The 144,179-nt window shown below is 38.7% G+C and overlaps 6 protein-coding genes across 10 annotated transcripts; 4 read left to right on the top strand and 2 right to left on the bottom strand.

Annotated features, from left to right (window-relative positions):
* Positions 1 to 14,556: 14,556 nt before the first annotated feature.
* On the bottom strand, positions 14,557 to 20,566 carry LOC113157227 (interferon-induced very large GTPase 1-like). The gene is made up of 4 exons (XM_033326096.1): positions 20,500 to 20,566; positions 19,787 to 19,827; positions 16,006 to 19,377; positions 14,557 to 15,936 (listed from the first exon to the last, which is right to left on the bottom strand). The coding sequence occupies exons 1-4, from the start codon at positions 20,564 to 20,566 to the stop codon at positions 14,557 to 14,559; spliced, it is 4,860 nt and encodes a 1,619-aa protein (XP_033181987.1).
* A 53,145-nt stretch (positions 20,567 to 73,711) lies between these two features.
* LOC113153455 lies at positions 73,712 to 82,093 on the top strand. Of its 2 annotated transcripts, XM_026347103.1 has the most exons (8): positions 73,712 to 73,850; positions 74,026 to 74,061; positions 74,147 to 74,458; positions 75,743 to 76,039; positions 76,969 to 77,289; positions 77,670 to 77,807; positions 77,980 to 78,248; positions 78,447 to 82,093. In XM_026347103.1, exons 1-8 carry the CDS (start codon positions 73,802 to 73,804, stop codon positions 78,702 to 78,704), a joined length of 1,680 nt encoding a protein of 559 aa, XP_026202888.1. In that variant the 5' UTR covers positions 73,712 to 73,801; the 3' UTR covers positions 78,705 to 82,093. The 2 variants fall into 2 exon arrangements, with proteins under 2 accessions (XP_026202888.1, XP_026202880.1); XM_026347095.2 differs by having other exon boundaries at positions 77,980 to 82,092.
* A 5,875-nt stretch (positions 82,094 to 87,968) lies between these two features.
* Positions 87,969 to 93,581, top strand: LOC113153703 (scavenger receptor cysteine-rich type 1 protein M130-like). Of its 3 annotated transcripts, XR_003297976.1 has the most exons (6): positions 87,969 to 88,139; positions 88,315 to 88,350; positions 88,438 to 88,752; positions 91,540 to 91,586; positions 91,919 to 92,059; positions 92,158 to 93,581. XR_003297976.1 is itself a non-coding variant. In XM_026347438.1 (5 exons), exons 1-5 carry the CDS (start codon positions 88,097 to 88,099, stop codon positions 92,424 to 92,426), a joined length of 804 nt encoding a protein of 267 aa, XP_026203223.1. In that variant the 5' UTR covers positions 87,973 to 88,096; the 3' UTR covers positions 92,427 to 93,581. The 3 variants fall into 3 exon arrangements, 2 of the variants coding, with proteins under 2 accessions (XP_026203232.1, XP_026203223.1); XM_026347438.1 differs by lacking the exon at positions 91,540 to 91,586 and having other exon boundaries at positions 87,973 to 88,139; XM_026347447.1 differs by lacking the exons at positions 88,315 to 88,350; positions 91,540 to 91,586 and having other exon boundaries at positions 87,971 to 88,139.
* Positions 93,582 to 108,661: 15,080 nt separating this feature from the next.
* LOC113153777 lies at positions 108,662 to 110,379 on the bottom strand. The gene is made up of 4 exons (XM_026347574.1): positions 110,343 to 110,379; positions 109,927 to 110,223; positions 109,380 to 109,700; positions 108,662 to 108,804 (listed from the first exon to the last, which is right to left on the bottom strand). The coding sequence occupies exons 2-4, from the start codon at positions 110,192 to 110,194 to the stop codon at positions 108,689 to 108,691; spliced, it is 705 nt and encodes a 234-aa protein (XP_026203359.1). The 5' UTR covers positions 110,195 to 110,223; positions 110,343 to 110,379; the 3' UTR covers positions 108,662 to 108,688.
* An 8,146-nt stretch (positions 110,380 to 118,525) lies between these two features.
* Positions 118,526 to 127,412, top strand: LOC113153499 (deleted in malignant brain tumors 1 protein-like). 2 transcript variants are annotated; one of them, XM_026347168.1, is made up of 8 exons: positions 118,526 to 118,682; positions 118,840 to 118,875; positions 118,972 to 119,286; positions 119,787 to 120,089; positions 120,259 to 120,579; positions 123,081 to 123,221; positions 123,312 to 123,505; positions 126,504 to 127,412. In XM_026347168.1, the coding sequence occupies exons 1-8, from the start codon at positions 118,640 to 118,642 to the stop codon at positions 126,519 to 126,521; spliced, it is 1,371 nt and encodes a 456-aa protein (XP_026202953.1). In that variant the 5' UTR covers positions 118,526 to 118,639; the 3' UTR covers positions 126,522 to 127,412. The 2 variants fall into 2 exon arrangements, with proteins under 2 accessions (XP_026202953.1, XP_026202946.1); XM_026347161.1 differs by lacking the exon at positions 126,504 to 127,412 and having other exon boundaries at positions 123,312 to 123,974.
* Positions 127,413 to 127,906: 494 nt separating this feature from the next.
* LOC113153520 (leukocyte immunoglobulin-like receptor subfamily B member 5) lies at positions 127,907 to 130,442 on the top strand. Its single transcript, XM_026347192.1, has 5 exons — positions 127,907 to 128,191; positions 128,341 to 128,634; positions 128,752 to 129,072; positions 129,858 to 130,007; positions 130,106 to 130,442. The coding sequence occupies exons 1-5, from the start codon at positions 127,924 to 127,926 to the stop codon at positions 130,333 to 130,335; spliced, it is 1,263 nt and encodes a 420-aa protein (XP_026202977.1). The 5' UTR covers positions 127,907 to 127,923; the 3' UTR covers positions 130,336 to 130,442.
* The last annotated feature ends 13,737 nt before the right edge of the window (positions 130,443 to 144,179 follow it).

Raw genomic sequence — 144,179 nt, 5'->3', positions numbered from 1 at the left:
AACACAACCAGATCAGGTGAATTAAGATCTTTTTATTGCACATTACTGTAAGAAAAAACATAAATGTGTGTCCTGAATGTCTCAGTAAAGAACATTTCTGATCACTGACGCAATTAGCGGGATTGCTAAAGAGGACGTATAATGCCCTTTTCCAGGTTAAAATTTTTATAAAAAGTCTGAAACAGCCACTTTAGCCACACAGATACACAGGCTATGAAAAGCAAATATTAGCAGTAAAATAGGAGTTAGCAAAGTAATCTAATGTATGTAATGGACATCTTAAATTGACCTTGATTCAGTGTTAATATAAAGACTGAATTTAACCAGCCTGCCTTTGTGGACTTTGAGTCATGATTCCAGTCATACAATCATATAAAGTCATAAAGTTTTAATGTCATAAAATACAACAGCTAGAGGACACGTGCTACACAGGTTCCTTTAAAACAGTAAAAATCATTTTTTACAACGTATCATCATTTTCAATTCATCTCAGTTCCTGAGTAGATTTGTTGTTGCTGTTTTAAAATCTTTAAAAATTTGATGCCAGCAGCACAAAAAGATGTGATAGAGGCAACTCAAGAATGTAATGCAAAAAAAAGAAAAGGTTATTTCTGTGTAAAGTTTAGTTCTAACTTTCTAAACAGTTTGTTTCTACTTTGTCACTCGTGATAAAACCTCTAGTGACAAAAATAGACGATGTCACAGCTATTTTCGGACAACTTTATTTGTATAGTAACAGATTTCCAATCAATAAGTACATTAGGGAATGAGCTCTTCTTTCACATTTTGCTTTGCTCCTCCTGTGCTCCTGTGGTGTGTCTCACACCATCTGTCAAATAGAAACAGTAAATTAGACACCACCATGATCAAATAAATAAAGAAATAAAATGGAGAAGGGTGGAATTTCTTACCTTTACTGCAACTGTGGCTTCACTTCTGGGGAGCTGTCATGTTCATTTTATCACAAATATTTGGTTATTACATTGCTTATGCCAAGCTATTACCTGTTTATTACTTTAGTAACTACCATGAGATTGTTATTGACTTAATAACCATGTTACATGTCAGTGTCAGCAACAGGCCTCAGAAGAGTTGGGACAGAAGCAGCAAGGATAAAAAAATCAATACATTCAGTTTCTATGTAGATTTTGAACAGTGTCCCAACATTTTTTGGCGTTACGATTGCAGGACGGCTACTTTTTGAATGTTTAGGCTAATTTTTTGCAATCTCTCTTTTTTAGACATTCCAGCAGATAAGTTGAATGAGACTCTATATGGAGCAAGAGCAAAGGTATTTTTTAAATACTACTGGATTGTTTGAAATTTTGTACACACGTTTAAGTAGTGGAGTGATAAAACTTGAAGGTTTAAGTGACCCCTTGACTTCATCTCTTCAAAACCAACTAAATTAAATTTTTGTGTACTAGGATCAGACCTGTAGGTGTCCTTAGGCCCCCAGTGAGAATGTGACACATCTACTGTACCAGAGTGTGTAGCTTCAATTATTCATAAAAAATACTGATAATTAAACCAGTCATCGTTCTCTTCAACAGAAACACCAAATGTAATGCCAATTAAAACAAATAATTATGAATAATTCTAATTATTTTTAGGACATCACTTTTATAGGTGCTCATGTGAGGGTCTAAAATTGACACTGGTGTTGACAGATACTGAATGGTGTGCCAATAAATGTAGTTTAAAATACTCCAGGTTGCACAGAGAAGGACTTTGCAGATCCCCTCACATTTCCTCTAGCCACCATGATGGAACAGCACCACCCATTCAGCTTGTGTACTGAAGACCTGCAGCTTGCAGTTATAATATAGCCCTAGGTGAAAAATAAAAATACTTAAATAACTTGGTTTGTGTTGCACATTTTGTGACACTGACAACTAATATTTGATTACACATTTACCTTTTTAATTTGATGTGTATTAGTTACATCGCTCCTAGTTTCTTTTTCTCTCTCTCCTGTACAATGAAGATCTTCAAGTCATATGTTAATATTAACAATGTTTTCTTGATAAGGTCTCCCATGATGGGTTTGTCTACAACACAACTACAAAGAGGAGCACCTCAACACACATTCATGGTGCAGGCCAGAACATCAGCAACATAACACACACCAACAGTAACATAGCCCAGACCAGGAAAAGTCGATCCCAAACCAGACAAGATGTTGCTCAGTGTGACAGTATGTCCCCATCAGTCAGTGCTCAACCTCGCAGTAGTTTGGAGGTAGGACATTTTTTCACATGCATCATAACCTACCCATTTTTATTTCCATGGTACCAAATACTGACATTGTGCATTCATTGACACTGACAATAAAAAATAATTTGAAAAAGTTTCCACATGATTTTGTGACACTGACAACTGAACTGACTGAAAGAGCTACTTGAATGAGTCGTCAAACGTTTTAATCTAACAAGAAGGAAGTTCAATTGTCATTAATTCGAGACTGACAACTTAAGCTGACTTATACAAACATTAATCTTTGTTCTTTATTTAATGTGATCTTTGTTACATTGCTCATTTGTGAATTTTGTTTCTAGTCCTCTATCTTGTACATTACACACTGTACAGTGCAGATCTTCAACTCATATGTTATATTAATCCTCTTGTCTTGGAAAGGTGCCCCGTGACGGTTTTGTCTGCAACACAACTACCAAGACTAAAACTCCAACACACATTTATAGTGCGAGCCAGAACATCAGCAAAATAATCTACACCATGAGTAACACAGCCCAGACCCGCAGCAGTGAATCTAAGACTATCAGTGGTACAGACCAGACCAGCAGCAGTGAACCTAAGAATATCAGCGGTGCAGACCAGACCAGCAGCAGTGAATCTAAGAATATCAGTGGTACAGACCAGACCAGCAGCAGTGAATCTAAGAATATCAGTGGTACAGACCAGACCAGCAGCAGTGAATCTAAGAATATCAGCGGTGCAGACCAGACCAGCAGCAGTGAATCTAAGAATATCAGTGGTACAGACCAGACCAGCAGCAGTGAATCTAAGACTATCAGTGGTACAGACCAGACCAGCAGCAGTGAATCTAAGAATATCAGCGGTACATCTCTATCAGTCACACCTACAACACCTATGAGTATAGATGTAAGATTCGTTTTCTTTTGCATTATAAACAAGTTGATTCTCTGATGGTTAGGGTACCCACTGGTGAGACGCACACAGATGCTCTGCAGAGCAGTTTTCTTGTGTAGAGATTCATTTCTTCTGATTCAGGAACGAGTAGATATCATTAGCACTGTATTTATTTGTTATAAAAGAAAAAGCACAACTTGCCCAACAGTTTAACCACAACAAAAAACGTAACCATTAAATGTTATTTATATTGTGTGTCTCTATTAGTCACACCTACAACACAAGGTTAAGGCCGTTTCCAGGTACAATTTTTTTCTTCATTTCTATCATAAACAAGTTGATACGTAACTAATTAGCATATGAATTATATATAATTATCACACCAACACTTTGTCTTTGTTGAGCCTTATTAGCATTTAGGATTTTTTCAAGTCATTCTTCACCAATAACACCACCTTAGAGAGACAGATTCAAGGACTGGAGCAAGGAAGAAGTGATTTGGAGTGCTGGTTGCTGGGGTGGAGGTCCAAAGTGACCACTTCTGTCTCTGAAAACAGAAGAGAAAACAAAACATGACACTGGCATCAGATAACAATATTTCTCGCTAATGCTGTAAATTCTCTTAAAGTTTCACTTTAACTAGCACTTTTTTAAAATTGATCATATATAAAGGCTTAAAATTAACATATATGCAGAATATAGAAGATGCACTTTATATGAAGTTAATTCACACTAATAAGGATGGACTACTGACTACAGAGCAGAAGAAAGGGACAAAAGACAACTGTAAATGTTGAAAAGGTGTTGAAAACTGGGCAATCAGATGATTTCCTAGTTAACAAATGTATATACAAGGAGGGTAAAATGGAAATTTCTGATTTGTTTATAAGTTAAGGTTTTGTATAGTTTTCTTTAGTAAGCAAGCTAATTTTAACAAATAAGCTCAAGAACCTACACAAACAGCTATGTTCATTTAAGTTAGGCAGTTAGAATAGGCAATGTCTGGAGATGTGCACATGGTAAAGGTTCATCTAAGACAAAGTAAATTCAAGCTCACCCTGTAATTAACAGGATGACAATCAGAAGTCCAGTGCTAGTCTGCAATCACACAACTGCCACTACAGAGAGAGACAAGTTAGTTTTTACCATTCCTCCCTTGAAAAAGAACTAATTGGATAAAAGTGCTGAATTCAGACATCCCTGCATAAAACTTACATCATTTGAAATGTTATGCATTTTGCAAATGCTAACAAGCAAAAACAAAAACAAAAACAAACAAACAAACAAAAAAAGCCACTTATGTATTAGTTTGAAGGATAAAGACTTGTTGACTCAAGCATGTGGGCTCACGACAGTTGCCTATGTTCCCAAGATGCATTGCAAAAAATATTGTAAAGTACTGTTTTCTCTCCTTAAAGTACTAATACTGTAGAATACTGTTATAAGGCATTTCACCAAAAATAAATAAATAAATAAACAAATAATAACAGCAATGTACTACATTACAGAAATAGATTTTTCCAGTGAAACAGAAGGTCATTCCAAGATGGCTCCCCTATCACATTTATCTAGATGTTGTGCTTTTGAAGCTAAATATTGCTAAATTTAATAAGCTAAATTTTATTTTTACCTTAAGCCTTTAAACTACATTTTCAGGTGTTTTTTTGTCATACATTTTTTTTATTTATGGAATAAAACACTTTTTTCAGTGTCCTCTGTAGTACCTGAAGTACCTTGCATGTTATATGAAAACATGGATTTAGTGAGTCCCCATGTCCTAAAACACATTGGTCATGGGGACTCACTAAATCTATGTTTTCATATAACATGCAAGGTACTTCAGGTGACAGGGTATTGACAGACGCACAGAGAATCTTGCTGAGGATTGTGGATGGAGTGTCAGATCTGGAGCTCTCAAAAAATGATCAAAACATAAATTAATTAGATGATGAGGATAAGAGCTAAGAGGAGGAAGAGGATGATAAGGATGAAAGTCATTAGGAAAATGAAACCCAACAGAGTTCATTTAGCGTCAAGTCAACTTTATTTATAAAGCACTTTTAAAACAGCAGACTGACCAAAGTCCTTAACAATTTAAAATAAAATAAAATAAAAGAATAGAACATAATAAAAGTGCAATCACAATGCCATTACCAACAAAAAATTTAAATAAAATTTAAAATATAAAAAGAACTAAAAGGAATAAAAGGGCCTACAACAGCAAATGCCCTGTCTCCCCTGTTAGGAGTTAGGACTAACATGTAAGGCTCAACAATGAAGCATTATGTAGTGTCATGCAATTCTGTGGGAATTCAGCTACTTTTGGTTATAAATTAGTTTGCGTTTGATATTCTGACTTTAAGCCTGATTAAGAGGAATTCTGTATACAGACATCAATGTTAGGGCTTCGAATTTGATTTAATTGTCAATTCCCAAATTTAAAAAAATATTACCTTTGTGCCATGCAACATTCCTTTTTTCTCCGTATGTAAGATTTATTCCTACTGTGGGAGATGCAGAGATGTATGCAAGATAACAATGGCCCAACCCACAAAGCCTAGATGTTCTTGAAGTACTTTGAGCAGTGCGTTGATAGTAAGGTTTTTAAGTCTATCTATGATATATTACGAGTTTGATCTGACAACACTGGATTGTGCAATATCTTATCCATATGTTTACCACAGTGGTGGTACAATGTAGATGTTCAATTTGTATGTTTAGAATTAATGATGTTTTCTGGGTAAGGTCCCCTGTGATGGTTTTATCTTCAACACAACAACCGAGAGGAGCACTTCAACGCACATTGATTCTTCAGGCCAGAACGTCAGCAAGATAACCCAGACCTGCAGCAGTGAATCCCAGACCTACAACAGTGCAGACCAGATCAGTGACAGTGAATCTGAGATTAGCAGCAATGCAGACAAAATCAGCGACAGTGTATCTCAGATTAGCATTTTTTCAGATAAAATCAGCGACAGTGTATCTCAGATTAGTAGCACTGCAGACCAGATCAGTGACAGTGAATCTGAGATTAGTAGCACTGCAGACCAGATCAGTGACAGTGTATCTCAGATTAGTAGCACTGCAGACCAGATCAGCGACAGTGTATCTCAGATTAGTAGCACTGCAGACCAGATCAGCGACAGTGAATCGCTGACCAGCAAAGATGTTGGACATTGCAGCAGTATCCAGTTGCCATCTGTCACACCTACAACACAAAGTTACAGTAATTTACAGGTAAGAATTTATTTCATTTGCATCAGAAACAACTTGATACATAACTAACTATTATCATTGTTGATTAATGATAAAACTTTTTTTTTTTTGTTTCTTAGTTTAGTGGAAACAAAAAAGGAACTTGAGACGTAAAGTAATTACATGTGACAAATGAAATTGTTGCACTTCAAGGTCCAGTATTGTGTATATGTGTATATGTGTATATATGTGTGCAAATTATATGTACCACTATTTCTATCCAGACCCATAAGGCCTTCCAAGATTAATTGGTGACTTTAAATTGTGACGTGAGACATAAATTTATCCAGCACTCAATCATACATGGTTCTTAAATGAACAGATAGTTCATATATTGTAACAAAAAAGTGTTAGATAAACAAGTATTGATTATTTAGTTTAAATCTATCAGTGATGTTGTACAAAGTATTTATAAAAATCATTGTGAGGCTGAGTGGGAGGATTATGGTACTTTTGATCCAATAATAGCCAGGACAAAGAGTTAGTTAGAAGGTTTAATGAGATAATATTCAAAAGGTGGGTCAGGTTGAGAGGCTGGTTCTGGGCTGGGCAGTTCACTCCACATCGGTCGAGGTGCTGAAAGTCCCTAGGCACAGTAGTCAATATTTAGTTATCTCTGATCGGAGAGTAAGTAGGTCTCAATGGCCACGGCAGGAAACAGTTCCATTGAGTATGAGAAGAGAAGCTAAAGCTTCCAGTAAAGGAACGGGATCAGAACAAAGTTATCAGTTGCATCTTCAATGTGCTTCCTGGAGGGTATTGCATGCAGGGAGCGCATGAGTCTATCCCCGGCTGTCATTGGGCAAGAGGCAGTATGTTACAGGGCTGACATATAGAGGCAGACAACCATTCACACACACAGTCACATGTGCAATTTAGACCTAGTCACCAGTTAACCTAACTTAACTGCATGTCTTTGGATGGTGGGAGAGAACCCATGCAGACACAGGGATAACTTGCAAACTCCATTTCCACAGGTCCATTTAAACCCATATCTTTGTGCGACAGTGCTAACCAATCCAGAGTTCATAGTTAGAAAGACAGGGTCCAAAACCCCAAACAACAGTCACAGAGTTTAGCCAGAATGCCGGGATGTCAGGTCAGCATTTCCAGACTGGAGAGAGGGAGAAGGCTGTTTGTAAAATACAGAGAACAGGTGAAACTGATTAGACTGAGCACTGGAGATACCTGTAGCGGTGTCAGGATGTCAAAACAAGAGAATGAGACTGGAAACCAAGTTGTAACCAGGATACAAAGGGTTTTGCTTAACTTGAGAAGGTTTTGTGTTCCATGTGATTTTATTACACTGATAACTAACTGTGATTTTGTTACATTGCTTATTTGCTTTGTCTCTTTTGCTCTGTCCTGTAAATTACACACTGCAGATTTTCAACTCATATGTTAATAGTAATCCTCTTCTTGGAAAGGTGTCTCCTGGTGGTTTTGTCTGCAAAACAACTACCAAGGCTAGCACTCCAACACACATTAATGGTGTAGACCAGAACATCAGCAACATGACCCAGACCAAGAATAACACAGTCCAGACCAGCTCCAGTGAATCCCGGACCAGCATCAGTGCTGACCAGATCAGTGACAGTGAATCCCAGACCAGCATCAGCGCTGACCAGATCAGTGACAGTGAATCCCAAACCAGCGAAGATATTGAGTGCAGCAGTATGTCTCTGTCAGTCACACCCACACCTCAAAATTGCAATAGTTTAGAGGTAAGAATACATTTTTTGCATCACAAACAAGTGGATATTAAAGTTTACATAACTATATCTCGTTTTCATGCTATACTGATGCTTTGTCATCATATACAGATGTTAACAGTACCCAACAGCATCTGTGTGAGTTTTCACTTGATTTCATTATTAACCCACTCACAGCAATAATTGTAGATGTGGCTACAGAAGTTTCAGCTTCTTTGAGCTATGAAATGTCCATTGGACAGCGGAGGTCCTCATGTTTGAAGTTTGCATGGAAGTTTTGTGGATGTGTATTAAAACACACAATAATGGGTAGGGTTCAGGGTTCAGTGTCTAGGAACACTTGGACATGTGTTCAGGACTAGTTGAGAAACCATGAATCAAACCCACAACCCTAGGGCTCATAGACAACTGTCCACAGTCACCCCTACATATTAGTAATGCTAACTTCTAGAACGTAACAGTCTGCCAATAATATAATAAAAAGGATGCACACATAACTTTTAGGCACCATGTTTTTACTTTTATTTTTTGCTCAGACAAAAGTTGAGTTTCAGTAGATTTTTATATAATGCAATTAATAGCTTGAACATAATACTTTACTTTTAACACACTTGACAAGTAGCACATTTAAATGTACTTAAATGACCATGATTTCAGTTGTCCCACTGAAAATTGTCAAAGATGTTCATGTGTAAAAGGGCTTAGGGCTGCTAGTGGAACGGACTTAAGGATTAAGGACAAAAGTAATAAGAAGATTTCAAAATAATAAATGCCATATATTTGTGAAGGCTCTTAAAAGATAGCTGAAAGTGTACACTTCTACACAATTACATCTTGATCGTTTTATTTCAAATCCATTGTGGTGATGTACATTTTCAGAAGTAACAAAACCTGTGTTGAAGTTTTTGTGTAAAAACTGCATTTTGTGGATTTTTCCTAAGCATTAATCTTTTTATTTTTTTATTTTAGACAACGCCTGATTTTTCCGATTTGACACCAGGTGAACCTTATTGCACCAATATGAGAGAAGAGGTGAGGCTTGGGCTGTGCTTACGCATATTAGATAGTACATTGGAATTCTGCTGCTCATTTAGGACTATAAAAAGACCTGTGTTAGAACCTACTCTTACCCTCTCTTATTACAAATTCAGATGCAGGAGCCTGTGTGTGTGTGTGCATTGGTGCAAGCACAGGCACTGCTCCAAAATCCCAAAACACAAATACAATTATTCTGCAAGGCAGAACTTTGTTTTTTCTACCAGGCAGTACCTCAAGCTACCTCTTTGGCTTGTTTCAGGAAAATATGGCACTATAGACTTTGATTTACAGTGCCTATAAAAAGTATTAACCCCTTTGGATGCCTCATCCTTTTATTGATATTATAAATCAAGTATGGTCAATAAAAATTGGCAACTTTGAAAAAAAAAGAGTCAGAAAAATAGCTCATTAATGTCAAAGTGAAAAAAGGTTTCCACAACTTACTGTCAATTAAATAAAAATAAGTATTTCTGCCCGAAGTCTTCTTTGAATGGCAGACTTTATTATCTTCAGTCTTTCTCTGTGGAAATTGTTGATGATATCATTCTTAATGACATGGCAGTACCTACCCATGGCCTACCCATTATGAGCATGTCACTTAGTACACCAGCAGTTTCTTTCTAGATGTTAGACTATCCATTACCCTGTTTTTCTCATACTTCCAGCTTGTGACCACACAGATTGAGATGAAGCGACACAGTTTTTCACACAGATTTTCTTATAATATTGTAATAATAACCCCACAGTTATCACTTTTAGCCAGAGAGACACCAAATAGTCTTCATTAAAACCTTACCCTAAACTCTTTAATAATAATGTTCTTTTCTCACCTGTAGATATTCTCTGCACACACAGTGATGGACACAAGAATAAGGTAAGAGGGGTTATACACTGGTCTGATGTAAAAAAAAAAAGTTTTAACCTACAATATATGACCATTTATTATTTACAGCAGCCAGTGAAACTTTCACAAGAAATCAACAGAGGAATCATTCATCATTTTGCTTGGAGCACATCTTTAGAGAAATGGGACAGATCTATGAAGCTGAATCTGTGCAGAAACAAAGAAAAAGGGGACAGACCGACTGGACTAAATACCCTGAGCTGGCTGCAGAACTGATGATATCAGAACACCCAGTGGAGCTGATGGACGGTGACGCAGGTCATGTACTCTTAACATGGATCTCTAGTCTTTTGAATGAGGTCATCAGGAGACTTTTTGTGTTGTCAGTTTTGGGCAAAGAGAATCCAGCTGACATACAAGATGTTCTGCAGATTGTTGTTCAGGCTTTCATGAGGTGAAGAAAGTTCGTCTTTCTCCAAGTTGTGTCTTTGTTCACCAGAATGTTTCCGATATTGCAGCAGCAGAGAAAAACATGGATGGAAAGAGACGCCTGCAAGAAAAACTGGACCAGATGGCTCAACTGGCAGCCAAAGAGGAGGGTTGTAATGCTGAGTGTTTCAGTGGTGTCATCGCTTTTGATGTTCAGAAGGATGTAAAATACTTTGCTCAACTATGGGAGGGAAGTCCACCTATGGCTCCACCAAATCCAGGTTACAGTGAGAGTGTCCAAGACCTGAAGAAAATCATTGTCTCTAAAGCTTCACAGTCTGCTGGGATCACTCTCTCACAGTTCAACAACAAAATCCAGGACCTGTGGAACGCCCTGATGAATGAACACTTTGTTTTCAGCTTCAAGAACACACTTGAAATTGCAGTGTACAGAAAACTTGAGGTCCAGTATGGAAATTGAATGTATTTATTGATATATGTTTGTATGAGGTGCAGTTTCCCAGCATTCAGTAGGAACAGGCTGACGTTAGAGAAACATGTATTCAGAAAGTGGACTTTGATCATTTTATCACCTACATCACGTATTAGAACTACTGTAATTCCAATTATATGGAAAACACACTTAATCAGAATCTATTCAAGGTCTGGATGAAATGTAATGACTGAGCCAATAAAAGCCCAACTGAACACCTTTGTTTTTACATTTACATACAATTAATAATGATGTAAGTACTGAAAAACGACTTTGCCCTGTTTTTTATAACTGAAGGGAATTTGGTTTGTGCCTGGTTAATAATCAATAATGTTTCACATAAAAAAGCTGAAATTAACATCAGCTAAAAATCAATTATGGTTACCATTTAATGCTTTATGATTACTAAAAAATGTGTTGTTTGACTCGTGATGCACATTTAAGCTTATTTATTTATACTGTCAAACCTGTTTCTTGAAAATGATGTGCCTATGCAGCCAAAGAGTAATCAAAGTATCCAAAATATCTAATCTACAACAAGTAACACTCCTAGCTCTCGGTTAAGTTGAGGATGAGATCATGTGCTTGATCAATGGAGAAAGTTCCAACATCTTTATAAAGCTGCCACAGTGATGATGTCTTTGTAACAAACACAAAGACATTTTTGCAGTAAAGAAAATGGACTGTGGTACATCGGACATTTTGGACATAAATGTGTCTGTTGTCCTAATAATGGATTTGACTCTTTGACGCAGTCTTTTTCTTTGACACAATACTTGAAAACACATCTCCATACAGAGGTAAGGAATTAAAGGTGTGCCTGGAATAAAGAGCCCTGCTAGTCACACACGGGTGGTGACAGATGTTATATGGTTGTGATAGTAAACAGCTGAGCAAATAAAGGAACTGTAGATTTTTAAGAAGAGGTCAGGGTAAAGCGCTTGATCAAACCAGCCACTAACAGTGAGTCAAAGTGTTCCTTAGTTCCACATATGATTCAACAACACTCTGGCACAGAATGTTGCTAACAAGCATTAGTCAAAACTGGAGTCAAACCTCTTCACACAGTCAGCAAAACAGAAATCTGTGAATTACTTTCATTGCTTTCACACAAAATGCATTCAGTGACCAATGGGAAACCAAAATTCATGAAATCATTCATGAAGTGAAGAGATCATCCCCTACAAAACACTATACTTTGACAGCACATTTTTCAAAGGCTAACAAACTTAGTTTAAAAGAGTTAAAAATGCAATCAATGTACTTTACAATGTAAAGTTTCAAACTTCCAGAAAGAACTGTATAGAGAATTAAATAGAAAACACAACAATCCCACTTGAGCAGCACTAGTGGAGACAGTGGGCCTTCAGCAGAACCAGGCTCAGGGTGGGCGGCCATCTGCCTCGACTGAGGCGAGTGGAAATAGGAGAAAGAAAAGAACAGAAGGCAACAAAAGAACACGAAGAAGCAGCATAAACACTGAGCTGGTCGGTAAGACCAGTAACTAAACTCTGGAAACCTACAGCTCAAAGAGGACAGGTTGGTGAAGAGAGAAGAGTGGCAGGAAGAGGACGGAAGATCAGGAGCTGTGATCTCAGATGAGTTAAGGGCCACAATTACTGACCATGTGGTGAATCATGGACTCTCTTTTAGAGAGGCGATTGAAGGGAGCAGCAGACAAACTTGTAACTTACATCAGAATCCATAAATGACAATTGCTGATTTATTCTTGTTAGCATATACAATATACAGTATGTTAATACAAACACAAAGATTTTATTTTGTTTATCTGGAAAAAAGAACATTTAAACTTTGAAGAATAAAATGTTTAATGTTTAATGACAAAGGGCAGAGAGTAAACTAAAGGGCTGAATCCTCCCACAGCGTCACATAATGATGCTTCTCACGTAATCCTGTAATAAAAGAGTTCCAAGAAGGACTGATTTTATTATTTAACTAAACTTCAACCCACATGTTTGTGTGTCTGATCTATAACTCAAGCTGTGATGTTTCCACCCTCTAAAGAAAACATGGTCACTTTTCACGTGAATGTTTGCAAAATATGATTATTTGCTATCTAACAGTGTTAGATGAGAAGACTAATACTGCTTCACTCTCAGGATCTGTTAAATGTAAGACTATAACCAGCAGCTAGATAGAAACGGCTAGTCCAAAATTGTCTGAAGGTAACCAATAGGTGGATTTGAGCCGGGCTAGCTGTACGTTAATAAATTGTATTTTATGCATATTGTTTATTAACACAATTACAATTTGATGCATATCTCTTTATATGAATGTATGTACAGTGTATTTATATATGTGAAGTATGTGTATAGTAATAGGTGTGTCTGATAATACAAATATTGTGTTATTGATCTGTATTTACACCTTTTAGTTAACTGAAATCTGATGTACACAGAACATTGTTCTTGTGTGATATTAAGTGTAAATGTCAAGTGTTTTCTGCTATTCTGAGGAACATTTTAAGTGTGTTTTACTGATATAAGCTGATATTCTATTATCAAAGTGTTTTTCACATAGTAGTGTTTTGAATTAAACTCCATTTTAATTACATTAAAGGCATCAAGTTTTTCCATTTTAATACAACTAAGGCTGAGCTTAAGTACTAAAAGAATTATTGATACTTATAAACTTTATTTAAACTGTAATAATTATTTCATAAATTATATCAAAATATTTTGACTGATCACTCTTGGACTCTTGGACTGGACTGTGATAAACATTTCCCAGTCTCATGTTAACAAAAGCAGCTACAGTTCCAGTGGCCTCATGCACATTTTTTTATTATTTATAATTTAAAAGAAAATTGTACTCTGCACTTGCTGTTATAAAATGTTACTGTGTCACCAAATCTGTATAAACACAGTGCCAACAGTAACACTTCTCTGTTTGTTTGATGTCAGAAAAACAGTTTAGACAAATGCAAGTGTTGAACCTGCAAAGAAAAAAAAGCATTTGAGAAACAAAGTGACACATGGTAGTTATTTTTATTCACAGTGATTCATCTTTGTAATAACAAATTTCTGTGTTGTTACTCAGTTTAATATATGACAAAAAATCCTTCAACCTTAAGGAGGGGACCCTCGCTCAAAACCCTCCAGAAGCACATCTCTTTGCACTGCTTAGAAAAAGAAAAGACTGGAGCACACTGACACATTTGCTGCTTTTCATAGTGCAAACCAACATTTTTAACTGTGCGTCTTAACAAATCAGACTCATGATCTAACTGCATCTTCATAATATGTAGTGCTGCTAGGCTGTCCAGGGAGTCTGACTATACTGGGAAGCATCAACAACACCTATGCACAATAAGTTTGGAACTCATTTCTTCTAAAAATATATAAGAAGAAGGCGACATACTGTAGCTTTAACAATTCCTTTAAAACATTCCTTATATAATTCATACTTTATATTTTTTGATGAGTAAACTTAAAATGTACAAAATTCAAAAAATATTTGAAAAACATACAAAAAATACCAACCGATGGTTTCCTATACATAGGGTTAAAAAAACAACAACGGAGCAAATATCATTGTCAGTGATTAATGTTAAAAATTAGCTAAATTCTTATAACCCATGCCCAAACAGAAAAACAAAGATTGCATTCTGCTGCAAATGTCCTCGCTGACCAACGTGAGGAAGGCTTTTTGATTCACTCACACATATACATTTCATCCAAACTTTGAATTGCTTCTTCTTTAGAATATGTTTTCCAGTCATCGGGAATTTCTCCTTTGTTCTCGAATTTTAATTTATAATGATCTTCCAGCTGCTCTTGAAATCGACACACAAACCACTTCCAGTATGCCAGTTTAGACACATCAGGAGTGATTCTCCAGCTGGCATATTTCGGTCCAGCAGTGTGATATAGTTTATAGAGAACGGGCTGTTCCGAATCAGAAGTGTAAAAACTTCTGTCACTTGCAACATTTGTCGTACAGAACTCGAGACTCATATCCTCTGAGTGCCTGTGGTGCCTACCACTGACTGCAGTGGACCGGTGGAAAGGAACGCTGTGTTCATCAGGACTGTGATCTTCCAAAGTGTTGGTACAAGCTGCTCCACAGAATGGACACTTCACCCAGCAGCACTTACACAGCTGATCGATGAGGATTTGATCGGGTTTCATCCTGAATGTCGTCATCTTATTGAATGATGAATTGTTCATCTCATTAATGATGCGTGCAAGACCTTTCTCCACCTCCTCTTTAAGAAAGTCAAAATTGTTTATGTCACTGAAGTTTTGAGAAGAGATGGTATCAAATGTCAGCTCATGTTTTAGCAAACTCCAGAATTTGTCCAGCCACGTTTCTGTCTCTCCATTCTGGGTTTTGACTTCCTCTGTTGTCATAAATAAAGCTTGCTTCACCAGTTTGTTGATATCTTCAACATTTCTCTTGAGTATATTCGCAGCTTTATCTTTGTGGTCTGTGTGAATGTATTTCTTAACTTCCCGTTTTATAAAACTCTCCACATGTTTCCTTGGATGTCGGATATAGGTGATGAAATGATCAAAGTTCTCTTCTTCTGCCAGTAACTTCAACACATGTTTCTCCAAGTTCAGCCTGTTCCCACTGAATGCTGGGAAACTGCACCTCATCTCTCCGGCCAGATCAATGGCACTCTTGTTCCAAACAGCCTCAACAAGGGAAACCTTCAGTTTTTCACAGATCAGTTCTCCAAGCACAACAGCAGAAGAGTTTCCTCTGCAGAAGCTTCTGAAAATGTTGTAATACCGTATCTTCTTGTTTTCTACGTAAGTGAGGGCATCGTTATTCTCTTTGAATTTGTTGTGGGACTCAGAAAGCCAACCCTGAGCTCTGTGAAACACATACAGTAAGAGATCCACTGTGAACTCCTTCTTGAGAGTGTATTTATTTTTTAATTCAAATTCAGTCACTTTTTCTTTAACAATTTTGGCCATTTCCTGCAGGTAAGTCAGTCTGTAGCCTCTTACAGCCACAGGTTTTCTCTTTATTGCATCAAGGGACTCTTTTTCAGCATCATCAATTAGTGATCTGATAGGTTCAAACTGATGCCATTTAAAGTAATGTACTATTTTTGTAGCACTTCTTGAAAAGAAATGAACCATGTTTTTGACCACGCCCTGCCCTCTTGTGCCTTTGCCCTGTACATTGTCTCCAGATTGTTGGCTTTGCTGCTCCTGGTGCTTGTTGGGGTAAAGATATTGAAAATAATTTCCAAGCCTTGATATGTGTTTGTATTTGTCACTATTTTTGCATGCATTGATGAGATCCCATTCGAACCCGAGCTCTTCGAGGACAGTCAACTGATCATCTTCCAATGTAATATCCTGAATAGGTTTTGTGTCCGCAGTTAGTTCACCAACCCAGACACTCCAAACGGAGTTGAACTGCTTTTCAAGTTCTTCTTCATCTTTGTCCTTGTCTTTTAACTTATGAGCGAGTTCTTTGCTCTTTTGTAGCAGCTTGTTCTCAAACTCTGGCTTCTTGTCATCAAGCTTTTTACAAGCAGCCTTCTGTTGGATGACTTCATCTAGTTTTCTTTTCACTCCTCTCACCAGTTCTTCATTAAACTCCTTGATCTTGCTTTCAAATCGGCCTCGCCACTGAACCAACATTTCTTTGTCTCGCTCATCATCAAAGTATGTTGTCAGATCTTCTTTGATTTGTTCGTAGGTTTTGCTTATTTCTTCAAAAAGATAACTGAGCTCAACCTGGTCAAGTTTTCCATTTTCAATTCTGGTGTAAAGCTTGTTTTCAATGGACAACATGTTGCTCCTCAGGGACCAGGTCCAATTTCCATACTGGACCTCAAGTTTTCTGTACACTGCAATTTCAAGTGTGTTCTTGAAGCTGAAAACAAAGTGTTCATTCATCAGGGCGTTCCACAGGTCCTGGATTTTGTTGTTGAACTGTGAGAGAGTGATCCCAGCAGACTGTGAAGCTTTAGAGACAATGATTTTCTTCAGGTCTTGGACACTCTCACTGTAACCTGGATTTGGTGGAGCCATAGGTGGACTTCCCTCCCATAGTTGAGCAAAGTATTTTACATCCTTCTGAACATCAAAAGCGATGACATCACTGAAACACTCAGCATTACAACCCTCCTCTTTGGCTGCCAGTTGAGCCATCTGGTCCAGTTTTTCTTGCAGGCGTCTCTTTCCATCCATGTTTTTCTCTGCTGCTGCAATATCGGAAACATTCTGGTGAACAAAGACACAACTTGGAGAAAGACGAACTTTCTTCATCCTCATGAAAGCGTGAACAACAATCTGCAAAACATCTTGCATGTCAGCTGGATTCTCTCCAAAGATGTTGATCAATGTCATGTTGCCCAGACCAACAACAAATGTTGCCAGCTCGTTGTCATGGTGAAGAGTGCTGTTACCTGCCAGCTCAAGAGCTCGCAGTCCTTCAGTGTCCACCACCAGAATATAGTCAAACCGAAATTCTGTCGTCATTTCCTTTGACACCTTGACCAGTTGCATGAATGCACCCTTAGTGCACCTGCCAGCACTCACTGCAAACTGCAGTCCAAACATGGCATTCAGCATTGTTGATTTTCCACTGCTTTGTACGCCCAAAACTGACAACACAAAAAGTCTCCTGTTGCCAAGTTTCCTGATGACCTCATTCAAAAGACTAGAGATCCATTTTAAAGGTACATGACCTGCATCACCATCCATCAGCTCCACTGGGTGTCCTGAGATCATCAGTTCTGCAGCCAGCTCAGGGTATTTAGTCCAGTCGGTCTGTCCCCTTTTTCTTTGTTTCTGCACAGATTCATGGGCTTCATAGATCTGTCCCATTTCTCTAAAGATGTGCTCCAAGCCAAATGATGCAGACTGTAGTGTTTTTGATATTTGTTCAAGCTCAGTTTGTTTGCTGTTCAACACATCAGATTTGTCATGTTTTTTTTTCAGAATCAAGACTTCCGACCACTTTTTATCATAAGTTTGGAGAATTGTTAAGAGTTCATTTGAGGAGAGCGCATCTATTAAGATCTGAGTCCATTTCAGGAAATACTCTTTTTCTGTTGATGACAATGATGACAGGCTTTCAATGAACAGCTTCATCACTTCACTACAGGAAACAGTGCATTGATCTTGTCGTATTTTCATCAGTTTCTTTAGATTGTTCGATTTTTCCTCCTCAGTTTGTCCTTTGTGGTGATACAGTTCTTTGTTCGTTTTGCACCAGTCATGCCACAGTTTGCCTTGACATGGGAGGAATTTATCTTTGATCTTTGTGACATCCATGTCCTGAAGCAAATCCACTAATTTCATTGCAGCAGATTTCCCTTTTTGGCAGAATATGTCATCTTCATCTACTCTGACGCCAGAGACCTGTGCCATTGTTTCAAGCTGGAAGGATTTATGCTGTCCGGACAAAACTTCTGCAATGATTTTTTTCAGCTGTTCAGATACATCTGATAGGCTTCTGTCTTTCAGACCCATTTTGTATTTTCCCTTTTTCATCTGAATTGCATTACAATCATCATCAGCAATAAGAATAATGAGAGGCTCTGGATTTTTGTAAAGGTTTGTGATGACTATAGAACTTTCGTGGCCTTTTTTCAGAGTTGGTGCAAGAACAACATTGACTGAAGACTTTTCAATCAATATGTCACGCTGTTTTTCACTCAACAGAGCATCACCATGAAGATTACAGAAGGCAATGCAGTCAGTAAAGGCATCATTATGCTTTCCAGCAGGGCAGTACCAGGCAATTTCTGCCACACCATCCATCAAATAGCAAGATTTGGTGCTACCTGGACAGTTTCTGTGGAAGAAGGTGCTGTGGCGATTGTTGATCATCGTGTTCATCAGCTCAGATTTAGACACTGATGGTGAGTCCAAGCGGAAAAAAAACACCATAGGTGTCTCGGCTTTGCAGATTGGCATACATGTCATGACACCGTTTGAATCATCTTGAACTTGAGTTACCTTCCATGTTTTTATTATTTGTCTAAATGTCCACAGAGGAAACTCAATATCCATTGTGAGTGGGTCAGGAACAAGCAAAGGCAAGGCATATTGACATTGTGATAGTTTTGTAACCATGCTCTGTTTAAGGAAGTTGTCTGAATAGTGAAATACTGCCATTTGAACATCCATTGGATGAACATGAGTGTCTTTCAATTCATCAATGTCCACACTGGTGCTGAAAAGACAGTCTAGATCATCATCATTGGTGTCAAAGTTCTCTAATATTGGAATAGACATCACAGTGTTCACTTCATGACTGTCTTGTACAGGAATATATCTGGTTCTGTAGTCTAACATCATCAGCTTTTGAAGAAACGTTCGGGCAAGATCTTTCTCAGAGGTGTCATGGTCCTGTTTCATAGACAGATTTATTTGAAGAAAATCTGCAGGAGACAATTTCTGTTGATTTTTGTCTTGAAAGTGAAGTCTATCAAGCAACATTTTAATTTCCATTTGACATTTCTTCTTCCTGTCGAGCTCTTCAGAAATCTTCATTGACTTCTGTAAATAAATAAAGAAACATTTAGTCTATGTAAAAACATACGACATTTAGTTTATGTAAATAAAAATCCATCCATAAATGTAAACATTTTGAGAAATACATTTGTCATTTGGGTTCTTATCCATGTTTCCCCCCCTTTCCCCTATGTATGGTTTGTGCAGACTTGTCTTTCCAATGTTCACTGCATCTAATTTGATCGTTACAGACATAATAAGCTCTGTTTTTGAGTGTTTTATATAGTTGTGCAAAAATAATAATTAATTCAATAAGTTACTTTTTGCATCTTGATTTCACATGACAACCAATTTTGGATGTGATGATGATAATTTCTTTCAGTGATAACAGGGTCAAAGAAGTAAAACATGCTGTTCTTTAACAATAATCATTAATGAAAGTGGAAAATCATACCGTGACCTTGTTTTCTTCTGCGTTCTCCTCCATCTCTTTCACTGCAAGATAAACAAGGACAACTGATTGCTCAAGGTTGGATGAGCTGAACCTTTTGTGTGGACTGCACATTGCTCAAAAACTTAAAGGAACACTTTTTAATCAGAGTTTAGTATCAAGTCAGTTAAACATTTGGGATATTAACCTGGTCAGTCATGTAGCAGAGGAGGTTGTTAATCAGTTTCAGTTGCTTTGGGGTTAATGAAAAAGAAATGAAATGCACTAGAGGGGCAACAATGAGATAAACCCAAAAACAATCCCCAGGTCTGGCCCTGGCCCCCTGTGCTTTTTACAGAGCAAACCACACATCTTGTGACGTGACAGAAGTGAAAAGGTCTGGAGGAGCCATGGAGAATATTGTGCTGCCTGCAACATCACTCTGCAAGACTGCTTTGGTGGTAGACCAGTAATGGTTTTGGGAGACATATCAATGGTGGGATGCACAGACCTCTATAGGCTAAAGAGCACCCTGAGTGCCATTAAATTGCACAGCTGGTTAGTGTAGTGGTAACATCACTGCCTCCCATGTGGGAGACTGGGGTTCAAATCCCAGCTCTCTTTAGGCAAGGGTCATGCTCACCCTGCCTACTGACATATGTAAGTTGCTTTGGATAAAAGTGTCTGATAAATGACTAAAATGTAGTTAGGTATTGAGACATAATCTTTGGACCCACTGTCAGACCCTACACTGGTGCAGTTGGTCCTGGGTTCCTCTAGGGGCACGACAATACCCAGCCTCATGTGGTGAGAGTATGCTGGCAGTTCCTGGAGGATGAAGGAATTGTTGCCTTTGACTGGGCCCCACACTCTCCTGAATCTAATAGAACACCTCTGGGATGCCGTGATGCTGTCAGGGATGTATACAAGCACGTGGGGGCCACACAGACTACTAAGTACCCGCTTCAAATCTACTAAGTACCATTTTGACTAGTAGCAATGAAATTTCAGCCAGAAGGGGTTCTACTGCATGATACAAGCTATACTCCAAGAATAGAGATCAGTCTTCTATTATGGATCATGTGCATCCTAAAGTATGGAAACAACAAAAGTGTCCAACTGTGTCTGGAAATGTTGCAGACAACTGCCACATGTACAAACTGAAGTGTTTCTAGAGAAACATTTAGACCTATAGATATTCTGTTGTCATCTTTTGCAGTGTTTTTTCTGAATGCTGAATCTATGTTATCAAGTTGCTGGGAAGCTACCTCAGAGTTTTTGGAGAATACTCAATAAGCTCAAAAAACCCCTAACAGCTAAACACTAGAAGGAATCATTGGAGCTAGCTAACATCTGTTCCAGTCTATCATAAACAAACCATTCGGCAGTCATGCTGTCCACGGCAGAACACCAGTTGCTGCTGTGAAGTTGCTGCTCTCCAATAGAAGAACATGCTTTGTTTTTTTACAGTGTATTTGTAAAGCACTTGATCATTTTGCAGCTTGTATTTTGCCATTTGTAATGTGCTTACAGCCATATTAGAAATGTTGAAATGCACGTGTTTAGTGTAAATTTCTGCATAATTGTAATGTAACTGTCAGGATTAGTGTGTAATTAGTACAGTATTAGAAAATTAGTAGTTTGTGAGAAATTGAAATTGTGATGGATATTGTGATTAAGGTATATACTATTATAATCCAGTGCATTATCTCATGGGTCTTCAGTTCAGTTTTCTGATGTCACAGTATTACATACTTTTTTAATCATTGAGGAACAGAAATGTCTACAGGACAGTTTTGAAATTTACCTACATACATTGTAATAAAAACCCCCAAAAATTACATTTCTTCTTTCTTAATCCAAATTTGGTTATTGATTATTTCAGGTAAATTTTAAACTGACTACTTGCAGTAGTTGCTAATTATTGGGTAGTTAATAGTATATTTGATGAGTGATGATGAGTGATTTTGGATATTTAACTAAGTAAATTAGTTTAAATAATGTTATAACTTAACACAAACTTTTTTCATACTAAATGTTCATAATTTTGGCCAAAATTTAAGTTATCCGTTTAAGACATTTAGTATGATATTACCTGATAACTATTGATAACAATGATATTAACATTTCAAACTAGTTTTACACTAATTGCACATATTTCATTTAAATTGTGAAACAATTACTAAGTAATTATTAAGTATAGTGATTTGAGAGCTGTCATTTACTAGGTTACCATGTAGCACTTTATTACTTGACAAAATAAGTTAGATGTTAATAAAATGCAAAGTTTCCCTAGAAAACACATTTGAGATTGCAATTTAGATCCACAGGAATGTTTTAGGAAAATGAAATACAAATTTAATAACACCCCATGTTGTAGTAGACCCACATCATCTGATAAAGTCTGATAGATGTAAAGTAGATTGTGACGGCAGTTGTGTGATACAGCAAATGTGTTTATAGATTTCAACCCAAAAAATGTTTCTTCTTTGTGAATCCTAACCCTAGGGAGCACATTTGCAGCTTTACATGGTAGAATTACAGATTCTATTTTTTTGTATGTGACTACAATACACTAGCACTACATGATCTGGGACATGGATAAGTTTCATTAGTCAGAATCTCTAGATTTTTTAGATATTCATTATTTTAATAAAGAAGAAATTTAATTAGTGAAGAAAATGAATTTAGACCTACCTCACTTCTAAGTTGTTTTGGATAAGAGCGTCTGCCAAAGGACTAAATGTAAATGTCACCTCTCCTTTCACGATCTGAACGACATCGTGTGATAAGATTAACTGAGGATAAGGAAAGTAAAAGTAGGACAGCTTATGATTTTCCCTGAAACCTCGTGACTTTAATTATACTGACATCACTGAATTAACCATTAACTAGACAATATTTCTCTGATATGATTTATTGTGGACACAGTCTCTTGTCCAGGGACACTTGGACAAGGATACATGGCCTGGAGAAACCAGGAATGAACTTCTGAACCTGCAGTTAAGGATTTAGGGGGTAATCAACAATAAAAAGTACATGCATTGAATGACTGATTATATTTTACAGCTTTTTCAATTATTAACTTAGATTTTATAGTTGCATTATTGTTTTGGTTATTCAAGTGAGCAGAGATAAGATGAAACATTTAGAAGATAGAGTCCCAGAGTGCTGTCAAAGCTAACATAGCCTTTAAATAAGTGGAGAAATTTGGTAGACAGAAAATGTGACTATTGCAGTAGTTTTACAGAAAACAGTGAGTATTTATAAATTAGATTTAAAGAAAAATGGAGAAAAAAAAAAGAACTGTTGCCTCACTTTCAGGTGACCAGCCCTTCACCATATTCCAAAACACAGGCAACATCTAAATATGCATTTGGTACACAAAATTAGAAGCTTAACGGGTCACCAAATGTCCAATTTGCTATAGCTGATCTTTCTAGGCCACAGTTTTGATAACTTCCTGAAAATGCAGGACACCATGTGCTTAAACATTAACCACACTGCACTGTTAGAAGTAACAGTATTTAATTGCACAATATGTTTCTGATGTCATTTATTGTGGACACACTGCTAAAAATAAGGTGCCCAGGATGCTTAAATAATGTATAATAAAGTGATATTTCAGGACGAGGTTTCTATGAGGATAAAGTTCTTTAAACAGTTGGTGGTTTATGATGAGCTGCTTTAGAAACACTGGACATCTGTTTATATATGTAGTGTTGAAATAGACCAGGGGTATTCAACAAATATTGAAAGAGGTCCGGTTACACAATATTTTTGGAAGCAAAGGTCCAGAAGATTATAATGTCTATTTACTGCGATATATTATTAAGTCGCCTGCATGTAATCAATACTTGACTGTCAAATCAGATTAATTCAGTACAATTCAAAAACCTTTTGACAAATATATTGTTATGTAACATACAAACTGAGCATGTGGCTCAAGATCCTGGTGGACTGGTCATACTGTCTGTCTCTCTCTCCTCTCTGTCGTCTCTCTCTCTTCTCTGTCATCTGTATCTCTTACCGCCTGTGATCCACAGAATCGATTGGCTAATTGAAGTCACGTGGGATGGCTTAACTCACATTCAATTGGCCAATGCGTTCTTGCGTCCACTAAATAACTACCGTAAAGAACGAAATAGCCGGACTGATTAAATTTAAGGTGTCTCGCTATATTTGGAATCAAAACGTTCGGTTTGGTCTGTAGCTCCGGGTCCGTATGGGACAGTTTCTGGGTCTGGATCCAGACCGCGGTCCGCCTGTCAGTGAACCCTGATGTAGAGGGTCCAGTTCCACCCCCAGAACAGAGCCAGCTCTCCTGATCAGTTTGTTCAGGCTGTTAGTGTCTGACACCTTCATGTTGCTGCCCCAGCAGACCACAGCATAGAAGATGACACTGGAACCAGAGACTCATCTACAGCATGGTGCTGCAGACACTGAAGGACCTGAGTCTCCTCATCCGCCTCTGAGCCTTTTTGTACAGTTCTTAGTCCAGTCCAGTTTGTTGTCCAAGTACGCTCACAGGTATTAGTACTTAGACACGACCTCCACCTGACAGGACTCCCAGATTCACCAGCTCCTTTGTTTTACTGATGTTCAGTTGAAGATGGTTCAGTCCACACCAGTCCACAAATCTTTTCACCACTCCCTGGTACTCTGCGATATCTCCACCCTGAACACATCCTACAACTGAGTCATTAGAGAACTTCTGAAGATCCTAAACTAACACGATTTATGTGTGGGGACAGGTTATTAGCACAAAACTGGTTATCTTTATGACAATTTGCACTTACAGCTGACTGCATAAGTATTTTGCACATCTGACCGGGACAGTACCATCAGACAAGTCGTTTTGCAAATCCAACTTACAGTATAAACAGCTGCAGCATGGGCACATTTTAAAATGGCTGATTTCTCCTATCAGTCAAAATAAAAAAAGGAGGTTAGCAGGGGACCATTTTAATTCTGCTATGATTGATTGGTGTCAGAAAAACAAAACAATGAATCACAACTGTTGTGTATGGGCCTGAGTAGCTGTAGACCTGCCAAAGTGCTCATGCTGACCTCATGCCAAATATTGTGGCCAATTGATTTACATGTTCAAACAGGTCCATTAAAATGATGGGTCAAAAACAAAACATTGGAGATGACCTCAAAATGGCAAGATCATTTGGTATGTTTGAGAGAAAACAAACGTTTGCTTGATTAATTTTGTAGTTTTTGCTATAATATAACCATTTTTCCTCCACATCTGGGATAAGGCACGTGAATGTGAATAATATCACCTGTGATGCAGAACCTACCTTTAAAAGCATTGATTTGTCGTTGCTCGATGAAGGCTTTGTCGTATGTACTCTACAGCCTCCTTCATTCTCTTCTTTTTCTCCATCTTGACTGAAAAGATCACAGAGCACAATGGCTATATGATGCTGGGTTCAGCTGACCAGGAAGACTAGAAGGAGACCACCAAAATATGGGCAGTGCAGGGTAAAAAGAAACAAAACAAAAACAAACAGATGTTGTTTTGTTAACCTTAAAAAAAAGTCAGTATTACATTTTGTTTATGAAAAAACACAGCAGCTTCTGAAACTCTGACATTTGCTGTTTTAAAGTCAGGGTACTGTCACATCTTAGAAAGCTGAGCATGGAAATTTCTCAGTGTCATAATTCAACTGGCTATTCAATATGTGAATGTGTCATGGAATTTAAAAATGCATTCTGCAATTGGCAAGTCGTTGCCATGAGTAGCAATTCAATTCTCCATTTCATTAATTTACAATAATAAAGCTAATTCAATTGCATTTCATATTGCCTTGGGTTTTTTGTCCCTTTGTCTAATGGCAATTCATACTGCAATTTCCAATTTAACGTGCAAATTGAAACTGCAATTAAAAAAATGCAACTTCCAATTTAATAAAATAAAGAGTTTTACTCAATTCAATCTTCACTTTCTTTGATTAATTTACATCACCTGTCAGTCCTCTCATCAAGGTGTGTCCGCACCTGCATCCGCCCCCTCTGATTGGCCATCTCCAACCCTGAGCTAAACAAACCTAACCAATGAGGGCATCAACCACCAGTCAAGTACAGACAGATCTTTGCGCGTTTAGCGGACACAGGACGTTAAAATCGGTATCACCGCTGTTTGGAGCGGCAGCAAAGACTTTTTATTAACAGACTTTTTATTAACAGAGTTGAACTAACTATACTATACTCATCAATAACATCGCTCCTTCACCGCTACATGAGGCCTGTGACAGCTGGGACGCCGTCTCATGGAAGGTAAGTTAAAACATTCAGATTAAGGGTAGCGTGCGCACCCAACAGCTTGTTAATGACGAAAAATACCACAATGTTGCCAATTTAGAGAGGAGAACATGTCTGTACATTTGCGGTTAATATGTAAAGATAACCAGTGTACTTATTTAAATGTCTGTCTAGATAACAAGCTACCATAATTCAGAAACGCAGGGCTAACTCTTAGGTTAGTTAGCTAACCTTAAGCCAACTGGTCAGCAGTATAGCGGTCAAAGTTTTTAATTTAACTTCATTTTCTGAAGTAACGTCAATGTTTAGATATAAGACAACCGTATACAAGACAGGTATACAGTATAAGAAATAAGTAGTTGACTAGTAAAATAACTATCTAAACCGCCGGTGTTCCAAATTTACGAGTGACCACGTTAACTGGTGACCAACTTCCGAATGCGTCGCCCGTAGCTGCTAGTTACGGCAGCTGTTGGAAACAGGAAGAGAGCTCGTTATCTGTCCGTGTCGATGCCGATTTGATGGTAAATCGTTGTTTTATTAAACCTAACTCGTAGCTAACGATCATTCCGACAAGACCGTGTAGCACTAGTCCGACGCAGCGTCAACGTTGTTTCTACTGTTTTACGGGAGAGTCTGAAATCAGAGGATCCTCAGTGGACTGAGGAAATCTCTTAGTGACTTTGGTCCGTTTTCACTCAAACATCAAACCTGTGCGTTTCGTCTTTGGAGCATTGTTTACGTGAATAAATGCTAACTACACAAATATTCTGTCACACTTCATTACAATAACATAAATTAAGAAAAAATGGTTTGTTCGGGATTCGAACCCGCTTCTCATTGTAGGAAAATGTTCAGGGTCAGAGGTGAAAACCACTGATCCAGCAGATGATCAACACTCTTCTCTGTTTATTCGTATTGAACCTCCACAGCATCCAGACACACGGCCTCTCTGAACAACTATTGCTGTATATTTCACTGCTCTGTCCTCATGAAAATCATAAACCGCTGCCGCCTGTCTGATGGTCTTCGGTACCAGTCACCCTCAGAAACATTTATAAGAAATTAAATGATCAGTGTCGTATTTGATACTGTGTGCAGCGGTGGGAAAATGTTGGACTTGCAGTGAGTTAAACCACTCAGCCATCACCTCCACCTGTAGGACTGAGGGTTCACAACATGAACTCATCCCTCATCCAGCCCCTGGTCACAGCGGCTGCTGCATTAACTTGTGACCTGAGTGTCCGCGATGAGATTTAGCGCATTTATCACAATGTGGCATTGATCGCAAAACTAACAGGACATTAGCTGTTTTCAGTCTCACTGTCGCTGTATGGCCAGGATATATCGGATTCCTGCTGTAATTCCATGTCGAGTAGACTAAACCTGTCATGAGCAACAGAGAGTTGAATAGGAAGTGACCAACAGCAAATACCGATGTTCCTATCTGACTAGTGCAGGGGTGGCCAACTAGTCAGAGACTAAGAGCCACTTTTTTTTTTTCTGTGTTACTGCAAAGAGCCACATCATACACATGGGTACACATGATCATCTTTTAATCATGTATGCAAGCATACAGACCTCTGCTCAACCAGATCCAATGAAAATAACCACACCAACATGATAATATCAGTAATTTTCAACAGTTAACATTGTGTGCACTGTCTCACACAAACTCTGAGTTCAAGCAAGTCCACAAACAATAATAGAATAATTTTCAAGAACATCTTTCTCTTACTATGCTGCTTAGTGAGACTTCTGGCATTCCTTATCCTGAACAATCCTCTTCAAATCTGGCTTGTATTCTGTTGTTGCCACTCTAAGCAATTCTTTCAAATGAGTGTCAGTCAGAACAGATCTATGCTTTGATTTCACATGTTTCAGGGTAGAAAACACAGACTCGCAGACGTACGTTGACCCAAACATGAACAGTATCTTAAGCGCAGCTCGTTTGATGTTGGGGTATTTTTCAATTGGCACACTTTTCCAGAACTCAACGGTCCCTTCCCTTAAAACAGCTTTCAGTTGATCCTCCTCACAAAGGTCTATCATCTCCAACTCAGCCGCAGCCTCATCTGTGATGAGCGGGGCTTTCAAACAGTCTGTCTCTGCATTAAATGGGTCGACGAGGAACGTAATCTGTGGTCTTTTCAGTTGTAGATCACAGAACCGGGTCACAAAGCTTTTGTGCAGGTTTGCAACCAGTGTTGCATATCTGTCTCTTTTCTTTTTCAGGGCGGCGCTGGTGACTTGCTCACTGGCTTTTAGCAGAGTATGAAAATGTGTTAAATCGCCCTTTTGAATATGCGCCTTGAACAGCTTTAGTTTGTTGACAAACGCAAACACACTTTGCACCAGGTCAGGCAGCATTTTTAACTTGCCCTGCAGGGTCAGGTTCAGTCTGTCGAAGTGACACAGCATGTCGACTGAAAATGCCAGATCCATAATCCACTCGAGGTCTGAGAGCTCGGGATAGTGCTTGTCCTTCTCTTCCATGAACAGTTTCACAGCATCCAAAAGCTCAAAGAAGCGAGAGAGTACCTTGCTTTTTGACAGCCACCTCACAGTGCAGTGCAGCAGCAGGTCACCTGGAAGCCCTTGGTCCAGCTCAGCGATGAGATTCCTGAATTGCCTGCATGTGCAGGTGTAAGCGCATGTGTGCGGATGTAGTTGACGATTTCCATCACAGGCTTCATGACGTTGTCTAAATTCAATGATTTAGACACAAGTTGCTCCCTGTGGATGATGCAGTGGAAATTCCAAAAGTCGGGAAATGTTTGATCAGCTTTGCACAGCCCCACAAGCCCGTTCACGGATCCGATCATGGCTGGCGCTCCATCCGTGGCTATTGCAGTTAGTTTCGGTATGGGCAGATTTGCTTTTGCAAACTCAGCCATCATTGCTTCTTTCACATCTATGACACGGGTTCTGTCTTTTAATGGCACAATATCAAGGAATTCTTCTTTGATCATACATTCATTTGACACAGACCGTGCAAATATTGCCAACTGAGGCTTGTCTTGTATGTCACAACTCTCATCCAATGCCACACTAAAATACTCACATGCTTGAAGGTCAGAGTGCAACTGTGATTCAACAGCTGTATTAATATCTGATATTCTGCGTTTAACACTGTGGCGGGACAGTTGAACGTCTGATACGCTCCGTTTTAGTTTGTCGTCTCCAGGAGCCAAGATTTCAAAGGCGTCAATGAGGCATTTTTTAATGAAGTCCCCTTCATTGTATGGCTTTTTAGCCCGTGCTATGTTCCAAGCCAGCTGGTGTGATGCAAGCGTTATGGTCTCCGAGTGTTTCGTAAATTTTTGGGAAAACCACCTGCTTTTCTGCCTGGCTTTTCAAAGCGACCAACTTGTTCTTGCGAGGTTCAGTCCCTTTTGGAAATTCCTGTTCGATGTTGGGGTGGAGTGAGCTGAAGTGACGCTGAAGATTTGAAGCTTTGAAATGCGCTAATGCTGCGTGACATATAAGGCAGATCGGCTTGCCATTACGTTTAACAAAAAAATATAAACTCTCCCACTCTGGCAAAAACGTCCTGTGTTCTTCTTTATATTTTCGTTTGGCTGTGCTTTTTTTCCCCTGCCATTTCAAGAGGTAATGGCAGCCAAGCATTTTTGACGCATGTCATGTGACTAGCTCCTGAAGAGCTGCATGAAACTAGTTAAAGAGCTGCATGAGGCTCGCGAGCCGTGGGTTGGCCAGGCCAGGACTAGTGTCACTAGAGTGACCTCCAACCTCTTGGCTGGGTGTGGGTGAATTCGACAAACAAGTAGGGCAAGTGTTGAATGTTGAATGTCGTTTATTTGTGCCCCGTCCCAGGCTGCTTGCCCTGTTAAAGGCCACTCTGTCCTGGAGTCAATCCACTGGGCAGCAGGCAGGACACACCTCCGAGGTAATGGTGTTTCTGTGCAAACATAATAGCAGGTTCACAATTTGTAGCCAACAAAGGAATGGTAAAATGGAGACAGAGACAAAAAAAGAAAATATAACTGACGCCACACCAGGATCGGATTAGATCACAAACTCCGCCTGTGCCCCTGGCTGGCAGCCTGGACAAAAAAAGGCCCCTTCGGTTACAGGTTGTCCCACGCATGGGCAGTGGAACCACATGCCGCATGTAGTGCATTCAATCTAAAAGAGAACCATTAAAGTCAGGGGCACATTGCACACAATACACTAAAGAGTAGCAGCTTTGAGTACCAGCCAGGTAGTAAAGTGCTATATAAGTGCAGACCATGTAAAGACTTTCAAGGTTTCCTACCCAGTTGACCACAAGTGCATCAAAGGTGTCCCTTTCCCCACAGGCACGGCAAAGTTCCTCAAGGTTGTCTATAAAGACAAGTCATTACTAGGGTCAAGGAAATGCAAAAGACTTGGTGTGGCTCACATACAAATATTCTAAGCCTACCTGAGTTCTCTAACAGTCGTGCGGCCCTTTCCAGCCGTATGGAGTAAATGTCTTCCACAGGGAACTCCACATTGTCCCCTTTCAGTAGCAGCTCAGCAATCTTAAATACACCGAGGTGTTATTTAAGACCCTTTTTCAATTGTGAATGCACAATATGGTACATCACCTTACTTTGCAGACAAACACTCCACAGGATGTCGAGTCTTGCTGCCGAGGATGAGGGATGGTTTTGCAACTCCACCTCGACACATGGAGATCTCTTTTGCGTAAGAAAGCCCTAAGGAAAAGAAATGTCCAATTAACATACAATACCGACAACATGTGAGTTGGCAGTTCTCGGCACACTTAAGTGAACCAGTGTAGAGAAATGCATCTGGAGCTGCTCACCTTGTGTCCTTGCAGTGTTTTATCTGGTTGGCTGTGGCTTCAAATGGATCAAGGAATAACGCCAGTCCCTGCTTGGGATACATGGCCTTTCAGGGATAAAATGCGTTAGTGTACAATAGTCCAAGTTATTGATATATTAGCAGGAACTGCATTACTTACTACCAGCGTCCAGTGCCTGCCCTTGCACACAGCTCCTACCAGCGTGTCCCAGCCTGTGACAGCAAGCTGCAAATTAACAGTTTGGTCAAAGATGGATAAAAGACCGTCCCTGGAAACATATACGCACGCACTCACCTTTCTCAGGCCCCTTGACTGTCCGTTCCAAATAGCAGTCATCTCGAACGTGTCAATAACCTTTATTCTATTAGTGATGGTCTTGGCAACGGCCAGGAGGTAGGCATTTATAATCTGTGGAACACATTCATATTAACTCAAATGTTCCTGGATAAAAGAGGCAAAAGACAACATGGGAACCGCAATTACCGCACTCTCCAACTCTTGTCCTGGTGCCAGACTGAGATCCGCTGTAAAGACCTTATATGGCCCCTGCTTGGCCCACAGGATCTCTCACTTCATCCTGTTCCAGATATCTGTCAGAACATAAAACTCAAAACATTGTCAAACATAAAAGTCATAAGGGTAAATCAAGTCATCATGCTTCTATTCTGAGATATAAATGGCATTACTGTGAATTGTTGTTAGTTCTCCTGGTGCTGTGGCAGGTGGAGCATCTTTGAGGACACAGGCAGGTGGATGAGGGAGGTGATGATTGCCTGAAAGGTGGGGTTTGGCTGGGCGTGAAGGGTGACATGGTGGATGAGGGCAGGGAGAAGCTGTGAGGGAGTTCAGCCGTTTGAGTTTCTCTTGTATTCTCTCCTCTGGCTCTATGTAGTGCGTTAACTGGTCCATGTTTGCAATTGTTTTTGCAAAGTGTGACAACTTTTCCCGCTATCTTCACTACATTAAATGGGCCCAGCATGTCCTTGTCCATCTTTCCTCCCTTTCTCTGCTCTTCTGTTTTTCTTGAGGACATAGTCGCCTACCTGAAATTGTTCCTCAAATGCCCTTGCAAGTTTCCTTTTTCTTATTTTGTCCTGTGACTTTTGCATGTTGTCAGTCACTTGCCTGTAGGTGGATCCCTGATTTATTTATTTATTTATTTTTTTAAACCTTCAAATGCCCTCTCATTTGTCAGCAATTTATCAACCCTTTCCGTCGTCACCTGTAACAGTAAGGGAAAGGAAACAATCTGTGAACTGAAGTGTCTTCATATGTTGAACCTATTATCCAAATTATGACCACAACTCTAGGACAGGACAAATGTAGCCCCTTACCTGATACTCCTGTGGAACCTCAGATGGATATCTTGCCTCACGTCCAAACATTAAATAATACGGGCTGTACTGTGTTGTCAGTTGTTTCTTTGTCCGCAATGCGAACATTGTGGGTTGTAGGTACCTTTCCCAGTTATGCGGATTCTGCCTGGTGAGTTTTCTTGAGAGAGCTGAAAAGTATATGACACGCAAAGGCAAGGGTTACATTTCTCAAGAGTAATCTTAGGCTTTTGTGTTGAGTCTATATCTCTGCCAATTGAAAATCATGTCCAGGAACATACCTCTGGATGGTTCCATTTAATTTCTCAACTAAGCCATTGGTCTGGGGGTGGTAAGGGGCACAGAAGCTCCTCTTAATGCCCAATGCATCACAAAGTCTGGCATTCACCTTAAATTATGCAAAATACAGGTCGTACAGTACAACATACTGGGATTTAGGTAATGTGGCTTATAGCTTATAGTCTGGATGTTCCTTAGGGATAATGACGTTTATCTTAGCCTACCTGATTCTTGAATTCTGTCCCCTGGTCTGTAAGCAGTCTTTGAGGTGCACCAAATTTGTATACAAAGTCAAGGATACAAGCGGTCACCTCATCTGCTGTCTTACTTTTTAGAGGGTAGGCTTCTGCCCACTTTGTGAAGTAATCAACCATGACACAAATGTAGAGATGACTACCCTCTGTTTCAGTGAGCTTCATCAGGTCCATCCCAACCAGTTCAAAGATAACAGTGATGTCTTTAACTTGCCCATTTGCGGATGTCTGCCTCCATCCCCGGCCAGTAGTAGCGGGTAATGATGGCATTGTGCGTTTTATCCACACCACAGTGTCCGCCAATGGTGCTGCAGTGACATTCATTGAATGTTGTACTTGCTTCAGCAGCTGAGAGGACTACTCTGGCCAGGTGCTCTTTTTTTTTTTTTTTGTCCTGTCTTCTCCTACAGGTGTAGTAAAGAATTCCATCTGAAAGTAAAACAGCTCATTGCAACAGCTCGGTGTAACAGGACAAATTTGATTTTTGTGATTTGATGTCAACTTTCTACTCACCCTGTAGCACAAAGTTTGAAGATCTCCTTTTGATGACATATTGCTGATGTTTTGATAGACTATCTGGTAATTTGTTTTTCAGTTTGAAGTAAACGATCTCTTTCACTACTTTTGGGTCCATTCTTGCTTTCTCTCTTGCTTTCTCACTTGCTTGCTTGTTGCTTGCCTGCTTTATTCGTAACTCCTCTTCACTTCCACAGCTATTGTAGCATTTGGTCACCTTATATACATGTCTCTCATTGCAGGTGATGAGCAAATTGGCCCCAGCTTTTTTCCCCTCCATATTCTCCACCCAGTATTAGTATGCGAAGGGGATTGACTATTGGGTACCGGCTTTTGTTATGTAATTACAGGATTCATTTTTGGGATGATATGTGACAGTCTTGTATGGATGTATGCCAAGTAATAGTTCATTATGTCATTGCTAAGTTTAAGATACCATGATCAATGGTGTTCAGGGGCTTGTCTCAGTCAAATTGGAGAGTTTGCACCTGAACCTTGTTGGCTTGGAATTACAGACGAGAGAATCAGGTGTTGAATCAACAGCATAACCAATCTAGAGACTTTAATATGTGCTGCTGTTGGTACTGTCATGCTCTGGTATTCATCCTACCTCGACTGACATAAATCTTAGTTTGACACCATGCAATTCAACATCTGACACTACATCTCCACAAACTGGAGTTTGTTTCAAGTAATTTGGTATCTCTCTGCAAATGTATGAGATTCTGACATTATGTAGGGTGTCTCGAGATACATTTGTTGACATGTGGTGCTATATAGATTCATTATTGAGGATGTCCCACCACAGTGTCTTGCCTTGTGTTTCTTCTTACACAATTACTTTCTACACGGGACAGATTATTCCTAGTATGATGGAGGCCGTGGACCCAACAAGGGGTCGCTAGTCAAATGGGAACGTCGGTATTTGCTGTTGGTCACTTCCTATTCAACTCTCTGTTGCTCATGACACGTTTAGTCTGCTCGACATGGACTTACAGCAGGAATCCGATATATCCTGGCCATAGAGTGACAGTGAGACTGAAAACGGCTAATGTCCCGTTAGTTTTGCGATCGATGTCACATTGTGATAAATGCGCTAAATCTCATCGCGGACACTCAGGTCACAAGTTAATGCAGCAGCCGCTGTGACCAGGGGCTGGATGAGGGATGAAGGGAGAAGCGGGTTCGAATCCCGAACAAACCATTTTTTCTTAATTTATGTTATTGTAATGAAGTGCGACAGAATATTTGTGTAGTTAACATTTATTCACATAAACAATGCTCCAAAGACGAAACGCACAGGTTTGATGTTTGAGTGAAAACAGACCAAAGTCACTAAGAGATTTCCTCAGTCCACTGAGGATCATCTGATTTCAGACACTCCCGTAACACAGTACAAGCAACATTCAAGCTGCGTCGGACTAGTGCTGGACATTCTTGTCGAAATACTCGTTAGCTACGAGTTAGGTTTAATAAAACAACGATTTACCATCAAATCGGCATCGACAAGGACAGCTAACGAGCTCTCTTCCTGTTTCCAACAGCTGCCGTAACTAGCAGCAATGGGCGACGCATTGGGAAGTTGGTCACCAGTTAACTTGGTCACTCGTAAATTTGGAACACCGGTGTTATGCCGAGTTTTGCATGCCTGCCGAGATCTGCGCTCACCAAGCGGGAGCGCGCACAGGTTAAACGTAAACCCAGGAACAATTGATTTGTTAGAACAACGGTGTAAAATCAATATGATCTATGTTGGAGATGTTAATGGATTATAAGTCCATGCTAGTTTATTAGTGTTGCTCCTGTGCCAGCTTAATTAGGCCAAACGTAATGTCCTAGTACCAAGCTCAATCTACTAAAATATCTGCTTATAATAACGAGATTTACGAACTTCGGTATGATTTGACCCACTCACACTTTTGCGTATGTGGATTTTCACTGTCAGCTTAAAATAACCTAAAAGAAGGACAAATTACAACATTTGGTTATACCGTGCGTAACAGTTAATAAGGATGGGGGGTGCATTATTTGGCAACTCTGAGGTGCCGAGATCTGCATCCCCCTTATTTGAGCCACAAACCTAGTGTTTTTCATTTTGACTCATTTAGCACCTAAAATGTATTGGAAATTAATAGTGGTGGGAGGTGCATAGTTAGCTAAGAAAACAAAGTTAGTCCCTACCAGTAATCTCTAAATACACTTTAAGCAGTTATCTTTTCTTCCAGTAACAGACAAACCTAAGTCACATTTAACTCCAATTTGACATCATTCACATAATTTATTAATAAAAAAAAAATTATTATATTTTTAATGAACAAGGACATTTATTAAGTAGTGTTCTGGTAACTGAACATATTTTTAACCCATCTGAATGATGAGGGTCAACAGTGAAGAATGAACATTTGTCCTGTTCTATCTTCAAGAACATGACTTTAAGAAAGAGTTTACATTTTAAGAAATTTCTGAAAATAAATATCGGGCAGCTATACTCTAGTAATATCAATGTTTTATTTACACAAAAAAAAAAAACACTTACCACTTCTCAAAATCCTGCTAGATATAAATAGGAATGTCTGTATCATTACTCAAAAGTCTATTATATACATAGAGGACAGAGGAACTCCTCATCCAGTGCTGGACTTCTAACACAGCCATGGTGATACCACCTACTGCATGAATCACAGCCGATCTGAAAAAAGCACATTAAAGTTTCAAATTCATTGATTATTGTACTATTAAACAATTCCACACAAGTGCATTCTTACTATATTCAAAACTTACTACCAACAATTATGTGTGTGTGTGTACATTCCTGTACACAGTGAGGACCGAGGCAAAGCGCCAACAAAGTCAGAACCGGCATTTCTACTACTCATGTTAACCCCAAAATAACATTTCTAGGCACTAGATGGCGATCTTAACCAACACACCCCATTAGATTACTCTGATCACCATGTTTTACAAAAAAAGTTTCTTCCCATCTGTTTGAGGACCAGGCTGGGCACCTGAGTTAAGTAAGGTAAGTATACTGTTACTGCTGTGAGAATGGTCTATAAAAATTTGTGTATATGAAAATCTGTAATTACAAATGTAACATGTTATAACTGACTGTAATCATCATTACAATGTTTTATTTTTTGAACCATGTACCAAGTATTCTGTAATACTGAAAACCTACATGTTCAAACAAGCATCAGAAGTATACATTTCTGAAAGTGCAGTACAGTCCATAGCAGCAGAGGTTTTTTTGTTTTTATTTATTTATTTTTTATATAAAAAAACAGTGCAACCAGATCAACCTTGAACTCTTCAAGTCCAGGTGCGTAAGTGTACTCCATTATAAGTACATAATGAATGACAATCTGTAGTAAACTAAAAACAAATGGGGAAATATTCAACACTAACAAACAATGTATTTACCCATTTGCCACCAAAGAAAATGTAAAATTATGGCTTCCGTTGGATCTTGAGGATCTCATTGTATACAAAGTACTTCACATCTTTCCATGTCCTGGTGCTCTTTCCCAATACAGAGCAAGCAGTCATCCTTTGCTGGCACCCTCATTAATGCCACAAATTTTGCCATGCTTAGTTGGATTGCAGTCCTTTCCTCCTCACTCCAGGGTCTTTTCCTTTCGCTTTTGGAACTCCTATGAACCAAAAATTAAACTAAGTTAGATGCAGAGTTGCAGAGTGTCAAAATGCTAGGGTCAAGCTGTCATCAGTGGGCTGTTGTCCCTAAAGCTAAATGTGACCACCTCAGGAGAAAACCCGAGGCTTTGATCTGTGTCTGTGTCTTTAGTAATACTCCTATAATATTTAGCTACATGGTCCTTATTAAAATGTTGATTTATAATGAATCTCCTTTTCAAAAATGGGAACTCATGATCATGCATAGGCATGTTCTGCTGAAAACATTCTGAGTTTTCTGGAAGTTGAGTGATGGCAACTGGACTTCCTTGTTAGGTCAAAATTTTGCAATACTCATCAGGTAGACTGGAGAACCTACTTGGATGAGTCCAGGAAGTCCAGTTGCCATGACTGAACTTCCAGATAACTTTACCTGAATTACAGAATCTTCACCAACATTAATTTGTTGCATTAGCTTAGTCTCACATCTTCTACTGCGAAGTCCGCTTCACCTCCTTTAAACCTCTTAATTAATAACTTATTCCTAAAATGAATGTGATAAATGTATGAGTTATAAGCATTATGTTGTGTCTTCTGTGCGTTTGTCTATGAGTTCTGGTTCTAGATTCTGTTGTGCCTGTCTCCACCTACATCATGCATTACTGTTTAGTGCTATGATCAGGTCATCTTATTATCTTTCAATTCCTCCCTTTAGAAACTTTAAATCATTAGTTTTAATCAAGCAGTAGTCTGTCTAACTTTCTCATGCCACGTGTCTGTTTTTATGTTAAATGTGAACTTGCCTTGTTTAATTCTGGCCCCCTAGTAAATGGAACTCCGCCCTCTTTCCCTGCCTGGTTTGGTTCCTGTATTACACACTCTACTATACACTGTACTTAAGTACGTCACACCAATTCCTGCCTCAACTTGTCTGAGGCAGGAGTTGTAGTAGTAGTAGTAGTAGTAGTAGTAGTAGTAGTAGTAGTAGTAGTAGTAGTAGTAGATTATTGGTAACTTTAGTACAAATAAGTACTTCTACTATCACAGCCCATACCAACACTCCTGCAACAGCTACAAACATAGTAATCTAACAGCCCTGAAACATCCAACCTAGCAACTTTAATGCAACTCGCAGGGATTAAACAAATGGACTAGAAAATAACTCTGCAACACCATTTTAACAACGTAGTCAATCACCGTCTTGTGCACCACTCGTACTACTGTCCTGTAACTACACTAGTGTACAGAAATTCATCTTACCAATGTCATTGCATACTCTTTTACGTGCAGCTTTTTCCCCTTGAGAGGGAGTCTTGTAGCAGAGTGACTCTCCTCTTCATCTGAGAAAGAAAATATAACTAGTACAGTGAAAATACTAATACAAAGATTGAGAAGAAACACCTTTATTTTGTCATTTGTCACATTTTACATGTTACAGATGAAATTTGTCCTCTGCATTTAACCGAGCAGTGGGCAGCTACATGCAGCGCCCGGGGAGCTAGCGTGGAGTGTCTCGCACACCTGGTGTCTGTGTTGGGGTTTGAACCCCGAACCTTCTGCATCCAAAGCAGATGATCTAGCCACTGAGTTCCACCAGGCCGCCTAATCAGAACACGTCTGGACTCACCTTTTATTAACATCATAATCGTCGTCATCGTCAACATCATATGTCCGTTTTGTTGAAGTCTTCTTTTGCCTCTTAATGGCAGGTTTTGTGGTTTCATATGGACTCTCCTCTTCATCTGAAAAAATGACACATCCATTCCACTCAGAAACTGAAGTTATTTCGCTCTCTGAGAGGATCACTGTACTGTGTTAAATTACAGCAACAGAAAAAAACACTGGTTATTGTATTACTGTAGGTGACAAATAGGCAGACCTCAGTTGTGAACTTCAAATACAGACAGCATGTTACCTGCCCCACAGCAGAGTACACTGGACCACTATTACACAATAATTTAAGAAGTCTATTGCTCTGGTGCAGCTCTGGGTCTCTGATTAATTCTGAATTTACAAAATCCCTACCTATAGACACAAGCATAAATGCTGTAAGGTGTGACAACAAATGGGGTGGAGTAGTAGCAGCAATCCTCCAATCAAGCTTATAATATTATTATTATTATTATTATTATTATTATTATTATTATTATTATTATTATTATTATTATTATTGTTTTAATTCATTTGGGAGCCTCACTCGTAGCATCTCTGATCCTGAGTGGGAAAAGTCAAGTTTGTTATTGTGTACCGTCCTCGTGTCCCTTACTCTGTGTTTTTAACTGAAATCACAGACTTTCTATCCAGACCGTCAGGCCAGGAGATAAGACTTCAACAAAGTGATGAGAACTGGAGGATTGAATCATGCTTCAACCAGAGACTTTTAACCATCAATTTTTGCATTTTGGACATTTATGCTTTTCAACCAGCCTTATTCATCCCCTACCAAGTAGTTGTGAGCAGAATGATAGTTATGATAGGGAAAGAACAAACTAATATGATTGATTTGCTGTATTGTTGATTCTTATCATTTTAAACACTTATTGTTTGCCATTAGTTTTTGGTAAATCTCATAAGCAGTAAAAGTATATTTGCAGCTTAAAACTTTTTCAGCAAACAAAATGAGTGGCTCCACTAGTATCTGTAGTCTCAGACTTATGCAGGTGCAAGTGCAGATGTAACGGAATAAACACTGGGATGAAGGTAGTGAATGGCACTGGATGAATCTCTTCACCTGAGCCTGTACCTCCGTACTGGTCAACCTCAGGCAGGCTATTGTAGACCACTTTTATGCAAGGGCTGGGCTGGACTGGATTCCTGTACTGATGTACGTCATCAGATTTACTTTCACTGATATTGTTCTCCCCATCACTTAATGAAATTTCACCTGGGGAAATCAATTAAAATATATTTAGTTATAACTACTAGCATTATAATTGTTAAAAAAAAAAAAAAAAAAAAAAGGTGTTCAAAGTGTTTTTCTGTACAAACCTTTAATTTCATCTAGTGATTCCCCCTGCATGCTGGAAAGCTGCCCTTTTTCCATTGACCAAAGCAGTTTTGAAATCTTGGCTAGTTGCGTTGTTGGAACTGGCAGTCTACAGAAATCACGGTGAACACGAATGTCGTGACCCATGAAGTCTGCAACCTGATCAAGTTTGTTGCTTAAGTTGAGTACTTCTGACAATGGGGCAACATGTTTCCTGAGTTGGGTTGAACTAAGGTACTCAGAATGCTTTGCTCCACAATGACTTGCATGGATGCGCAAACAGTCCTGTTCCCTATAGTGGCTTATTGTTTTGGGACGTGCCAACACGAAGATATTTTTCTCGCTGACACAGCATTCAGATCTTTTACTAGTGATTAGTGACAAAGCATCCGTCATACTTGGTGTTAGCAGGACTGCAACCTTTCTTCCCAGTTTGCACATACATTTGATAATCCCATGGCAACATTCTCATTGAGCTTTGTCTGGTCTCTTTCAACAAAACTTTTCAGGTGCAATTTTTAAAACCTTACCAGCATGTCTTCTATCAAACACAACAATTTGTGCAAGCCTAACTTTTTCTAGATTTGCTTAGTTTTGTGTGGTGGTGTTCTCTTTAAAGTTGCAGGAAGCACTTTCTGCACATCCTCAGTAAATGGTAATGTTGAAGGTTTGTTGTCCTTTGCATTACTTGGTGTGTTCAGGGCACTGTGAGACACAAAATCTGACCATTTAGACTTGTTCAATCTATTGAATGTCTCGGTGGACTTAATCAAGTTCTCGTCTTTTGCCATAAGCGCCCTACAATGGACGATTTCAGAGATTATCTTAAATGATTGTCCCAGTTTCAAGTCAGGCTTGGTGTTCGATAGGAATGTTGCTCTTTATCAAAGTCCGACGCTTTCTTGACAGCTTAAACAACTTCTTAAAAGTTAGCTGGTTTAACAGCAACAGTTTAACTGGGACTGTTTTCATATTTTAAAACAGAGTTTTAAAAATACATTTTCTGTATCGGTACAATTTGGATTTTATTTTTTATATTCATTCTGCTTGACTAAAGTGAAGAAATAAGCAACTTGATGTTGCTGCAGCCACTGGGGTTGTATGTGCCACTAAAGGCCTGGTGGATGCTGAAGCTGGAGGTGCTTTTTTCATTTTTTTGTCTCTGCTGGTGTTTTCTTTAGTTTGGTTGTAGATCTTGTGGTTGCTCTTTTTATACTTGAAGCTGATGCTGGATCATTGGCTGTAGCAAGTGAAGCTGGTACTGGAGCTGTAACAGGTGGAGCTGATGTCTTACAAGGTTTTATAAATGCTTTTACCCTAGCTTTTCTTGGCTTGCCTCTGGTTGCCCTGATTTTGGTTGAAGCTGGAGGTGGCACTTGAGCTACGGCAGGAGGTGCTGAACCTGTATGGCGAGCGTAAAGTGCCTTAAAACGCCACTTTTCAGGAAGCCCTCCCGCCCAGGATGCCGCTTTTTGTCGGTGTCTTAAAATATAACGCCGTCAAAAGCGGTAAACTCAGGAAAAAAAAACAAAAAAAACAAAACGGCGTGTTTTACGGTGTAAAAGAAATGCCGTCCAAAACGCTGCTTTAATGAGGCCGGAGCGGCGCATTCGACATCACTTCCGGTCACGTTGAATGCCGTCCTACTATGGTATAATGATCTCCGCCCTCTGGTTTTCACAGCCTATAATTTCAAACTTGAGTGGCCCAATCATGATTGAACCAGAACAGTCTCGACCAAGTGAACACTGATGTCCGAAGATTGAAAATGATGCCAAGGCTGTCTCATCCTGTAAGCTGTCCATTACATGATAGTAAATCTGTGTGAAACCTGTTCACACAGATTCACTAGCATGGTATTTGTCTTTCAAAAAGACAAACTATGTTTTTGCAATGAATTAAATGGCGACATACATCAAAAAAATAAACTGTTATTCACCCGCATTATCTGCGTATGCGTCTGCATAATAAGCCTGCAATTATGTACCACTCCCTCCCGCCTTTATAACTCACCGGGTAAGGTAGAGCACTGGAAACCCAATGGTTGCGGGTTCGATTCACCGTCATTTATTTACAAATTTTTCTTCACCATTTTGCTTTTTTGTATAGGAATTGTTAGAAAATATTTGATTAAATTGTTTATCAACAAATATTGCTATTTTTAACTCTTTTTTCCTTCTCATTTATATCTTTGCATCCTGTGCCATTTTAAATAATACTACGTTTGTTCTTTTTCCTCATACCTTCTATCTAACCTATGGTCAATAGGCAGTGTGTCATTTGTGACTGCGTGATTCAACGGGTGTCGGTCATCACAGGACCATAAATTGTATTATCCAATTAACTGCTGATAGGGTTTTTACAAGTGACACAGGGTTTTTACACTCTTCTTCTTCTACATAAGAAGACAGGTATCACATTTGTATACTTACAACTTGATTGTACATTCACATACGTATTTAAGTGACATACTATGTTAGACCCAGTATGCCAAAATAAAACGTGTATCATTTGGTCTCAACAAATTCACTCAGCTGTACAGCACTCTACAGACAAGTAAGAGTAATCAGTACGAAGTAAAATTATTAAAGATGTCTATTCAATTGCTTATAATAAATAACTTAAAAAATATATATTAATATAGTTTCAAGCCTGTCAATTGAGAAACTACCTTTACAACTGCTTTGATGTATTTCAAATGAAATGTTTGAAAGACTCTTTGTAATCGACATCTGCAGGCTTGAGTCACCCTGTGCTGATCATGATGTAGTATTTGATCCACAAGTAACTTACTGTGTCCTAGACTCCAAAAAGGATATAAGGTCACATATGGTTGATATGCCATGTTGTCCTCTGTTACCGCTAAGGGGGTCAAACTGTGCTGGAATTTGCTCCATTATGGCATTGTCCAAATTATGCTGGAGACCAGGCACAGTAACCCTCTCTGGCCAGTCCAGCAACAATGCTAATTCTCCATCAGCAGAAGAAGAAGCAGCATCAGTAGAGGCAAGTCCAGCATCCGTAGCAGTAGCAGCCACCAAAACTGCGTCGGCTGAAGCTGTGACTGGAATAGTGGGAGCAGGACCAGGAGCCCCAAAGATGTCTTGCATGGCATTGGATTGTCTGCCTTGCTGTTAGAGACAGCCTCTGACAAACACTTGTAATGGGGTCACATGTCCCTCTGTCCTCAAACCATGGTTGTTCCACCGCTTCATGAACTCTGACAGATATCTGTTTATCCTTGTTATGTACACGTAGTGAAGAGCCCAGAGGTGGACTTCATTTTCAAGGTCAATGATGCCTTCCTTCTCAAGATGGTGAAACAGCCAATAATAAACATTTAAGCCACGCCAAAGATCACCCCAGAGTCTCTCAATCCTTTGATTGTGAACACTCCTGCCTTGAAGAGCACTGCCTCGTTGAAAACCTCTGAAAATGTTCATCAAGCCCACAGCGTTGTTCTCCCCTCCTCTGTCAGTCCTAACCCTCGAAGGTACTCCACAGCGTCAAGGAAACTTTGCAGCACAGTGCTGCTGCGGTTGTTGTCTGAGGCACAAAGGAAAACCACAAGACAGCTATATCCATCAATAGCTCCGTGAATGACTATCCTCCACCTAATCAATATAGACTCTATTAAATATGTGTACGTACATACAACATGGCAAAGCCGTAATAATGGTGTGACATTGAATTATTTGCAAAGTAACTGCTTCACCAAAACCAATATAAATGCGTTGAAGTACTAGCCTTATTAGCCACACGATACACTCGTCTTTCAGGTCTCTGCAATAGGGCTCGAAATGCAGCTGCCCCTGGGTTTAATCTAAGCATGCTTGCTCGTACTCTCCTGCGCTGAACACAAAGTCCTCTTGAAAACAGGGACGCTCTGACGGCTTTTGGACCAATCGGGTCATTGCCTGCCACAATGTCTCGGATAATGTCATCCAGTTCAGAGTCTTGCATCTGGGCATAAAGTGAGGACCGTGTCAAGTTGTACTTTCTGTAATAGATAAAAATAAACAAAAACGGAAATTACCAAAATAACTATAGCATTTCAAAACAACCATTATCTGATACCCATGTCCAATATGAGTAAGAAGTGCTTTCATGAGTATGGTCATGCTTTGAATAATCGCTATTCTCTGAAGCGCAATTAGTGTGACCGTTTATCTTTTAACAACGGCAAGGTATAACATGTAGTGCAACATTTATATCACATAGTGGAGGGAGACTTTTCTTCGATTCAGTAAACACGTAAAAAAACAGTCCGATAGTGTTACGGTAAATCAAACGTTACGACAATATAGTAACACTTGAAATAGTGCAAAGCAATAACAATATAGCAATAACTCTACGTTGTTAAAACGTTAATGTCCATATTCACAATATGACCAACCTTGTTGAGCTGTAAACACACAAAAGAAACTTGTAAAGCTCACTTTATCAGTTCATTCCTCATCCATGAATCCCTTGAATTCTTCTTCAGTGTCCGAATTGAACAGTTGGGCGAATACGGCATCCAACATGCCCGGCTCCGTCTCGTCAAAGTCGTCATTAATCGAGTCAGTGTCGCTGCTGTTGCCTGGCAGGTCAGTGACAATTCCTATACAAAAAAGCAAAATGGTGAAGAAAAATATTTGTAAACAAATGGCGGTGAATCGAACCTGCAACCATTGGGTTTCCAGCGCTCCGCCTTACCCGGTGAGCTACAAAGGCAGGAGAGGCTGGAGCATAATTGCAGAGCACAGGCATACGCAGATGAATAACAGTTGTTGTATTTTTTTTTTTTTTTGATGCATTTTGCCATTTAATTCATTGCAAAAATATAGTTTGTCTTTTTGAAAGACAAATACCATGCAAGTGAATTGCTAACAGGTTTCACACAGATTTACTATCATGTAATGGACAGCTTACAGAATGAGACAACCTTGGCATCATTTTCAATCTTTGGACATCAGTGTTCACTTGATCGAGACTGTTCTGGTTCAATCATGATTGGGCCACTCAAGTTTGAAATTATAGGCTGTGAAAACAAGAGGGCAGAGATCATTATACTATAGTAGAGCGGTGTTTTCGGCGGCGTTCGACGTGACCGGAAGTGATGTCGAATGCGCCGCTCCGGCTTCATTGAAGCTGCGTTTTGGATGACGTTTCTTTTACGCCGTAAAACGCCTTTTTTTTTTTTTTTTTTTTTTTTTTTTTTTAATAATAGATTTTTCGACGCTATTGACGGCGTTATATTTTACAACGCCGCAAAAACGCTGTTGTGGCGGGTTAGACGCCGCAAAAGCTGCATCCTAAAAAGTGGTGTTTTCTGGCACTTTACGCTTGCCAAAAACCTGGAGCTGCCACAGGAGGTGCTGAGACAGGAGCTGAAGAAGCTGGAGGTGAGACTTGGTCTATGGCAGGAGGCGCTGAGACTGGAGCTGCCACAGGACGTGCTGAGACTGGAGCTGAAGTAGCTGGAGGTGAGACTTGAGCTACTGTACAGCAGGCAGCGCTGAGACTGGAGCTGAAGAAGTGGAAGTTGATGCTGGAGCTGCAGCTGATGGTGAAACTGACGCTGCAATCCTGTAAAGAATTCGTGGCTTCTGAATCCTACAGTGTTTCAGGTGGTCAATGTTCACCTTTTTGCAAATTGTGCCATCTTCCCCAACCAGATCAGCACTTTTACCTTCCACATGTGTTATTGTGTAACGGCCTAGAGAGCTGGGCTCCACCTTTCCACCCTTACACTGCTGGCTCCTAATATTCTGACGCCAGACTTTGTCTCCAACCACAAAGTCTGTCCAACTGAGTCAGTTTTCGACTTTAGTCTCTTCCTTGTCTTGTTTTAAACACTTGGTACATTTGCCAGGACAGTACCCGTGATGAAATCAAGGCATGCTATGTCTTTTCACAGTTTCCTCACCTACTACGTCCTCAACACGTTTTTCCACCTTTAATAAAATAAGTTAGAATTCATCAAATTACACCGCTGATATTGCTCCAAAATATACAAGGAACGTTACTAGGAGTATGTCATTTGATACAGACTCAGTTTACTAGTTCACTTTATTCTTTAGAATGTCATTACGTACATTTTTGTATTTCAGATGTCTGGTAGTCCTCAGGAACCTCAGCAGGATAACGTGCCTCCCTACCAAACATCAAGAAATATGGTGGAAAATTTGGTGTTTTTAAAAAATTTTTTTTTTTTGGTTCTTAGTCCAAACATAGCTGCATCAAGATATTGATCCCAGGTTTGTGGCTTTGTTCCAACAAGCTTGCAGAGAGCCCTGGAAAATTAATACACCAAAGTTATATTAATGCATTTCTTTCAGAAATTGTGTATGGAAACATGCTCATGCTGTGCTTTCCTTACTTTTGCACTGTTCCATTCATTCTCTTTACCAAACCATTGGTCTGGGGATCATATGGAGCACAGAGACTCCTCTTTATGCCAAGTTTGGCACAAACACTCTTGATGACCTGTTAAAAAGATAAAAAATTATGAGAATTATTAATGTAATAAGGTAACAGTACTAATATGATGAAATAAAGCAATACCTTTATTGGATTATACTGAACCTCCTGCTTTATCAACCGCTGAGCTGACTGGCATACTGCACATTCTGAGGCCTGGGTAAAACATAAGTAGGTGATAAATTTATATGAATATAAAATGTTAGATAATGAGAAAAGTACCTTCCATTTTGAATTAAAAAAACTGATATGTTTCAAACTGTACAACCTTCAGCAGCAATGGTTAGGAACCAATTTTGATTCAGTGAAGATGATTGAAATCCATTAAAAGATGATGTGTCAGGAAATATGTTGTGAATGATTAGCAATGTTAAATGCAAAAACACGTGGTAGATGGGTAGGGTAGATCATTGGCCTTAGATACAGGAGGTTGGGGGTTCAAACCCTTGTGCAAGACACTCCACGCTAGCTCCCTGGGCGCTGTATGTAGCTGCCCACTGCTCTCCCCAGGGGGATGGGTTAAATGCAGAGGACCAATTTCATTGTAACATCTAAATGTGACATATGACGATTAAAGGCTTCTTCTAATGAGATCTAACATAGTTAATAATGTATGTTAAATTTGTATAATTCTAAAATAACAATTGAGATTCTTACCCATTTATATATAACTTTGGTCATCCCTGGCCAGAAAAAAATGTTGCGTCCCTGGTGTTTTTTTTTTTGCTGGCCACTGTGACCTCCTGTCATGAATCTCAAGAAATATGGCATATAAAGGGCTCCTTTATTACAGATGGATTATGGATTACAGATGCATTGGAAAAAAGTATCTTATGAAGAGCCACAATCAGAGTTTATTGACCCCAGGCATCATTACTAATTACTCAAACAATGTGATTGTCATAATATTAGAAGGCCTTATCTTGCAAGATAAAAGCCTGGACTTACAGTCAATTGAGACTAGGAAATGTTGTATATTTTAGCATCATTGTAGGAGGTAAATCATCTGTGTCTTTGCTGATATTTTGCAAGATGTGTTAGCTAGGGTTACCTAAAAAAAAAAAAAAAATCAATTCCTCCCTGTCTGTTGTAACCTGATACTTGATTAATTATAGCTTTTGATTAACTTTTTTTTTTTTTTAATGAACTAGTTATTGTTCTACCTTTTTTATGTTACATGATTCTTCTACGATTAATTATACCCTTGGTACTCTTGGTATAGCTAATGTTAGTTAGCTATAGTTGTTAAAATAGTCCACATTCAAGCCCCAGTTCAGAGTTTACATTTTTTCCCTTTTTTGTATAACTTCTCCATCACCATCACTATACAGTTGCAGGAAAAAAGTATGTGAACCCTTTGGGATTACGTGGGGTTTTGCATGAATTGGTCATAAAATGTGCTCCGATCTTTATTTAACTCACAACAATACAAAAACAGAGTCTGCTGAAAATAACAGTACACAAACATTATGTTTTCATGTTTTTATTGAAAATAACATGTAATCATTCACAGTGCAGAGTGGCAAAAGTATGTGAACCCCTAGCCTAATGACTTCTCCAAGAGCTAATTGAAGCCAGAAGTGAGCCAACCTTGAGTCCAATCAGTGTGATGATATTGGATGTGTTGCTGAAAGCTGTCCTGCCCTTTAAAAACACACACCAGTTTTGTGTTTACTGTTGCAGCACTGTTGCTACTCTCCCTAGGCGTGGTCGTACTGTAAAGATGACTGCAAGAGCACAGCATAGAATGCTGAATGAGGTAAAGAAGAATCCTAGAGTGTCAGCTAAAGACTTACAGAAATCTCTGGCACATGATAATATTTTTGTTGACACGTCTACAATAAGGAAAACATTAAACAAGAATGGTGTACATGGGAGGACATCACGGAGGAAGCCACTGCTGTCCAAAAAAAATGTTGCAGCACGTTTGCAAAAGCACCTGGATGTTCCACAGGACTACTGGCAAAATATTCTGTGGACAGATGAAACCAAGTCAGAGTCCTGACCTGACCTCAACCCGATTGAAATGCTGTGGCATGACCTAGAGAGAGCCATTCACACCAGCCATCCCAAGAATATTGCTACACTGAAACAGTTTTGTGAAGAGGAGTGGTCCAAAATTACTCCAGATCGTTGTGCATGTCTTATCTGCAACTACAGTAAACGTTTGGTTGAGGTTATTGCTGCCAAAGAAGGGTCAACCAGTTATGAAGTCCAAAGGTTCACATACGTTTGCCACTCTGCATTGTGAATGTTTACATGTTATGTTCAATAAAAACATGAAAACATATGTTTCTGTACTCTTATTTTCAGCAGACTGTTTTTGTTTTGTTGCGAATTAGATGAAGATCGGAGCACATTTTATGACAAATTCATGCAAAACTCCACGTAACTTCAAAGGGTTCACATACTTTTTCCTGGAACTGTAGTCTCGCTAGCCACAATGCCACTGTTACTGCCACCTGTTAATGCAACAGGTGGCAGTGACAGTGACAGGTACTTTGATACATGTGACGGAGCATTGTCTTGCAAAAAAATCTAAGTCTTCTTGAAAGATGCAGACTTTTTCCTGTAGCACTGCTTTAAGAAAGTGTCTTCTAAAGACTGGCAGTAGGACGGAGAGTTGAGTCCATTTTCAACCCAAAAAGGTCCAACTAGCTAATCTTTAATAATACCTTCCCATACCAGTACCCCACCTTACTGTAATAATATTTTGATTCCTACAATAATTTTTGGCTATGTTATAAAGTATACAAAATTATCTTGCGTTTTTAAACACGATTCAAATTTAAACATTTATGCCTGGTATCTGTAAGTTGAGTCATGGGAACTGGACTTTCTTCGTTAGGTCGAAATGTTTCACTATTCATTCAAGTAGCTCCTCAGTCAGAGAATCTTTACCGACATCTAGGTCAGCTGATTTATATATACAAATAAGGTGTAAATGTTTTCTGGCTATGGGTTCTTATTTTGTGTGATAGTCATTTAAAGACTCAACTACAGAAATTACTTGAATAATAAAAAATAAAGCAAGCAAAAGTACAACAAAACAGGCAACAGAATACAGATCAGCAGTGGCTGACATTGTGAGTGGCTATAGGGATGTGCTGTATGTGTAACATAAACTTAAACAATTTCCCTCTGGGATTAATAGCTTTTTTAAAATCTTGAATCATATATTACATTACATTATATGATAAATCGCATCTAATGGAGCAGATATTGATGCACTGTTAGTGTATGTGTGACCCAGGCTAGTTGTTAAATTGTTTGTAGTTACCACTTCACTACAAAACAAGTCTTCCCAAAGTACTTAAAGCAGGCAAAGTACAATAAGATTAAATTGAAGACATAAGAATAAAATAAGTTCAAAATCACAAAACAATGGAAATATGGAAACAAACAAAAATCCTATGAACATAAGCAAGCATTTTATAAATGGTTCAAACAATAAATACCACGTAGTTTCTTTAAAAAAAAAAAAAAAAAAAAAGGACCCAGTTGATGATATATAACATAATATATAAATGGCAAACTTATTTCATTAACCCCTGGTAGATCTGTACCAATCCACTGAGCTGCTGTGAAGGACTGCAACTTTGAATGTTACCATGCGTGGCCTCTCTCTGGCACGTCTCTGGCGCCGGATGACAGCTCCACCTCTCTCCTGTCTGAACATCTCAAATCTATAGCAGAATAACAATACCAATAGGAATATATTTTGCTGTCTACAATTCTTTGACAATGAGTATAAACACCTACAATAGCAACTGAACCTCAAAGTAATAAAGACGTCAAAAGCAGCTGAAGAAATAAACCCGTGTCAAAAATAGTAAGGGAAAAAACTATCAATTTTATCTAGGGAAGCCTGAGGCTCTGCTTACTTTGTGATGAACCAAGACTATTACTCAAGTAATTCAGAGAATAGAGTCAGAGATTACCTGGAATACAGTTACACGTCAAACATTATCACTTCTACATGTATTTGTCAAGCTAACGCAACACATAACATTAGGTATGCAAATATGACATGTTTGTAATTTAAGTTGAACTAGCCTGAAATTATGAAACTTAGAGATTCCAGTTGAATTAATAAAGAATAAGCAAGATAATTCTCCCAAGACTGAACAAGAATACTGGTGTAAACAAGATGCAAAGAAAAAACCCTAATGCAATTTATATGTGATCACAAAACAAACCCATCCTAATTTTTTGCTATGCTACAATTTTGAGACATGGGTTAAACCATGTCTCAACAGGAGGGATGGTGCATATATTAAATTAAGTACTTTATTAAATTGTTAAATGGTACTTTACTAAATTAATACAAAAAATGTTTAGGATTTATTGTTTGTATTACGCAAAACATAACCCTCAGGGTAAGCTGAATCCAAAAATAGGACAATTCCCACAACCAAAACACCTTTTCCAATTTATTTGTATGAACTTTTTAATTAAATTAAATAATTAAATCTAAACTGAAAAAATATTGTCCAGTAATTATAGTCCAATTCTCAACATGTGTTTCTAGATAATAAATTAACATTTAAAAATAATCACTGTGCATATCATCCATGGTCTGCAGGATTAGTGCACCTTATTGTCTGGAGAGTGACAGGAGAGTGTCAGTCCAACAATCCCAAGGTAAAAGTCTGGCTTCAAAGGGGAGTGTGTTCCAATAGGGAGCACTCGCCTCAAACCAGTGAAGAAACCAACAATACTTCTGAGATTTTAGGGCCTCAGACACATCTCGGGACACTCTTCCAACTTGGCACTCATTTAGGAGACCTCCTTGGTGTGGGCTAAGGTTAAAATTACTAATACTTATTGTTGGGACTTTGTTGCTTTTTATAGTCATATTGTGGCACGAATATATAACTCCAAGAAAACAGACTAAAAGTACTGAAAAACAACATATTATGAAGAGGGTGATAAGACGGGAGTGGGAGACAACAGATTCCAGAGAAGGGTCTGTGATGATAAAATACATATTCAGGGAGACATTCTTTCCAGGTTGATCTTGTTCCATAGTATACTGTTCGAGAAGCTAATGTATCTTTGTGACCATCCTTGGTCACCTCAATTACTCTTGGCATGAGTAATTGCAGGTGTGTGTTTTTAGCAGGTGTTTTGTGTTTGTCATTACGGTGCTTGTATTTAAGTTGGTCTGTTTGTCAGCTATTTGCTAGTGTGTCACCTGTCTGACTCGTTTGTTCCCTCTTCCTGTTACTCATCCTTTTCCTGACCTCTAGCTTGCTTCTACACGGTTTGTAGGTCTTCTCAGTGTAGTTTGTTTGTTTCTTTGTATTCTAGTTAGTTTTTGTATTGTTAGTCAGTTCCTGCTTATGCCGTTGTCTTTTGTTTGTTTAGCTAGATCTGATAGTTGTTAGTTTGCCTGCCTTTTGCAGAGTGCCCTTAGTTTTCTCTTCCTTTTGAGGTCTCTCCAGATATGTAATGTTAAACATTTTCATATGAAAACAAACTTTAGTTTTGCATAAACATTGAATCTGGAGCAAGCAAAGCTTAATATTATAAACAAATGAGAAATTACATTTGAAATAAAACACATCAGTGGTATGTCTCTCTGTAGTCTTTTGAGTTCCTTTTTTTTTTTTTTTTTTTAAATAAAAATCTTTTCTCACAGGCCAACATGGAAATTGTGCAGCCCCCACAGAGTTCTACTTTGACTTGAGCATGTTACTACACTGGAGTTCAATCAGCTCCATTTGGAGGTTGGTTGTTGCGCTCTCCACGTCAACAGCAAATGGATTACTGAGCAATTCAAATCTTCATTTCTGGACTTCAATGTCGGCAAATCGTCGGGGCTACGAAGTACGCGAAGTTCTTTTTAGCGAATTGTGCACTTGGCCTCGTTCATTTGGCTACTTTTGGGAGGGGTGGATTAAGGTTATCCGATGAGACTGGTTGCATGGATGTTAATGATTGTCAACAGAAAAGGAGGGGGCGCTTGGTGGTCTTGACTGACGCACTAACAAAACATTCTGGGATTTGTAGTATTAGGGATGTACATGCTATTTACAGGGGGGGGGCAGCTCTAATACAAATTTGATATGATCTCATGGGCCAAATATAATTGCACGGCGGGCCACGGTGGGGAGGCATGAAAAGACACGACAAATTTGGCAGGTGCCAGAGGACTGAGTAGAGCTTTTATTGGAAGTGGGGAACACAGGTGGAACCAATCTCTAATTAGGAGCTGGGGGAGTGAGGAGTGGAGGAATGGCAGTGGAGTCCAGTGGAAGAGGAAGAGAGGGGGGGGAAAAAAACACAGCTCTGGGCACGTGCACGGCAGAAAGGGTAACAAGCGTTATCTCTGGTCCATACTGATTTATTCTGATAGTAAAACACATTTAATGCAATAGATCCCTGCTGAGCGGGTTTACCCTCAGTAGCAAGTGTCACTGTAACTAAGAGAAGTGCGAACAGTTAAAGGAGGATATAACCAGCACTGCTGAGGCTTATTGAGACAAACTGTAGCTGGATTACAGCTGGGATTAAGCTGGAGATGCTCAGTGTCAATAAACACTATATGAACTACTCAACAGAATTAAACCGAGCAGATCACCTGCAGCTACAGTGAATAACACATACAGTATTGTTCAAAATAATAGCAGTACAATGTGACTAACCAGAATAATCCGGCTTTTTAGTACATTTTTCATTGCTACATGGCAAACATGTTACCAGTAGGTGCAGTAGATTCTCAGGAAATAAACAACGCTAAGCTAGCTTAAGGCTGTTCAGTTGGGCTATTAGTTGAAAGGTTGTTAAAAAAAAAAATATCAGTGTCTGCCGTTGTACTGTACAAACTCAAAACAATTTTGTACAAACGTTTTTGTTTCTAGGATTTAGCAATCCTGTGAATCACTAAACTAATATTTAGTTGTATGACCACAGTTCTGCTTCACATCTGTGCGGCATGGAGTCAACCAACTTGTGGCACCTTTCAGCTGTTATTCCACTCCATGATTCTTCAACAACATTCCACAATTCATTGACATTTCTTGGTTTTGCTTCAGAAACAGCATTTTTGATATCACCCCACAAGTTCTCGATTGGATTAAGGTCCGGGGACTGGGCTGGCCACTCCATAACATTAATTTTGTTGGTTTGGAGTCAAGACTTGTTTACTAGTGTGTTTGGGGTCATTGTCTTGTTGAAATAATAATTTCAAGCTCATGTCCTCTTCAGCATAAGGCGACATGACCTCTTCAAGTATTTTGACATATGCAAACTGATCCATGATCCCTGGTATGCGATAAATAGGCCCAACACCATAGTACAGGGGTGTCAAACTCATTTTCACCGAGGGCCACATCAGCATAATGGCTATCCTCAAAGGGCCAGATGTGACTTATAAATGTAACTAAATGTAATCGAATGCAATGTAAAATAAATGTAACCACTCCTTAATGTTAAATAACTCATTATTTATTATAAATTATTCAAGTGACAATTACAGTTGCATAGAAAACATATGTTTGCTTGTTGCACTAACATAAATCCTTTTAAATTTTGTCAGCTTATGAAAACCCACATAACTCCATTAATGAAGGATCAAACTCTCCAAGTAAACAAAGAAAAAATTACATTGTGGTGAAACACACCTGAAAAGTTCATTGATGTAAAACATTTGTTTAATCTCTTATTTATCATAAAAATGTATATAATTGAATTCATCTACTGCTATGAATAAGTTTTCAAAAAATAATAGTTACAAAATCAGAAAGTTATCTATGGTTATCTACTAGATAAGCTGGGAAGAAGTAATTATGAGCTGAAAATGGATGAGTTTACAACTATATTGGTCAAGTTTTTCAAGTAGTCTTTGATGAGGAGATGCTGCCTGTTTTTGAACACAAGGAGATTCTCTCTCTACTATCGATCGATCATCTTCTGAATGAACACAACGTTAGGCATGTAAGTATTATTCAAAATTGCACAGAAACCAAAGATATAAATGAAGAAGAAATAAATCTAAAAATAGCAATATTTACAACAAAAAGATCAAATATAAATGAAATTGTGAAAAACACTTGCTTGATCAAGACTCAAACCACCTATCTCCACCTGGAGAGAGAGTGCGCCTCTCTCCAGAGAGGAGAAAAAAAGGGAGTTTTTCCTCTGAATTAAATCGAATTGAATAGTGAGCTTGAGGGTCTGATGCCACACTATGTGGTATTCCAGACTTATATAAAATGAAATGCCAATGTCAAATACAACCATAAACAGATTTATGGGGTGAATACATATTGTTTATGTATTTATTTATATGTATGTCGTTAGCCTTTAAGTATAGTTTTTCATTGTGAAAGAAGAAGATTGCATACAATGTCATTGGCCTTTTACTACAACATACAGTATATGATGCTTCAGCGTAAGAAGTCACTTGAGTTCATCATCTGAGGATATCAGAGTCCACTTAGTTTGTACTGTTCTGGTTTAACTGTGATTGGGGTGATCGTGTGCTGCAGCAGCTGTGATCCTCTTTACAGGATCATCTGCTGCCTTGTTCACTAGGGCTTGCTTTTTGAACCTTGGTTCCAAACAAGTAGCATCAGCAAGCTTCTCAATCTGCTTGCTGAACCTCTTTTGCATCTCAGCCATCAGGCTGTTCACCAGTTTTTGAACAGGTTCATGGATCAACAGATTTCTTTGATGGTGGGCAACAATCCTCTGAAGACCTCTTGCCATCAGGATAACTTTGGAGGCAGTCACAGACTACTTATTCTGTAGTTAGAATCATTCAAATGTTCTCAAAAGCATTAATTACAGTGAACTATTACAAATCAATGTCTGTCAAGACTAAACAGTCCAGGAGATGGTAGATCATTACAAAATCCTGTACATAGTGGCAGGTCACGGACAGGTAGCTTGTTTGTCACAGATGTTCAACAGTCTGTCGTGAGGCATGCAGCAGGAGCACTCTTGATTTTTTCAAATAACTCAGCTCTTAGCTTTCCATACATCTTAGGCAGTAGAGCTTGAGATGGTGTTTTCCTGCTAGGCAGAGTGTATGAAGGGTCCAGGGTCTTTGAATATTCTTCAAAGCTTTTGTCTTCAACAATGGAAAATTATTGAAAGTCAGATCATTTTAACCAGTGCTTCATCCAGCTGATCCATTGGCCTTGTAACATAAGTGCCCATCAGTGTTTGTTGTGGCCTAACTGCTGCTTGGGTGGTGGTGGTGGTGTTGGGTTCTGCAGGTGTACTTTGTTGGTGAATGTTGCAGAAACTGTAGCCAGTGTTGCAGCACCTGTGATTTGAGGTACAGATATTTGCAGCTGCTGCAGTGGCTCCATTGTCACTCTCCACTCTGACTTGTGCTAACTGCACAGTTGGATGTCCTGCTTTAATGTGTCTTCTCAAATTTGAAGTACTTCCTCCTTGGGTTGCTAAAACTCTTCGGCAAATATTGCATTTGGCTCTAGTGGCTGAAACTTCACTAAAGTGGTTCCAAATGTCATTCCTTTTCCTTCCACTCATTTTCTGACCTGCTCAGACCTCTGTTGTTGGTGTTCTAATTTAAGCTGGCACGTAATGTAAATGTTGGGGGATGTGTGGGGGATGGGTGATAGCCCATTGTGGAGTTTTGGATGACACTAGCGCTCAATTTGTGGCACAGGATCACGTCACGTCTTTAAACCGAGATGCAAACTTGGCCTGTGTGAGCTGCACTTGATCAGAAGTTTACATTTAGTGAGGATTTGTGGTTTCCACCTCCTTTTCTCATCTGATTCTTATGTTGGTTATGTTAGAGTGACTGAAGGGGATTCCACAGCAGCAGAGCAGCATATTGGATGGGTAGACTTGGAAAAATATTTCTCATCAAATTATTACTTTTTCTGTCGACATATCAGAGAACACAGATATGTGTAGAAGGTTTTGAACATGAGCAAAAATGCCAAGTGGATGACTATTGAGCTATTAAAGTTCATGAGTTTAACGTAATTAAAAATGATTCAAAGTTAATAGAACCAAAGACAATTGATTAATTATGATTTAATGAATGAATAATGTATTTTGTGGTATATTTGAGTATAACACAAAATCAACATGTTGATATAATTTTCAAAAGTATTTACACTTTACATTACACTGCATTCCAGATTATTATGCAAATGATATCTTTTTCTGATTAGTCAATGTAAATGACAGTCGGTATAATTTTCAAGTCATCAACCATTAGGGTATGATTCTAATTTTATTAAACAAACCTAATGATAATAATATTTATTTCAAAAATAACAAACTGAAAACTTATGGTTCCGAATTATTAGTTAAAACATTTTATAGGTTGTAAAGAACTGAAAATTGACTTTTGTTAAATTTACTTTTACTGAAATCAAATGCTATTTCAATCAAAAACATCCTAACAGGACATGTTACATCTTATATAGGACCCCTTCTTTGATATCACTTCACAAGTTCAAAGGATATTGAACTGCCTCCCACCCTCATAGATCATTTGTTTAAGAATGCTCCAAAGGTTCTCAATTGGGTTTTGGTCAGGAGAGGATGAGTTTCTCGTCTTTTATGCCTATAGCAGCCAATGACACAGATGTATTCTTTGCAGCTTGAGATGATGCATTGTCATACATTAAGATGATTTTGCTATGGAAGGCACGATTCTTCTTTTTGTACCATGGAAGAAAGTGGTCAGTCAAAAACTCTATATAAGATAGATGAGATAAGTTTTATTTGTCATAGTACAATTATAAATACACTGTAAGAAAAAAAACTATTTTTGCAGGCAGCTGTGGTTACGAGAATTCTTGTAAAAAAAAATAAATAAAAAAATAATAATAAGAGCACAGTAGATAACTTTACTGAAGTATGTAAACAGATTTACAGTGAGTCAAATCACAGCTGAATCAGTTTAACAGGCGGCAAATTTAACAAATATAAATTTAACAGCATCTGACAAATGGATGCAAAACATGTGACATGCATTAACATATATAACATAACATGCATACGTTGTGAATTCAAGAAACCTAAAACAAACTGAAAGTGTCACAATTAAAGGGAAAGAGGACAAGGCAGGTATGAACTCAAACAGGATTTAGAGAAAACTACAAAAACAGGGAACTAAGGGTGGTGTCAACAGACACTACAAAAGGAGGCGGGAACACAAAGATAACGTAACAACATAAAACTACCATTATGGCGAGGTACAAAGTAACAAACCAGAAGCCAAAGAAAACCACTGCTCAATGGCAGGAAAACAGCCCCTCTGAACTTTGGACATTTGTTACCGGTTTTCAGTGAGCTAAGTCCAGTTGATCCAGGAGGGAAGAAAACGGGGAGGAGGGTGGCCAGGAGCAGGGCTGGAAACAGGCTGAGAGTAGGCAGGTTTAAGCAAGCAGGTAAACGACGACAATCTGACACTGAGGAGAGGTTTTGTAAGCAGAGGGGAACACAGGTGGAGCCAATATGCAGCTAATTAATTGCTTTCACACCTACAGGATTTAGTTTGATTAAATTGGACTCAAGTTCGTATTTCTTCTTAGTGCGGTTCATTTTGTCCGGTGTGAACACGGTAATCGCACTCGAGTGCACACCAAAACAACCGCACCGAGACCCCCAAAACGAGGTGGTCTTGATCCGCATCATCTAGCAAACACTGGTGCGGTCCTCCTGGTGAGAACGCGTACCGAACCAAAACGGGACCAAACGCCATGAATCGCATGATTTGAAGACATCGGGTAGTGTGTAGAGTTTTGCTCTGTTTTGTTTGTCCAAAAACATGCTGTCTGATTAATGAAGGACAAACGTGGAGACGTATGGAGGTGAAGTGTCTCACAGACACCAGGTCTGATGTAACGTAAAAACAATAATCAATGGGATGATCGATCTGCATTAACATTTATAGTTGTCATCTCTCTACTGTCACACAAACATACAGTGTCCACAACACTTCACCTTCTTCCTGTATTTACCTTTTCTGTTCCCGCGTCAGAAACATCTGACCAATAAGCGGAGAGGACGTTCTCACGTAGTTTGAAGTGACGTGTTTTGGTTCGCTTGGATTTTTACTCTGTGTGAAACGAAACCGAACCGAGGAGAAATTGATACAATGTTACAAACTCATCGACTGATTCGGACCAAAGCAAACGAATTAAGGTGTGAAAGCAATCTGAGAAAACTTTGGCTATTCCAAAATGCTTAAGGTCATTCTCAAGACACAAGACTAAAAACATGTTATCAGTATTGGAACGCAAATGAATGGGTAAATTTGCCAATGAAAGATAGACTGCAAGAACTTTGTATGTCTTTTTAGCAGAACCCAGGTAATTCACAATTTCAAAAGAATTTTGGTACAAAATTAGTTTAAGGCTTTCAGGATTTTCATTGAAGAACTGGTGATATTTGAAATTTTGTCCATCATATAAATCCGTAAAAACGTCTACATCAGGATCTCCAAACTATTGTGACTGTGCATTCCTCCATAAATGTGACTAAAAAGAGTTTCTGTCACTGGCATGTAGTAAGCAAATGTTTATTTCATGTTTTCATACATTACCAGTGGCACTTTTCGAGGTTCCGTGTATTTCAGAAATTTTGTGAATGTCTGATTTCTGGAGTATATTGTTCTCAGTTGTTCCTGATGACGGAGAACAAATCTGAATCTTTAATACAGTCACAGATTTTAGTGACTGCTCAAATGAGACACTACCTCTTTCACTGTGCGAAAATGGCAGATAATGAAACTGCACATTTTAAATCTGCAACAAAGGCTTTAGGAGCAGTTTGAGGTGCATGTGCATTGTGCACATGATAAAAATGGCCCTTGAAAGCTGAGTAAGTGCTAAATGCTTGACTACACTTGGCGCCAACACATTTGAAGACACAACGAGGCTCGTTCCTATGCACCCTGCAATGTAGTACATTGCCTCTTAATGTGTCCAATTTCTTTTTATAAGACACAGGTGATCATTTTTAGGATTTTTAATGTTTGCCTGTGCTTTTTAGCTGAACAAAATTATCATACATTGACCTGGTCTTAAATATCAACTGGTGCTAGCTTATACCATGTGCTTTCAGCAGCATTTTGGTGTAGTCTCGAAAAAAAGTACATTTGAAGCTTACTGTGCAAACTTTTGATTTTTTCCGATTGAACAGCCACAGACCCTCCAAAACGTGGGTTAACGTCGCAGATATGTCCAAAAAATTTTAAAACGACGAAATGATTCAACCATTTGTGCTCCGCTCCTGAGCTCTCTGCTCTGAAGACTTATTAATGACGTCGGCAGCTTCTCCTGCTATCCAGAGATGAGCACTTTGAACTTCGAAATTAGTTTTGAAAGAATTATTTTGTGTGAAAACATGTTTATTGCATCTGTGGCAAGCAGAGGAGAAAGTATATAGGTGGTATTACAAGTAATTCCAATAGCTCAGCAAATGTTAGCTTGATAATTAAAAGTACAATTTTATTTTAAATGGCACTCAATTGAAAATATGTAAAGAAAACAATATTGATCATGTAAAAGGACAAATGGAAAATGAATGAAAACTGTTAGTACTAGCAATGATTTACTTGGGCATTGGGGATCACTCTTGGGCCCCATCCGCCGAGCTAACACAACCGGGAGTAAAAGAAGAAAAACTACTCGGGATATCAAGACAATTATGGAAAACATGAAACCACCCCCACGCAGACCGTCTTTACTATGGGCTTGAAAGTCCCAGCACCATGTCCAGCACCGGAGGCAAAGCAGCAGTAGCGTCACTTTATGTGGACACCACAGCGCCCAGACAGGCCACGATGAGCCTACCAAGTGCACACAATTATAACACTGTGCACAAAAGAAGATGTAAGCTATGTGCGTACGAACCACAGAACCCTCAGCGACGGCAAGTTAAAGACTTAGAGTTAGCTATACGTGGAAGAATCACAAGCACAGCCACACTGGGCCGCCAGCACCTGTGTGGTGTAGGAGAAAAAGAGCAACTTCAGTCTGAAAGATGATAGGAGATACTAGACAGGACAAGGGTTCATAGATAGGACATGGGTAGGAGAGGAGTTTGGGGTTACAAGGTCATGAGTGAAAAAACAGACTTGTAGTGGGAATTTATGGTATAAACATTCAGCCTATATGCAGAAGAAATGTATGTCTTCCTTATGGTACACATATACTTAGTGCCTTAGGAATGTTATGTGGAGGGGGCCCTGAGAAGTATAAGTATGAGGGTTAGAGAGAGGTAGAGCAGAAGACATACATGATTGTGGTGTTTTGAGGAAAATTTTCTACTACAGTGGCTCCTCCAACAATCAAGCGCATCAAGGTGGACAATCTACACCAGGTGTATATGGCAAGAAGGAGGGGGACGGTCTCCAAACTGCCATATATCATTTCATCAATCATGATAAAAGTGCAGCATAAACTTGCAAAGTGACTTGCATATATTTTTTAAAAACGACTGACTAAAAACTATAGTTTTTACAATGTCAATTCAATGTCAATTCAATGTCAATTCATGCTAAACAATGTTTAGCATGTCAACTTAACAAAATTGTTTTGTTATGAGTATTACACCTTTTTTCTGTTTTTGTTACCAATATTTGTTGTTTTAAAAAAATACATTTAATTATAATCACTTAGTGTTGTTCTAAAAATAACAAACATTCTGTTTAATAGTTTACAAAGGTTCACTGTGATTTAAACAAAAAAATGTTTTGGGGTTTACAGTCTGTAGGTATTTTACATAGTTTTTATGTACATTTCGCTGTCATTTTGTACAGTGTATATATACTGTATATATGTACGTGTCTATTTATCGTAGATTTTGTGTATCATAGTCATATAGCAACCTTTCTTCCACACAGTGTCCAGAAAACAGAAGCTGAATGTGGCCTTGGTGGACATGATAGTTAAAAATGGTTGGCCTTTTTCTATCGTTGAGGATGAAGGGTTCCAAAGTTTCATTAAAATCCTGGACCTATCATACTCCATTCCATGCTGCAAAACTCTAAAGGCAATGGTGAAAGCAAGGTACACTGTAACCAAAGAGAAGGCCTTGGCAGAAATAAGCAGACTTTAGCTGTCAGTTGTTAGACTGCTGACATGTGGACGTGAGTCAACATGGATGCGTACCTTGGTGTCACTTGCCATTATGTGTCAGACAGCCTAGAACTGGCTACTGTACTTTTAGTTGTTCAGTATTTTCCTTTGTCCCACACAGCAGCTGATATTGCAAATGCAATTGCAAATTTGATGACAGAGTGGGGAATCGCTGATAAGGTCTGTGGGATGGTCACTGATGGAGCTCATAATATTGTGGCAAGTGTTACTCACACATTGTCAAAAAATCAGTCAGATTTCTGAGCTGGAAAACATGCACACAAAATAGTGGCAAAATCTCAAGTCCAGGTCAAAAGCAAAGGAAAAGTTGTGCTCTATTCAAGCATGTCCCCAAAAAAGTTTAAAAGGTCAAAACCAGATGGAACAGCACCTATGCCATGCTTCATATGCTTTATGAGCAGAGAGAACCTTGTTGTGTTGGGGTCAAAGGCAATTCCTATAGCCAAAATGCTGAGACATGCAATTTCTGCCAAATGTGCTCAAATGGCTCCATGTGTTGGTGCCACGCTTGCCAACCATTTGAGAAATCATTTGAATAAAAAATTCAGTGGATGTGCCACTGGAGACTGCAACAACATCTGCCAGTGCTGGTGAAGAAAAGTACAACTTGTGGGCTTTCCTGGACAACTATGTAGAGTCTCAGCACTGCACCAGGGGTGCGTCTTCCAGCGCTGCAGTGGAGATCCAGAGGTATGCATGTTGATTTTTTTGTTGAAACAACATTGTTTTATTCAGTCATTAATTGTCTTGCTATCTGTGTCGTAGATATTTGAAAGAACAAATTCTGACAAGAGCAGAGGATCCCCTGAAGTACTGGGTGGCACAAAAGACTTTATATCCCACGCTGTGGAAACATATTTATCAATAAAAACCTGTGAAGACGGCTAACTTGTCTGTTTCTGTAAATAATCATTCCAAATAATCCATACAAGTCCTCAACTGACAAACCATTATCTTTAAAGGGTTTCCTTAAAAAGACCTTATGAATTGAATGAACAAAATACTTGAATGACCACACAGACTTTTCTGAACTTTTATTGATGTCATGGGATTGAAACAGTGCCAGAGCTTCAGTCGTGCCCTTTAGAGGTTGCTATGGCTTCAGTTGTCCACCAGATGTCACCGTCACTGAGGTCTTGAAGCTTTGAATTGTTTTCGACACAATTGTTAGGAAATCCTCAGTGCTTCATTTGCCCACCACTAATATGAGGTCAGGGAACTGAGCACATGGCTGGTAGCAGAGCTAGTTAGCAGAGCTGGTTAGCAGAGCTGGTTAGCAGAACTGATAGCAGGTGGGGAGGCTTGGAAAGACACGAGAATCTGGCAAATGGCAGAGGACTGAGAACTTTCACTGGAAGGGGGAACACAGGTGGAACCAATCTCTAATTAGGAGCTGGGGGAGTGAGGAGTGGAGGAATGGCAGTGGAGTCCAGTGGAAGAGGAAGAGAGGGGGGGGAAAACACAGGTGGGCATGTGTGAGGCAGAAAGGTAACAAGCATTATCTCTGGTCCATACTGACTTATTCTGATAGTAAAACCCATTTAATGCAATAGATCCCTGCTGAGCGGGTTTACCCTCAGTAGCAAGTGTCACTGTAACTAAGAGAAGTGCGGACAGTTAAAGGAGGATATAACCAGCACTGCTGAGGTTTATTGAGACAAACTGTAGCTGGATTACAGCTGGGATTAAGCTGGAGATGCTCAGTGTCAATAAACACTATATGAACTACTCAACAGAATTAAACCGAGCTTCATATCAGAAAGAAAGACAGCCTTTTTATTTGTCATATGTCATACATGTTATAATGAAATATGTCGTCTGCATTTAACCAATCCCCCTGGGGGGAGCAGTGGACAGCCACATACAGTGCCCACGGAGCTAGCGTGGAGTGTCTTGCTCAAGGACGCACCTGGTGATGATTTACCCATTGAGCCACCAGGCTGCTGCACTGTAGTTGCAGGTGAATAACCTGAATAACACATACAGCTGGAGGTGATCCTAGTTGTCCCTGGATGATTCATTGTAGGTCTCAGATCTGAAGCGGTCCTGTGCATTGTGATTACAGGCGTGTCTGTGGTTTAGTCGTTATGCTGCTGACTGTACCTGCTACTTTATGATGGGCAACCAAATGCAGAGGGACTGAGCTCTTCTAAATTGAATCGTTAGTAATAAATACATCTCCTAACATGTCAATATGTCTAGTAACAATGTATTGACAATGTATGAACTTATAAGAATACAGATTTGTTACGGATGAAACGCGGTGTACTGTTCAGGTTACTGTACAACACCTATCTGCCTTTAGCTCTGATTAGCTTGCCGAGGCTCTTCCTGTTTGCGGTGGAGATAAAGATGGCTGAGGCCATCGCAGAGTGAAAGGTCTTAGTAGTGCTCCATGTACTCCGAAAGTCCTTAGTCTCCTCAGCAGCAAAAGTCTGCTCTGGCGTTTCTGATTAATTGCAGCCCTGTTATCTGTGCTGTCCCGTTTGTTGTTAAGGTGAACACCCAGGTATTTGTAAGACTCCAGTATCTCAATGTCCTGTGTGATGATTGTGAATGCCTGTGGAAATCCACCAGCAGCTCTTTGGTTTTCCCCGTGTTGATCTCGAGGTGGTTCTCCTGGCATCATTCCAAGTCTTGGATGATGAATAATTAGTAAAATTAGAAAGATGATGAGATGAGGGGAAACACAGAGGAGAGTCACCTGATCCAGCTCTAACTGTAAGCTTTATTAAAAAGGAAAGTTTTAAGTTTAGTCTCATAAGCAGGGAGAGTGTCTGCCTCCCGAACTGGGAGCTAGTTCCACTTTTGCTTTATAGCTAAAGGCTCTGCATCCCATTCTACATTTGGAAATAGGAACCACAAGTAAACCTGAAGCCTGAGAACGAAGTGCTTGTTAAGATGGAGCTTGAGTAATAAGTGCTTTTTAGTGAGGAGAAGGATTTTAAAGAATTTCCACTGAGAGCTCTGGCATGTAGGACTACATTAGTTAACATTGCTGTTGACGTTTTCATCCCCATTTATAAAATAATTTTTTTGAGTAAAATTCTTCCTGAGCGCATTGTTTTTATTTTACTTGAAAATATTGTTACTAATAAGTTCCTTTCTATTTTTAGGAGGCCCAGCGCACAGGTCAGCAGCAGGGACACAGTCAAAGATTTATCTAAATTAAATAACTTAATTTGTCAAAGCTACAGTAATGTCAGTTGAAATTTAGTAGGCTTTGAATTGGCAAGGACAGGCAAAGGACACATGACCCAGAGAGTACAACTGCATTCTGTGGGAACTAAAACAAACTGTTGGCAAAAGCATATGATGCCAGATGTGTTGTAGGTATGGTTCAATTTCATAATTTTATAATGCATTTTCAAAGTAACATGTACAAGTGGCATTTCAAATCCTTCTGATATATACTCAGGTATCAGCACCTTCAGCAATGGCCCAGAATGAAATGCTGCCTTTCTTCACTAATCCAACACTTGACATTCCACTAGCTGCTGAACATACCCCGGTGGTTGCAGATCAGGTATATCTGTATTTATATAATTAAGAGAATTCATTTAATGTTGGAAATAGAAATGTGATCTAACTACTCTTAATATGAAGAGTTGCTCCTCCTGTGATCACATAACCCACTGGCAGCAGTGCAGAGATAGTCACTCCTAAATATGTTTTACTCATGCAGCATTTACAGTGGTGTGAAAAAAGAGTTTGCCCCGTTACTGATTTCTTGTTTTTTTTGCATGTTTGTCACGCTTTATTGTGTCTGATTATCAAACGAATTTAATTATAAGTCAAAGATAATACAAGTAAACACATCATGAAGTTTTTAAATGAAGTTTTTTATTATTAAGGGTAAAAATAAATCAAAAACTACATTGCCCTGTGTGAAAAAGTGTTTGCTCCCTAAACCTAATAACTGCTTGGGCCACCCTTAGCAGCAACAACTGCAATCAAGCGTTTTCGATACCTTACAGTGAGTCTAATACAGCGCTGTGGAGGAAGTTTGGCCCACTCATCTTTGCAGAATTGTTGTAATTCAGCCACATTGGAGGGTTTTCGAGCATGAACAGACTTTTTAAGGTCACGTCACAGCATCTCAATTGGATTCGGACATTCTCCTTCAGGATATTTTGGTACACAGCAGAATAAATGGTCCCATTTATCACAGCAAGTCGGGGGGGGCGGCGGCAAACACTTTTTCCACACAGGGCAATGTAGTTTTTGATTTATTTTTACCCTTAATAATAAAAACCTTAATTTAAAAACTGAATTATGTGATTACTTGTGTTATCTTTGACTAATAATTGAATTTGTTTGATGATCAGTGTGACAAACATGCAAAAAAATAAATCAGTAAGGGGGAAAACTCTTCACACCATTGTATATTGATTATCATTTCATAATGATGACTTCCTGAAGGTTTTTTGCAGAGAGTGGCAGAACCTAATGATTGAAGCAGAAGTGCATCAGTGCAGGGAGAGGGAGGCAGAGCAGAGAGAAATTGATCCTATTTGGCACGTTGGCCATGGCGTAACTTACATGTTTGTTGCTTAAAGCTGGATAAAAAGTATCAAACTATTATTTTTGCAGAAAGAACATAACCAAATTAAGAAAAAACAGATCTTCAAAAGTGGCAACATATATGTTCTATTCCTGTTCAAAACACTCAAATGTTATAGGACTAATACCACCATCCTCTACCATGCCATCCCCACCGCCTTCCATGCCATTTTGCATAGGCCTCCATGAATGGAGAGCTTTACAAGGACAAGAGTATAATGTGTCCTTGCTGGCTGACAAAGAAAAGATATTTTTTAAAAGTTTCTGTAAATTATTTTCTTACACCCGAAATTATGTTGTACCTCAGAATGTTTGAGTGTTTTACAAAGTGTTTTATTTTTGTGTCTTTTGATAAAGGAGATGAGGAAACTGACATATGAGGCCTCAGAGGAGGAGTGAAAAGGTGTGTGTCAAAACTACTTTTAATTACTTTTTATTTTATAACTACACTTTAGACTATTGAGTCAAGGTGTCAGCAAAATCTCCTGTCTGAGCCAATTCAGGGAATTTGCTCAGCGCTTGAATTTTTTAAAGATATGTGATGCAAAAGTGGACTGAAATGACTAGTGATAGATCTAGTGTTTGTACATGTATCCTTGTAGAAATCGTGGAATATCAGTTTTTAAAAAAATACAGTTTTGGATAAATTAATTCTTAACAGTTAAACATTAGTGTGATGGCTGCACTTGCTTCCACACAACTGAACTGTGCGTAATCCTCTTGCATTGGTTTAGATTTCTATTTATTTTTTATATATAAACTTAAAGTGGTGGTTAAAGTACAGAAAGAAAACAGCCTTAGTTTATTTATTACACTCAGTTTATCTTGTATGGTGAACTGTGTGTTAGTTTCTATCTACTGTGCACATTTAGTTGGGATGGCCCGTTTGAGACAATGGGTTAATAACCCCACATTCCTAGAACAGAGGACCCACTGAGGTACTGGGTCACCCACAAGGTTTTATACCTACACCTTTACAAGCTGCAGATGAACTTTTTGTGCACACCAGCGTCCTCTGTGCCCTGTGAGAGGATTTTCTCCAAGGCTGGCGAAGTCGTCAACCAAAGACAAAACAGGCTGAAACCCAGCACAGTTGAGAGAATCCTGTTCTTGAATAGAAATCTGTGAAATGTATCCCTTGCAGTCATTTTAACTTGGCCCTGTTTCACAAGCGCAGCCCCTCTCACGTTATATGTATTATTCACAATGTAACACAAGCACTTCTCACTTAAACTATCACAAATTGTTTTGTTTTACGCTTTTATTATTTATTATGTGCCCTGCAACTTTGGTTCATTTTTTGGCACGATCAGATGAACCCTGTGGAAGCTTCATGAGGCTTCTGCTGCCATCCCTAACATTTAGTTCTCTTTTAGTACAGTCATGCTTATGTTTGTTTAATAATTCTTACCTGTGTTGATATATATCTTTGACATACCAGTGCTGAGGTTGCCACTGCTAGTTGCTTCTGCTGCTGGACAGTGATCTTTTCAGGCCGGGCCAAAGGATGCTGACCTGAAAACAGAACTGTTTTATACATGAAGAGGCTCATCAGACTGTTCCATTGTCTACTACCTCTGAGGCGGAATCCAGATTGGGACGTTGTGGCCTATGTTAATTTATATGAATATTAGTCCTCTGGATGGAGTTATGCTTAATTAATTGTTTAATTATTTACAATTCAAAGACTGACTGGTATGTTTTGTGTTTTGAAGTTTTATGAGTAGTATTTGTTTTTAGGTCCCCCCGTGTGTCATATATGGTCTGATCAGCCAAATAATTTTTTCCCCTGTGTGTTCATTTCTTCAGGTTAGTTGCTCTTTGTTAGTCGGTCTATTTAGTTTAAGTGAAGTTTGCTTAGTTAACTTTGCCTGAGTTTAGTTCTGGTCAGCAAAGTTGACTTTGGTCACTGTCCTACAAGCAACCAAATGAACATCTGCAGGGACGTGATGATGCAGTGTAGCTTGCAAGTGTTCAAAGGCATCTCCTCAATCCAGAAGCAATACTAGACATACTTTTTCAAGAATTTTGTAGAATTTTTTTTTATTATTTGGGAATGGGAGAGTGAATAAATCCATATATGGCCATGGCAGGAAGTGGGTGGGGAACAGAATAACAGGACAGGGACCAACAACACCAACTGGGCCATGATGTGAAAATGATAGCTCTGTGTGTGCTCCATGAAGGAGTTGGCCCAACATTTCTTCAGCGGAAGGCTTTTGGTTGATGAAGGTGGTTATCACACTTTCAGGTAACAGTTAATAAAAGTGAGAGTCTGAAAGTGACATTAAATATATTAATTTTTTATGGTACATTTAAAGTTGTTTTCTGTGTGCTTTTTAGATACAAGAGGCAAACGGTACTATTGTAGAGGCAGCAGACAGCCTCTGCAAAGCAATCTGCCTTAAATCACTAGGTTCCAGTTTGCCTTAGTCAGGATAATGTTTTTTGATTTCTTCAGTGCATTTAACACCATCCGGCCTGCACTGCTGGGAGAGAAATTAAAAAACATGCAGGCTAACACTCCCCTGACTTCGTGGATCATGGACTAAGAGAAAAACATCAAGTGCTATCAAAAAAACAACTCAGAGTCCTGTCATCTTCAGACGTTCTCTGATGACTCTGCAGTTGTAGGATGTATTAAGGGTGGAGATGTCACAGAGTACTAGAGAGTGGTGGACAGTTTTGTGGACTAGTGTGGACTCAACCATCTTCAACTCAACATCAGTAAAACAGAGGATGGACTTTAAGTAATCTGGGAGTCCTGTCATCCCTCTCCAGGGGGAGGAGGTGGAGGTCGTCTCCAAGTATAAATGTAGTTCTTGAGTGTACTGGACAACAAACTGGACAAAGAACTCAGCAGCATTGTACAAATACAGTTGCATACACAATACAAATACACAAGAAAAAATATGTGAACCCTTTGGGATTACGTGGAGTTTTGCATTAATTTGTCAAAAAATGTGCTCTAACTCACAACAATAGAAAAACACAGTCTGTTGAAAATAATAGTACACAAACATTATATGTTTTCATGTTTTCATTGAACATAACATGTAAACATTCACAGTGCCGGGTCCAAAAAGTATGTGAACCCCTAGCCTAATGACTTCTCCAAGAGCTAATTGGAGCCAGGAGTGAGCATACCTTGAGTCCAATCAGTGTGATGATATTGGATGTGTTGCTGAAAGCTGTCCTGCCCTTTAAAAACACACACCAGTTTTGTGTTTACTGTTGCAGCACTGTTGCTACTCTCCCTAGGCGTGGTCGTACTGTAAAGATGACTGCAAGAGCACAGCGCAGAATGCTGAATGAGGTAAAGAAGAATCCTAGAGTGTCAGCTAAAGACTTACAGAAATCTCTGGCACATGCTAACATTTTTGTTGACACATCTACAATAAGGAAAACATTAAACAAGAATAGTGTACATGGGAGGACATCACGGAGGAAGCCACTGCTGTCCAAAAAAATGTTGCAGCGCTTTTGAAGTTTGCAAAAGAGCACCTGGATGTTCCACAGCACTACTGCCAAAATATTCTGTGGACAGATGAAACCAAAATTGAGTTGTTTGGAAAAAACACACAACACTATGTGTGGAGAAAAAAGGCACTGCACACCAACATCAAACTCATCCCCACTGTAAAACATGGCGGAGGGAGCATCATGGTTTGGGGCTGCTTTGCTGCCTTAGGGCCTGGATGGATTGTTGTCATTCATGGAAAAATTAATTCCAGAGTTTATCAAGACATTTTGCAGGAAAACGTATGACCATCTGTCCGCCAACTGAAGCTCCACAGAGGATGGGTGATGCAACAGGACAATGATCCAAAGCATACAAGTAATTCAACAAAAGAATAGTTTCAACAGAACAAAATACACCTTCTGGAGTGGCCCAGTAAGAGTCCTGACCTCAACCCGATTGAAATGCTGTGGCATGACCTTAAGAGAACCATTCACACCAGACATCCCAAGAATATTGCTACACTGAAACAGTTTTGTGAAGAGGAGTGGTCCAAAATTACTACAGATTGTTGTGCATGTCTGATCTGCAACTACAGGAAACGTTTGGTTGAGGCTATTGCTGCCAAAGAAGGTCAACCAGTTATTAAGTCCACATACTTTTTCCACCCTGCACTGTAAATGTTTACATATTCTGTTCAATAAAAACATGAAAACATATAATTTACATTCACATTTAGTCATTTAGCAGACGCTTTTATCCAAAGCGACTTACAAGTGAGGAACAAGGCAAGCAAACAAAATCTAAGTCAAGAAGAAAAGACATCAAAGCAAAGTGCTGACAAAAAAAGTGTTTCTGTTTCAAGAGATGTGAGAACGAAAGGGTAGGGGTTTTTTTTTGTTTTTTTTGTTTTTTTAAGTGCAAAGGAAGATGCGGAAGAGTTCTGTTTTCAGCAGTTTTTTAAAGATTGCTAGTGAGGTGGCTGAGCATGCAGAGATAGGCAGCTCATTCCACCTTCGTGGGATCACTGAGCTGAACAGTTTTCCTTGGTGTCGACTGTGTGGTGCTGGTACCACCAGACGGTGTTCCCTGGTTGAGCTCATTGGACGGGAGGGGATGTAGACCTGAACGATTGAACTGAGATAAGATGGAGCTGCGGAGTTAACCACTCTGTAGGCAAGAGACAGAGCTTTGAACCTGATCCTTGCAGCCACAGGAAGCCAGTGCAAAGATCTGAAGAGCGGTGTGACATGAGACCTTTTAGGTTGATTAAAAATGAGGCGTGCTGCTGCATTTTGGATCATCTGGAGGGGTTTGGTCGTGGATGCCGGTAAACCCATCAGTAGTGCATTGCAGTAATCCAGGCGAGATAAGATCAACGCCTGGACAATGAGTTGGGTCGTGTACTCCGTCAGATAGGGTCTGATCTTTCTGATATTGACGAGGGCATATCTACACGACCTAAAGACCGTGGCGATGTTCCGTGAAGGTCAGCTGGTCATCAATGATGACCCCCAGGTTTCTGGCTGACTTAGTAGGGACAGTCACTGCAGATCCAATGTTAATGCTGATGTTGTGTTGAGTTGAAGGTCTGGCAGGGAAGACTAGAAGTTCAGTTTTGGAAATGTTGAGTTGAAGGTGTCTTTTTCTCATCCAGGCAGAGATGTCAGAGAGACAGGCAGAGATGCGAGATGAGACAGTTGAGTCATCTGGCGGAAAAGACAGGAAGAGCTGTGTGTCATCTGCATAGCAGTGATAAGAAAAGCCATGAAAATGGATTATAGAGCCTAGAGAAGAAGTAAAGATTGAAAAAAGAAGAGGACCAAGGACTGAGCCCTGATCTGATGGTTCACAGTGTCAAAGGCTGCAGATAGATCTAATAGAATAAGGACAGAAGAGTTACCTGCAGCTTTAGCCACCCGTAGGGATTCCACAACAGTCCGAAGTGCCGTTTCTGTGGAGTGACCACTCTTGAAGCCAGACTGATTGACATCAAGGAGATTGTTCCAGGAAAGAAAGTCAGAGGGTTGATTGAAGGCTGCACGTTCCAGAGTCTTGGCCAGGAATGAAAGAAGAGAGACCGGTCTGTAGTTCTCCACAAGGGAGGGATCCAGAGAAGGATTCTTCAACAGTGGAGTAATCTGGGCCTGCTTGAATGAGGTGGGAAAGGTGCCTGTTGTGAAAGAGGTGTTGATGATCTGTGTAATGGCTGGTATTAGTGTTGGTGCGATAGCTTGAAGCTATAAGCTATAATGTTTGTGTACTATTATTTTCAACAGACTGTGTTTTTGTATTGCTGTGCTCTGCAGCTCTTTGTTCCCCACCAGATTGTGCCACTACTTTGATGAAGCCACTTTCCATCACTCTGATTCACAGAATTATATTCAGTGTGAGTGTTGTATGTATGTAATATCTCTAATATGTGATCTACATAAGAAATTTAACTACTACAATGGGACAGACCTGAGGTCACAGTCACCTTGACCTTTGACCTGTGATAACCAAAATCTATGGACAGTCAGATCAGTGTGCAGAACATTTTCTTTTTTTTAAGCAGATTTGAAGTGTTTGTGTGGTATCACGTGAAGATGTTTCTGCTATTAATCTGAAACTAGTCTACATTGGGAAGCAAAATAATAAACACCTGTTATGTTTAAAACACCAACCTTTCAAAGCGTGTCTGCTAAATGAAGCTTTATTATGGTAAATGAATATTTAAGCAGTGGCACAAAACCTGCCCTGGATCTGTAACAAGAAAGAGCTCTGAGTGGTCCACAAAGTCTTTAATTTGGTGCCAGGAAAACTGACAAGAGAATGTCTAAAAATAGTTAGAGGAAATATTTTATATCACGCACCCTGTGCTGACGTGTAACCTGTAATAATTGAAAGAAAGTTCCTGGGTATTTATGTGGAAAAACTCTGCACAGACATGAGCTGAAATCACATTCACAGTTGTTGTTACCAAATTAGTTGGATTGCTGAAATTGTTTGTGGGAGAAACCGGGGCACCCGGTAGAAACCCACACATGGGAGGAAGATGTTAGTTCCAAGACGCCATAAGGCAGGATTGTCCACACATGAAGAGTTGTTCATGTGGAGACAAAGAGTCTGAAATGCCTGGACAGCCAGTTCTTCTTCTTCTTGGACTTTTTGTCCAGCATTTCCTTCACCTTCTGCTCCAGGTCGTCCATCCTTGAGCCCATGTCCCTCTCCTTCTCTGTCCACTGCTGCTGCTTGTCCTTGAGGGTTTGTTGGAGTCCTTCGATGACTGTCTGGAGAGAGGCCCTCTCCTCCTGCCAGCGTTTGAGATTCACCTGCAGCTGCTCCTCTGCTTTCTCCAGGGCAGCTGTGACCTCGGTGTTGACATTTTTCAGGTGTTCCACCTGAACCTTTAAGGAGCCCTGTGGATTCTCTGTGTCCTTCTGAGCCTCCTCTTTGAGTTTCAGCAGCTCTCCATTCAGCTGACCTACTTTCCACTGGGCCTCTTCCACATCGACGGTCTTCTTGCAAAGCTCAAACTCCATCCTCTCGCTTGATAGCTCGTATTTTTTTTGGAGGGCTTCTTCAATGGTGAGTTTTGCTTTTAGCTGTTGCACTTCAAAGAGCAGAGCCTCTTTGTCCTTCTTGATTTTGGCAGACTCCTCACTCAGCTGTCATTATTAGACTGTACAAGCTCATTATTGGATTTTTTATTATTTATGGCTGTTGTGTGAATCACTGTGTTATTGAATATGTAGTTTTATGAACAGTGTGACATGTATTTATTAAAGTTTGTTTAGACCTGTTCCCATCACATAGCAACATGTAGTCGCCACAAACAGTTTTCTCTTTGTCTCAAAAGACGTACTCAGATCTAGAGTATGTGAGGATATATTTGGATTGTAGGACTCAACCTAGCATGCTTTTGGGGTTGTGGTCATAATTCAAACTGGGTTATCTGTGGTTTCACTCAGGCATGTGTTTCAAAAGAAGATGGCACCAAACACTATATTTACACAACATGTGCTGTCTATGTTTACTCTTCTGTTTATGTCCCCATAAAAAACAACCTGTGTTGAACATGATGTTGCAGAAATACAGTTTTGCTTTAAGGTTTTTGCAGTAACCCATTTGTTCCTGTACTGTTCATATACTGTATGTTATGCATATATATATATATACACCTGCATGTACCCTGAATATAAGTTAAGCAGGGTATTGCATCATTTCTTCATACCACTCTAGTGAAGCGCATTATTTCACAACACGCCAGAAAAGAGGAAGCACTTGATGAAAAGAAACACTGCGTGTGGTGTTTCTGCTTTTACTCAGGTCTTCTTTCCTGTGCTCGGCCACTGATGCAGCCTTTCTGTCACAGTCATGGGGAGCGTACAACAGAAAAACTTTTTTCTGTTTTATTTGACTGGTGGTAATATGCAAACAACATTTATTTGTTTTCACATTCTGTGTATATTTGTATTTTTCTTTTCATTGACTGTTCAGCGTAAAGCTTTTGCTCCGTTTCGTTGAATCAGGAATCTAAACCAACCGCTTTTTATTTAGTCCACAGTTTATTGAGACATGCATTTCTTTCTTTCCTGCAGTCGTCTTTCTGTTTACCTCATCTTCGCCTGCTAGAGGTCAGTCATATATCCTAAGTGATTCTTACAACATGCGTAGCAGTAAATACTATCTCAGAAATATTGTCTTTTATGCTTTTTTTAGGGGTTAACATCACATTAGCTGGGTCTGGATCTACTCAGTGCTCTGGAAGAGTAGAAATCTATCACAACAACACCTGGGGAACAGTCTGTGATGATAAGTGGGACTTAAATGATGCTCAGGTGGTTTGCAGAGAGTTGAACTGTAGTGCAGCACTGAATGTAACTAAGGATCACTTTGGTTCAGGAACTGGACAAATCTGGCTTGATGATGTGGACTGTTCAGGAAGTGAAAGTTCTCTAACTAAGTGTCAGCACAGTGGATTTGGTAAACACAACTGTAACCATTCAAAGGACGCTGGTGTGATCTGTTCAGGTGAGAAATGTTTTTGATCACATTTCTTTTATTTATAGTAGGGAGCAAGTTAAACAGCAGTAATGATGCTCCAAACAGTATTGAGAGGCTGACTTGTGTCAGGAGTATATCAGGACTTAAGGGCACACAAATTGAAGCAGCGTGTAACAATTCAAAACATTTACCTATCAACCTAATTTGCAAAATGACAAGGAGGTAGGCAGCATGTTCAGTCTGGCCAGGTTAGCAGTTAGCCTGGACATACTGTTGAAAAATACACCTGTTTAGTATAGATAAGCTTCTTCACAAGTACTTCATATTGCGCGTCAGGTCACTTCGCTCTCCTTCTTTATTTTTACTTTGATCTTCAGTGGCTATTGCAGGAATAATTGGACCAAGCTTGGGAACCCCTGTAAAAACGTGGCCTCAATATTATGAAGAGGTTTAAACCACCAATACTCTTTCTAGAGTCATCCAAAATGTTTTAAACAACACTAAATTTAATCAACAAATGTCGCTAGACAGTGCCCAACACAGCCTTAGTTGCTTAGTGACTGCAGATGGAACAGGTAAGCTGCTGCCTTCAGATGGCTGCAAAAGAGTCACCAAAGTTTACAGTACACGTGTGCAGACCTGCTTATATAAGAAAGGTGAATGTAATCAACGTGATTGCTAGTGCAGGAAAGAGAGGCAGACAAACCCGGAAGTGGTTGTTCCTTCACAATAAAATTGGAAGTGACAGGGAAAACACTTAACCCAGGTTTTGGCCTCACTGCACTGGCAGCATGTCCATCTTAAAGTTTATTTTATTCCATTTTATTTGTTTTTAAATATTTAAACAGCCATACACTACCTCTTTGAGCTGCTATATGTGCATCTCCCCTACCGGTCGCTCAGGTCATCTGACCAGCATGCAACAACATATGCCCTAACTTGTGAAATACACTTCCTTTGCAAGTTATCCATGTCTCTTCATTTTCTATTTTCAAATGAAAGCTGAAAACTTCTCCCTGGCCTTTGATGAAGTGAGAGTTGGTGATTGTATTATTTTAGTCCTAATGCTTTTATACTTCTAATTATATATTTATATTGATTTTAGGCATTATTTTATTCTTAAGCACTTTGCTCAGACTTTGCTCTTTAATAAAGTGTTTCATAAATAAAGTTGGCTTGGCTAGTAAAAGTATTTGATCAGTTTTTGTCCCATACAGTATGTATGTAACACAGACACTGTGTAGATAGTAAAAAAATGTAATGTCAGGTGTTAACTGTATATTTGACATGCACTTGTGTTACCTTTTTCAGGAGGCCTTCCAACACCAAACATATCCATCAGTTCTGCTGGTGAGATTAACTGGGGTCATGACGTCACAATCACTTGTTTTATTAAAACTGAAATCCACCAGCTTTTAAGAGGAAGTTTCACTCTAATAAAGAACTCAAGCATGTTCAGAGGGAACAAAAGCACCAGTCCTGCTGTCTTCACCATCTCTAAAGTGGACTTTAAAAATGAAGGATCGTACCAGTGTTGCTATCAGAGAAGCGCTTTAGATCGAGACTACAGTTCCCCGCCAAGTCACACAGTCAAGTTCAGTGTTACTGGTAAGAAAAAAGAATATGGATTGATGAACGAATACAGAAAATAGAAGAAGTATAGTGTGTCTGTCTGAAACAAAATGTTTAATACAATATAATAATAAAGTAATGGTAGTATTACCAGAAACTAGAAGGATTTTTTTATTAAGCATTTTAACAATAAAGTAGAAATGTCAACAGGGGACCTCTGTTTAGAAGGACAAAAGCACCCAAACTTGGAACAGATGGACCCATTTGTTCAAACTGAAATGACTGGTGCAACACCGGTGCAATACAGAAAGCACGTTATCACACGGCACAATAAGATCAACTGATCAGATTGTTTGGTCGTAAATGTGTAGTAGAGCTCAGGTGAGCAGAATGTCTGAACCCCAGGCATTATCATAACCCAGTGCCAATGTACAATGACATATGCATTTGAACAACAAAGCTGAAGCCATATGGCATTACCACAAATGGTTTTATTGACAGGTTCAGTCAGATGTAAATGTGATGCTTGCGCAGAAAAAGAAACATGTTTGTTGTTCAGGAATGGATGTGGTGAAAAAGCAACTCACCTGGATTTAACCAAATTTTAAATAATCATGTATGTTTTCATCACTGTCTGACTGCCGTCTGTAGTCTGTATCTTTTTTACAGGGCTTATTAATATATCTGTTCTTGAACTTTCTCTCTGATGCACTTTTCTGTACTTGTTTCTTCCCCTTGCTCTTTTTTATCTTTTTCTCGTTTCTTTTCTTACTTTTAATTAACTTCTTAGCTCACATCAACTCATGTGTTTCAAATCTAGCTTCACCACATATCTTCTACTGTGTAATCTGTCGAAATGAGACTTTTTTCCTTTTTTTTTTCTTTTTTGTTTTACATTGTTTTAATACGTTCCAAATCAAACTTATTAACTGCAGACATTTCTAACTGTCTGTTTCTTTACACAGTGCAACTGCAGCAGCCCAGCATCTCCGTGACATCTCCCTATGGAGGACTGGTTCTGAGTCCTGAGGCTGCAGAGGTCACCAGGGGTTCCAGCTTTGTCATCACCTGCTCCATTAACTCCAGCTATCCTGTTGGCTATTTCTATCTCAACTTCTCTGGCTCCAACATCACCAACAAGTCAGCAGTCAACCACTCAGCTTCCTTTAACTTTCCTGCTGCTGAGTATGAACACCAGGGCAACTACAGCTGTGTGTATGAAGTCACATGGTCTACACGTAACTACACTTCTACACCAACAGCACTAATTAGACTCATTGTTAAAGGTAAAGTTTGTTAATGCACAGCATCTTAATGATTTATATTATTAACTATGACAGCTTTAAGAAACAGGTTAGCAGGGAAGAAGGATATGACTGGAATTTAGGAATAACCGTGGCTTGGCCTATTGGGCAGACATAAACCTGAATTGAACTGAATAATAGTGGTATATCTTTTCTCCAGTGTTTCAAACTCTCTTCATGTAATATATCTTTATCGTAGCTACAGGCATTGTTAACATTAGCTACAGGGAGTTGTTATGACAAATGATTATAGGATAAGGTTAGGTTAAAGTGGTAAATGCTGTAACTGACTTGTTGAGTTGTTATTTCATCACCTTATTAACACCAGCTGATGTCTTAACAATTGTTGTTTTTCCTCCTAGTGCCTGTGTTGGTAGTGGTCTCCTCAGTAGCTGCTGTGATCCTGCTACTACTGCTGCTGCTGCTCTTTTTGGTGGCCTGTCTGGTCCGCAGGAGAAGACGAGAAGCCAAGAAGCGTTCAAGCCCCATCTTAAGCCAAAGTATGTGCTCATCAGGACACACAAACACAAATTTTGCTTCATTTTAATATGCTGTTTGTTTTTTGTATTTAAAGTACACATGTTAGAGTTTGAGACTGTGTACGGAGTCGTGTGAATTTTTGAGGTCGGAGTTCACATTTATACCAGTCTTGATCTGATGTTTGTATTTCAGTGACTTTCAACAGTTATAGAGAAGAAGATGATGATGATGAAGACGACAGCAGAGACTATGTAAACATGGATCCATCAGATAACAACATAAAACAGAGAGAGGAAGCAGGAAGACTGGAGAAACAAGACAGTGATGATCATGATTATGAGGAGGAGGAGGAGGATGAAGACAATTATATAGAAGCTATGAAGGTCTGTCTGACTGTCCAAAACAACATAGAGAAAGGAGCTAAAGAAGAAGAAGAAGATGGTGATGGTGATGATGATGACGATGACGATGACGACGACGACAGCAGAGACTATGTAAACATGGAGCCATTAGATAACAACATGAAACAGAGAGAGGAAGCAGGAAGACTGGAGGAACAAGACAGTGATGATCATGATTATGAGGAGGATTTTCTGACTGTCCAAAACAACAGAGAGAAAGGAGCTAAAGAAGAAGAAGAAGATGGTGATGGTGATGATGATGACGATGACGATGACGATGACGACGACGACAGCAGAGACTATGTAAACATGGAGCCATTAGATAACAACATGAAACAGAGAGAGGAAGCAGGAAGACTGGAGGAACAAGACAGTGATGATCATGATTATGAGGAGGATTTTCTGACTGTCCAAAACAACAGAGAGAAAGGAGCTGAAGAAAAAGAAGAAGAGGAAGAAGAAACCAGCGATGAAGAAGATGACTACATAAATGTATCTAAGCCATTTAACTGCTGACTTGCTGCCAACATTTTACTGATAATTATTAATGATTATGAAGAAATGTAAAACTGGACACAGTATGTACAGCTAGAGCCTTTCTTCACTGGGAAGACCTGGACTGCAATTTTTGTGAAACCTCTCAAGATTATTATCTTTATGTTATCTCAGCCTGTGCAGTAGACCCCCGCTGGCTGTGGATGGTGAAAATGACTGTCTCTGTAGCTGTAATTCAGTTGTTAAGATTCATATTTTTCACATAGCTCATTTTGGTTAAACACTCGTTATAATTCATTCCGGTAAACAACAGTAACGTTATGGTGATCTGCCACTTTGGCTAACTCTAATGAGTAATTTAAGTTATTGTTGAACCTAGAAGCTGCCTCAATCAGCCCCAGCAGAGGCAGTTATAGACTCAGCTCAGGTCACGCAGTTAATACGCTGCTATAGTGAAGGTGTGCTGTCTGTAATGAGGAATGCTGGAGCTCATCCCAGTTGTCACGGGATGAAAAATAGGGCACAGTCTGGACAGGTTAATGTAGATTATGCAGATACGTGGACTTTAACTATGTCTAAGGATCAGGCTGATGAATCTGTATGATCCAAACAGTAAGTTCAGTCATGTTAGGTATTAGTTAATACACTGCACTGTCACTGCAGTTAGACAACAATAGATATATTAGGGAGAGAACAAAGACATTATTCCTAATACAATGATTATTCAAACATGAGCCATAGCCAGTGCAAGAATGTCCTGAAGAAGAAAGAAACCACTGATGCTCTGGTTTTACAGTTAGATCTCAGGTATCCTGTTTCTTGTGATGCACACACATTCAAAGCTCATTATTACACAGTTAGGTTCCACGTCTCTCGTTTTGATAACAGTCTTCTGTAAGGAAATTTGTTTCCATTTCCACCAAACATTTGTAAATTGGAAAACCTATGGCTTATATCTTCCCCCTTTTAATTATTTAAAATGTAAATAATTTAATTTAAAACCCTTTGTTCTAAAGACTTTTGCAACAGTGACTTATTGATGAGTTTTACTGACACTGTCACATAACAGTTGAGAAGTAGCAAGTGGCTCTAACAGTGTTCAAACACGGAGTGTGGGTTGTGCAAACTTCTCTTAAGTTGGTTTTGTGTTCCATGTTTCTAAAGTAACTGTACATACCAGCAGCAAACCACAATGCAACACTGCATCAGTTTCTATGCCAGCCCTCTTTACCCTGAATACTTCCTTTTTCATCTAGATGTTGAAACTAACATCTCTGGCATTTTTTACTGGCAGCATATATCTGATACGAAACTCGTTATTAATGTAACAATTCTATTAATATAACAATCTCACTATGAAGCCAAATAAACATAAAAAAATCCCCATATTATTTGACATTACATGCAGCACATCATAATACAGTAGTAATAGTACTGAATAGTATTTAATAGTAATAGTATTTTAGATTTTTTTTGCAAAATCTAAGAGTGGTTCATCCAAATTCAACACAAAGTGCTACTTGAATATAACTATGACTACTGTTGAATGAATCCATCCTGCCTTCCACATGTTGCAGCTTTCAAGTGACAGAGCCACTGAGCCACCCCCATAAACCTCTGCAGATGGTATGCGCCTAATATTTCCAGAGAACTCCTCAGAATGGAATCCCAGAAGTTATGTGGGTTATTTATAAGATTTTGAGCAGATTAGTTTTTGCACGCTTGGTGTTGTAGATTTAACAGTCAAAACAGGGGGAGTAGTGTTAGGGTGCTTTCACACCATAATCCGTTTGCTTTGGTCCGAATGAGTTGATGAGTTTGTAAACTTGTAGCAATTTGTCCTTGGCGTTTAGAGAATTGGGTGTGCTTTGTGATTAATTGCATTATGATTTTGAGAGTTTTGAGAGTTTTTTGGTCATACTGGTTTAACATTGAGAAATGTTTAATTTCCCCATTTTAGTAGAGAAGGACATATGACTTGAAAACCTAGAGTTGGGTTGAGCTGTGAAGAGCTCACATGCAAATGTCTCATGAGTGTGGTGTATGTAATGGTCAAATACCAGCTACAAACTAACACCTACTGTATTAGTAGTAGGGCTGTAAATGTTAAAGTTAAAAAAAATATTCTGACATCGTTACATGCAGAAAATTATAGCTGATGTATCACAAGACTGCGAGCTGTGAACATAAAGTTGTATGTAGTAGTTTTTTATTTAGTTTAGAGTAGATGATTAGTATTTTTTATTTCAGCAAAATCCAAATATCACCTTATTCTCAGAACATACAGTGGAGGAAACGGGTAGGTTGAAAGTTGGTGGGAAGTAAATAATTTATAGAAGTATGACGTCGTAGACCGTTGACAAAGTGCTAAACCCTGAACCACAAACCTGTCACTGTGTCTGTCAGCTTTTCTTTTGCTGCACTGGACATATCCTTGAAATTATTGACAAAAGCGATTTGCCTTCTGCTTTAAACATAAGCATAAAAATGTAAATTTACATTTTATCATAATTATTTACTCTATTCATTAACAGCCATTTTGTTATGTTCAGTAAATTGTAAATAGTTTGTTTATAGAACTGTTCTAGTGACATATGACATTTTCTACCAGAAAACTGTCACACACTAATGGCAGAACTGGTATGGTAGGCCTGACCCAAAGGTGGCAACTTGGGATTCAGTGTCCTGCCCAGGAACACTTCAACATACATCAGGAGGAGCAGCTAATCATATCAACGGCCCCACAATTGGTGAACAACTGCTCTAACTTCTGAACCTCAGCTGAAACAGAAACAGAAATGATTCGTTCACGACTCACTCAACTGTGAGTCTGTACTCAGGTCCTCGTTCTTTTGTCACGTGACAGCCAGGCCGCTCAGGCTCTGTGGCAGCAGCACTACAGTCCGTTCACGAGTCGTTCATACGGATCATTACGGATCATTACGGATTGTTCTTTCGTTCCTTTGTCAAGTGACAGCTGAAGCTCAGCTACGGAGCTGTGGACTGAGAAACAAGGAAATGAATGATGTCTGATATCTGACGGTCATTTATTGTCAGCTGACGCCTGACAGACATTATTTATTCATGGAATCATAATTAATTAGTGGTCTTTGATTCTTTTAGATGTGTGTAGTGATTTTGTGTAAATAATGTAAATTATGTTTGTACATAAATACTTTCGAAAATGATAAACATGTTAATTGTGCTATTCTCTTCCATAAAATAATGAAATGTAACATTATTAATAACAACAATGTCATTGTTCTTCGTTCATCGTTCATCATTCTTCGTTCATCGTATGTAAAGGCTGCAGCAGCAGTTCACTCGTTCGCGGTTCGGTCTCTCGTTCATTTGTCACGTGACAGCTACAAAGTCACTGCTGCGCTGTTAAACAACAATATCAGGCAGGATGCAGGAACACAAGTCACTTTATTGTGGTGTGTATTTGCTTTCCTAGGTTTTCTCATGGTTTGAATTGCTTGTGGCATTTTGTGTACTATTATTTGTCAGCTGAACAAACCATGTTGTCTTCACTATATAGAGTCTGAGAACCACGGCCATTTTTATATCGCCCACTAGAGGGTTACACCGCAACCCGCTGTAAAATGAACGAAATGATTCATTCACTTTAGAGTTCGAGACTCACGGATCTGAGTCAGTTCAAAGACTCGTTTTTCCCACCTCTACTCACAATGACACAGCAACTTCCATCAAACATGTACAGTGCAAACTCTCGAATATAGTGGTAATTATAATGATGGCGCACTTCTTACCTCAACACTGCTCAGTAATTGCCACCCAACAAGTACCAAGTTCAAACTTGTGGGACAGGCACTTAATAAATGAAACAGTCATTTAAAAACTGCATTCTGTATTTAGATTGTTTATGTTTGTGTAATATTAACTAATTAGTAATTTGTTTGATAATCAACATCATTTACATGTCACATGCAAAATAATTAAAAAATCAAATACAACAAATACTTTTTCACAGAACTGTAGTAAAAAGTGAAATATGTCCCAACAAAAGAGTAAAAGTAGGTATCCATGAGTTTGCTGTGGATACAAACTGCTGTGCTGCATGTGGGGCAAGGAGTACTCTGTAAAGTGAAATAATGTCACTGCTCCCAAGACTAATAAACAAACATATGCCCTGTCATATTAGTGTCATATCAATGTAACAGAACCAAAACTAATCTTATTGAGTGGATCTGGTATCAGCCAAAGCCAAACCACAATAAATAGAGTATACAATGCCTACACTTGTACTGATTAAGTGTAGTTGGTTTAAAACCCGGGGCTCATTTGTTTGCAGTGAGGCCCCTCTGGTGTTCTTATTCAAAACTGGCAAAGACAGACCAGCTAAGTGTCAGGCACTGCTTTACTTTCCAGCCACGAGTTTCATGGATTGTATCTCGCCTGGTGGTAATGACCTGACCTTTGTCCCCTGGTCCCTGCCTCTGCCCTTGCCCATTTAAAAAGATTGTGAGTTTGTTTTATTTTGTGCACCAGACCTCTGCTCTTCCCTCCTCTAATTGTGACTTCCTGGGTGTCACATTCCTCTAACAGTGTGGACACTGTGTTGATGCTGTGTTGGTGAACTGCTTAATACCGACATCTGCTGGATTTAAAAAATCATTGCAGTTAAATTGTGAAGAGGAAGAAGCTTTTATTTGTTACATTGCACAATGACATTTGTCCTCTGCATTTAACCCTTCTCCCTAGGGGGAGCAGTAGGCGGGGAGCTAGGGTGGAGTATCTTGCTCAAGGACACATCTGGTGAGACAAGGGTTTTTTTTTTTTTTTTTTTTTTTGGAACCCTCTGCATCCCAGGCTGATGCTAGCCATCGAGCCATCATGCCAGTGTGGAGATAGTCCGGACTATGTTCATTCATTTGGACACGTAGACACCAACTGAGTTTTGAATGGTCCTGTTTACAACAGGAGAAAAGTGTATGAATTCAATTTAATTCAAATATAGGCATATGACTCTAACTATTGTAGTAATCAAGTGGAAATCAACAACAAGGCATCTGTGATTTCCCAAAAAAATGTACATTTCTCAGCAGACAGAGAGGAATTACATTTGAAAACTCTAGGAAGTGTGTTCTGCTGGGGTCTTTAAGAAATGATAGAGCCTCAATATTAAGTGCTTTTTATGATGATTTTAATTTCTAATATGGATTTTAAAGAGAGTCTTGCTAATTCCAGTCAGATCTCTGGCTGAGGCATTTTGAATTAACTAGAGGCCCCTATGAGGTATTGGGGCATCCTATTAATAGTGAATTACAGTAGTCCAGTCCAGAAGCAAAAGAAATTGATGGGCTTGTTTTCTGCAGCATCACTTGCTCAGGGTGCTCCTGATTGCAGCAGTATTTCCCTAGTTGAAGAAGGCAGTTTTAGAGATTTCTTTTGTGTATAAGGTAAAGGAGATGCCCTGGTTAAAGATCACTTAAAAAAATAAAGATCCCTTATTTTAATACTTGAGGCAGATGCTATGTCATCTAGAGTAACAACATAATTAGACAACATGTCTCTGAGGTTTTAGGACCAAACTAAATAACTTCTGTCTTGTCTCATAGACATCCAGATTTCTTCTTTTTTTATGTCTATTAACTTTTTAACACTTTTTACTCTCAGGTCATTTTTATTTAGTTTATGGTCAACAGTCCAAGTGAAATAAAAATGTTATTTATACATTTTTTTTATATATAAATAAGAGTTTTTCAGGGGTCATCACACTTAAAACCTGTTTTCCCTGTACTTTAAAGGTAGATGCTTAGATTTATTAGGTATTAATGGGAAAAGGATTATAATAGGTCAGAGTTACCAGCATGCACTATTAAACCCCTCCAAACAATCCAAAATGCAACAGCACGTATCATTTTTCATCAGCCAAAAAGGGCACATGTTATACCACTTTTCAGATCTGTGCACTGACTTCCTGTAGCTGCTCGCATCAGGTTTAAAGCCCTGATCATTACCTACAGAGTAGTCAGCTCATCAGCACCTGCCAAACTGAACTCCCTCATCCAGGTCTACAATCTCACTTGTCCGCTACTCCCTGCCAGCGAACGTCTTTTGGTCCCCTCACCTCACCTCAGATGATCCCAGGCTTAACAACTCAGTAGTCCCACAGTAGAAACAGAACTCCTGGTCTTTCTCTGTACAAAACAAATCTTGACCTTTTACCTCTGAAACAGAGACAGTTCGTCCTATAGCACTTCACTTCTAGATATTTTGCTTGCCTTGTACCTCACTTGTAAGCTGCTTTGGATAAAGGCGTCTGCCAAATGACTAAATGTAAATCTAAATTTCAACATACAATCAAATTGTTCTTATGCTGTACCAACGTCAACCCATCAGTAAGCTGTCAGACCCCTGCTGGGAATTATTTTAGGAAATTCAGAATGTTGAATCAGTGGCGAACCCATAAGAGATCTATCTGACTGACTGTTCATCTAAGGGAATAGCTTCACAATAGGATAAATGGGCCCAAGTGCTGTTTACAAGCTCTTATCAGACGTGTACATGTGATTAGAAGCTGTTTGTATGTCTATAGTCTTATGTTTTCTTCTGCTGTCCCTTTTGAATGACAAATACAGACTACTGCCACCTGCTGGTATAGACAGTTATTTTAGTGCCACTTTTTGACCCAGGTGACACAGCAGTTGGCTTCAGTCACTACTGATTCTTTAATGTCAGCTTGGTGTGTTAGGCAGGGAGGTCAGATGGCTCTGATGCCATGTACATTTTTTTTATGTTGATGTTGTTTCCTTAATACCTGAAGATGTTATCCAGCTTTATAGAGTGCTGTGTGAGTTCAAGCATCAGCCAGGTGATGTTATGTCCAGCATCAGTTCACATTAACTTGATATAACAGTGATCTGAAATACATTGCAGTCTTGATAGGAACACTTTGGAATGTGAGACCATTATTAATCTGCTGTTCAAAAGACCTGATTGATTTGAATTACGGGAAGTCAATCATGCTGTGAAGATCCTGAGATAGCCCTTAATGGTGGTGTGAAGCTTTTGTAAACCCACAACACCTTTAAATAAAAGTAAATAAATCGACACTCACAATCACCACTGTAGGATATTAAAATATCTGTCCGTTTAGAAGTTCACAAGCCTGCTCTGCTTACATACAGTGCCTTCTATAAGTAGTGGAATATCTAGCACAATGCATTTGTGTTTGCTGTACACTAATGACAGCAATTGGGTTGGAATTTGCTGAAAGGTACAAATGAGATCACCTATAAAAGTTATAGTGATTGAAAAACCAAGATTAAGCTCTAACTTGTCACAAACAGACAAATAGCCTTTCTCCATCTCCATCAGAGGCAAACACACACATTTGACTTAAGAATAATAATAGCATCATCTGAATAAATTTGCAGCTTAAAGATGACACAGAAACAGTTTTTGTTCAAATGTACAGCATAGTGTATATGATAAGTTGTAATGTTTAAATTCATAGTCTGTTCACCATGTCATCATGATGGTTTGAGAATTTATTGTGATGTTTTTTAGCCCTGTGTGGTTTTAATGGTGTATTTCATGACACTTCACCACATAACAGCTTCTCCATTTATGTAGTTTGGTAATATGGGAACATTTTCTGCTTCCTCATCTTTCCTCATGGTTTTAATGCATGAGAACATCACCTACTCTTTGAGTAATCTCCACTCAAACATCTCAGTGAATGTGGACATGCTGACAGCATTGCATGTTAGTCATGAGATGCTTTAGAGATGTTTTGGTATCTAACATCATGACCATGAATGTGAAATTTACATAAAGAAACTAAACTTATTTCTATAAAAATTTGGCTGATCTTTAAAAGCTGATGTGTTCTATGATGTTTAATATATCTAGATGTAAATATCAGAACATAAAAGCTCAAATTCAGGCCTCTCATGTCGTATTTATCTTTTGATCTTAAACAGAGTTCCAGTATTTTTGTAAGGAACTGTTCAGTATGCATGTCAACTGTCATTTTAGTCAGTGTTGGTGACGACAGGCGTTACAGACATTCACTCACACATATTAGACTTTTAAGTGTTTCAGTTATGTAACTTTTCTGTTGTCTGTGAGGATCCTCAGTCATCCAGGTCCTGGTTTTCCCATAAAGGCTGTTTAGTGGTAACTTGACTTGTTCTAGTTCTTGAAGACATGTCAAACAGAAGGTCTTATCTGTTCTGACTTTCATGATCTTCATATCTATGTTTTTAGGTGGTTCGGTGTCTGATAACATCAGTTGCATCCATGATTTTACATTTGTAAAACTTTTAAAAAACTTTTATGTGCACTAATAGCTTTAACTCTACTACACAGTTTGTTTCAACACGTTTTCCCACATGCGATACATAATAATGCTACCACAAACAGTCTGTTAAAGTACAGACCTTGTGTCATTAAGCACGTTTGCGTTTGTTTCTTTTTTGCATTTTCAGCCTAATAAATAAAGTGGTTTGCAATGTCTGTGGGTTTTTAAAATTTCAGATTAAGCATTAAATTCTTTGACGGTTTGTGTGTCCCATTTAACATACCAGTCTTAATGAAGAGAGTTGGTAACCAACTTAGATCTGAACTATCATTACGCTCCACGACTTTGTTTCAACAGTGTTACCAACCAAAACAGCTAACACTAACCTAAAGCTAAGTTCAGTATTAGCCACATGCTACACTAAGCACGGCTAGTTACACAAACTTGTCTGACCTTTCAGAAGAGCCTGATGGAAAAGCTTGTACATCTACATCTCTGCTGAAAACCGTCTCCATAAAACCAGTGGATCTTTAGTTCAGACTGCAGCTGACCTCAGCATATTGGCCCAATGTGTTCCCCGACCCCCACTACGCCAGCTTCCGCGTTTACGCGAAGAGGTGTTGAAATCACTTATCATTTGACACACCACAAAAACAGCTCGCTCATTACTGCTACATTAAATAAGCTAACTCAGTAAACAAACAAGACAAAACACTATTGTGTTGGTAACACTTATGGCCGGAAACATTGAATGACGCCCAGGTTTAGGTCACAGTCAGAATCAGTCCATCTTTGTACTCTGTAAGGTCTTGAGCTTAATATGAGAAGTATCTCAAGATGACTCTATAAATAAAGTAGATTGACTTGATCAATGTGAACCCACATCAAGTGACTTACGTTACATCAAGTTTAAGAAACCCACGCACAAACACACAGAGATGCTGCAACCTCGATTACAAAACTCTGGACTATAGTACAAAGTTGCAGTAGTTAAAAAAAGAGAACAAGAAAATATAAAAACAGAAGAAGCGTTCCAGGAAAGTCAGTGATGTAAGAGCTTTTGTACACAGCATTTTGTTTTTGGCTTAGTTTTCTGTCACTTGTGATAGATGGGATATTGAGCAGCTTTTCTTTGTGAACCATGTGGAGCAGACAGGAGCAAAAACTCCACTTTTTGACTGTTGGTAAGACCCATTTTTCAAAATCAGTTTATTTTTGTTTTTGTGTACAGATAGAAGACATTATTGGAGAATTTCCATTCAACTAGTTCAGTAAAACTAAATCAAAAGCGAGGGAGACTTTTCTTTCAGTACTTTTCACATTACTCAATATAATAAAGCTTTTTCCCCCCTACGATAGCCACTTTTCTCATCACATCACCTTCATTTGCTGCAGGTCAGTCTATTGTAGTGTCATGAATTGAAATATTTTATCTTTAGGTCTAATATTACAATAATGTTTGTCATGTCTTTTATCTCACAGGTGTTCAGACAAGATTATCGGGATCTGGATCTACTCAGTGCTCTGGAAGAGTTGAGATCTTTTACAACAACACCTGGGGAACAGTCTGTGATGATGGCTGGGACTTAAATGATGCCGAGGTGGTTTGCAGGGAGTTGGGCTGTGGTGCAGTTCTGAACGCCACTCAGTCGGCTCTTTTTGGCGAGGGAACTGGACAAATCTGGCTTGATGATGTGGACTGTTCAGGAAGTGAAAGTTCTCTAAGTGAGTGTCAGCACAGAGGATTTGGGAACAACAAGTGTAGCCACAGTAAGGATGCAGGTGTGATCTGTTCAGGTGAGAATCATTTACCACAAATGTATACTTTGGTACAGTAAACATAATTATCTGCATGCTGCATCTACAATAGACTTGTTTGAGTTGAACTGTGTTGCACCTGAGAAACAGAATAGAGCAGGTGGCGGCAGAAGGAGAGACAGAGACAAAAAGCTGCAACTAAAATGGACCGTTTCTAACTTTTGTAGCAGCATTCAAGCTGCTGTTTGTGCTGGAGGTCACAAATACTCACATTCTGTAAAGTCTGATGGAGCGGTGAGACAAGGTGGTGACTGGATGGTGACTCTTGCTTCCAGCAAACCCAATTAAAAAGCCAGACGCAAGCAGACTCAGTTCAATTCAATTCAATTCAATTTTATTTGTAGAGCGCTTTTTACAATTGACATTGTCACAAAGCAGCTTTACACAACCAAAGAACAGTACATGAACAGTGAATGTGTATGAGTCATAATAATGTGATTGTCCCTGATGAGCAAGCCGAGGGCGACAGTGGCAAGGAAAAACTCCCTGAGAAGGCAACAGGAAGAAACCTTGAGAGGAACCAGACTCAACAGGGAACCCATCCTCATATGGTGACTCAGTTGAAACAGAACACGTCAAGAATAGTGCATACTGGTAGGAAAACTTACATGAGGGAGGAAACTGAAAACTTAAACATGGGACTGATGGGAAATGTAGTCTGCAGATAGACAGGGGATATCTAAGGCCAGAGTTTCCTGGGGTCCTCTTCATGTCAATGATTAATCAGTCAATAGAAATACATTTAGATTATTGATCTGTCAGATTTTTACACTGTCAGGGCTGAAACTTCTGTGCAGATGTTATTTTAGTCATTTGATGGTAAACTGTCAGTTAATCATCTATTAAAATGTAATTGTAATTACTAAAGTAATTAAAAGGTGGAACATATCCATAAACGTCCTTGTGTTGATGTTCCTGATCCAATCAACTCTTAGATCAGGTGAGAGCCAGGCATTTCCCATCATGCCCTGCAGCATCTGGTTTCAAAATCTGCGGCCAACTTGGTCTCACAACGTTATCATTGCTTACATTTGCATGATGTCAGAGCAAGTCGGCAGCAAGTTGAACAAAAAACTAACCGGCATACACTGTGCACCAGTCACCAGTGATTCAATCTGCACAGAACTTGCTCGTCTTGAACAAACAATATATAAAATAATTATACTAATATAATTTGACCCTTCTGAAACAGATGAACATCTTTTCCACGACCACAGGATGTGTCTTCAGACATGGTTGTTTAAGAAATGAGAAGCTACTCACTGCATCAGTTAGGGTTACAAACGCCCTTGCATAATTATTATTTAAAAAGAAAAACCCAAAAACTGCGAAACTTTAACTGTACAAAAAGTGCAACTACCGAGTCGTATAGGTGAACATTCATAGCGTCATTCAGAGAAGTGGCACGTTAATGTAACAGACTTGAGTACACGACTTCAGTTACACATTAACCTTATAAGTCAGGGGTCTCATTTGTGGCCCCTGCCTTAATATGATAGTTTAATGTCGGCCCTCGAGTTTGACATGTATTACAGTGTTGGTGCGGAGCTGAACAAACCAACCAATCACAGTGGGATATATGGCTTTCGGGGGCGGGAAATCGGCAGGGCTTAATCCAATCAGAGAAACATTTCTCAATGAGTGATAGCAGCGTTGCCATGGAGAGTTTTCAGCCTGGCTTTCTGTTAAACACGGACATTCGTTCACAACACTTAAAACAAAACGTTTTTTTAAGTTGCTGCCCAGCGGGACATTATAAGTCAAAGTGATGCGTTCACGGCAGGTTAAAAGAAAAGTAAGGAACTCAGTGCAGCCTAATGTAGTCTGCAGTCACATAGACATGTTCAGAAGAAGGTTAAAGAACTGTTAATACAGACATTTGAATCCAAATATAGCATATAATATATATATATATATATATATATATATATATAAACCACATTTAGTCGCTGACTAGAGGAATGTAATTATTATTATTTTCATTATTATTATTATTATTATTATATTTTTTATATTACCGATTTATTTCCTTATTATTTTTTTATGTTTTTATTTATTTTGTATTAAAAAATAAAAATAAAGAGATATGAGAAGATAGGATTTTTTTTAAAACAAAGCTTTTCTTGTGGAAAACCTGATGCGGCCCAGCCTCACCCAGACTATGCTTCCCGCGGCCCCCAGGTAATTTGAGTTTGAGACCCCTGTTATAAGTAAATTCATATGTACCACAGGCCTGACAGTTGAGGACAATTGAATTACACTTAGCAACTATAGGGGGAGCAAAAGGGGAAACTAAATAGCACAAGTATCAAATCTTGTCCAAAGCCCAACATCTCCATGAATCCTGCCAGTGAGGTAACGTGGAGTCAGTCACTCATTCAAAATCATCTGAGACTTTAGGTGGAACATTCACTCTCAGCAAGACTTCTGGCACAGTCAGTGAGACACACACACAGAGGAGACACAAGACGTCCTTTACTGGACCAACACAGCCCTTTATTGGAAACCTGTTGTGTGGAGTGATTGGCTACCGCTGATCCTACTGATCTTAAAACTACATCTCAACTTTTACTTTTGCTTAACAGTAAAAATACAGACAGCTGTGTTTTTTATGACAGTTTTTTTGTGATTGTTGGAGGTTTTTATGCAGGAATATATGTTTGAAACGCATTTTCTCTGGAGATTGCTTTTATATGAATCGGTAGAACTACTTACTGTACAAGGTTCCTTTTAGACTGATCATTTGTTTTAATGTTTCTTTCAAAGTGATGCCTAAGATGTAAATATCTCTAAAGATCATCTCTATCCAAACAGTAAGTATCATTAGGATGTTGGAAACTCGTGTGGTAGAGGAAATTAGGCTGTAATACTGCCATTTTTCATCCATTGCTTAAACCTCACATCAGTTTGTACAGATTTCAAATCTCTGTCATTAGCAACCTATTTTAACAGCTAAGCAAATTTTCTCCAGTTTTAAATTTTGACATTCTTTAAAGCAGATATATTCCAGATATTGTGACTCAATCTTCCTCCTTGTGTTGAATGGGAATATCTAACCAGTTTAGCTCCTTTTATCTAAATTTGACATTTAAGTAACAAGCTGACGTGTTTTGAAGGATAAACTGTTCATTTATTTTCCTCCTAGTGCCTTTGTTAATCCTGGTTTCTTCAGTGGCTGTTGGGAGTCTGCTGCTGCTTCTACTAGTCTTGTTGGTGGTCTGTCTGGTCTGTAGAAGGATGAGAAGACGACGATCCAAGCAGCTTCAAGGCCACAATTTAAATCAATGTCCGTGCTCACAAGAACACAAAGTTTCTCCATGTTAAGTACACACTTTCATCAAAGTTACTTTTTGTATTCACATCTTGTTCTAATACTTGTTTCAGATGAAGACAGGGACTACGTGAATGTCAGTCTAGCAAAAACAAAGAAGAAAGTCAAAGATGAAGTGGACAGAGTGAAAGAAGAGGAGAGTGATGACTATGAGAAGCCAGACAGTGATGATAGTAACGATTACGATGATGTGGTTCCTGCTAATAATTACATGATAGCTGAGAAGATCCGCTTCAACTTAAAGAACTATAGAGATAATAAAGAAGAAGATGATGGCAGCGATGATGAACATGACTATGTGAATGAATTATGGAGAAAATGAGAATATTTATCAAAATGTTCTGATTGTTCTGCAGTATTTTAATTTTATACGACAAACAGAAGAAACAAAATTATACTTATCCTGAAATAAATGTGTCAGTATAGATATATATAATCTTTTGATATAAACTCAAAAACACATGCATATCAGTTTTTTTCTTTGCTGGTTTCTTTGACAAAAACGGTGCATTCTCTAAAACCCTGTCAGTCTGATCCTCATAAATTATCTATATGTGAAGAATTTGGCTTTGTTCAAATGAAATTGGTCAAAATCTTCTCTTTCACACCTGTTTGACCTGGTTAAGGTACATTTCTAACTCTCACTTGGTTGCTAATTATTGGGTATCTATTAGTATATGTGATTATTTTCTCATTTTGGATATGTGTAAGTAAATAGTTGAAATAATGTTATAATACTACACACATTTCCAGGTAATTACATTAACCTTGTTTTCACTCTGAACATCCCAGTTATTCATAGTTTTATTTACTTAGTTATTGCAGTTCTTTCCTCTGTGAACCACATTAGATATAGATAGATATTCCTTATGAGTTTGCCAAAATATAAATAAATATCTTACCCAAGTTTAACCATTCACATTCCTCTCTCCCTAAATATTGGATAAATCTTCAGTTCATAATTTTTTAAATGTATTTATGAATGTTGAAAGGTTTATCAAGCACCTTTGCCTAAAAGTGTCAACTACTATAAGAACCTATTCAGAAGGTGTAAACTGACCAGAAAGTGATGCTGTGGTTTAATCCTCATACTTCAGGATTGTTGCTCCCTCTTGAGGCTAGCTAGACTATTACATTGTAGAGATCTGAATTTTTTTAATGAATGACCTTCTGACCTTTCTTGCAAATAGCATTCCCATTCTCCCTTGTTTTATAATCAGGGTTTATTAATTAGAGGTAGACAGATTTGCTCTTCCATTTGGAAATAGTGTTCTGCTAGATTGCAGGCGTCATGGACAAAATTGTTAGTTCCTTTTAATTAAAGAAAGAAAAATTCACAAACTTCACTGAAAAAACAATGATAAATAAATAAATGTTATTAAAAAGTTAACGCATGAAAATCAGACTTGGCTTTTGAGTTGTGTGCTGTAACTAGCTTCACAGGTGTCTTCACATTTGTAATCAGTTGCTCTGTCTATTTAAAGGGTGAAAAGTGGTCACTGTGTTGTTTGGTTTCATTTGTGTGTACAAGAACACACAGCATGCACTTTGTAATGTCTTTTCTATCTATCTATCTATCTATCCATCTATCTATCTATCTATCTATGCATATATATATATATGCACTCGGACAAAAGAATAAGTCTCCCATAGCAAAATATCATAGTTCCAAACTTTTAAAATTATAGCTGAATCCAATATCTGACTGCCCACCATAGATAAAAACCATGTCCAGACTTTTCAGATTGTTTTGATCAGTCAGGTCCATACAATCCCAAAACAGAAAACTTAGATTCAGAACTGGTACAAATAAATTTGAACTAGTTCAGATGACATTATACATGGAGATAAATTAACTGTCATTTACCTTCACATCCTGATCTATCCTGTTGCCTTGACAGGATAATTACTGTAGAATCCCAATCATTATAGTGAAGTCCCAGTTGCTTTTGTTATTTTATAATTTGTAATTCAGATGGATTCAACACAAAGAGTATAAGACCTTCAGATGTTATTCTGTACACTTAAGAAGCTGTTCACCTATGAACGACTGTACAGTGGTTTCCTGGCTTTGTTTGAGCTGAGGAAGAGACTAAGCTTGGAAGTGGCTGATGTAAAACATAAAAAGCAATAAACTGAGAACACAAATTAAGTAATCCATGAGCACAAAATAATTTTTAAAATTTGTGCTTTTAGTTCAGTTTGCGATTTTCACACTATATCAATGTGTGATGTTGCCACAGAAGATGTGCAAAATACCAGCATCAACAGTGTCAAAATAGAAAGCTAAAGCTAACAACTACATTCAGAAATGGCTTGGGCTGCTATAGTGTCCGTCTGATGATGCTCTGTTTGAAGGACATTTCACTTGAGTAAAGACCAGCTGGTCAAGGGCACTGCTACCAAGATCTGGAGCGCTTTTACGGTGGTGTTTTAAAGTTCAGTATAAATAGACAAAAGCAGCATTTCTGTGTAAAAGGGACTGGACATATTGCTGTTAACTAGAAGACACGGAAGTCTGAAGATTGGCCCAAGAGCAAAATTAAGTACAGAGAGTCTGCAGCTTTTTTTATTTCAAAGAAATGTTGAAATGATATAGGGAAGTTTCTTCTGGTACTACTTCTGTACTAGCATGTAGTAAGAAACCATAGAGCTATGTTAATAACGGATGCTGAATCGGTTATGGTCTATACTGATAGGTTTTAATCCAAGGAACCCAGCATAAAAAGTATTACATTGTGACTACACCAATGTTACAATTGAGACAAAACCAATCGACTTCAGACATGTCATAAATGGTTTAAAATGATCAAACTAATGACATCATGTGATGTAACTGTACACTGTTCTGTATATATGCATTAAATGGTTGAAACTTCTATAACATCCTTCAACATGTACTGCATCTGCTCAACACGTTTCACTGGACATTGTTCTTTAGCCACAGTCATCATTGTAGAAACCTAAAGGTTTTGATAAAAATCTGCATTTACATACATTTCCCCTGCTCTCTGTTCTTCTTCGATGAAGCAGTCCTCCTCGGCTGTTGCTAAATTACCAGCAGGACCTACTTCCTCATAAACCCGATCGTCTTCACTCTCCTCTTCTTCCACTCTGCCGTCTTCAACTATGCATTTCTTTTGGATTTCTGTTTGACTAACATTCACATAGTCCGTGTCTTTGCCTGAAACAGAAGCATCAGAACAAAATGTGAATACAAAAAAGAACTTTCATGAAAGCCTGTATTAGCCATGGGGCAACTCTGTGTCCTGTGCAGCACCAACATTGACTTAAGATGGTTCCAGACTGCTTGGCCCGTTTTTTCTTCCTCCTCTTGCAAAGCAGACAGACCACCAGCAAAACTAAGAGAAGCAGCAGCAGACTCCCAGAAGCTACTGAAGAAACCAGGAGTAACAAAGGTGCTAATAGGGAAAAAATCAATAGTTTATTCTTCAAAGCATGTCTGATTGTCATCAAATGTTACGTACTGATACAGAGCATGCAGTTGTCACTAAAGTCCCACACCTTATTTCTCAAAATAACCTGTTCTGGATTTAAATCTACTTGTTTTCAAGAGCAACCTTTCTACTTAAACTGTACTACACTTCAGTTGGGCACATTATTATTATATATAGCTGACATCCAACTTGCGCTTAAAATGACTACAATGTGCAGCTTAGAATTAGGCTAAAGGGGGTTAAACATCATAATGCTATGTCACTATAAAACTGACCAAGTTACTGAAACTTCAGCTCCCTTCTCCAACAACCCTTTACTGTGTTTCTCTGGCTGAAGGATTATAGTAAAGTGTGTTGTTGCCTCTCTTGTATCCAGTGAAGTGTGTTGTTGCCTCTCTTGTATCCAGTGAAGTGTGTTGTTGCCTCTCTTGTATCCAGTGAAGTGTGATTTTGCCTCTCTTGTATCCAGTGAAGTGTGATTTTGCCTCTCTTGTATCCAGTGAAGTGTGATTTTGCCTCTCTTGTATCCAGTGAAGTGTGATTTTGCCTCTCTTGTATCCAGTGAAGTGTGATTTTGCCTCTCTTGTATCCAGTGAAGTGTGATTTTGCCTCTCTTGTATCCAGTGAAGTGTGATTTTGCCTCTCTTGTATCCTATTTCACCTGACAAATGACTGTATGGGTGTTGTAAGGGCCTTTAGAATTTCTCTCACTGTCACGGTGGCTACCTGAAGTAACTACAAATGAAATTACCATAATCTCTCATTACACCTGACCAGACAGGATATACATTAACCACTTACAACAATGTAATCTAGCAAATATAAAAACAAAATATTAATATTCAGAACACGATAGATAGACGACAGAATATTTGCTCAGTGAAACCACCCATGTTAATCACATCCTTATGTCAATTACATTCTTATTGAATATTTACACATTAACATTAACACCCTGTACACTCACATATAATTGTATTATATGTGAGTGTACAGTGTACAATAATCTCTTCGTATTATTTTATTCTGCTCCACATGATGCACTGTAATCCTCAAAATACAGCTATTTTAGTTAGAGTGATATATAAATAAATCCCAGTATACCTCAGCCTTAGCTCCATTTGTGATATTCGGATAACTCCCAGTGCACAGTTCAAAAGCAAACTAAATGTGGAACCATAGCTCAGGGAAAAAAAATATAAAGATCCATTGACCATGAATGTGGATGACTCTCAAAGATGCAGATGAGTAAGTGGCTTGAGTGCTGAGAGGTGTCTGGATAGCAGGGTATCTTCAAGCCCCACAAATGTAACTTGCCACAGGAAGCTCCTTCAACAAATGGGGGTTTACCTCAGTAACTAACTAGCCACTGTGTAGGCAATTAACATGACAGTCACATGACATCTTGCCTCTGATTATAGTGTGCCACAGCCACAGTATGGGTAGAGACGTAAGTTAACTTTAATCATAACTTGACCCAATGGACTAGTAAACCAAATGTGCAGGCGCTTTTCTGACTGACTATAGACTTATTCAAAATTATTATTGAAACCTTGAGTACTTGAAGATAACCAACAGACCAAACCCCAAACAGGCTATATGGGCTTTGTTTTTCAACTACTCTCACTGTGCTTTCATATATTCCACAGAAGATGAACCTCCAAAAGAACCAGCCACTCTGGAGTTCATTTTGCCTCCTTCCATTAGATTTGGGATCATTAAGATTGACTTACAGCTAGAGGTGGAAACAGCTGTCCATGGGCACCTTCTCCCTTTTTCCTGTTTCTAAACAGTTATAGTCCCTCAGTCCTGTAGATTTGTCATGATTTTCAGTTTTTACTATTCACTCTCATCACCTGAAGGTAGCTATAAACCTAATAAATTGAAACCTATTTTTTATGAGGCAGAGATTCTTGTTAACCAGGTCTTCAGGTAGAACAGCCTCCCCTGTGAAGAATCACAATTCACCATTGAATTCTGGGTGAGCATGTCTCCAGGTGAATAGCTTAACCAAATATGAAACCAATTTCACTGATACAATCTTCATTTTGTGGTATAGAAACACAGCATATAATAAACTGAACTCAAACTGAAGTCTTCCACTAGAGTATGCCGTTCACTATTAATCCTACCCACTACGTGACAAGAAGGCCAAAAGTCAACCTGGAAAAACAAGCTCTCCCTTTTATTTCAGTTCTTGCTTTTCTTGTTAGGGCTACCTAAAATGAATAAACTTATTTCACTTGCTTGAGCAGTCTTAAAGGTGGTAAATTCCATAATACTTTATTGTCTACTTACATTTAATTACAACACTGATCTGTGCAGTCTCAGTGGAATTGAATTTCCGTGTAGACAGTGTGACTTCATACACACAGCTGTAGTTGCCCTGGTGTTTATACTCAGCTACAGGGAAGTTAAAGGAAGCTGAGTGGTCGACTGCTGACTTGGTGTCGATAACATTGGAGCCAGAGAAGATAAGAAAGAAATGACCATCAGGATAGATGGAGTTAATGGAGCAGGTGATGACAAAGCTGGAACCCTTGATGACCTCTGCACCTTCAGGACTCAGGACCAATCCTCCCTCATGAGATGCCAGGGAGATATTGGGCTTCATTAGCCATGCTACAGTAGGTATAAAAAAACAGAAATATTTATGAATATTAAGTTCTTTTAAATCTGAAAATATTTCGATTGGACCACTATTCAATCATTTTTATTAAAAGACTCTATCCATCATTAAGGAAAAACATTTATTTTATTAATTATTTCATTTAAATATCAAGCCAAATTTTCCTTTCAATTTCTAACCTTAATTTATATTCAGTATACACACTGCCTGTGTATAAGAAAAAAGTCACACACTAATATTTTGTTGGACCTGTAGCATTGATTACAGCATTCACCGCGGCATCATTTCGATAAGCTTCTGCAATGTCTCAACATTTATTTCCGTTCAGAGTTTCATTCCAATCTATGTGTGAAGATAATGTGTCATGCTTCCTGAACCATTCTTTTCACAATTTGAGTCCCATGAATCCTGACATTGTCATCTTGTCATATCCATGTGACATCAGGGAAGAATAAATCCACTGATTGAATAACCTGGTAAATCGGTATATACAGGTAGTCAGCTGACCTCATTCTTTGGACACCTAACATTACTGAACCTAGACCTGACCAACTGCAGCAGCCCCAGATCATAGCACTGCCCCCACAGGCTTGTAAGATAGACATTAGTCATGATGGGTGCATCACTTCACCCATCTCTCTTCTTACCCTGATGCAACATCACTCTGGAACAGGGTAAATCTGGACTCATCAGACCACATGACCTTCCTCAACTGGACATGTCTTAACTAAACATCCTTAGATGTTCTCTTTGCTTGATTCTTGCCAATAATTGGACCCTTCTGATACAAATTAACATCTTCTCCCTGATCACAGGATGTGTCTTCAGACATGGTTGTTTAAGAAATGACAAGCTACTGACTGCATCAGAGTTAAATAAAATATAAAATCAATTATGTTTAGTGAGGCCCACTAACGTCTCCCTGTAGCGTTACCAGTGCTCCTATCAGGCCTCACCTGGTGATGCCACATGCCCCCCATTTTCCTTAATAGGAACCAGCAGTGTGGTAGTAAATTTGTTTTGGGGCTTCATTCATTTTATACATTGCTTTATTCAATTTATTTTAAGTGGCATTACTGTGTTTTATTGCCTGTTGACTTTGCTTCAATCATGCTGTTTTTCTTTAGTTGTTAGTGTTATTGCTGGGTGTGTTAAAGTGCACCTAAAATCCTTTTTTAGCTATAGTTTACGCTTCATAGGTGGGGGTCAGTGGTATGGAGTGAGGTGGTTGGTCCAGTTGTTACAGGTGCACATGTGGAGGTTGCTGTGATGATCTGTCCCCTCCCCCATGAACGGTATGTTTTATTGTTTTCTTAAACTTTGATAAAAGTTAAAAAAAAAAAAAAAAATGTGCCCAGTAGTGGCACCTTAATATGGTGTAAGAACATTTTAAGGCAATTGTTGCCAATTGTTGTGTTGTAATTAAAACTGAAACTATTTTTTAGTATACATACTATTTGTATCATTTAGACTTTTATCTATTTGTAATAAAATGTAATTTCTTTGGTGAAGCCATGCCTGTAATTATTCATTGGAATAATTATTGCATGGATAATTCCCATTTGCTTAGTTAAATCCAGCTGGTAACTTTTTCTTTTTTTTTTTTTTTTTTGCCTACACAGGCAGTGTAATATGTCAATACCTAGTGGCTCTGCATTGTTCTTCTGAGCTATAACCAAACAAAAAACTGTTTTAAGACAGTTTTTTTCTAACACAACCAATGTATTTTGGGGTTCTATAGTGACAGTATGAGAACTGTGATAATTTTGAACTACACCTTGGAAAATATAATTTTTCTTACCAGTAATGGAGAGTTTGACAGAATTGCTTAGAGAGGAGTGGAAGTCACGACCTGAGATCCTTATGTGGTACTGACACTGGTACAACCCCTCTTTGTCAAGGCCAACTTTATGAATTCTAAAGGTAGCTGAGTTGGTACTTGATGTTTGATTCTCTCTGACTGAACCTGGTATCTGCTGCAAACTGAACGTTCCGCCTAAAAGCTGAATAGAGATTGAACAAGTGATGTCAACGTCCTGACCCAAGTTAACTTCACCAGCAGGATTCATGGAGATGCTGGGCTTTGGAAGGCTAACTGTAAAGAGAAGCACAATATTAGAGAATTAAATGTTTCCTTTAAGCAAAGCTATTTACTTTTTTTAGTTTGCAACTCTTTCATTATTTTGTTATGAATAAAACAATAACCCGCTGATGCTGATGGTCACAAATTTGCCTCATACTGCTTCACTTAGAATGCAATTGAGATTTAGCTAGATTTGTTGTTGTAGTCACTTAAAATAATTTTGTCACATCAATAAAAAAGTCTACATACCTGTAATGGGAAAAGGCAAAAACAAATGTGATTAATCACTATTTTGTCAATTTATGCCTATTAATTTGTAAATGTATATCTGCTCTATGTGCTATAGTCAAATTAATGTAAAGTTAATCAAGTTAGTTTAACATCTGCTTAAAAAAAATACATGATATATTTGTAAATAAATTAGGCAATGAGGGGTTAATTCAGGAAAATGAATTTATTTTTCTTACCAGTCACAGAGAGTCTGATAGAATCACTCCAGGCAGAGTGGAGTCTTTCAACTAAAATATATTTCTCATACTGACACTGGTACGATCCTTCATCATCGAAGTTGACTTTATGAATGTTAAAGGTAGCAGAGTTGGTACTTGATGCTTGTGTCTCTCTGACTGAACCTGAAGTCTTCTTCAGTATGAATGTTCCACCTAACAGCTCATCTGAAACTGAACAAGTGATGCTAATGTCCTGACCCCAGGAAACTTCACCAGCAGGATTTATAGAGATTCTGGGCTTTGGTACAATGTCTGAAAAAAATAAGATTAATCAGGGTGAGGCACAGCAATCAGTGAAATAAGTTTCATTTAACTTTCTTTTTCAGATCAGCATATAGTAGCGAGATAACCAGCTGAAAAACCATTATGGGCTAACTATTGGAATGCGGTAACAATGAAACAATAATAAGCTCTGTAAATTGAACTGTGCTTTTCAAGGCAGGTATTGATTGAAGAATAATCAAAATTATGCATATGAATAACATTGATTGTATTTTTCTTACAGTGTTTGGTTTTCCTGTTGTTGCTTTTTGGTGACATATTACTTTTACAAAGCTTTTTTAAAGAAGATGTATGTTTTGTCAAGTTTCTTTCTGTTTCATATCATTCATTTAATTTTAGGTATACTTGAGTAGTAATAAAAGTAACAAAATAGGATCTGCGTAGAAATCCAGTTTGTGTTTAAGGCCCCAACACCAAATCCCCACAATGTCTGTGTTAAGTCTTAACACTATATCAATAACAGCAAACTAAGAGGATCTCCCAGTTTTGAGGTTGAAGAAAAAAAATCACATAATTACTTAATACTAATGCTCTGGGTCATTTATCAAGTTATTTTAAGCATTGAGTGAGAAAGTGTAGTGTAGTACAGTATATGTCTGCATATGTTTCCTTGTATACAGTATATTAATTAGAATGGATATTTTCAATGATATTAATATATTTTTTTATATATATTCGACTTGTAATTCATTCCTTGTTGTTTTCTGGCTTTCAGTGATACAGAGACATTCCAAACTTTGTCCTAACCTTTGTTTGTTTCTGACCTTCATAGCTTTGCATAAAAATCTTTAAATACTTAAATTGCCTAAAGGGTCTGTATTAATTCAGAGTCTGAATTAATGTGAAAAGTGATGCCAGTGATGCTAAATATTTTTCACCTGAACAGGTCACACCAACGTCCTTGCTGTGTCTACAGTTGTGGTTCCCAAATCCTCTATGTTTACAATCGATTAGAGACTTTTCAGTTCCTGAACAGTCCACATCATCAAGCCAGATTTGTCCAGTTCCTCCACCAAACTGTATGATTGGCAATGAATTGATGACATTCAGTGCTGTACCACAGTTCAACTCTCTGCAAACCACCTCATCATTTTTTGAGTCCCACTTATCTTTACAGACTGTACCCCAGGTGTTGTTGTAAAGAATTTCAACTCTTCCAGTGCATGGAAACCCAGACCCAGCTAATTTGATTTGAACACCTGTGAGACACAATAACAAAAAAGACATAAAGAAATATTTTAATGTTAAGTATTCATCTAAAAATATGTCATGATGACACACTAGAATAGACTGACCTGCAACAGGCGATGATGGCATTAAGATAAAAGAGACTGCAAGAGCAAAAAAATGGATCATTGCATTAAGCAGTCTGAAAAGTGGGTGAATTGTTATTTAGGTTCCTATTGGTAGTGATTAAAAGGATGGAAATATACACTTACCAACAGTCAAAAAGTAAAAGGTTTTCTGTTGACTGGTCATCATTGTTGAGTCAGGAAAAGCTGCTCAGGATCGTCTCAGTGACACTTCTTCATTCTGTTTTTCCTCTGTCTATGGCAATTACAAAGCTGCAGCACTCAGTTCAAAGACATGACCACCTGGTTCCTGTTTTTAAGGTGATTCTGATCTGATTCTGATGAACAAAATGCCCTCCCCCAGCAACTGCCCAGTCATTCAGTGTCATTTAAAAAAGGATGATGTAACACAGTGGTAGAAATGCCCCTGTCCCACCTTTTTAAAACACCCGGGAAGTAAGTCTTTCAGTTTTGCATATTTATTAAAGAACACACTATCAAGCTGAAATATAAAAATAAAGATATCTGTTAAAAATTGCTTCTCTATTTATGTAGATATACTGTGTCATAAATCCCATAAAAAAAGCAATGTTACAACTCAAAGTACAAAACAAAAATGGCTGCAAAATTTTCAGCCAAATTTCCCAACAAGATTTATTAACAAAACACATATATATATAAATAAATGCAGAACAGACGTAATGTCATCTAAAACCCTAAAGAACCCTGCAAAGGCAGGCAAACTAAAAACTCACTAATCTCAATATCAAAGAAAACACAGTAAACGGAAATCAAAATCACAGCCAAAGCAAGAAATAAAGCAAAAACAAACCAAAAACAGTCGAAACAAAACAAAACCACAGCAAACACTGGGACTAATAAAAAACCAGTCAGCCGAAGCTGGAACTAAGGAGAAAAGAAAATGCAGTTAAATACTGGAACAAACAAACTAGAAAACAAAACGCAGCAAACACAGAAACAAGACACAAAGATAAACAAACACTAACAAACAAACTAACTGCACTCAAACTTACAAACCGTGGATGAAAGCCAGAGGTCGGGGAAAAGGTGAATGGAGGGAGCAGGAAACAAATGAGGATGACAGTTGACACACTAGCAAATGAAAAAGGAGCAGACACCAATCTAAATAAAAGACTGTAATAAGTACCAAAAAAAAAAAAAACCTTGCATGTGCAAATCAACACCCCCTCTCTCAACAGTGGTGGAGGACTTAGACACAACTTGTCTTCTATTTATCATGCTGCCCTTTCACATAGCCCCAAAAAGGCCACATAACCAGTGTTGTGAATCTGGATTTTTGGATGTTTGGATTCTGCTAGAGAAAAAGAGATGTGAATACTTTGATTTACTGTTTAAGAATCATGCTAAGACGTAAGGATGGAGCTGTAGATATGGACCTGAATCAAGTGAGAACCCCCCACCCCCTTGCCCACTGGCAGCCAGCTTGGTAGGTGGTCACTCTAGCCACTACCTATAGCCCAGAAGCCCTTCAACAGCCTTTTTTCAACACACTTTCCTGCAACCTGCAAAATCTCATCTCGGACTCCTTGAGCTTCATAACAGTAAGAGCCTTGAAATAGTTTAATTAGTTATTCCTATTGACATTAAACTTTAAAACACTGCTCTAAGATATTTCAGTATTTATTTTACACAGATACTGTCACTCCATTCTCAGCATAACTCATTATGGTGACAGATTGTGGTCTGATTAAACATATTTACACATGACTTGTTGGGCTGTGTCACCAAACACCTGGCCACTTTCTTTTGCTGTCTTCTTCCAACCATTAGCTCATCATAGTGGTCCTTTGCTATTCCCTTCAAGTGTAGTGTCTATGTCCAGTCACTTAAGCATGTTGGTCAAAAAATACTAATTTAATAGTAATCCAGATCACAATGTTTGACCACTATATTAATGTTTTGCTGTGTGTGCGTGAAAGAGTCTCTTAAGACTACAACCCCTCATCCATCTAGAAAACATTCTTCCAGTAACCAGTTCTGCCAATAATGTTGTTCAATGTTCTCCTGATGGAAGAGTCATTAACTTTATTAGTCACAGAGAGGCCTCTAGAGTCCTAGACATTACCCTGAGGTTCTGTGTGACCTGCCAGACCATTACACACCTTTCTTACCATGATCTTTGTTAACTGGCCATTCCCAGGGAGGGTAACAGTTGTCGAATGATCTTCACAGTATGAGAGTCAACTGGTAGGATCCAGGTAGGAACGACTTTTGACTTTCAGAAATAGCCTTTGCTGCACCCTAGGTGGAAAAATATCATTTACTAGAGTGGCAGTGATCAGTTCTGGTGCAGATGTTACAGCTGGACTGTGATGCAGCCATTCCTGAAAGAATTGGGGCGTAAAAAATGTTCTATGGGATTAGTAGGTAAATTACAATAAAGTTTTTTTAAATATTATTTAATAAAGTCTTTCAGCATTTGCCTTTTTTACATGTACATGTTACAGTATGCTGTATCTAATAAGCAGCTGCTGTCAAAAAACAGTTTAGATTGTGTTTTGTCAATTGTGTTTAAAGCGATGTCCTATACTAGTGCATGATGTGCAATGGAAAGTATTATCAGTCACGAAAGTCTTGACTGTGTGTGTGTGTGTATGAATGTGCAAGTTTCATAAGCTGAGTACTGACGTGGCATTATAAGTCAGTTTCCAATCATATGAATACAAACGTGTGTGTGGGTTGTAAGATAACATTAAATACTGATAATCCTCATTATCAGGTGTTGACACACGCTTTTCCTGTAAAACATGAGCTGACACTTTTCCTAAGAAGTAGAACAGAGGTCCTTCTTTTAAAATTGATAAGGTTGCACCCAAGCCTACTAGGTACATTCACGCTTTTGCTGTTATCACATTTTTTTTATTTTCCATAAGAGTAATCTCTGCAACACTTGTAGCCACTAGAATCATTATACACAGGACAATCACAGTTGCTCATATTTTGGTGGACAATTGGGTTTGAAAGTTTGGGTCTTATTGTGACTGTGTGTGTGTGTGTGTGTGTGTGTGTGTGTTTGTGGGCGTGTCTGTGTGTGTGTTTGTGGTAAATGTGGGTCACTTGCATCAATCAATGGTGTTTACCCAGTAATATCTTTTCTATGTGTCTCATTAACTGAACTACTCCCCAGTTCACTGCAGAGAATATCAATCAAACTGCTGATAGAATTGGCCAATAAACTAAAAATTACTCAACCAAATACAGGTGATTAAATTAAACGTTATTGAAAAAAAATATATACCGTATTTTCCGCACTATATGGCGCACCTAAAAGTCTTACATTTTCTCAAAAGCCGACAGTGCGCCTTATAATCCGGTGCGCCTTATATATGGATCAATATTGACTCAGTCACGCAGTAGAACACGGGAATAGACGTTTAACATTAACGAATCAATGGTGCAGAAGTGGAGGCAGCAACAAGATGGCCAAGTAAAGAAGACTAAACAGAGTTTCTGAGGGAACAAAGCAAGATGGCTACAGTTTAGGACAAACTCCTATCTATTCTTTATGTAACTGAAAGAAACTAAATTAACAAATAATACACATCGTTACACATTTGGTGTGTTACACTCGCACATGCTAGCTTGACTTGAATGAAGCTAATTACAATAACACGCACACGTAATTTATCACATGTAACAGGTAACAACTAACATACTTCTAATGACAATAAACATGTTAATACTTACAAAGACAAATGCTTTCCAAGGCACAAACGTATAAAGCACACTCAGCATAGACATGAACCAGTTTGTTTTACCGTGGCAATAAACGCGCTGAACTGAGTAGATTGCTTCGGCCTTATTATTGGTCCTACTACACTCTGACTGTTTTGTTGACATTCCCTTTAGCGCAGCTCCATCTAATGTTGCATAACGTAACGCCAGCCTCTACTGTAGCGTCTATTCTATGCGCCTTATAATGCGGTGCGCCTTATATATGAAAAAAGTTTTAAAGTGGGCCATTCATTAAAGGTGCGCCTTATAATGCGGTGCGCCTTATAGTGCGGAAAATACGGTAAATAATTTAATATACAGAATATACACTCTACTCAGAAAACTAAACCAGATGTGTGGTGTGGAGGGTGTTTAAGGCAATGTCTTAAACACCTGGTGTCCTGGGTGTGTGCAGTCTTTCAGGCTGTTGCGTGCCCAGCAAGTGCTGTAGAGGTCCTTCAGTGAAGAAAGAGGGTGGCCAATGATGTTTTGGGCAGTGTTTATGACCCTTTGTAGCACCTTCTTGTGTGCCATGGTGCAGCTTGAAAACCACACAGAGATGCAGTATGTTAGCACACTCTCAATGGAGCAACGGTAGAAGGCAACCAGCAGCTCTCTCTTCAGGTTGGATCCTCGGGAAGTAAAGACCTTATTGGGCCTTTTTCATAACCTCTGCAGCGTTTGAGCTCCATTGGAGGTCATCTATGTGCACACCTAGGTACTTGAAGCTCGGCACCCTCTTCACACACTCCCCATTAATAAGTCAAGTTTGTGTCATCAGCAAACTTAATGACTACATTGTCTGGGTGTGTACTGACACAGTGAAACGTGTACAGGGTGTACAGCAGAGGACTCAGCACACAGCCTTTTGGGGAACCAGTGTTTAATGTCAGGGCTGTGGAGAGATGAGGACCCACTCTGACTTTCTGTACTCTGAGAAAGTCTTTGATCCAACAGCAGGTGGAGGGAGGAAGTCCAATGTCTATCTATTTTGCTGACAGTCTGTCAGGTAGTATTGTGTTAAATGCAGAGCTAAAGTTGACAAAGAGCAGCCTAACATAACAGCCTTGTGTTTCCAGGTGGGAAATGGCGGTGTGGGCGTACTCTGTCCTCTTGTTAGCTCTGAATGCAAACTGCAGTGGGTCGAGTGTGGGTGGGAGGTAGGACATGATGTGACGTCGAACCAGTTTTCAAAACACTTCATTATGACAGGTGTCAGAGCTACTGGTTGGTAGGGTTAGGGTTAGGGTTAGGGCCATTGAGGCTGCTGATGGAGGTCTTTTTGGGCAGCGGGACAATTGTGGCTGACTTCAGGCATGGTGGGATGTAGGACTGAGAAAGTAACGAGTTGAAAATGTTGGTGAAGACCCCAGCCAGCTGGTTTGCATACTTACTGAGGACCTTCCCAATCACACAGTCCGGTCCAGCAGCCTTCCTGGGGTTCACTGCCCTCAGCATACACCTCACCTCGTGCTCCTGCACTTTGAGACTGGAGCTGCTGCAGTCTGATGTTAGAGCTTCAGCTTATAAGCTACCTTGGCCTCTCTGATGCCTCAGTTCATCTTTCATAAGAATGGTGTTTATGTGTTTTGATGAGTGAACTCTTTATGTGCAGTTGGGGTTTATTGAAGCATAATAAAATATGAGAGAAAAGTATATTTAACACACATTTGCAGCAGAATCCTACCACAGGCCAATTTGGAAAACCTGTACTGTAGTAGATCAACAAGAACTGCGTTGTTACCTGTGTAAGTTTGGTAGAATTTATGACACTCAAATAGTTTGGTAATTTAGAGGGGGGGTGTAAAAATATACATACAGTATATGCAGTACAACCTGTAGCTCTGAACACAGCTCTTTGTTTAGGGTTATCAATTAAATTTAGACTTGTCATAAATTGAGTAAAATAGTAAAGTGATTCCTGTGAGTCACACAGCTGCTGTAATAACCCTGTCTTTATGTTGACATTTAAATTATTCTTTCATATGTTTTTAGTCTAGTCCCTCAAACTTTTGTTAATAACTGATCATTTTTACAGGAAGCATACTGTGTGAGTGTTATTATCATACAACAAATTTCAGCTAAAAGAAGAAAGACAGGAGAACTAAGTCAACCTAAAGAGTTTCTCTGTGTAATCAACACTTTTTTAGGTTCTATTTCAAACAAATGGTCAAATTATGGACTGAAGTTTCTTCCAGTAGTTAGAGGAAGGAAGCAGAGGAATCATTAAACTGACAAACCTCATCATATATTCATTTGGATTTACATTTATTTAAAAGTACTTATCAGTTTAGCCCCAAGTAAGCAAAAATGTTACATCAAGGAAAATACATTGAAAGCAGAGAACCATGCAAAGAAACGTTTCAGTTATTTCTTTTTTGCACAGGATGTGAAATACCATGGAAAGCAGACCTCACTACACATTTTCTGCATTATCATGATCTTCGTCACCCTCCTCCTCCTCTTCTTCCACTATGCCTTTGCTATTTTGTATTCAGAAAAAAATGTGAATAAAAAAAAGCACAATAATGAAAGTGTAGTTGGGGAGTATAAACATTAACTTAAGATGAGGGTTTTAGATGTCTAGTTGTCTCCTCCTCTTCCTGCAGATCAGAAACACGACCGACAAGACTGGCACGAGCAGCAGCAGCAGGATCTTAACAGCTGCTGAGACCAGCAGTACCAAAGATACTAGGAGGTAAAAAGGAAGACAGTTTAATTGTCTGCTCCCCATTCCCACTGCAAACCCTATCTCCAGGAGAAATATTGGGGATTGTTAATTTCCCTGAACTTTTATTTGTTTGACAAAATTGCTTTAAAACTTTAGTCAGTGAAAAACAAAATCCACTGACCAGGTTGTGTGTATGTAATATATCTTGTATTTTTGTATTCTTTAAATATGAGAAAATTTAGAAGAACAAAACACAAAAACATTGATAAAATATTCAAGTAACACCCAAGTAATACATTGATTGGAAACGGTAAAGGTATCAGGACTGGGCTTTGGTGGCCAACAAAGTGTTTGCAAGTACAAATGTGGCCTACGTGGATAAAAGTGTCTGCCAAAAGACTAAATGTATCTAATGCGCTCCTGCTTCTCTTAATGTCGTTCTCTAATGTGGATCAACGTTTATTTAAAATGAGAATGACATTGTCTGAAAAACATGATGTCATGTATAATTATATTACAAGTTTAAATCCCTGTCACTGTGTCTGACAGCTGTTAATCACAACGATGTTCTAATTAAAGTCTCCAGTCTACTCACATTTTATGACGACACTAATGGATTCAGTCTCAGTGGAATTGAATTTCCGTGTAGACAGTGTGACTTCATACACACAGCTGTAGTTGCCCTGGTGTTTATACTCAGCTACAGGGAAGTTAAAGGAAGCTGAGTGGTCGACTGCTGACTTGCTGGTGACGCTGGAGCCAGAGAAGATGAGAAAGAAATGGCCGTCAGGATAGATGGAGTTAATGGAGCAGGTGATGACGAAGCTGGAACCCCTGGTGACCTGTGAAGCCTCAGGACTCAGGACCAGTCCTCCATCAGGAGATGTCAGGGAGATGCTGGGCTTCTGCAGGTGTACTAGGTAAAGAAACAAAAGTCCAACAATAAATGAATAGTTTTTTTTTTATTCAGGTAATATTCACAAGTTCAATCAATTTCATAAACAGACTGATATCAATTAAATATTTGCTGTTGTGAGTTTTCAGAGCTTTTGCTTTAAACGGCTCCCTGCTGCACCAAACAAATGATATGAAAGCTGTGAGAATTGTGATTTTTACTGATTGTAACATAATATTTTTCTCACCACTGATGGAGAGTCTGACAGAGTTACTTAGAGGGGATCTGAAGTCAAGACCTGAGATCATTGTCTGGTACTGACACTGGTACAATCCCTCTTTGTCAAAGTCCACTCTGTGAACATTGAAGGTAGCAGAGTTGGTACTTGATGTTTGATTCTCTCTGAATGACCCTGATGTCTTCTGCAGAATGAATGTTCCACCTAAAAGCTGAGTTGAGATTGAACAAGTGATGCCAACATCCTGACCCCAGTTAACCTCACCAGCAGGATTCATGGAGATGCTGGGCTTTGGGAGGCTCGCTGCTAAGAGGAGCACAATATTAGAACATGAAATGTGTTGCCTTACAGCCGTGCTGTACTCTTGTATTATTTACACAAGTGAATGAAACATTTAATGCCAGAAACTGGATTTTTTTTCTTACCAGCCACAGAGAGCCTGACAGAGTCACTTAGGGGCGACGTTAATTTTTTAATTAAAATGCTTTTCTCAAACTGGCATCGGTAAGATCCTTCATCATCAAAGTTGACTTTGAGGATATTGAAGGTAGCAGAGTTGGTACTTGATGTTTGTGTCTCTCTGAATGACCCTGAAGCCTTCATCAGTATGAATGTTCCACCTAAAAGATCCGCTGAAATTGAACAATTGATGCTAACGTCCTGACCCCAGTTAACCTCACCAGCAGGATTTAGGGAGATTCTGGGCTTCGGTAGGATGCCTGAAAAAGACAACATTAATCAAGTTGAGACCTTCACTGAAAAAAGTTGTATTCAACATTTTTTTCAGAACTCAGTCAGCATGACGTAGAGGTAATCAGCTGAACAGCAATTTGAAATGTGCCAACAATAAAATAATCATAAAGCTTGTTTCATTCAAGAAAGATAAAAAAAATTAAACATAGATATGAACATAAGGGATACTGATTACACCTTTGTTACAGTGTTTGGGTTCCCTGTTATGTCAGAGCTAACTTTTAAGGCTACAGGGGTGCATATAAGATCTTTCAAATACAGGTTCTTTTGGTGGAATGTTCCTTTTACAATGCTTTTTAAAACTACACCCTGAACACACCCCAATGTGTCCACTTTTGTGAATCTTAGATTTGCATGATGAATGTTTTGTCAGCTTACCCTTTCTGTTAAAGGTATTACAGCTTTTGTATATAAACAGTAAATAAAATGCAAAGTATAAAATAACACATGCAACAGATACAGTAAGTCATGACAACAGCACTGTATTTAATATGCTTGCATTTAAAATTTCCTATTTTCTTATTTCTAATCTAATAGCATATTGCAGTTACAGCAAATGATCTCACCTGAACATAACACACCAGCGTCCTGACTGTGTTCACAGTTGTTGTTCCCAAATCCACTGTGCTTACACTCACTTAGAGAAATTTCACTTCCCGAACAATCCACACCACTGAGCCAGATTCGTCCAGTTCCCGGACCAAAGTGAGCTGAGTTAGAGGCATGTAACGCTGCACCACAGCCCAACTCTCTGCAAACCACCTCAGCATCGTTGAAGTCCCAGCCGTCATCACAGACTGTTCCCCAGATGTTGTTGTGATAAATTTCAACTCTTCCCGCACACTCCATAGAGTGAACTAATCTGATCTGAGCATCTGTGAGGCAAAAGATAAGATTTTATTATTAAGTTTTAATCAAAAAGGTTGTTCTGTATGATAGACTAGACTGGACTGACCTGCAGCAGTTGATGATGATATTAAGAGAAAAGAGACTGCAAGAGAAAAAAAACTATTACATTCAGTCATCTGAAAAAGGGCTGAAGTGAAAAGTGCAGTATTTGTCTTACCAATAGTCAAAAAGTGAACGTTTCTCTGTTGCCTGCTCAACATGGCTCAAAAAGAAAAGCTGCTCAGTGTCATCTATCACAGATGGTGGAATTAAATAAGAAAACGCATTTACAAAAAGCACAAGTAAATACAAAAGCACTTCATCATTGCTCTTACTAGAACACTCTTTCTTTTCCTATTTCTTTATCAATTACAAATATGCACTTCTAAATTATGAAAGCGGCAGCAGCCAGTTCATAGACACAGCCACCTGTTTCCAGCTTTGTAATTATGAGAAAAACCGCACCCCCAAAGAGCAACTGTCCAATCATACAGTGTTTTTAAAAGACAATTGATGTGGCTTTTTCTTACCTTTTTGAACCATGTTGGAACCAATTCAAAATGAGCAGCTATTTTACAAAACCATCGAAACATGAATTTTATTTAATTATTACATTAAATGTGTTATAACTGTACTAAAAACCACAAAGCCACTTGTTCCTTCTCTAATACAGCAGGGTAAATGACTGAAAACCACAATGACTGCTGCTCAACTCATCACTGAGCAGCAAAGTGAGAGATAATGTGCCGCTAACAAAAGGGGAAGTAACACTCCAAGAAATAATTCATGGCATTACAACATTATTGATTGACTAACAGGAAACTAGAATTTGAGTCCAGTATAACAACTTTCTATCGAAGTGTTTCTTGCAGATGTAGCCCCTCAAAGTGGTTTTCAGTGACATCTGTTTGTGATGCAGTGATGTAGCTGTCGCAAAAGCAGCTACCAGGCATCACAAAGTGTCAATAAGTCACCAAACTAAAACATGTAGCGTATTTTACTCCTTTTTATTCTTATGTATCACACAGCTGCTGTATTACAAAAGATTTTCCCAGTAGAAATTTTGAGATTAGCGACTGTGTTTTTGTAACTTGTTGTTTTGCATCAATGTCCCTCTGCTGCTGGACATTTGGCTTCTTTAAGACATGTGACAACATAGAGTTAACATTACTGTGAGAGAAACATTGATGTTATGTTAGGAAGTAGAGTCCAGACTGAACTTTTTGTTCTTGCACAGCATACCAACATGAAAACATAACCTAAACATGAAAACTTTTTTTCCTCCTAGTGTCTTTGATACTAAGCAAAGGTTGAGCAATTGGAAACCAAGAATACAACTCAAAGAGGAAGTAGATGATGGCCTCTGTTTTAACTTCTCAGCTCTGTACTTACATATTAAAGTTTCTTTCTCAACCACAAGATGATTCAATCTGACCTTGTGGTTAACCCTTTATTTTTTTTATGTAAGCTTATGTTGCTGCAATTATGGTTTTTTACTTTCTCTGCACCGCTCCTCTTGGCACCCATGCTGCTGGGCTGTACGTGTTCTGGACTATTAAGTGACTGCCGTTAAGTCAAAACCTCAGAGAAACAGCTGTCAACATCAGCTGAGGCCAGGACCGTCTTCATGGTAGCATAGAACCAACCCTAGTCACCACACGCATCCCACAGAGATCACACGGGGCATCCAAGTGATGAGCAGAAGTGGGGCACCAGGACTAGTCAGACAGGTCCAGAGGTCAGAGGGTGGAACGATTTGTAGCTCGACAGAGAGACAGGTAGAGGGAAAGAGAGAGAAGAGGAGAGAGAAAGAGAGAGAAAAGGAAAGGGGAGAGCAGAAGAGGTGTAATAACAGTTAGGTATGATCACAGTCAGATAATGTATGACGTGAATATATATTTAGTGTAGTGCAGCAGAGACTCCGGCAGGACTAACTATGATAGCTTAACTAAAAAGGAGAGCCAGAAGGAAACACAGACATGAGGGCTCCCTGGGATGTAGAGCAACCAATCACTTCACTATCGACAAACCTGAGTGATCAATGAGAGTGGGGAAGACAGCATCTAAACATACCAGTTCAACATAATGCTCTACGTACATGAGTGTTTCCCTAAGGCAAATCTATTTACAAAAATGCTTGACTACATAAATTAGTTTTTAGTCTAGACTTAAATACTGAGACTGTGTCTGAGTCCCGAACGCTATTTGGAAGGCTATTCCATAACTTTGGGGCTTTGTAAGAAAAGGCTCTGCCCCCAGCTGTAGTTTTTATGATACGAGGTACTGACAGGCAGCCAGCATCCTTTGATCGAAGTGGGTGTAGTGGATCATAAGACACTAGCAGTTCACTTAGATAATGCGGCGCAAGACCATTTAATGCTTTAAATGTCAAAAGTAGTATTTTAAAATCAATGCGAGATTTCAAGTGTAAATAAGATAGGTGTGATGTGCTTGTATCTTCTGGTTCTAGTGAGGACTCTCGCTGCTGCATTTTGAACTAACTGAAGCTTGTTTATGCACCTGGTTGAACAGCCAGACAGTAAGGCATTACAGTAGTCCAACCTAGAGGTGATGAAAGCATGGACTATTTTTTTGTATCATTTATTGACAAAATATTCCTTATCTTGGCAATATTTCTGAGGTGAAAGAAAGCTGTCCTGGTGATATTATCTACATGAGCTTCAAATGAAAGACTGGAATCTAGAATCACACCAAGGTCTTTTACTGTTGCTGTCACCGTTTCGGCCTAGTTTTATGTTGGAACTTTGTCTTCGTGTTTTTGCCTGTTTGTGTCATGTCCATTGACACCCTTAGTTCCCTGTTTTGTGTGTTTTTTTCTGTGAATAAATCTTGTTTATTCATACCTGCCTCGTCCCCTTCCCTCACTTGTGACAGTTGCACTAGATGGAACAGAAAGGCCATCTAAAGTTACAGTGTGATCTAAAATCTTGCTTCTAGTTGCATGTGGTCCTGTGACTAGTACTTCTGTCTTATCAGGATTAAGCAGAAGGAAGTTAATTAGCATCCAGTCTCGTATATCCTTTACACATTGCTCAACTTTATTAAGCTGTTTGATCTCATCTGGTTTTGACTTCTTGACTTCTTGACTTAGATGAAGATCAGATCACATTTTATGAGAAATTAATGTAGAAAACCATGAAATTTCAATATGCATATCCAATTCCACATACTTTTTCTTGCCACTGTACATACAGGTTTTCAGTCAGTTGATCCTCCCCACTTTAGGAAAGAGTGACTTATCAGTTTGTAATGCAGAAAACGGGCAAAATAATAAAAACCCAGGACAGAAACTAGAAATAGCTGGTAGTTGTTGTGTGTTGTATGATAGCAAAGTTCTCAACACAGTACCATCCTTTCTGAATATGCATATATGTTGATGCTCTGTTTTACCACACCAACAATCACTATCCTGCTGATCTTAAACATGAAATAAAGTTTTCATCCAATCAGACCTGCAGAATCTGTTTAAAGGTAATATTATTACATACTATACACACAGTGTCAGAGTTACATCAGCTAATCAAATGCAAAACAAAGGATTTGACCAGCAGATGTCACCAGTTCATTGTGTCTGTGGTTAGACATTGATCCAGTGATACTCAAAGTTTCACTTTCTCTATCAGCACCTTTCAGTAATAGTGAATATAAAATATCTCTATATATGTATATATCTAAATATATAAGTCACACACTCTAATAATTTGTTGGACCGCCTGTTGCATTCCGTGTGGCATCGTTTTGATAAGCATCTGCAGTGTCACAACATTTATTCCTGTTCAGAGTTGCATTCATTTTTCACCAAGACCTTGTGGTGATGATGAGAGAGTCAGACCGCTGCATAAGGTCTTCTCCAGCATTTCCCAAGGATTATCTGTGGGGTTGAGGTCTGATGAATCACGTGCCCTGAACCACTGTGTTACAATTCCTGTATTGTCATCTTAGAATATGGCTGTGTCATTGGGGAAAAATAAATCCATTGATGTAATAACCTGGTCATTCAGTATATTAAGGTATTCAGCTGACCTCATTCTTTGGACTGAACTTAGACAAACTGCAGCTCAGTAGATGTTTTCTTTGTTTGATGATGATGAATAATTTGACCCTTCGGAAACAGTTGAACATCTTTTACATGACCACAGGATGTGTCTTCTGACATGGTTGTTTAAGAAATGAGAAGGTGGGGTTAAATAACTTGTTGCCAGCTGAAACATAATCATCCGTGCAGTGGGAAGCTCTATTTTGAATATCAGACTTTCAGTTATGGACTAACACCCTCATTGACATTTCCTTCTTATCTATGTTTACTCATAAATACAGTTCTTCTCAAACTTCAGCGGTTCCTGCTGGTTCTGTTGGTGGTCTCCCTGTCTGGTTTACAGAAGATGAGCCTAGCAGCCTGTGACCCTAGTCCACACCCGAACACGCTTTAAAAAAAAATTAATACACACGTTACTTAATTGTTTGCTTGAGGTGATCACAGTTCACATTAAGTCTTAGTCGGATGTTTGTATTTCACTGATGGTCAGGAGCATTAATGAAGATGATGATAATGAAGAGGGGAACGGGGACTGTGTAAACATTTAGCTGTGGGATACCAAGAGGGAACAGAGAGAGGAAGGAGGACTACAAGAACATACTGTAGTGATTATTATGAATAGGAGGAATTGGAAATCCAAGACAATAATGTAGAACCAGTGTTGAAGACAACAAAGAAGAAACCTGTGAGGATGACTGCCAACAGTTTTAATTGTGAAAAAATACACAATTGTTACCACCTGGTGGTTTTAATTTTGGCCAGTGGTCAGTATGGACTCTGTTTTTATTAAGATCAGTAACTGAAAAACTTATTAAAGGGTTTCATTATTTCCTTACAGAACAATCATCTGTTTGCATTAGTGTATTTATTTATGTTATTTGTCAAAGTAAGTCCCTGACTGTGGACTGTGATTCTCAAAGGCATATATTAGATATATAAATAGAGGCGCCCCCTCATTACAGGAAAGAGCTTACAGGTTAAATATCTCATTGTGGTTAATAAACAAGCAACAACTATTTGGAAGTTTATTTTTGAACAATTTCATTTGCACTTAGCAGCAAATAAATATTTTAATATTAACATAGGACAAGTTAATGTGTGTAATGTGTAAGTGGCTGCTCATAGTGAGAAACCAAAAAACTAAACCTCCAGTTTTCCTCAGCTCTGTGCAGCTTTTTAACTACTTTCAGCTTATTGTTTTGGTTTTACAATTGGCTCTCAGGAATCCTGTGCTCTGTAAGATACACACATTCATTAGTGGGTACACAATAAACACCGTGTCAATACTACTCTGCAAGCAGTAGTATCTACCATCAGTAACATCTTCTTTATTGTCTAGTTGAAAGGCAGTGTTCAGGCCCTGGTTCGCTGCTGCAGGTCGCGATGCTGGTGTCTGGTGTGGAGGCAGGTAGTGACAGATCTTCGTTCATTCAGCTGTCACTGCCTGAGAGATCCATTAGTGGTGCTGGACTAGCTGTAGTTGGTGCATTGTTATCATCATTCATTGTCTTTGTTTAGTCATTCCAAATAGACCAAGTGGGCAGTGTTCTTTCTATTTTGACATCCTGACTGCAAATGAATTAGTCAGACTATTTTAAATACTGCACCCACTCAGTAATGATGAGTTCAGATGGCTACGTCAATCTATAAATTTAAGTACAACACTGAAATGCATGAATGGTCACAGCAGGAATACACACAGAACTGTCTGAACAACACTGACATATTTATAATATCATTTTTTAATTCAAGAACCTTAATGTATGGAAAATAAACTTTAACTCCCCTAAAGGTCTCGGGTTAGGGTCGGAGTTAAGCCTTTCAGGGGAGCTGTTGGGTTGCGAAGCAGACATGCAAATTGACTTCTGTGTATAGTATACAGAAAATACTGTGTCACTGCAAATACAAGCGCCAAACCAAAGCCGGGTCTTTTTTTGATCACAGGTTACCTGATAGACATCTACTGAGACTTGTTACACTACTGTAACCTATGTAAAAAGCCCAACGAACTATGACTTTAAACACAGACAACAACAAGAGCTAATTAATGTCATTCAGCTGCCACTGTGAAACAGAACCAGCCAACAAAACACTGCTCAGGCTGAACACACTATTTGCTGTACGCTTTTTTGTTTTTTTGCTGTGTGTGCTGATAGGTGCTAGAAGTTTGTTATTTAACTTCTAGCACCTAAAGCTACAATATACAACTTACGCTAAACTTTGTTTGAATCTGGCTGGCCAGGGCATTGCAATATCAACAGAGGCTTAAAACTAAGCATACAGGATCAAAACTAAACATACTGCAGATCTATACTTTGTTTAAAGTCTTACCGGTGCATTAAACGGCCACCAACAAGCTCCTGGCAGATATTTGACCACCAGCCAGATGCAACTGTTGATAAGAGCTTCGTTCTCTGCAATGTCTGCACTTCCTCAGCATATTGGGTCAGTCAGTCAGACTGCTGTTTAGTCGTACTGTTTCTGTGCTCATGTTTACATACGTACCTTGCATCAGTCACAACATTCAGTGTAAAACTGTATGCATCAGTTGCCATGTCAACAAACATAATTTATGCAGAAGAAGCAGAAATATATAAGAACTCTACCCAACAACTTATTCTAAAGCTATATGGACTATTCCAGTCTACATGTCACTGCAATTTTGCAATTGTATAATTATCTCAGATATGACCCTGCGTCCTGTACATCTTCATAGGATGTTGAACCTGAGACTTTTTTAAAATACCTGCTCATGTTGAATTCAATACCAGAAACACGTTTCATTATACATGTCTGTTCCATGTGAGACTGTATGACTGAACAGGAATCAGGTGGTCGTGTATGTTAACTGGGTGTTACATCTTTGTATTGTGCACACCAGTTTAGAAGTGCAGCGGTTAAAAAAAAAAGCCAAAGAAATGTTCCAGGAAGGCTGACAAGTGTCACTGCTCTGTGCACCACAATCTTTATTTTTTGAATTCAGTTTTGTCTCCTCTGTGAGACAGATGATTTTCTGTTTGAACCATGATGAAGACACATCAGAGAAACCTTCACTTTTTAATAGTTGGTAAGACAAATAATTCCAATAGCTTCTTTACAGGTTAAGACTCTGTTTTCAATGTAAATTCTCATCACTTCAGTTAAAAAGAACCTAAATCAAAGACAAGTATGTGTTATTATTTTTGAGTTTACTGAATGTAATGAGTTATTTTTTTCTCCTATAGTGTTTTGCCTCTTGACATCATCTTCTCTTGCTGCAGGTCAGTCTATTCTAGTGTCACATAGAACATACATACATTTATTTTATATTATTACTTTATCTTAAAATATTGTTTGTTTTGTTTTGTGCCTCCCAGGTTTTCAGATAAGATTATCTGCATATCAGTCTGATCTGTGCTCTGGAAGAGTTGAAATTTATCACAACAACACCTGGGGAACAGTCTGTGATGATGAGTGGGACTTAAATGATGCTAAGGTGGTTTGCAGAGAGTTGGACTGTGGTGCAGCACTGAGCGTTACTAAGTCGGCCCAGTTTGGTGAAGGAACTGGAAGAATCTGGCTTAAAGATGTCGACTGTTTGGGAAATGAAAGTTCTCTAACTGAGTGTCAGCACAGAGGATTTGGGAAACAAAACTGTAAACACAATCAGGATGCTGGTGTGATCTGTTCAGGTGAGAAATGTTTTCTGTCATTTGCAGCATGGAATTTGAGGTAGAAAAGGTTTAGGTCAGTTTGGTGTCACATAAAGTCCTATGTAAACCTGTTTTGTATCAGGTCATAATGTGTTTATAGTCATGTTGATACAAACATGTATCACTCACCTATGTAAAAGCACAAATTCCTTTTTTTTCCTTGGGTGTCATAGTGGTATAATGGTTGGTACTGTTGTCTCACAGTGAGAATGACCTGGGTTTATATCTGGTGGTTGGCCAGTCTGGCCTTTCTGTGTGGAGTCTGCAAGTTTTCCATACGTTTGCGTGTCTTCCACCCACCATGCAAAGACACGTAGTTGATGTTATTGTGACCATTGTGTCTATATATCTGCCTACACTGGTGACCTGTTCAGGATGTACCCTATCTTTTGCCCTTAGAGAGCTAGAATTGGCTCTAGCACCCCTGTACCCCTTAACAGGTAAATTGGTTAGGATAATGGATCTTGTTCTGCTTGTAGGTGTCAGGTTAGCTGGATCTACTCGGTGCTCTGGAAGAGTTGAAATTTATCACAAGAACACCTGGGGAACAGTCTGTGATGACTACTGGGACTTAAATGATGCTGAGGTGGTTTGCAGAGAGTTGGACTGTGGTACAGCACTGAGAGCATCTTTGTCAGCTCAGTTTGGTAAAGGAACTGGACAAATCTGGCTTGATGATGTGGCCTGTTCAGGAAATGAAAGATCTCTAACTGAGTGTCAGCACAGTGGATTTGGTAAACACAACTGTAACCATGAAGAGGACGCTGGTGTGATCTGTTCAGGTGAGAAATGTTTTGTGGCATAATCAGTAACAGTACTAACCATACTTATAGCTACATGCTTTTAAATGAGAAGATCTTGCATTGAGATCAGTATTCTGATGATTGAAATTAATTTGTGTTCAATATTAACTGTTATCTTTCATGAGTGAAATTAATCTTGTATGGTTAGTATGGCCACAGAAGCCCAGCATCTTCCTGGAATCTCCTGATGGAGGACTGGTCCCGAGTCCTGAGGCTGCACAGGTCACCAGGGGTTCCAGCTTCATCATCACCTGCTCCATTAACTCCAGCTATCCTCACGGCCATTTCTTTCTCATCTTCTCTGGCTCCAGCATCACCAGCAAGTCAGCAGTCGACCACTCAGCTTCCTTTAACTTCCCTGTAGCTGAGTATAAACACCAGGGCAAATACAGCTGTGTGTATGAAGTCACACTGTCTACACGGAAATTCAATTCCACTGAGACTGAATCCATTAATGTCACCATAAAATGTGAGTAGACTGGAGACTGCAAAACCTACTTTTTGTTTTAGTCATGGGTCATCTTTTATGATGTTGTTAGCAACTCTGTGAGGCTTTATTAATTCACATAGGGCTGAGAAGATATTCTTACTGTATATTTAAGCACATTAGGTAAAAGAATTACTACAACGGTGTGGCCTGTAGCAGGTGAAATTATGATGAGAATGAAAACAAATAAAAATGTGACAGTATTTTAACTACCACAGTTTTATCATGTCTACTTATCTCCCTGTAGTGTAACAGTGATAGCGGCTGACTCACAGCATCTGTATAAACAGACAGAACAAAAAAAATAACCACTTGAACTATTTGTCTTACCAACTATTAAAAAGTGAAGGTTTCTCTGATGTGTCTTCATCATGGTTCAAACAGAAAATCATCTGTCTCACAGAGGAGACAAAACTGAATTCAAAAAATAAAGATTGTGGTGCACAGAGCAGTGACACTTGTCAGCCTTCCTGGAACATTTCTTTGGCTTTTTTTTTTTTAACCGCTGCACTTCTAAACTGGTGTGCACAATACAAAGATGTAACACCCAGTTAACATACACGACCACCTGATTCCTGTTCAGTCATACAGTCTCACATGGAACAGACATGTATAATGAAACGTGTTTCTGGTATTGGAATCAACATGAGCAGGTATTTTAAAAAAGTCTCAGGTTCAACATCCTATGAAAATGTACAGGACGCAGGGTCATATCTGAGATAATTATCCAACTGTAAGTTTCTCTTTAAGCTGAAAACATTTGCATAACCAGCTATAACATAGTTGATCTTTGTGCTATGGAAGCTTGATCTTGGGGCTCCAGTTTTGTGTCTTTTGTGTGGGATGTTAAGTAAGATTGTGTAGCTGCCAATTTGCCACCAGCCAGTGTTAATATTGTGGGCTGATAGGATAAGTGTGGCTCCAGTACTGATCTCAGCAAATGTGGGTATACAAAACTGGACCAAAGCAAAAGATGAGAAAGATAAAGATGAACACAGAGATGATTTACACGTTCAGATATATTCATGGACATTTTTATTACAAAAAACATCAGTGCTTTCAGTTTGGAACTCTGGTTGGCATTGTCCAATGAAAATAAGGAAACTCTTTTCATCTTGTCTCTATTCGTCATAGTGTGCTGAACATATATCGTCGTTACAATTTAGTCATTAATTAAATCCCTGCACAGGCTCTGTCACTGCCCACTAAGACCTCGAACAAACACTCGCAGTACAACATTGTTTTTCCTGGCTTGCAAAACGGTGGCAGCAGATCACAAAGCATGGACAATGCTCGCTTTTTGGATTCATGGACAAACATAGAAGTGTCTTCCTCCCATCCTCTCAGGATTTGAACAAACTGTGGATTTATTTGTTTTTTGACTAAAGATGTCCAGCATATGTCCATGTATGTAATATTTCAACCAATTTGTGACTGCTGGCTTAATTTTAGAACCAAAGTTCAGAGATGAATTAATTCTAAGTGTCAGTGATCTAAACCTGGGTGTCAGTTGGAAGCTGTAAGTGTTACCAACACAGACTGTTCTGTCATGTTTATTTACTTGGTTAGCTTGTTGAATGTAGCCACTCACCCACCAGTGGGGTCAGACTCTGTCCTGACTCTGCCCATTTAGTGGGGTCGAACTGTTAAGATTAGCCTTATGATTCCTGGACCCTTGATTATAAGAGAGGGCAAAGTTGCAGCTGTCTGTGCCTGTCTGGGGTTGAGACATTTGGCTAAATGGACGTACTCCAGGTTCTTGTGGTTATTCCAAACTGGCTCCCAAACTCTGTGACAACACTGGTGTCTGAAGCATCTACCACCACCACAAATTGTCTGGAAGGGTCAGGGAGGATCAGGAGAAGAGCAGAGGTGAAGAGGTGCTTCAGACGGGAGAATACCCAGCTGACTTGACTTTGACTTTATTGACCTTTATTGGGGCAATTCTTATCCACAACACTGCGCTTTTTTGACAAGTACAATAGGCACAACAACACAGGAGGCTTTAGGAGATCAACAGAACTTCTTTGTGGAGGAGGGCTTGTGTAAAGTGGCAGCTTTTCTTTAAAACTGAAGTTATAAAGAAACCTGCAGTAAAAATGGAAAATTCTGATTTTGAATGCCAAGAGAATTATACTTACGCAGCATAGCATCTGATGCACTCTGAGGAAAATGACAATTTAATAGAAATATTGTGATATTTGTGACTTTGTTAAACATCACATGCAAATAACTGCAAATTGTTAACTTACTTATCTCATGACACTTTACATACTGTATGCTATAGTGCTTTTGCTTAGCCTGACTTCAGCCCTGTCCAGTTGCCTCTGCCTAAATACCTTGCTGAACAGGAGTGCAGTGCAGTTTAAATACAGAGGCCATTCTTGAAACCAAACTGATGAAACTTTTGCAGTACACATAATAAAGTGGAATTTGGTGGCAAGCAGACATGCTTTCTCAAACTGTTGATTTTATCCTCCTAGTGCCCCTGTTGCTGCTGGTTTCTTCAGTTGTTTCTGGGATAGTGCTGCTGCTTCTACTGGTTTTGCTGGTGGTCTATTTGGTCTGCAGGCAGAGGAGGAGACGACTGACCAAGAAGCCTGGAACCCACACCTTAAGTCAATGTCTGTGCTCACAAATATACAAATCATTGATCACCAGCTTTAATCCACATTTTCATCATTAACTTTTTGTATTCATATTTTGTGTTTCAGTTGCTGTTGAAGACGATGAGAAAACATGTTATGTTAACAGTACTCAAGTGGAAAACATGACGAAACTCGACAGAAAAGCAGGCAGAGTAGAAGAAGTAGAAGAAGAGGAGACTTGTGAAGTTTATGACACCGTGGTTAGTCCTGAGGAGGTCTGCTTCAGTGTAGGACAACAGCAAGCACAAAGAAATTATGGGGTAAATTACGATACGTATGAAAACCTTTAGGTTTCTACATTGAATACTATATGCTTTGGAAAAAAAGAACTAAATTTGTTACACACAATGTAGCTTAAATATATTTGACCACCATGTTAACAGTAAATTGGCAGGATAACAAGTCCTGGTGGGACATTCAGTGCTTATGCTTAGCTTTTAAACAATCCACAGTTGAAACTCACTTCCACAAATTGCACAAAATTTTTCTGCTGTTACTGAGCTCAGAAATACTTGTTTAAGGTTTATAATTAAGCAAGTTAACTGCATGTTCTTTATTTCTATTTGTGAACTCATTTCTTAGAGTGTAGTGCTCCTGTTTTTGACAACATACAGTCAAAACATGTCAAAACACTCATAGACTGGAAACAGTATGTTGTTTGTCACTTTTTTTCTGTCAGTTGTAAAATGTCAAATTAATAGTGAATAAAAAGGCATTTTGAAGAAGTTATCCACACGGCCCAGCCATGAGTTTGCATTATTTAAGTAGGAACCAGTGTTTCTCAGCTGTAGTAGAATAAATGGCTTAGGGCTTTACTTATGTTACAAAATACCTGTTGGTTTGTGGAGAGCTCAAATACAAATGTCTCTTAAGCTGCTTCTATGTATAGTACACGAAAGATACTGTGTGCAAACACAAGCAGCAAACTAGCACCTATGCTGCTTTTGGAGGCAGCGTACATAAAAAAATAGAAACTTGTTACATTCATGCAACTAATTGTAAAATCTCCTCCACAGTGTTTATTATTATTACATGTAGCAGAATATAGCTAACATACAGCTAGAGCACAACTATATCACATATTAACCCTTTAAAGCCCAGTCCAATAAATAGTAGTTACAACATCCTATATTTTTAAATGGAGTGTGTATTGCACACTTTGTTGAAGCGAAGGTTTTTGTGTATCAAATATGATACAATTGGCCTTGAAGGGTTAAATTGTATGTAGCAGTTTTATTGAGGTTGTGGCTTCCAGGTTTGAACATTATCTGCTGTTTAATGTTGCCTATTTTTACTTTCATTACAACAAACAAGTTGAAAGTTGGTGGAGAACAAATAATCTATAAATAAATGATGTAAGTAGCTGACAATGTGGTAACCCTCAGACTTCTTAGTTTCTGCAACTGAGCATGTCAGTATTTCCATTGCTGCACTGAACATACACTTGTACACTAGTAATGAGTCTTGGTTTTTGTTGAAAATGAAAATGTCAGTTCCACTTCATATTGATGTCAAGCTGTAGTTTGTACTTTGTGTTTATTAACCTACATTATAGTCCTCATGTAAGATTTATTGCAAGGCTCCTGTATTAAAATACAGCTAGATTAGCTAGATGTAACTAATAAACTGCCATGTTTGTGGCAATAGAACAGCTGCTATATTACATTTACTTATTTGGCAGATGCTTATACTCAAAGCGACTTACAAGTGATGTACAAGGTACAGATGCAGGCAGGTAATTGTAAGGAGTTCTTGCCTAAGGACCCCTACTGGAGGTAGGTCACAGTTGGGATTTGAACCCCTTGCTCTGTTTAAGTTATAGCAATGTAAAACCTGAAAGCAAAATATGAACCTACATAAGGGAGCTTTAGTTAATATATATCAAGAACTCAAAGTCAGCTCAGAGGCATTGTGAAAAATGTGAAGATTATGCTCCTCTCCGTGAATCCAAAGTAATCACAGGGTCAAAAAAATGAAATGAAGGAGAATTATAACCAGAGTGAATTTAGAAAGAGTGTTGACATCTCCATTAACTCTAATAGAACTGGTTTTCTTTTCCAACAATGGCAGACCATGGAAATTGAAACAGTTATAAACAATGGAAACTGCTGTTGAACTAGATGTTTTCAGCATGTCTTAAGCAATAAGTAGAAAACAGCTAGGATTATGACATCTGGTATATTTTTGATTTAGCAGCAAATATTGCAGGATGTTGATAGTATGTTTTACAGCGTTTTAGCTTCTTACCATCCAGCTAGTTCACAGGATAGGATAGCCCTTGGATGCAATATTGAATACTGAATTACTATTGCTGATAGTTATGCAAGTGTTTTTAAGCTTGTCGAAGAGAAACTGAAATTTATGCCAACAAACTAATAAGCTCCAACTCAATTTCTCAAAAGACTGGGACATTGTGTAAAATGTAAATAAAGGACCAATATGGTTCAATAACTGCAATTTGCATTTGCATTATTCAAAAACTATATTTGATACATTAATTCAATTCAATTTTATTTGGATAGCGCCAAATCACAACAGAAGTCATCTCAAGTAGATCTGTACTAACGAACGAGAAGTTGGAAATGAGAAATGTGATTATTGCTACACTTTGAATTTGATGTCAGCATCTTAATATAACATATCTTAGCAGATATTACAGTACTATTTATAATAGCACACATTACATTCTGTTTTAATTTACATTGTTCATAGTGTCCACTCTTGTTGTGTGATAAGTCTCTCTCTCTCTCTATACATGCACATATATGTATATATATATATATATATACACATACACAACAGGTGCTTCATACAAGTTGCAGTGGTCAAAAAAAAATAAAGTTCCAGGAAGGCAGACGTGCGTAACCGCTCTTGAACGCTGCAATTTTTATTGTTTGTGATAGATGATACTGAGCAGCTTTTCTGTCTGAACCATGATGAACAGACAGCACAGAAACCTTCACTTTTTGACACTTGGTAAGTACTTTTCTTTTTTGAATAAATGTTATACATAAGAAAAAAGGTATTTGATGTTCAGTTTCTAGAATAAATTTCCATATTTCCATCACAAAATAATACAATATTAAATATTAAACAGGAGCAACTTTACTGTAATTAACCATTTTTGTCTTTTACAGTTTCTCATCTCTTGACCTTGTCTTCGCCTGTTGCAGGTCAGTCTAGATAAGTGTCAGACATAGAATATGTTCAGCTTGAATTTTAATATTAAAACTGGTTGTTGTGTCTTGTGCCTCACAGGTGGTCAGATCAGATTAACTGGATCTTCTAGATGCTTTGGAAGAGTTGAACTTCATTACAACAACACGTGGGGAACAGTCTGTGATGATGAGTGGGACCTAAATGATGCCGAGGTGGTTTGCAGAGAGTTGGACTGTGGTTCAGCACTGAATGCCACTGAGTCGGCTCTGTTTGGTGAAGGAACTGGACCGATATGGCTAAACGGCATGCGCTGCTCAGGAAAGGAAAGTTCTCTAACTGAATGTTGGCACAGTGGATCAGGGTCACACAACTGTACACACAGCAAGGATGCTGGTGTGATCTGTTCAGGTGAGAAAAGATTTGGATGATTTTACATAAGTGTACCGCTGGTATGGTAGCTAATAACTCGATGCTAATACTTTGCTCTATGCTTTTATACTTGAACAAATGTTGAAGTGGTCAGAACAAAGCTGACGATCAGATCAGTGTCAGATCCATCAAATATCTTTAACAAAATAACTAAAGCTTTGCCACACTGCCTCACTGTTGACCCTCCTTTGAGGTGCCCTGAGCTGTAGTATCAGAGACAAGGTGAGTTCGGCACACAGTCTGCTGAAAAGGCCTGAGGTGGCATCAGGTGTTTGGAGGTAAGGGTGTGAAATAGTTTATGCTCTAACTTTATTCATTAACTCCAGAGCTGCGTGTTGTAACGCCCTTTCTATTTCAGGTTGTCATCAACCACATGTGGTTCAGAAAACTCAGACTGTGATCATAATCATTTGGTCACAGAAGTTCATGTTGAACTCTACACTGATAAAAATGAATTCTGTGTAAGGGTTTTATCGTCTGCTTTAATACAACCAAATGCAGCAAAACATGTCCCTGCTTATTGCAGATGAATTATGACCTTGTGATTATTATATTGTTACGACACCCTAGAGCTCTGAATAAGAAAGGTATATATATTATATATATATATATATATATATATATATATATATATATATATATATATATATATATATATATATATAGGTACATATATATAAAGCTATATATTATGGTATTATCATTCTACCAAAGCCCAGAATCTCCATAAATCCTGCTGGTGAGGTTACCTGGAGCACAACCTTCACCAATCTCTTGTTCTATTTTAGTCATCACAATCACAATCATTCTAAAGAAGACCTCTGTGTCGTTCAGTGGGACGCAAACACCAAATACCAACACTGCTACTTTCAATACCTTTAGTTGCAGCTTTGATAATTAAGGATCTTCCCGGTGTCAGTGTGAGAAAAGCACTTTAGGCCAAACATTCCCAGACTCTGTGTGACCATTAAGAATGAAAAATTCAGTAGCTGCAAACTACTAAGAAATGACAACAAGTACAGCTTAGCTCAAAGGGAACATTAATATTGTGCTCCTGTTTACAGCGAGCCTCACAAAGCCCAACATCTCCATGAATCCTGCTGGTGAGGTTAACTGGGGTCAGGAGGTTGGCATCACTTGTTCAATCTCAACTCAGGTTTTAGGTGGAACGTTCATTCTGCAGAAGACATCAGGGTCATTCAGAGAGAATCAAACATCAAGTACCAACTCTGCTACCTTCAACATTCCTAAAGTCAACTTTGATAATGAAGGATCGTACCAGTGTCAGTATGAGAAAAGAACTGAAAGTCAAACTTTCAGGTCGGACCTGAGTGACTCTGTCAGAATCTCTGTGACTGGTAAAAATGAACAATTCACTCTTATGAATTTAATGTTTCATCCCTTTGTGTAAAGAATGAAAGAGTTGCAAACAAATTAATTTAAATCAGGTGCAGTGCAGCTGTAAAACAACACATTTAATGCTGAAATACTGTGCTTCTCTTTACAGTGACCCTCCCAAAGCCCAACATCTCCATGAATCCTGGTGGTGAGGTTAACTGGGGTCAGGATGTTGGCATCACTTGTTCAATCTCAACTCAGCTTTTAGGTGGAACATTCATTCTGCAGAAGACATCAGGGTCATTCAGAGAGAATCAAACATCAAGTAACAGCTCTGCTACCTTCAATGTTCACAGAGTAGACTTTGACAAAGAGGGATTGTACCAATGTCAGTACCAGACAATGATCTCAGGTCTTGACTTCAGTTCCCCTCTAAGTAACTCTGCCAGACTCTCCATCAGTGGTGAGAAAAATAATATGTCACAATCTGTAAAAATCAAGTAACTGTCACGGCTGTCATAGCACAGCACTGTTTTCAAAGAAAAACTACAAAATATAATACATGTTGTCTTCTACCCAGTGTGGCTACAGAAGCCCAGCATCTCCCTGACATCTCCTGATGGAGGACTGGTCCTGAGTCCTGAGGCTGCACAGGTCACCAGGAGTTCCAGCTTCATCATAACCTGCTCCATTAACTCCATCTATCCTGACGGCCATTTCTTTCTCATCTTCTCTGGCTCCAGCGTCACCAGCAAGTCAGCAGTCGACCACTCAGCCTCCTTTAACTTCCCTGTAGCTGAGTATAAACACCAGGGCAAATACAGCTGTGTGTATGAAGTCACACTCTCTACACGGAAATTCAATTCCACTGAGACTGAATCCATTAATGTCATCATAAAATGTGAGTAGACTTTAAGTTAATCTTTTTCATATTTTGTAAAAAACAATGAATGATATGTTGAGAGTGGCAAGGTGGTGTAGTGGTTTCAATCCACAGGCTGGCTGAGTGTGTTCTGCATGAATGTTCTTCCTGTGTCTGTACTAGATAACTGGTGACTCTAAATTGCACATATGTGTGAGTGTGAATGTTTGTCTGTCTCTGTATGTCTGTCAAATGTTAGTGACTAAAAACCTGTCCAGGGTGTACCTTATCTCTTGCCCAATGACAGCTGGGATAGACTCCTACACTCCCAAGACCCTTAAGAGGACAAGTGGTTAGGGTTAGGATGATGGACGGATGGATGACAGGAAGACAGAATGCCCAAATAAAGTATAAACTATGAATATTTATCTTTATTTTTCAGTGTGGTTAGTTACTTACATAATATTGTACATGTCACTCAGCATAAACATGAGATAAATTCAGTGGAAACCTCTAAAAACTTGATGCACAAATTATAGTATACAGTATTTGGCTGTCCACTTCTTTGTTCTTTGGTCGCTGAGAGAAGAACAACTTCAACTGTGATCAATTTAACTAGTGCACAGCCACTTCTTTACCTGTGCAGAAGTTTTAGTGGAAAGGTTGCTGTTGAAAACAAACAGATTCAGGAGAAGTTATTTGGAGCAAAAATGTCTGAGACTACGTAACAAGTGCACAATCTGAAGTATCAGGACATAATACTAATGACATGCCTCGAAGGAGTATCTGTTCAACTGTTTTCTTGTCCCTTCTTTCTCTCCTAGTGCCCTTTTTACTGCTGCTTTCTTCAGTAGCCGGTGGGAGTCTGCTGCTGCTTCTTTCTGTATTGTTTTTGGTGATTGGTCTGGTCTGCAGGAGGAAGAGGAGGGAAAGAGAACGAGCCAATCAGCCTAGAACCCGTGTCTCAAGTAAAGGTCTGTGTTGTTACCAGGACACTGATTTTAATTTAAATTAAATCCACGCTACAAAGTGGTTTTTGTATTCACATTTTGTTCTGATGCTTTTGTTTTAGTGGCTGTCGAGGATGATGAAGATGACAATGAAGACTATGTGAATGTTATTCACATGAAATCAATGATGAAACTTAAAAAAGGCAGAATGGAAAAAGAAGAGGAAAAAGAAGAAGAGAGTGATGAAGATAATTATGTGGAAATGAGTCCTACTCAGGAGGTCGGCTTAAGCGTAAGACAACAAAGAGCAAAAGGGATTTATGGAGTAAATGATATATATGAAAATATTTAGGTTTATACATGAATTACTGTGGATACAGAACAATGTCTAGTGTAACATCTTGGGTACATATTGTACATGTTGAATGATTTGATAGAAATTTCAGCCATTTCAGTGCTTCTATACCATACAGTGTACAGTATAGACTACATGATGTCATTACTTTTAGTGCATGGCCAAATTATTGTCTGCTAACTCTTGCAACATGGGGTATAGTTACACAATTCTATTATTGTTGGATTAATTGACTTAGATTCAAACAATAATCAGTTTTAAGGGTAATTTCATTTATTTGTAAGCTAGTTGAAATATCTGTAAACTGAAGGGATATTTAAGTGTTTCATGTCCAGAGAGAATGTGCCTCATTTGCAGATGTGATATACTGTAATATCATGTATGTATCAGTAAGAGACTGTGTCCATGCTCCCAGTCAGGTCAGCTGATTTGTGAACAATCAAAACATTATTTTGCTCAACTAACTAAATTGCTACCTGCAAAAGAAGAAATAAGCCACAGATGGCAAATGAATTCATGTTTCTGAATAGAGTAGAGTGACAGTCCAGTATTACAGCTTTACTGCCCTAAGTAAAACACATGAAACTACACTTGTGGTTTCATCACATTCTATAATTTTAGATTTAGACACATTTAACTGTGTAAGTAGACATCCAACCCTCTGTAACATATAAACATATTTTCTTTTTTCTCTGGCTGCTGTGACTATGTGTGGATTTAACCTGTTAATAAAAACACAAACAGTTTGGATGGTGGACTCTCTCTTTCTAATTTAAGCGACAGTAGCTCAGGTGGTAGAGCAGTCGCCTACGAACCCCAGGGTGAGTGGTTTGATTCCCGGTTCCTCCTGGCTAACTGCTGAGGTGTCCTTGGACAAGACAGCAAAACCTCATAGTGTAGCGCTGACATACCGTCTAGCAGCTGTCCGCCCACAATTTCCCCAAGGCGATCAATAAAGTATTCATTATTATTATTAGTATTATAAAAGTTTACTCTTATTCCAAACGTCAGACTTCTGTCTTTTGGCGCCCACTTGTGGTTAACATTTTACATCAGAGCTTATTAACCTGCAGCATTTACATGAATCACACTGTAACATTAACATAGACTCTGAATATGACCGGGATGCCACCTGGGAAACATTAAATCCAGACCAGCATAAGATTTATTCTAACTACCTTCACAGAAGTCGAGTCACGGCAACTGGACATTTTTCCTATTAGATCACAGAACGTGTGGATCTTCCTGCAGCTGCATTAAACAGTAAAACTCCTCTGTGCAGTTTGTTCCATGTAGGTTGCTGACACCTTCAGATCATGACCACCAGGGTGGAATAAAGTCATTGCTATTCTCTCACAGGGCTCCTTTTCTATCACCATAACTATTTTGCTTTTAAATTATTTGCAGTCACGTCTACGTATTTTATTATTAGTTACTATTAACTAAACGTTTACTACCCTTCTCTCCATTTAACACATTTTTGTAGTTGTAATAATTTAGGGTTTTTATTTACTTATATTTTTATTGTTGTTCATCTCTGTGTTGTTTTTCCTTTCAATTTTTCTTTTTTTTATTTATGTTCAAAAAAGTTAAGTTTTAAAAGTGTTAACGTTTTAAAAGTTTAGTTTTAGTGCGTTCAATAAATGTTTATCCTGTTCGGCCCGCAATGTGAAATGTGTTTTGGATTTTAGCCCCCTGTGCAATTGAGTTTGACACCCCTGTTCTAAGACATAACATGAATATGTTACCACTAACCACTAAAACTTCCTTCCTTACTCGCTCTCAGTGGCAAAGCTGCAGCTGATTCTCAAACACCTGGCTCTCTCTGTGTCCTTCAGCTGCAGCTAATGAACAACCACAAGTCAGCAGTCACTTCTTCTTTGACTTCAAGGAAGTTGCCTTTCTATGCAGTGTTTTGTGTTTCTTTTTGTGTGGACTAGTCGAAAGACTAGTCCCGACATTACATGCAGCAGGAATATAACAATTATATTATCTATAACATCATATCGTGGTTGTGGTGTTTTTGCTGCTTGTTGATGTTGTTTGTTGCCTGCTGTTCTTTTCTCTCTCTTCTTTCAACTCACCCCAAGCGGTCGAAGCAGATGGCCACCCACCCTGAGTTCTGCTGGAGGTTTTTTTCTCTCCACTGTCGCCTAGTGCTGTTGTGTAAATCTGTTGTGATTTGGTGCTGTACAAATGAAATTGTAATGAATCAACCTAAAAACACTGTAATTTTAATGAAGACTGAATTTATTCATTGCTGTATTAACATACAAAACTTCATACATCCTGCTCAATATCAGGACAGCAGCCTACTTCTTTATATTTCTTTCACAACACCTCTGAGCTGACTCTCAGTCCATCCAGTTCAAAGAATATCTTTTGAAATTCTTCAAACATATTTTCAGTTCTTTTGAGTAGCTGAGCTTGAGTGGATGTATCAGCTCCATTACCACTGACTCTGATAAGTTCTGGTCTTTTGGGAAGTGTGTTTGTGGCTTTAGTAGTAAAGTGGTAATAAATGAGAAGATAGTCTGTGAAGAGCTAACATGCAGATGTGTGAAGTTGCTTCTGTGTATAGTGTGCAGAACAGACAGTGTCGCTGCAAGCACCGGCACAAATGCGCATCTAGATTATTATGTGGTTGCAGATAATCAGCAGCTACTGAGGGTTACCACATCATATTTTTACTTGATAGCCAAGGCACATTTCTTAAAATAACACCTGATTTCCCAAAAGTCTAAACACATGTGCACAACTACTCAGACCTATGTGTCAAAACCAAACTCTTATCTCTTATCTCAAAAACATGTTATCTTACATCTAAACCAACCCTGCGAAAGCCGTTAACTGTGATGTGTAATGTTGCATCTGGTTTTCAACTACAATCATTTTACATGTTGAAGACTCTATAGATTTTTAACAGTTTAGTTAAAATAAGTTTTTCATAAGTGTTTCAAGTGTACTGTACAGAAGAATAAAAAGAACATCAAGAACACACACACACACACACATATATATATATATATATATATATATATATATATATATATATATATATATATACTGTGTATATATATATATATATATATACTGTGTACAAGTACTAGTTCTACTTTCCATCACAAATACATATATATATATATATATATATATATATATATATATATGTGTGTTCTTGTATATATGTTCTATTTTTTCTTTATTTTCATTAGTTTTGTTTGCAGCTCTCAGCTCACAATCTGAAGTTTTTCTTCTCCATAGGTTAAACACTGTCTGTTGATACTGCAGCATCATAATATGTTTTAACTGTGTTAAGCTACTGCCTGATTGTTACACTGACACCCACGCACAAGTTCTGTGACCAAGTGTGCATGACAAATTATTAAAACCAGCCAGGAATATGAACATATGATCACATCAGAGCTTTAACTACATAAATTGTATGAATTTTAGGTAAAAACCACCGTATCACCGTATACAAATAAAATTAAATGGAATTGAATTGAAATGTACAGTGTTAGCAGTGTTCATTGTAAAATCTGGTGAAACTGCAGCAGAAAGAAAAGACCTGCGGAATCTCTCCCTCACACAACAAGGGTGGATCAGTCTGTCACTGAAGCTGCTCTCCAGGCCAGACAGGGTGTCCTGTAGGGGGTGAGACTTGTGGTCCAGCATAGATGCTAGTTTAGTCTGTAGACCACCCTGTACAGGATGGCTGATGCCACCACAGAGTCATAGAAGGTCCTCAGGATTGATTTAAAAATGATTTAAAATTTACTGTCTGACTAAAGTCTGACTGAAAATGAAACAACACACAAGTGCGTCATTAAAATCTAAATTTTCAAAACAAAAAATTAAACAAAATAAAGCGTGCACATACACTTCATTCCCCGACAACTCGAGAAAGCTGCGTTCTCTGAGTAACCTGGTTATTTATGTATCAGTCAAAGTCAGTAACTCACTGGAGCAGAAGGACGGAAAATATCTTTTAGTTTTAACTAATGAATTCTGCTGCTGATCAAAACGTTTTTTACCAAAAGATGTAACTATGATATAATAGTATTAAATGTCTCCACCTTTGGGAGCAATGTGTGTGTGTGTGTGTGTGTGTTAAAAAAAAGCAGCAGAAAAAAAAAGAGGAAGTGTGTCAGGAAGTCCAACGACTATGAACTGTGTCTGTAGACCACAGTTTAAATTTCTTTGGTTTTATTTTTACTTCTGTTTAGTCAGTAATAGATGAAACTGAGGAACTTCTGTCTCAATCATGCTGAGAAGTCGACAAAGTAACCTTCACTTTTTCACCATGGGTAATACAAATTTTATAATTTAATTCTTGTTCTTTTTCACTTGCAGCACACGTTATACATAAAAGGAGTTCTGTAGTCGTGTGAATTTCCAATAAAATTGAACTAAGGACCTGAAAACCAGAGAGAATTTTCGAGCACCTTTAAAATTAGAAAAATAATGAACTATTTACTATTTTATAGTGTCTTTTCTCTTGATGCCATCTTCTCCAGCTGCAGGTCAGTTTATTCTAGTGTGTCATACATAAGATTCCTTCAAAGTAAAACTTAATATTAAACTATTGTTTGTTATATCTTGTGCCTTGCAGGTGTTCAGATAAGATTATCTGGATCTGGATCTACTCAGTGCTCTGGAAGAGTTGAAATCTATCACAACAACATCTGGGGAACAGTCTGTGATGATGAGTGGGATTTAAATGATGCCATGGTGGTTTGTAGAGAGTTGAACTGTGGTGCAGCAAAGGATGCTCCTCAGTCGGCTCAGTTTGGTTCAGGAACTGGACAAATCTGGCTTGATGATGTGGACTGTTCAGGAAATGAAAGATCACTAACTGAGTGTCAGCACAGAGGATTTGGGAACAACAACTGTGAACACAGTGAGGATGCAAGTGTGATCTGTTCAGGTGAGAAAATCTTTGTTTTATCAGAACTCGACAGTTTGTTAATTTCACTCACAAATGCAACTAAAAGTCCAAACGTGCAAATGTGAAAAATGATTTGGTTGAACTGGTGCAAGTGACTCAACCTATTGGCACTTGAAGAGAGGAGGGAGTGAGATTAGTGGAGCTGTAATATAGTGCAGGACGATCAATGAGTGCTAGTGACTGATTTCACTATTGTTCATTCTTTCAAATCTTCAGGCAGTGATTACTACCAGCACTGTTTTTGGTGAATATTTTATATTGAATTTAAGGAAGATATTGAGTCTGTGTTGTAGACTGTTGTAGAACAGTGTGATCCTAAACCCAGTCTAATCTAACAGTCCTACAATAAGTCCTCCTCCATTAAGGTGATAATGTTGTTTGATCAATGTGAAAGATGCTGCTGTCTGACTGTAATATGTTATACAGAGAGGTGTTTCTATGTCCTAGCTTCATTGATAGAAATGTGGTCAAATGACTCCTGTCAGTATAAAGCAGCACATTCTAACTATATGAAAGACTGAAGCTCTACAATGAACACACAGTTTAATCATCATATATGAAACAGTTTCCACAAAATGTGAATATGTAATCTTCATGAAGAGAACATTTGTTAGACTGGATTTGAGTTAGCTATGTGTATCTCATAAACTGCTAAATGAGTGCATTTAATTATTTGAAAATACTGTAAGAGTTCAGACCACTACCAGACACAAGAGGACAAAACAGGCTTTGACTTGATTTTAAGAGGCGATGAAGAGAATGAGGAAGATCTGGAGCTGAAGGGATGTAACGGACTGGAAACAGGTGATCACAGCATTGTGAATAGTGGAGCAAAAACTTGGTAGATGGCAAAGAGCGTAATGAAGAGAAATGAGGATTGCAGGGGAATGAAATCCTTAGAGAAGAGGGCGACTGGGGTGACCAGGTTGGTTAGAGAGGTGAGCAGCAGCTGAGGCAGATTCTGTAAGAAGCAAATACTGAGGGAGGAAACCAGAGGCAGACAGAGAGTAAGGTCCAGAAATCCAAAAACAACTTGAGGGACAAAAAACACAGGATTCAGAGAGGAAGTCAAACAGAGAAAAAACAAAGCTAAAAATCCACAATCCAAAAGAGTAATTCACAGAGACAGAAAACAGGTCAAATCATAGAATAGAATGAAATCCTCTGACCAGTGATTCCTAGATCAGGTCAAACTTAACTGACCTGATTTAAGAATCAGTGGTCAGAAAATTCAATTTAATTCAATTTGATTTCATTTGTATTGTGTCAAATCACAACAGAAGTCATCTCAAGGCACTTTACAGTGTTTAATATTTAAGACCTTACAACGTAACGTGAACCCAATCTCACCTGAGCATCACTAGGCAACAGTAGAGAGGAAAAACTCCCTTTAGAGTAAGAAACCTCCAGCAGAACCAGGCTCAGGTTGGGTGGCCATCTGCCTCAACCAATTGTGGTGAGTGAAAGGGGAGAGAAAAGAACAGCAGTCAACAAAAAGCAACAACAACAAGCAGCAAATCGGTCCAAAAGGATCAGTCCAGGTCGGTAACAGGTTGAAAGAAGAAACCACAATACAAACACTGGAAGGTCACTTCAGGAATGAATGCAGACGATCTGGTGGAGAACAAAGGGGCTGCAGACCTGATTATATGTGAGAGGGAGAGAACAGGTGAAACTGATCAGGTAATCATAGACAGAGACAGAGACAGAGAGGACAACTAGTCAATATATGATCAAAACAGGAAGTGAAGGCTGAAGACTGTGACACATACAGTAAAGTAATTTTATCAAATATTGTTGTTGATACTCTAGAAATATTTTATTGTATTTTAAATATAAGTGAAACTTAATTTAGTTCAGATTTGATTCTTTTTAAAACAATATTATCCAATATTTAATATCTATCATCTGTTCTGTTCCTAGGTGTCAGATTAGCTGGATCTGGATCTACTCGGTGCTCTGGAAGAGTTGAAATCTATCACAAAAACACCTGGGGAACAGTCTGTGATGATAAGTGGGACTTAAATTATGCCATGGTGGTTTGCAGAGAGTTGAACTGTGGTACAGCACTGGATGCTCCTCAGTCGGCCCAGTTTGGTGAAGGAACTGGACAAATCTGGCTTGATGATGTGGACTGTTCAGGAAATGAAAGATATCTAACTGAGTGTCAGCACAGAGGATTTGGGAACAACAACTGTGGACACATAGATGATGCAGGTGTGATCGGTTCAGGTGAGGAAATCTTTGTATTATCAGAACTCGACAGTTTGTTAATTTCACTCATAAATGCAACTAAAAGTCTAAATGTGAAAATGTGAAAAATGATTTGGTTGAACTGGTGCAAGTGACTCAACCTATTGGCACTTGAAGAGAGGAGGGAGTGAGATTAGTGGAGCTGTAATATAGTGCAGGACAATCAATGAGTGCTAGTGACTGATTTCACTATTGTTCATTCTTTCAAATCTTCAGGCAGTGATTACTACCAGCACTGTTTTTGGTGAATATTTTATATTGAATTTAAGGAAGATATTGAGTCTGTGTTGTAGACTGTTGTAGAACAGTGTGATCCTAAACCCAGTCTAATCTAACAGGCCTACAATAAGTCCTCCTCCATTAAGGTGATAATGTTGTTTGATCAATATGAAAGATGCTGCTGTCTGACTGTAATATGTTATACAGAGGTGTTTCTATGTCCTAGCTTCATTGATAGAAATGTGGTCAAATGACTCCTGTCAGTATAAAGCAGCACCTTCTAACTATATGAAAGACTGAAGCTCTACAATGAACACACAGTTTAATCATCATATATGAAACAGTTTCCACAAAATGGGAATATGTAACCTTCATGAAGAGAACATTTGTTAGACTGGATTTGAGTTAGATATGTGTATCTCATAAACTGCTAAATGAGTGCATTTAATTATTTAAAAATACTGTGAGAGTTCAGACCACTACCAGACACAAGAAGATGTTAAGGAGGGTAATGGAGAGAGATTAGGATTGCACGGGAATGGAATCCTGAGAGAAGAGGGCAGATGGAGTAGCCAGGTTGGCTAGAGAGAAGCAAATACTGAGGGTGGTGGAAACCAGAAGAAGAAGGAGAGTGAGGTTCGGAAATCCAGGAACTATTTGATCGACAGAAAACACAAGATCCAGAGAGGATGTCAAAGGGAGAAAAAACAAAGCTAAAATCCACAATCCAAATAAGTAATTCACAGAGACAGAAAAAAGGTCAAATCATAGAATTGAATTGAATCCTCTCACCACTGATTTTCAGATCATCTGAGAATCAGTGGTGAGAGGATTCGATTCGATTCGATTCGATTCAATTCAATTTTATTTGTATTGTGCCAAATCACAACAGAAGTCATCTCAAGGCAGTTTACAGTGTTTAAGGTTTAAGACCTTACAATGTAATGTTAACCCAATCTCACCTGAGCATCACTAGGCAACAGTGGAGAGGAAAATCTCCCTTTATAGGAAGAAACCTCCAGCAGAACTAGGCTCAGGTTGGGCGGCCATCTGCCTCAAGTGGTTGGAGTGAGTGAAAGGGGAGAGAGAAAAGAACAGCAGGTAACAAAAAATAACAACAACAAGCAGCAAATCAGTCCAAAATGATCAGTCCAGGTCGGTAGCAGGTTGACAGAAGGAACCACAATACAAACACTAGAAGGTCACTTCAGAAATTAATCCAGACGATCTGGTGGAGAACAAAGGGGCTGCAGACCTGATTATATGTGAGAGGGAGAGAACAGATAAAACTGATCAGGTAATCAGAGACAGAGGCAGAGACAGAGAGGACAACTAGTCAATATATGATCAAAACAGGAAGTGAAGGCTGAAGACTGTGACACATACAGTAAAGTAATTTTATCAAATATTGTTGTTGGTGCTCTATAAATATTTTAGAGTATTTTAAATATAAGTGAAATCTAATTAGGTTCAGATTTGATTCTGTCTAAAACAACATAAAAAAATGTATTATTTTTAAGAAATAGCTGTTTTAACCATTTAAAATTCATTTTACTGTTTATTTTAATAGTTTATCTATAATAATAAGATTTTATTTGTTGATAAACATGTTTTCACCTTTTTTTTAAATATATATAAACATATTAATATATTGTTTGCTGTCATGATCTTTTGACAAACAAAAAACTATTTTTCATTTCCATCGTCTGTTCTGTTCCAAGGTGTCAGATTATCTGGATCTGGATCTACTCGGTGCTCTGGAAGAGTTGAAATCTATCACAAAAACATCTGGGGAACAGTCTGTGATGATGAGTGGGACTTAAATGATGCCATGGTGGTTTGTAGAGAGTTGAACTGTGGTACAGCACTGGATGCTCCTCAGTCGGCTCAGTTTGGTTCAGGAACTGGACAAATCTGGCTTGATGTTGTGGACTGTTCAGGAAATGAAACATCTCTAACTGAGTGTCAGCACAGAGGATTTGGGAAACACAACTGTGGACACAGTGAGGATGCAGGTGTGATCTGTTCTGGTGAGAAAATCTTTGTATTATCAGGACTCGACAGTTTGTTAATTTCACTCATAAATGTAACTAAAAGTCCAAACGTGCAAATGTGAAAAATGATTTGGTTGAACTGGTGCAAGTGACTCAACTTATTGGCACTTGAAGAGAGGAGGGAGTGAGATTAGTGGAGCTGTAATATAGTGCAGGACGATCAATGAGTGCTAGTGACTGATTTCACTATTGTCCATTCTTTCAAATCTTCAGGCAGTGATTACTACCAGCACTGTTTTTGGTGAATATTTTATATTGAATTTAAGGAAGATATTGAGTCTGTGTTGTAGACTGTTTTAGAACAGTGTGATCCTAAACCCAGTCTAATCTAACAGTCCTACAATAAGTCCTCCTCCATTAAGGTGATAATGTTGTTTGATCAATGTGAAAGATGCTGCTGTCTGACTGTAATATGTTATACAGAGAGGTGTTTCTATGTCCTAGCTTCATTGATAGAAATGTGGTCAAATGACTCCTGTCAGTATAAAGCAGCACATTCTAACTATATGAAAGACTGAAGCTCTACAATGAACACACAGTTTAATCATCATATATGAAACAGTTTCCACAAAATGAGAATATGTAACCTTCATGAAGAGAACATTTGTTAGACTGGATTTGAGTTAGCTATGTGTATCTCATAAACTGCTAAATGAGTGCATTTAATTATTTGAAAATACTGTAAGAGTTCAGACCACTACCAGAAACAAGAGGACAAAACAGGCTATGACTTTATTTTAAGAGGCGATGAAGAGAATGAGGAAGATCTGGAGCTGAAGGGATGTAATATACTGGAAACAGGTGATCACAGAATTGTGAATAGTGGAGCAAAAACTTGGTAGATGGCAAAGAGCGTAATGAAGAGAAATGAGGATTGCAGGGGAATGAAATCCTTAGAGAAGAGGGCGACTGGGGTGACCAGGTTGGTTAGAGAGGTGAGCAGCAGCTGAGGCAGGTTCTGTAAGAAGCAAATACTGAGGGAGGAAACCAGAGGCAGACAGAGAGTGAGGTTCAAATATCCAAAAACAACTTGAGGGACAAAAAACACAGGATTCAGAGAGGAAGTCAAACAGAGAAAAAACAAAGCTAAAAATCCACAATCCAAAAGAGTAATTCACAGAGACAGAAAACAGGTCAAATCATAGAATAGAATGAAATCCTCTGACCAGTGATTCCTAGATCAGGTCAAACTTAACTGACCTGATTTAAGAATCAGTGGTCAGAGGATTCAATTTAATTCAGATCAGTTTAATTTTAATTGTATTGTGCCAAAAAACAACAGAAGTCATCTCAAGGCAGTTTACAGTGTTTAAGGTTTAAGACCTTACAATGTAATGTTAACCCAATCTCACCTGAGCATCACTAGGCAACAGTGGAGAGGAAAAACTCCCTTTATAGGAAGAAACCTCCAGTAGAGCCAGGCTCAGGTTGGGTGGCCATCTGCCTCAACCAATTGGGGTGAGTGAAAGGGGAGAGAAATGAACAGCAGTCAACAAAAAGCAACAACAACAAGCAGCAAATCGGTCCAAAAGGATCAGTCCAGGTCGGTAACAGGTTGACTGAAGAAACCACAATACAAACACTGGAAGGTCACTTCAGGAATGAATGCAGAAGATCTGGTGGAGAACAAAGGGGCTGCAGACCTGCTTATATGTGAGAGGGAGAGAACAGGTGAAACTGATCAGGTAATCAGAGACAGAGGCAGAGACAGAGAGGACAACTAGTCAATATATGATCAAAACAGGAAGTGAAGGCTGAAGACTGTGACACATACAGTAAAGTAATTTTATCAAATATTGTTGTTGTTGGTGCTCTCAAAATACTTTATAAGAGTTGAAATCTATCACAACAACACCTGGGGAACAGTCTGTGATGATGAGTGGCACCTAAATGATGCCATGGTGGTTTGCAGAGAGTTGAACTGTGGTGCAGCACTGGATGCTCCTCAGTCGGCCAAGTTTAGTGAAGGAACTGGACAAATCTGGCTTGATGATGTGAACTGTTCAGGAAACGAAAGATCTCTAACTTTCAACACAGAGGATTTATGAACAACAACTGTACATGCAGCAAAGACATTGGTGTGATCTGTTCAGGTGCAAAAAATTTCACTTTTCTGTTTAATTTATTTATTAAACATTATGTTGTAATACACTGACCATAGACATAGACTGGGTGTCCAGGGGTACCCTGTCTTTCACCCACTGACAGCTGGCATTGGTTCATCACTCCCACAACCCTTCAAGAGGAAAAGTGGTTATGATAACAGATGGAGAGAGAGATGTTAAAGTAGAAACACTGTAAAATAAGTCCTTCACAGACAACCTACATTTGAAACATAATATACTGACACCCTGTAGTTTTAAAAGATGAAATGGTTAATACACTCAGCACATAGAGTTAAAAGTGAGGTTTAAAGGAAGAAGCCTTGAGATAATTAGATAATTGTCACATGCCACTTATAGTCCATGACAGTTGTACAAGTGGTTATCTCACCAATCCATGCTCTGAAATACAAAGTAAGTACGTGAAGTGAATAAATTAAATCAGGTACAGTGCAGCTCAAAGGCAACACATTTAATGCTTTAATACTGTGCTTCTCTTTACAGTGACCCTCCCAAAGCCCAGTATCTCCATGAATCCTGCAGGTGAGGTTAACTGGGGTCAGGATGTTGACATCACTTGTTCAATCTCAACTCAGGTTTTAAGTGGAACATTTATTTTGCTTAAAAGCAGAATAAATAAGAGCATATCTCTTCTCAAGACATCAGGGTCATATACAGTAGAGAGAATCAAACATCAAGTACCAACTCTGTTACCTTCACTATTTCTAAAGTGGACTTTGACAAAGAGGGATTGTACCAGTGTCAGTATAAGTACCAGAAAAGGGGCTCGACTGATGAGTTCAGCTCCCCTTTAAGCAACTCTGTCAGACTCTCTATTACTGGAAATAAAAAGTTTTTGTCACCCACAAAAGTAGGCCAACAACATAACAATCCATATAAGAAAGGACAGAGCAGAATGGTCCATTATCGTGTGCATCAAGCTTTATCAGTCTATAGTGCTAATAAAATCTTTGTGGGTCGGTGCTCGGGTGGTGGCATTAAGGCTGGTGAGACTAATAGACTGAACAAACTTTTGAAGCTGTATTTAAACTGGAGGAAGTTGCTCTTGTTTATTTTTTATTTTCATAACAGAGCACAAGGAAAGTGCATCAGTCAGGCAGCATGCACAATTCATTTGCAGTCTGAATGCAGAGTGGTGTGGTTCAGCTCTCTGCTCTAACTGCAACTGCATGCCTTAGTGTTTAGGGACAGGGAAACAGGGTTTCAGCAACAGCTGCTGCTCATTGGGGACAGTAAATGCAGAGCAATATTGCTTCATGTCAGGATGTATAACACACCATTTGTCACTAGTCACTTTTATAAAAAAGTCCGCTTTGCACCAGAGACTCATATGTGTTCAATAATGACCAAAAAGTGGAGTTTGCACAGTATCTTTCTTCTTTAATTTCCAAATGTATCTTTGTTAATGTCTTATACACATAGTACCTATTCTATTTTGTTGTGCCTTTTAGTTTCTACTGTTCTTCTCCTTGTGTTGCTGTAGCAAGTGAAGTTTCCTCTTCGGCATCATTAAAGTCATCATATTAAAAGGTTCAGCCCTCTATTCTCAAAGCTCTCTCAGAATTGCCTTTGGGTGCAGCAGAGAGCTGTTTCCAGTGAAAAAACTCACAATTCCCATGTAACACAGTTTATCTGAACAAGCAACCATCAACTGAAAAGTTGCCAATGTTGTTTCAGCTGTCCATGAGTTGACATAAGACTTTTTCTTTTTCTTTCCAAAGTTTGAAACTCAGAAAAATGTTGGGTGGATAGGTTTTGCTATTCTCTAGAGTAAGGTTAGAAATCAAACTACAACACTGGCACAAGACAAAAATCACAATTACACTAAGGAGTGGCCTCAATGAGGAAATATTGCAAAGGAATAGAGCTGCAGGGAGAGGAAGAGACAGAGAGCAACAGTTTACTCATATGTGGTCACAGAAGTCAGACTGAAGACCATGATATTTGTTCCATTGTCCTGTTCTGTAGTCAGTCAGCAAACTCTGTTCTTCCCTTATAACAGCTGAGTTAGATAAAAAAAAAAAGCTGAACAGAAGGACAGTTTTAATAGAAAGACTGATCTTGAAAGCAAACTGATGTAAATTAAATAAAGGTTATTCTGAAACAGGAAGTGGAAGACTTTGTTTTCATTTGATCATGCTGCATCAGAGATAGTGACTATTAGCTGAGAAATGTGTGTGCATGTGAAATATGTGTTTTTTTTTAGTGGTGTGAGCTTGTGATGTATTAATATAGTATCAA

The sequence above is a fragment of the Anabas testudineus genome, chromosome 8, assembly GCF_900324465.2.
Source record: "Anabas testudineus chromosome 8, fAnaTes1.2, whole genome shotgun sequence".
NCBI lineage: Eukaryota > Metazoa > Chordata > Actinopteri > Anabantiformes > Anabantidae > Anabas > Anabas testudineus.
This window is presented reverse-complemented; position numbering and strand designations above follow the sequence as displayed.

Excerpts from the sequence above, each read along its gene's own strand:
- LOC113157227 (XM_033326096.1), bottom strand. The coding sequence starts at position 20,566 with ATGAGGCTGGGTATTGTCGTGCCCCTAGAGGAACCCAGGACCAACTGC. Across the intron at positions 19,828-20,499 it reads CACCAGTGTAGGGTCTGACA|TGAAAGAGATGGAGGAGAAC; the intron begins GTGGGTCCAAAG and ends TTTATCTTGCAG. Across the intron at positions 15,937-16,005 it reads GCACAAGAGGGCAGGGCGTG|TTTGAACCTATCAGATCACT; the intron begins GTCAAAAACATG and ends AAATGGCATCAG.
- LOC113153455 (XM_026347095.2), top strand. The coding sequence starts at position 73,802 with ATGGGGAGCGTACAACAGAAAAACTTTTTTCTGTTTTATTTGACTGGT. Across the intron at positions 76,040-76,968 it reads AGTCAAGTTCAGTGTTACTG|TGCAACTGCAGCAGCCCAGC; the intron begins GTAAGAAAAAAG and ends TTCTTTACACAG. Across the intron at positions 77,290-77,669 it reads AATTAGACTCATTGTTAAAG|TGCCTGTGTTGGTAGTGGTC; the intron begins GTAAAGTTTGTT and ends TTTTCCTCCTAG.
- LOC113153703 (XM_026347438.1), top strand. The coding sequence starts at position 88,097 with ATGTGGAGCAGACAGGAGCAAAAACTCCACTTTTTGACTGTTG. Across the intron at positions 88,140-88,314 it reads ACTCCACTTTTTGACTGTTG|CCACTTTTCTCATCACATCA; the intron begins GTAAGACCCATT and ends CCCCTACGATAG. Across the intron at positions 92,060-92,157 it reads AGGCCACAATTTAAATCAAT|ATGAAGACAGGGACTACGTG; the intron begins GTCCGTGCTCAC and ends TACTTGTTTCAG.
- LOC113153777 (XM_026347574.1), bottom strand. The coding sequence starts at position 110,194 with ATGAATCCTGCTGGTGAGGTTAACTGGGGTCAGGATGTTGGCATCACT. Across the intron at positions 109,701-109,926 it reads TGTCAGACTCTCCATCAGTG|TACACCTGCAGAAGCCCAGC; the intron begins GTGAGAAAAATA and ends TTCTTTACCTAG. Across the intron at positions 108,805-109,379 it reads CATTAGTGTCGTCATAAAAT|TATCTTTGGTACTGCTGGTC; the intron begins GTGAGTAGACTG and ends TTTACCTCCTAG.
- LOC113153499 (XM_026347161.1), top strand. The coding sequence starts at position 118,640 with ATGATGAAGACACATCAGAGAAACCTTCACTTTTTAATAGTTG. Across the intron at positions 120,580-123,080 it reads CATTAATGTCACCATAAAAT|TGCCCCTGTTGCTGCTGGTT; the intron begins GTGAGTAGACTG and ends TTATCCTCCTAG. Across the intron at positions 123,222-123,311 it reads AACCCACACCTTAAGTCAAT|TTGCTGTTGAAGACGATGAG; the intron begins GTCTGTGCTCAC and ends TTTGTGTTTCAG.
- LOC113153520 (XM_026347192.1), top strand. The coding sequence starts at position 127,924 with ATGAATCCTGCTGGTGAGGTTAACTGGGGTCAGGAGGTTGGCATCACT. Across the intron at positions 128,635-128,751 it reads TGCCAGACTCTCCATCAGTG|TGTGGCTACAGAAGCCCAGC; the intron begins GTGAGAAAAATA and ends TCTTCTACCCAG. Across the intron at positions 130,008-130,105 it reads AACCCGTGTCTCAAGTAAAG|TGGCTGTCGAGGATGATGAA; the intron begins GTCTGTGTTGTT and ends CTTTTGTTTTAG.